Source organism: Podarcis bocagei (genome assembly GCF_964188305.1).
Source record: "Podarcis bocagei genome assembly, contig: HAP1_SCAFFOLD_138, whole genome shotgun sequence".
Classification (NCBI taxonomy): Eukaryota; Metazoa; Chordata; class Lepidosauria; order Squamata; family Lacertidae; genus Podarcis; species Podarcis bocagei.
Genome location: NW_027670305.1, coordinates 194 through 139157, shown reverse-complemented (window position 1 = coordinate 139157; position 138964 = coordinate 194). Strand labels below are relative to the sequence as shown.

At 47.8% G+C, this 138964-nt stretch overlaps 10 protein-coding genes across 20 annotated transcripts in view; 6 read left to right on the top strand and 4 right to left on the bottom strand.

The window, feature by feature from the left end:
- LOC308579532 (aquaporin-7-like) overlaps window positions 1-9186 on the top strand; it is an 11367-nt gene extending 2181 nt beyond the window's left edge. Inside the window, exons 2-6 of the mRNA XM_081214099.1 lie at window positions 2155-2281; window positions 5392-5529; window positions 5783-5901; window positions 6507-6724; window positions 8891-9186. Of these exons, the coding sequence (XP_081070225.1) occupies window positions 2155-2281; window positions 5392-5529; window positions 5783-5901; window positions 6507-6724; window positions 8891-9056 (768 nt within the window). The 3' untranslated portion in view covers window positions 9057-9186. The remainder of the gene's footprint in view (window positions 1-2154; window positions 2282-5391; window positions 5530-5782; window positions 5902-6506; window positions 6725-8890) is intronic.
- Window positions 9187-10831: 1645 nt separating this feature from the next.
- Window positions 10832-19882, bottom strand: LOC308579530 (tubulin polyglutamylase complex subunit 2-like). The gene is made up of 7 exons (XM_081214097.1): window positions 19634-19882; window positions 18899-18978; window positions 16558-16645; window positions 15591-15722; window positions 15270-15383; window positions 14591-14751; window positions 10832-11216 (listed from the first exon to the last, which is right to left on the bottom strand). Exons 1-7 carry the CDS (start codon window positions 19722-19724, stop codon window positions 10977-10979), a joined length of 906 nt encoding a protein of 301 aa, XP_081070223.1. The 5' UTR covers window positions 19725-19882; the 3' UTR covers window positions 10832-10976.
- Window positions 19883-29135: 9253 nt separating this feature from the next.
- On the bottom strand, window positions 29136-55120 carry LOC308579536 (protein hinderin-like). Of its 2 annotated transcripts, XM_081214103.1 has the most exons (4): window positions 55054-55120; window positions 53104-53243; window positions 45884-45978; window positions 35559-35716 (listed from the first exon to the last, which is right to left on the bottom strand). In XM_081214103.1, exons 1-4 carry the CDS (start codon window positions 55100-55102, stop codon window positions 35707-35709), a joined length of 294 nt encoding a protein of 97 aa, XP_081070229.1. In that variant the 5' UTR covers window positions 55103-55120; the 3' UTR covers window positions 35559-35706. The 2 variants fall into 2 exon arrangements, 1 of the variants encoding a protein (XP_081070229.1); XR_014004528.1 differs by lacking the exons at window positions 35559-35716; window positions 55054-55120 and adding an exon at window positions 29136-30164 and having other exon boundaries at window positions 53104-53412.
- Window positions 55121-55313: 193 nt separating this feature from the next.
- LOC308579535 (uncharacterized protein) lies at window positions 55314-73595 on the top strand. 10 transcript variants are annotated; one of them, XM_081214102.1, is made up of 9 exons: window positions 55455-55612; window positions 57336-57745; window positions 60531-61077; window positions 61940-62198; window positions 65980-66124; window positions 69813-69883; window positions 72686-72829; window positions 73092-73194; window positions 73386-73595. In XM_081214102.1, the coding sequence occupies exons 5-9, from the start codon at window positions 66024-66026 to the stop codon at window positions 73399-73401; spliced, it is 435 nt and encodes a 144-aa protein (XP_081070228.1). In that variant the 5' UTR covers window positions 55455-55612; window positions 57336-57745; window positions 60531-61077; window positions 61940-62198; window positions 65980-66023; the 3' UTR covers window positions 73402-73595. The 10 variants fall into 10 exon arrangements, 1 of the variants encoding a protein (XP_081070228.1); XR_014004520.1 differs by lacking the exons at window positions 55455-55612; window positions 57336-57745; window positions 60531-61077; window positions 61940-62198; window positions 73386-73595 and adding exons at window positions 62803-63062; window positions 69600-69660 and having other exon boundaries at window positions 65980-66139; window positions 73092-73263; XR_014004523.1 differs by lacking the exons at window positions 57336-57745; window positions 65980-66124; window positions 72686-72829; window positions 73092-73194; window positions 73386-73595 and adding an exon at window positions 68246-69660 and having other exon boundaries at window positions 55314-55612; window positions 61940-62258; window positions 69813-69947.
- A 527-nt stretch (window positions 73596-74122) lies between these two features.
- On the bottom strand, window positions 74123-86004 carry LOC308579537 (uncharacterized protein; the record flags this gene model as incomplete). The annotated part of the gene is made up of 4 exons (XM_081214104.1): window positions 74123-75506; window positions 75894-76016; window positions 85254-85494; window positions 85984-86004. 4 exons carry the CDS (start codon window positions 86002-86004, stop codon window positions 75343-75345), a joined length of 549 nt encoding a protein of 182 aa, XP_081070230.1. The 3' UTR covers window positions 74123-75342.
- A 619-nt stretch (window positions 86005-86623) lies between these two features.
- On the top strand, window positions 86624-93046 carry LOC308579534 (tubulin polyglutamylase complex subunit 2-like). Its single transcript, XM_081214101.1, has 5 exons — window positions 86624-86734; window positions 87570-87686; window positions 87894-88007; window positions 88493-88653; window positions 92423-93046. The coding sequence occupies exons 1-5, from the start codon at window positions 86692-86694 to the stop codon at window positions 92660-92662; spliced, it is 675 nt and encodes a 224-aa protein (XP_081070227.1). The 5' UTR covers window positions 86624-86691; the 3' UTR covers window positions 92663-93046.
- Window positions 93047-94221: 1175 nt separating this feature from the next.
- On the bottom strand, window positions 94222-108838 carry LOC308579531 (aquaporin-7-like). The gene is made up of 7 exons (XM_081214098.1): window positions 108741-108838; window positions 103366-103486; window positions 100814-100940; window positions 98120-98257; window positions 97718-97836; window positions 96895-97112; window positions 94222-94727 (listed from the first exon to the last, which is right to left on the bottom strand). The coding sequence occupies exons 2-7, from the start codon at window positions 103453-103455 to the stop codon at window positions 94562-94564; spliced, it is 858 nt and encodes a 285-aa protein (XP_081070224.1). The 5' UTR covers window positions 103456-103486; window positions 108741-108838; the 3' UTR covers window positions 94222-94561.
- A 2482-nt stretch (window positions 108839-111320) lies between these two features.
- LOC308579527 (maestro heat-like repeat family member 5) lies at window positions 111321-121038 on the top strand (the record flags this gene model as incomplete). Its single annotated transcript, XM_081214094.1, has 8 exons — window positions 111321-111516; window positions 112985-113124; window positions 113819-113908; window positions 116158-116274; window positions 117169-117279; window positions 119493-119633; window positions 120153-120272; window positions 120955-121038. The coding sequence occupies 8 exons, from the start codon at window positions 111321-111323 to the stop codon at window positions 121036-121038; spliced, it is 999 nt and encodes a 332-aa protein (XP_081070220.1).
- Window positions 121039-121060: 22 nt separating this feature from the next.
- On the top strand, window positions 121061-132368 carry LOC308579529 (maestro heat-like repeat-containing protein family member 7). Its single transcript, XM_081214096.1, has 10 exons — window positions 121061-121318; window positions 122621-122716; window positions 123580-123684; window positions 125624-125759; window positions 126642-126760; window positions 128426-128575; window positions 128912-129066; window positions 129858-130005; window positions 130326-130507; window positions 131951-132368. The coding sequence occupies exons 1-10, from the start codon at window positions 121133-121135 to the stop codon at window positions 132090-132092; spliced, it is 1419 nt and encodes a 472-aa protein (XP_081070222.1). The 5' UTR covers window positions 121061-121132; the 3' UTR covers window positions 132093-132368.
- Window positions 132369-132916: 548 nt separating this feature from the next.
- LOC308579533 (maestro heat-like repeat-containing protein family member 6) lies at window positions 132917-138246 on the top strand (the record flags this gene model as incomplete). Its single annotated transcript, XM_081214100.1, has 5 exons — window positions 132917-132997; window positions 133952-134095; window positions 134597-134776; window positions 136610-136759; window positions 137887-138246. The coding sequence occupies 5 exons, from the start codon at window positions 132917-132919 to the stop codon at window positions 138142-138144; spliced, it is 813 nt and encodes a 270-aa protein (XP_081070226.1). The 3' UTR covers window positions 138145-138246.
- Window positions 138247-138964: the final 718 nt, after the last annotated feature.

Here is a 138964-nt window from a genome sequence, read left to right as displayed (position 1 = left end):
AGGACTGATGGAAGTCAAAAGAATTGAATAAGATGTAAAAGTATGTTTAATTATTGTTTAAAATGATATGTTAAAAAACATATATATATATATATATATATATATATATATATATATATATATATATATATGCAGGTTTTGGTGTCTTCGGGTGTCTTCCCGTGTAAGAGTTGGGGTGTCTAGGCGACGTTTCGACGAGGTCTCACTCGTCATCTTCAGGCTGGTGCTTTCGGCTTCTTGTTACTAGAACAGAGCAGGGTCTCAGTGTTTGAGTTCCTATAAATACTGTTGAGGGGGTGTGGTGTATAGCCTCCAACGTTCTGGGCAGAGAGGAAGTTCCCAGGTTAATGTGCCTTTTCTTCTTTTGTTCATTAATTACTTGAGGGATATCTTGAGTGATTACTTGAGTGATATTCTGAGTACCACTTAGGAGGGTCATTAGGTGTGGATTAGTTGCTAAAGCTTTCGAGTCTTGACCTCTTGAGCTTGTGAAGAGTTTTTCTGAGAAGATGGCTGTACTGCACTTAGTTGTGCTCTGGCTTGGCTTCGTGTATAGGGGCGAGCTGTGGTTTTGTGCCCTGTGCCAGCCAGATCTGTGTAGGGATTGCAGGGGGGTGCAGCATCCGGAGGTGCCACTATGGTTTGACTACTGGATGGTGTCTGTAATTTATCTGTGGAGAGGGTCTGGGTTTGGGTCTGGTGTGGTTGATTGGAGATGGCGTTCTGTGTGCCTCTGGTTCTGGTGTCGGTTTTTGTGGGGAGGGCTAATTTCCAGATGTCTGGCAGGCGGGACGTGTCGTCACGCTTGTTCATGTTGTGAGGGTGTTTCTCTATCTCGATGGCTTCCATGATTATTCTCTTGTGGTGATGTTCCATGTTAAAGAGCAATTTGGAATCTGCAAAATTAATTTCGTGTCCTGTTTCTTTCATGTGTTGGTAAAGAGAGGAAGTTTTTTCTTCTTTTTTGACGGCATTCTTGTGTTCTGCGATACGTGCATTTATTCGTCTGTTTGTTTGTCCAATGTACGTGGCTGGGCAGACTTTGCAGGGTATTTCATAGACCCCTTGGTTTTCTAACTGGATTTTATCTTTTGGGTTTCTGAGGATATTGGCTATTTTTTGGTTGGTGCAAAAGGCTGTTTTGATATTGTGTTTATGGAGGATTTTGCTAATTTTATCTGTAGTGCCCTTGATATAAGGAAGGAGGGCCATGCCATTGTTTTCTTCTGTGTCTTGGTTTTTGGGGGGTGTTTCTTTTTGGATTAGCTTCGTAACCCTGTTTTGCTGGTAAATCACTCAAGTAATCACTCAAGATATCCCTCAAGTAATTAATGAACAAAAGAAGAAAAGGCACATTAACCTGGGAACTTCCTCTCTGCCCAGAACGTTGGAGGCTATACACCACACCCCCTCAACAGTATTTATAGGAACTCAAACACTGAGACCCTGCTCTGTTCTAGTAACAAGAAGCCGAAAGCACCAGCCTGAAGATGACGAGTGAGACCTCGTCGAAACGTCGCCTAGACACCCCAACTCTTACACGGGAAGACACCCGAAGACACCAAAACCTGCATTCCTGTACCCGTGAAAATCTACGAAAGCATATATATATATATATATATATATGTCTTCCATGATTCCATGAACACGGTTTTAACAGTGAGTCCGTAAGTGACTGTGGAGGCCAATTCTGGATCCACACGTCCTTCCATAGTGGGGACATTGGTTTCTGGGCAGGAGTTGATCACAGTGAGAGTTTGCCTAGCATGTCTTCCTCTTAGCACGTTTCTCCCTTTCATCCTGAGTTTGAGCGTCTTCAAAGCCTCATGACACCTTTGGTAAAGGCTGTTCTCCAACTGGAGCACAGGCCAGTGTTTCCCAGTTATCAGTGCCTATACTACATTTTTAAAGATTTGCTTTGAGAGTGTCTTTAAACCTCTTTTGTTGACGACCGTTATTTCACTTTCCATTCTTAAATTGTGAATAGAGTAGTTGCTTTGGAAGACGATAATCAGGCATCAGTACAACTTGACCAGTCCAATGAAGTTGAAGCTGAAAAATCATCGCTTCAACACTGGTGATCTTTGCACCGGTGATGTTGTCCTGCTACCATGACGATGGATACCTTGACACTTCTTCCCCCTTCCCCCACAGGTTATTGGACAGGGCTCTGTTGCCCAGGTGGTAATAGGAAAGAATAGCTTTGGGGACTTTCTGAGCATCAATCTGGGATTTGGATTCGGTGTTATGTTGGGAATTCACGTAGCTGGTGGAATCTCAGGTGAGTCTGGTAGATAATGTGCCTGGAAGATCTCCCTTTTAATATCAACTGTGCAGTTTCAATCCGTTTAGATCTGGGCATAAATTGCTTTAATCCACCCCTTGCTAGTTTCTAAAAGGTTGATTTCTATATTATCTTAGTGCTTCTCCTTCTTTCCTTTTGCTGTTCCAGAGAGGTTCTGTGTTTCATAACATTTTCTGCCGGGATGGTTTTACTGCAGGCTTCCCCAACCTGGTGCCCTTCAGAGGTTTTAGACTGCAAAACCTAGCCCAGGAGAAAGCAGATAGAGAAAAGTTTTTTGGGTTTTTTGTTTTTTATTCAAAATTATAACAAGACATATTATCCAAAAACATATTATCCTTGTCCCCCCCCATTTTTCCTCCCTCCCCCCTCCCACACAAATTCCCATTCATCCTTAAAGTCACAGTTATCCTTGTCCCATAGCTTATATGTCAGTTTTACCAGTTCTGCATAGTCCATCAATTTTTCTTGCCATGATTCTTTAGTTGGGGTTTCTTCAGTCTTCCATCCTTGTGCTACCAGAACTCTTGCGGTCATTGTCGCATACATGAAGATGTTTTTCAACTTTTTTGGCAGGTCTTTCCCTACAATCCCCAACAAAAATGCCTCGGGTTTTTTAACAAATGTTAAATGGAAAATTTTCTTCAATTCGTTGTATATCATTTCCCAAATTTTTTTAATTACCTTACAATCCCACCACATATGATAAAATGTCCCCTCCTTTTCCTTACACTTCCAACATATATTTGAACTAGTTCTGTACATTTTCCCTAACTGCACTGGTGTTGTGTACCATCTGTACATCATCTTCATGTAATTCTCCTTCAATAGGGAACAATCTGTAAATTTTAAGTCAGTTTTCCATAATTTAACCCAATCTTCCATCATAACGTTGTGACCTACATCTTGTGCCCATTTAATCATAACTGATTTTACCTCTTCGAGAAAAGTTTTTACCCCTCTTTCATGGCGCTAGAACTCATGGACATTCAAGGAAGCTTGTTTGGGACAGATAAAGGAAAGTGTGGAACTCTCTCCTGCAGGAGGCAGTGACGGCCACCAACATAGATGGCTCCAAGAGAGAGCATTAGACAAGTTCATGAGGACAAGAGGGCAATCGATGGCTATGTTGCAGGAATGTATGTATAGGTTGGGGGGGGGGGTTGCCCCTCCAGCAGATATCAGGCACGTGCAGCCCACTACCAAAACCAGCACAATCACTTTTGTGACTTTTGTGATTTGTCCCCACAAAACACTTCATCACAGTTTCTTCCCATCTATACAAAGGGCCTCTGCTGCACAATACCAAAGGTAAAAATTCCCTGATAAATGTGTCTCTGAACTGGCTCACAGGGAAAACTACGTATCTGAAGAAGTGTGCATGCACACGAAAGCTTATACCAAGAACTAACTTAGTTGGTCTTTAAGGTGCTACAGGAAGGAATTTTTTTATTTTGACTATGGCAGACCAACACGGCTACCTATCTGTAAAGGGAAAACTTCAGAAATTCATATAGACATGTGAGCTCAGCTACTCAGCCTGAGTGATAATTCCTGGCCTCCTAATACCTGAGTGCCAGACAGGTAGCCATTCCAGAAATAACAAACCCAGATGAAGACAAAAGGGTGTGATTAACTTGGCTGGGAAACAGGGAAATGTAAATATCTCTTTTGTTACACTTGATGGGTGTTTGGTGGAGGGCAAGGAGAACCATGGGGCAGGGTCCAGGATGCTCAGATTACTGCCACCAGACCTTCCCTTTCATGATGTAACCATGATGTATGAGTGATGTAGTTTTGGGGGTGTGTAACATGGGGATTAGTAGCTAATAAAAGTTTGGGGGCTCTTTTGTTTGGGGCTTCCATCTTGTTCCACCTGGTGGCAGGTGGGAGTCCTGTCGCGACAGTCTTCAATAAAGACCAAGCCTACTGGCTGTTGTTTTGCGCTGGTATTCCTGGCTGGTGTCCTTGTTTTTTGTCCAAGGGAGCCCTCAGATTTCTCCGTTAACAGCTACTAGTCATGATGGTTATGTGCTGCCTCTACAGCTGGAGGAAGCAATGCTTCTGAACTGCAGTTTCTGGAAACCGCAAGGAAAGTGTGCCCTTGCACTCAGGGCCTGATTTTGGGCTTCCCACAGGAGCACCTGATTGGTCACTGTGAAAGAGGGTGCTGGAGTAGACGGGCAAGTGATCCAGCAGGGTTCTTCTTACATCCTTAGTCGTTTATACAGCTGTAGACCCAAAGCACTGGAGGGCATGAGCACTGGTACCAACTCTAGGGGGCCTTCAGTGTCAGGGCACTCACAGTTTTTGTGTGTGGGTGCTCAGCACCCACACTGTGAGGCTCCGACGCAACCTCAAAGGCCCTACGAAGTCTTGGAAGTGACTTCCAGTAGAAACCGGATGTAGACGATGTCATGATGTCACGTTATGTCGTGGTTGTCATTGGGCACCCATAATCTGGGCACAAGCTTGAGGAAAGCTGTTTTCATCTTTGTGTTACATCCCTGTTTTATACGGATTTCTGTAAAGGATTTGGAGAACTTCCACACACCGGAGATCTCGAAACGTACAGATTCAGCCTTGACGTAACCTTGAGGTTATCTCTACACTCACAGAACCACGGTTCTCAGGATTAAGAAGGAGATCCCAACACCCATTCCATGATGCGTAGAACAACTTCCATCTTCCATAATCTGGGGGCCACCTTGCTGAGACTTGCCTCCAGCAGCTGAGGGGGTGGAATAGAAGTGCGGAACTGGCTTGTTTTGCTTTTTTTATTGTTTTATTTTTTATTGAAAATGTTCAGCATACAATACCATCAAAAACAAACTAATCTAAATGAAAAGGAAAACAGCCAAAAAAGAGAAAGTGCCCCTTTTGCTTTCCCATCACTTAGCATTTCCCTATGTTGTGTTTTTAGCAAACGCTCTCAGAATTGGTCTTCGTTGTGGTTTTGTCTTTGCAAAGATTGCCCTTCTAAGAATTGGCAAGGTGGAGGGGTGGCTTGCAAATGCTGTAATTGCTACTATTACTACTATTATCATCATTTACTCTCGCATTCCTGCCATTTCTTTTGCCCCTGGAAGGTGCTCACATGAACGCAGCAATTACATTTGCAAACTGTGTCGTGGGGAATCTGCCATGGTACAAGCTTCCGGTGTATGTGATTGGCCAGTTCGTGGGATCCTTCTTGGCTTCTGCTACGACGTTTTCACTGTATTATGGTATGCTACTTCCCTTGACCCCCAACCCCGCACAAAGCCACTAGAATAGCTGGGGAGGAAGAAGAACTACCTGACTTTTTGGTTGTTTCAGTGACACACGAACACCCTTCTCTCTCATAAACACACACACACACACACACACACATTGTGGGTCCGTGCAAGGGCAGAGTGGTTTGATCAAAAAGCCCACTTGTAGCCTCTCCAACTTGTGCTTTTGCTGTTGAACTGTGTAATCTGGTTGCTTCCCTTTCAGAGGCCCTGATGGATTATACCGGGGGGGCCCTGAGCGTTGGAGGACCCACTGGCACGGCAAACATCTTTGCCACCTATCCGTCTCCATACATGTCGACTTTGGGCGGATTTATAAATGAGGTTGGTGCACCAGGATTGACTTTATTTATTTAGTTCATTAAAGTTATATACTTCTTGTTATATACTTAAAAAAACAACCCCAAAGTGGTTTGCTAAAAGAATTAAACAGTAGGATTAATAGGGAAAGCAGTTAAAACACAACTATTTCATAGGGAGTCATTCTATGGCTTCTAGATAATAGACACGGAGAGCTTTGACCACACTGAAATGCCAAGATAATAATTGTCCTCATACGGGTATGTCTGTACCCAATCAGTCTTCAGAATGCAGGGGGTTAAGACAGGGTCGGCCCAGCCATGAGGCAAGGTGAGGTGACTGCCTCAGGCGTCAGGATCCACTGGGGCAGCGGATCCTGATGTCAATCTTTCTTCCTGCCTTCTTCCTTCACCACTTCTTCCCTGGCAGGGAAGGGGGATGCCATTTTGGTGTCTGCCTCGGGTGGGTTAAGAGGTAAGCAAGCAAGGGGAAGGGATTGTAATGACTGTTCCCCATTGGTCCCCACACCGGACTTTCCGCCACCTTGTTTTGGAGTGGCCTCTTCTGCCTCTGGGCTGCCATCTTTTATTTCATCCTTCCATCCTTCATTCCTGGCCTCATCCCCGCAGTTCATCACTACAGCTGTGCTATTGATTGGAATCCTCGCCATCAACGACCTGAAGAATGCGGGTGCTCTTCCAGGCACCCATGCCTTGAGTGTTGGGCTGCTGGTTGCGGTCATCGGCATGTCCTTGGGGATGAACACAGGCTACGCCATTAACCCTTCCAGAGACTTGCCACCAAGGATCTTCACAGCCGTTGCTGGATGGGGGCTGGAGGTCTTCAAGTGAGTTCCTTTTCTCTACCACAGAATCATAGGAGTGTGAAGCAACCCTGAGCGTCATCTAATCCACCCCCCTGCAATGTAGGAATCTCAACTAAAGCATCCAGGACAGGTGGCCAGCCAACCTCTGCTTGAAACCTCCAAGGAAGGAGAGTTCACCACCTTACGAGGGAGTTGGTTCTACTACTGAACAGCTCTTACTGTCAGAAAGTTCTTCCTAAGTTTTCATTGGAATCTCCTTCCTTGTAACTTGAAGTCACTGGTTCATGTCTTACGCTCCAGAGCAGGAGAAACCAAGATAGGTCCATCTTCCCTGTGACAGCCCTTTTGAAGATGGCTATCATATCTCCTCCCAGTCTCCTTTCCCAGGTTAAACGTACCCAGTACCCAGTTCCTTCAACTATTCCTCACAAGGCTTGGTTTCCAGACCCTTGATGATCTTCCACACACATTCCAGCTTGTCAATATCCACCTTAAATTGTGGTGCCCAGAACTGGACAAAGTACTCCAGGTGTGGTCTGACCAAGGCAGAATAGAGTGGTCCTCTTCCTGTGATCGGGACACTATACTTCTGTTGATGCAGCCTAGAATAGCATTAGCCTTCTTTGCTGCTGCATCACCATTGACTCATGTTAAGCTTGTGATCTGCTAAGACCCCTAGATCTTGTTCACATGTGCTACTCACAAGGCAGGTGTCTCCTAGGTGAATATTGCCGATCCCCACAGTTTCTGCTCCCCTTATTTGCATGGATTGATTAAATTTGATTACTGAACATTTTATTATTATTATTCCTGGTTTGCTCTGCCCATCAGGTGCAGGGTGGGCAACAACCACTTACAGTGGTACCTCAGGTTAAGTACTTAATTCGTTCCATAGGTCCGTACTTAACCTGAAACTGTTCTTAACCTGAAGACCACTTTAGCTAATGGGGCCTCCTCCTCCCGCCGCGCTGCCGTAGCACGATTTCTGTTCTCATCCTGAAGCAAAGTTCTTAACCTGAAGCACTATTTCTGGCTCAGGGGAGTCTGTAACCTGAAGCGTATGTAACCTGAAGCGTATGTAACCCGAGGTACCACTGTATTTAAATATAGATTAATTGAAACAAATTGGTTGATAGCTCTTGTGGATACGAAGGAAGGTCTGAACCTCCTCGCCCAACGTTAGGCAAAATTTGAGAAGTTAGGTCGTGCATTGAGCTATCACATTTGTTAAGGACTGGAGTAAGAGTACAAAAGGTGCTTTTGATGTGCACTCTACCTCCTCTCCAAGGAATTCAAGGTGGTGTACCTAGGATTTCCCCCTTTTAAAAGTACAAAATGAGAGTATAAAAAAGCTATGGGTGGAAACAGGTCTCCTGAACTTGATGCAATGCTTGGAAGCAGGATGGGCCAATAAACTGAATCTGAATCCTGTTTTGTGTAATTGGGGATGCAGACTGGGAGGCTGCCAGTTCTGGATGGGGTTGCACTCCCCCCCCCAAAGGAGCAACATGGGCGTACAACTGGATTCAACACTGTCAGCAGAGGCTCAGGTGGTCTTGATGGCAAGGAGCACTCTCCCGTCCCCCTAGCTCAGCTGGAACCCCTTTGGGACAGCTATGCCTTGGCCACTGCGCTCCATGCTCTGGTAACTTCCAGACTGGATTGCTGCAACACTTTAGTTGGGGCTGCCCTTGAAGACAGCTCAGCCATGGGAGTTGCACTCCAACCACCTCTAGAGGGGCAACCCTTGCGTTAAAGGAAGGCTGATTTGTGATGGACGTAATTGAGGGGCGGTACAGGCAAGTGATGGTCCAGTTCAAGGATGGGGATGAAACGGACAGAAACAATTTTGTGTGGGTCTGATAGATGCATGATTACACCCACACACACTCTGCTCCTGACTTGGAAGAGGCCCCAGTATGGGGCAGAACGGGCTTATGAGTGCTCCACTGACACCCATGGGGGTCAGGAAGGGAACCTCTGCTCAAAATGGTTGTCACCTGTAGCCACCATCCAGCAACAAGAGGGACACAGCTTGCCCATCCCTGGACCAGATTCTTTTGAATACTGACACCAGGTCTACAAAGAACCAGTGGTGCTGTCAAAGAAGCAGCTGAGCTCAATTTCTGCTCTTGGCTTCTCCTAGAACCGCATAAAACCAGCTTTTCTCTCTTCCCCACCCCCCAGCGCATCAAATAATTGGTGGTGGGTCCCAGTGGTCGCACCAATGTTGGGAAGCCTCCTTGGAATTTTCATCTACAACATCTTCGTTGACTTTCACAATCGCCCTCGGCTGGATGGGAGCAGGAAGCCAGACTGCGAGGGCGACGAGAGCGTCGAGCAGCGACTGTGAAATCTGGACTCCCGTCAACCGGAAGCTGAATTTGGGACTTGGGACAGATCCATAGCAGAAAGCTGTCTGCTGTGGCCACAGTGCCCAAGAGCGTGCAAGCAGATATCAATCTATGTTCTTACCTAATAAACAGAGGGCACTTTTTTAGGGGATAAATAAGGGAAGGCTGGAAGGTGTAAGTTCCTGCCTGCCCTGTGCTCTTCTCACTCAGCTGCTGCCAGTGAGCGGCATGTCAGTGCTCATGTAAGAGCCTTGCAAAAATCCCTTTAGGCAGGGGTGCTCAAGGGGTGTGCTGTGAGACGCTGCCCTTGAAAAATACACCATCATTTCAGTACTTTCAGTTATTATAGACTGGTTGACCCAGCTTTTTCCTTGTAGACAGAAGTAGCCCCAACCACCCTCCGCCGGTGCACTCAATTAGACAGGTGCAATTTGGGAACTATGTGCAACAATTGTGGAAAGATGCAGGAGAATTTCTAGGCTTGGCTATGACATACAATCAGGCGTAAGACTCCTGGCTGCATCTGCCTGCTCTCCGGCTTAAGGAGAAGCACTGCTGTAAGACACAGAAACACCCTCTTCCTGTCACTACCATTTAACTCTTCAAACAAATTCAAATTCTTCAAAACCTGGGAGGTTGCAAGCTCTCCTTCCTTGGAGGGCCCTGTGTCATGGATGCTTTAATTGAGATTCCTGTAGTGTAGGGGGTTGGACTAGATGACCCGTGGCTCCCTTCCAACTCTACAATTCTGATTGTACGCAAATCTCATCCCAAGGCAGTTTGGGATGGTGTTCTGGATGCCGTCTGCATGGCCAAAGGTCAGGGGATTACGGGAGCTGTAGCCCACAATCCTGACTGGTGCCACTGCCACTAGATCCCCGGCAGAGATCATTCCCAGACCCTTTCCACTTTAACTAGAGATGTTGGCAAACGAACTAGGGCCACCTGCATACAATGGCGGCCCCCTTCCCTAGATGGTCCCAGTGGCAAACATCAAACCACCAAACTCTCTTATCCGCAATCGCTCAAATTGCAGATTGTGTTTCTTTCATATGACGCCGTGCCAAGGATGATTGGGACACAATTCACGTGTGATTTGGTTTAAGACTTGGAAAGTGATCGGCTCTCAGTCTGGTGCACTTCTAGCTGTTTTGGACTACAACTCCCATCAGTGCCATAGAAAGGTTGCTCAAAGGATGCTTCCCAGGGGAGGGTTGCTTCCTCCCACCCTTTGTGCACTTTAGCTCCTCAGTCTAGACAGGAAAGGCGATTCCCAGGAGGAATCCCCCTTAGCCAGCCATTGCATTACGAACCCTAGACAGGCTTGGTATACCTGAAAGAGCATCTCCACCCCCATCACTCAGCCCGGACACTGGGGTTCTCCTCTTGAAGGTCTCTGGAGGTTCCCTCACTGCAAGAAGTGAGGCTACAGGGAAGCAGGCAGAGGGCCTTCTCGGTGGTGGGGCCAAGCCTGTGGAACACCCTCCCAGCAGATGTCAAGGAGATAAAGAACTATACAACTTTTAGAAGACATGTGAAGGCAGCCCTGTATCAGGAAGTTTTTAATGTTTGATGTTTCATTATATTTTTATATGTGATGTAAGCCTTCCAGAGTGGCTGGGGAAACCCAGCCGGATGGGCAGAGTATAAATAATAGTTATTATTAGAGTATAAATAGCATTATTATTAGCAACGTTCACTCCAAGGAAGGACTATGTCAAACCTGAGCCCACTGGTCGCGTTTGGCACAAAGGACATTCAGCCAGAGCCTAAAGCCTTTTAAATAAATACTTTTAGATAAATACATCTTGGTCCCATTCGATGCTCCACCAGCCACAAACTAGGAGGCCTTTTCTCGGGGGAGGGGCAGTGGACCGAAGCCACGGTGGGGCGGTGCAGGGTCAAAGGACAAAGGTCAGTCAGGGCTGGGGTTCCCGTCTCCTTGAGGAGCTTCCGGCCTGCTGCGGATTCTTGGGGGCTGTCCCCGCCTGGCCCTTCTGGGAGGAGGGCGGCTGGGACGGCAGCTTCTTCTTCAACACCGGAGTTTTGCTTTTGCTGCGGAAGACCTTGTTTGGGTCCAGCTTGTTCACAAAGGAATCGGCCTCCTCAGAGAGCTGCTCCGTGTTGACGGTGATGGGCTTGTACATGTTGAACCATTGCTGGAAGAGGAGAAGGGAAAGTGAGGAGCAGCAAACAGCAATCACTGCAGGGCAGGCGTGTGGTTCTGGTTGCCTCGTCTTGAGAAGGATGCTGGAAAAAGTTAAAGGGCAACCAAGAGAGAGCCAGTGTGGTGTAGTGGTTAAGAGAAGTGGACTCGTAATCTGGTGAACCAGGTTCGCTTCCCTGCTCCTCCACATGCAGCTGCTGGGTGACCCTGGGCTGGTCACACTTCTCTGAAGTCTCTCAGCCCCACTCACCTCACAGAGTGTTTGTTGTGGGGGAGGAAGGGAAAGGAGAATGTTAGCTGCTTTGAGACTCCTGAAGGGGAGTGATAAAGCGGGATATCAAATCCAAACTCCAAAATTATCAAGGGGGTGGAGTGAATCCCCTATGAAGGGAGGTGGCCAAGGCTAGGTCTTTTCGGTCAGGAGAAAAGGCAAGTAAGAGGCAGCACGATAGAAGTTTATGAGGTTTGGCATGGCACAGAGGAAGTGAAGGGAGTCTCTCGTTGGGAAATGCAGGACAGGTAAAAGAAAGGTAAACCAGGGAACTCAGGATCCCAAAGAGGCATGGCTCTTGGGTTCAAGGGCCATCCTGACGCAGAGGAAGACTCTAGTCAAGGCAAATTGCCCATCTGATAACGCTGCTATCAAAATTGGCAATAAAAATAATGCTGCACACAGCAGAGAAGGATATATTGAGAGAAATATTGAACTGTGACCTTGGGAGTGAAAACTTTGTTTTGAGAATGCCTGAAAAAGCTAAGCAACCTGGGTGGTGGGTGGGAAGCAGATAGAAGAGGCTCAAGAGACCTCTGGAAAAAACAGACCCTAAACCAGATTTGGCAGACTTTGTAATGGAGCAATTTGCTCAAGAGAGGAAGGATTTTGGAGTGCAGATGCAGGAGCTATTTCAGAAAGTGAGTACTAAGATAGAGGATAGCACAGCTCAGCTGTCACAGCAGACAGAAAGAATGGGTGCAAAGGTTAAAGAACTTGAGGAGAAATCGGCTGAATTTAAGAAAACCTCTGAACAAATAGAGCAAGTGAAACAAGAAGTAGTGTGTAAAGAGGCTGTGGGTGGGGTTGTGGGTAGACTGGATCTATTAGAAGATGCTGTTCCTATGACACAAATGAGACAAAATGAGAATACGGTGAGAATATGCAATTTACCAGAGCAAGAGGAAAACCAGAGACTAGAGAAATATTTAGCAAAAATCTTAGCCGAATGGTTAGGAGAAAGAGAGGAGTGGGTGGAGGAGGCTATACAGACCTGTTACCAGGTCAGAAATAGAAGAAAAAGAGGAACACAGCAGCCTGGAGACTGTTTGGTTACTTTCATAACTAGAAGAATAAAGGAAACAGTTCTCCAGAAGGAATTTGAAACCAGTCTAAGGGTTGATGAAAATAGGGTTGAGATATTTAAAGAAATTCCTTTTAAATTGAGACTCAGAAGACAGAAATATAAGTTCCTGACAACCGCCCTAAAAAAAGCAGACATACAATACAAATGGGAGTTTCCAGAGGGACTCTCATTTATATACAAAGGCAAAAGGTAGAGACTTACAACAGAAATGCAGGAACACAATTTTTTTTGAAAAACAAGGCAGGGACTTAGAAAGACAAGAAACAGATAGGTATGGGAATACCCCTCTGGAAAAGCAAAGGCAGGCAATGGAACGGCTTGCACAAGAAGAAGAAAAAGGTGCAGCAGGAGGTAGACTTATCTTGAGAGAAGTTGATATTGGCCAACCTTAAAATAAAGTTGGTCTTTAAGGTGCTACAGGAAGGAATTTTTTTTATTCAGTGTATCTGAAGAAGTGTGCATGCACACGAAAGCTTATACCAAGAACTAACTTAGTTGGTCTTTAAGGTGCTACAGGAAGGAATTTTTTTTATTTTGACTATGGCAGACCAACACGGCTACCTATCTGTAACTTAAAATACTGAATTGGAATGTGAATGGATTGAGCAATAAAACAAAGAGAAACAGGGAGGAACATATAATTCTCAAACAAAATCTAGATATAATTTGCCTGCAAGAGACACATAAAGCAAAAAAAAAAAAAGAAAAGTCTCCTGGCTTGTTATCTGCCGGCCGTGGGACTAGAGGCCTCAGACAGGAATCCAGCTAGATGGGCTCAGGGACAGAAGGGGGTCTGCTTGGGATAGAGCAGATCCCCAATTTAATCCCTGGATGATCTGCTAAAATATTATTATTACCCTTTGCAAAGCTTTCTTAGCACAGAGCTGCAGGAGAGAGATCACACCACAGCATGGTAATCCTAAAATAATGTTGCATGGTGTATTTGAGGGAGTCATGCTTTGGTGTCACAGTGTGTGTGTTGGATGCAGAGTTCAATCCCTGGGGTCTCCAAGAGGGGCTGAGAGAGTCAGTGTTCAGAGGCATATACACCTGTACCTGTGCCCAGCCAAGCTTGCTATAAGATTTCCACCAGGGCTCCACAAGGTCAGGGAAGCCACCTGGGAACAGTCCTATTGATGTCCCAGCTCACTTGACCCTTGCACAAGAAGACCAGGGTCTCAAGAACAACAGACATGCCAGCCAGAAAATCCCTTCTGATTCTACAAGTCTCTGGGGCCTGGACCATCTCAAGAGAGAGACGTCTCTGCGGAGAGGAACAGCCACTTCCTGTCCAGCTCTCCCCAGGGAATGAAATGTCCATCCAGGACAAAGGGCTTATTTTAATCCACAAGCAGACCCAGCCCAAGACATTCTGGCACCTGAGGCGGACCACAAGTTGGCGTCTCTCCACTAGGGAAGAAGGCAGGAATGAAGATTTCCATTGGGAAGAAGTGGGGGAATCAAATCAACCTCATCTTTGGGTTGAAGTGGGACTCAAAGGCCAATGTTGTAGGGTCTGCCCCCCAAATCCTGGAGAGTCAGTGTCTAAATGCCTCTCTGGGAAAGTGGGAGTGATGCAGAACAGAGCAAAGGAATGGAAGGATTCGTTCAGAGGGGAGAGCATTTATGTCACATGCAAATCCCCACTGGTATCTTCAAGGAGGGCTGGGAGAGACCCCCCGCTATGCCACCTGAAGCTCTGGAGAGCAGCAGCCAGTCAGTGTAGAGGTGGTGTAGCATAGTGGTAAGAGCAGTGTTTCTCAAACTTGGGTCCAGACAACAGCTGGGGACCCAAGTTTGAGACACACTGGATTAGAATTTCGGTCTGGGGCCTGGGACGCCTGGGTTCAAATTCCCATTTGGCCATAAAGCTCCTTGGGCCAATCACTCACTCTTGGGCCAATCACTCACTCTCAGCCTGACCTCCTTTGCAGGGCTTTTGTGAAGGCAGAATGGGGAGGAGCAGCAGACCCTAGGAAAAGGGACGGGCCGTTTGTCGTTCTCTCACCTTAGCCTGGGGGCTGATGCCGTAGCTGGTGAAGGCATACTGCCAATGGGGCAGCCCCAGGTGGGTGATCAGGAGCCGGTAGTAAGCGGTGAAGGTTTTGGTGAGGAAATGCCAGTAGAGAGCTCGGTCCAGAAACCAGATCTCGGAATCCGGGGTGACAACTGGAAGTGAGAAGAGAGACTATTAGGCCGCAGGATGAGAAGAACGGACCGTCCCACCTCTCAGGGGGTTTTAATAAGGAACTGTGAGGCCTAGGAATGACGATCTGGGCCTCAGTGCTTTCTAGAAAGGATAAAGGCATTTCCAAGGGAAATTCAGCCTCTGAAGCGATATACAAAGTTTATTATTATTATTATTATTATTATTATTATTATTATTATTATTATTATTATTATTATTAAATAATAATAATAATAATAATAATGGCAAATTATGAAAGCCAGACATAGTTTGCTTCAGGAAGACTTCATCACAGACCATCATAGATAGCAGACTTTGTCAACCTGGTGCCCTCCAGATGTTCTAGACTACAAAGCCCATCACTCTCAGCCAGCACAACTGTATGGTGCTAGGAACAGTAGTCCAAAACATCTCCCACAAAGACAAAAGCTAACTGGGGTTTGCAGATGGGGCTGATTTGTGCAGGCAGCTCTTGTGCTTCTGGTATCACACAACATACCCGGCTTGGTGTTCTTGTACACAAGGCAGACCTTCCCATTCCCTCCGCACGGGTCCAGCTCAAACACCAGGCTCCGTGAGTCCAAGTGAGGTTTCTCCAGCTGACCCCCCTTACCTTTGGGGAGAAAGAAAAGGCTGAGCGAGGCAGGCAGGCATTCTCATCGGGTGCAGGGCAAGGAATACTCCAACCAGGCAGAGCTTGAGAAGCTGGGCGTCAGTGGGGCTTGTGTATAAGGTCACGGATACTTTTGGTGGGGTAGCAGGGGAGGTGGAGAGGAGAACCGAGGTCTCCCATGGACAAAGGGGTGAGGTGGGGCAGTACCTTCTTCATCGTCGGTGTCCTCTAAGTCAGCCAGCGTGGGGGCATTGGGCAAGGCATAGACGGGCGACGCTCTGACTCGGTTTAGCTTGGAGATGCTGTTGATGGTCATCGAGCCAAGCGGCATCGGGTTGTCTGGAAAAAAGGCAGCCATTACTAGGTTGCTGGCATGGATGGCTCTATTCTGTAGGAGCACAGAAGGCTCACATAAAGCAAGCACCTAACCATCACGGCAGCAAAGATGGGATTGGCAGCACGCAGAGTGCTGCTGCTGAAATAGGAATCTTCCTGCTGATGAACAGTTCCTGTTTCATTCTCCCCTTCCCAAATTAAAGACAGAACACAACTTAAGCAGGGGAAATGGGTTTGTGAATGCAAGTGTTGATCAGATAAGAAAGTGTTTATTTTGTGTGTGCTTCATAGCATCTATATACTGTTCAACTGCGAGTAAAACCCTCAGAGCGCTTATCAATAAAAGGATCAACAAAAAGTTAAAAACGGCTATTGAAAAGCATTCAAAAGTTATTTATTTATTTGCATACTGCCCATCATCTGAATATCCTAGTGCGGTTCACAGCATAAAAACACAAGGTACAAACACAACATACCCCATAAAAAGAGGAACAAAAACAAAACAAAACAATAACGCTCTCTCCATTAATTAAAATCAATGATTAGCTAAAAAATGGATTAAAACACATGCCATACTTCTTTGTGACTGGATAGGCTTGCCTGAACAATAATATTTTTAGCAACTGCCAAAAAGAGTACAGCGAAGGCACCTGCCTGTTGTCAAAAGCAGGGAGTTCTAAAGTGTGGGGGCTGCTGCACTAAAATACTGATTTATTACATATGCCGAATGAGTATTATGGGGTTTGTAATGCTGTCAGTTCCGCAGATCAAAGTGGCTGAGTGAAGAAGGTGACCTTGTGAGTAAACTGGTCCCAAGCTGTGAAAGGCTTATTCTTACCGTCAAACTTTACACTCCAAGTCATGTGGAAGCCGTCCGTCATCAGGTAGAAATTCTTTAAATCCTCGGGCAAGACGCAGGCATTCTTCTGCAAGGAGAGGCAAGGGCAGGAGAAAAAGAATCAAGCAGCAGCCACTGCCTCTGTGGCAGGAATTGCTAGTGTGGCCCCGTCTAGATATGGTTGGACTCCAACTCCCATGGGGCCAGGCAGCATAGGCAAGGATCAGGGGTGATGGGAGTTGGAGCACTGCAACCCTGGGACATAGGAAACTGCCTTATGCTCAGCCAGACTGTTGGGCCACCTAGTTCACCATTGTCTCCAGGGTTCAGATGCTCTCCAGGGTTTCAGGTAGGGAAGCTCTCTACCTGCAAATGATGGAGATTGAACCTGGGACTTTCTGCGTGTAATGCAGATGTTCTACCATTAAACTACAATCATTTCCCAACATCTGGAGGGCATCCTTGCTTTGTGGAGTGTGCTAGCCTGCAAACAAGGGTGGGTATTATTAGTTTGTTCTTGTTCTTGTTTTTATTTTTAACTTGCATTTTGTGATTTTCATACTGTGGTTTTATGTGATCCACTCTGAGACCTATGGGTGCAGGGCAGTGTACAAATTTAATAAACAAACAAGCCTTGATGTGCAGCTGGCCCTCCTGTCTGTTATATCACTTCCAACAGTTGTCTTTCTCCTATACTTTGCTTGGCCCCGATGGACAGAAACAGGCCTGCAGTATCCAGCTGTTGTCTGAGAGCCCTATCATCTCTCCCCCTCAGCATTCTTGTCGGCCTATGTCAAGACTGACCCCTTGCCCTGCTGCATCTATAACTTTGCATCCGCGGAGCCAGCTCTTTCCAGGTTTGCATCGCTTTTCTTCTTGAGCTGCCTGCCTGCTGCCTGATGTCATCGCTATGTCCGGTTCTCTGCTGCCCTGGATTACATGCCCTGAAAACTCGTGCCTCCTAAACTAACAGCTATCAGAGCGGCAGCATCGAGAGGAAGGGTGCGTCGCACACACGGAGGGTGCTCTTCAAAGCAGGACCCAACAGCAGGTGAGTTTCCCCTGATTCTTCAGTTCATCATTACAGGCCCAATTTAACAGAGGGAGAATAATTGGTGGGGACATGCCCAACACCCCTGAGAGTAGTGTTTCTCAAAGGGGGCGGCAGGGGAGAATGGCAAGTGTGGCAGGGAAAATAAAAAAAAAACATTTGAACATTTCAGTATAGTATAGTATAGTATAGTATAGTATAGTATAGTATAGTATAGTATAGAAAATTTTTTTGGGAATATTGCCAGAAACTGCATGCATGCTTCTTTTCAGGAGCATTGGCTATTATTCTACAGTTCTCCATGACCTGTTGTTGCGAAGAGGGATTTTGAACTCTAACAAATATGTAACATCAGAAAAGAGAAAGCTTTCTTTCTGTTGATAGGCATATGTTTGTCTCAAATTACACCTAATATCAGTAACATTACACAACAAAAGCAAGCTCACACCTCTAACTGAGTTTGTAAACATACTTAAGATACGTAAGAGGCTCGCTTATAATTACATTTTGGGAATGATTTGTGCTCTTATGTAGTTGCATTGTTTTAAGCATTTTGGATGCCCCATGATCATACTATAAAGTAGTTGTTCTGCGTTGTAAATCAAGCACTGCTAGGAGTTGTTTCTTTTTGTTTTCCAATATGTTTCTTATCACTAAAAGAATTCTTGTTTTTATTCTGAAAGTGTGGCCCAGGGAAAAGTTTGAGAAGCATTGCCTAGAATGAGCAACTTGAAATCAGTGCCAGAAGAGTAGCCAAGTTGGTCTCGCTGCCTGGCCTTTAAGACTCTCCCAAACCCCTATTTGCTCAGCCATCTAGCTTCACACCCTCCTTGAGTGTTTTTGCCTGGCTTGAATATGTCCCGGAGCTTATTAGACTTCTCGCTTGCCAGGATGAAGGAGAGAGAAGGGTGTGTGAAAGTGTGTAGAAAGTAGACTACTTCACAAAGGTAAAGATTGTGTTGATTGCTCTGCCCACTTTTCCCACAAGAGCTGGAGGGCATCAGGTTGGTGAGGGTGAGACGGGAAATCCAGGAAGGACGGCGCTGCCTAGTGCCAAAGGGGCAAACTGAAAACTCATTTACTACCAATAGTTTCACATCCAGAGAGATGAACCTGCTCTGCTACCAGAGGGCAGCTTTGCATGCAGTCCCATTTTAAAAAAACGTCCTCACCTCCAGGTGCTCTGTTCTGATCACCTCTATGGAAAATCCAAACTAATAATACTGCAAAAGCCGACTCAAGCACCGTGGGGAAGGAGAAGCAATATGCATAAATAATAGCCAGTCTCACCTGTTCCCATGAAACAATGGCATGGCGCTCGGCTGGCACCTTCTCCACAAATGTCACCTCAGTAACTCCTGGAGAAGCTTCTGCAAAAAGAGTAATCAGTGTAAACAATACTTGCCCTGCTCTTCAACCAGAAAGATTCCCCCAAAGCAGTTTGGGGGATTTCCCCCTAAAATAAAGCAGTTTCTTTATTTCCCCCCCAAAAAACTAGGTGCGTCCTATGGGCCGGAGCGTCCTATGGGGCGCAAAATACGGTAGTTCATCCACCCCCACCCCCACCCCCACCCCGCTCCCAGTCTTGAGGGGAAAGGAGGTTGGGGAGGTTTGGGGATAAATGTGTGTGCCTGAGATAAACTGTGCCTCATTTGCATCACACTAAACTAAACATTCACCCAATGTTAGCAAGAGCTAATGGAAAGTGTCCCTGAGCTAGCAGTGCCTTTTACCAGCTTTGCCTGGTCTGCTAGCTGCAGTAGGGCCATTCTTGGAGGGTGGTTTCTCCAATTCCGCACTCCCTATAGGTCTTCAGCCGCTCTTATTTCCCCGGCAAACATATAAAAACCCTCTTTGCCTAGATGAGACCTTTGGCGAGGCGGTCAGTCAGCCTGGCCCCCCTCACAGGGCTGTTGTGAGGGGGGAGGAAGCGCCATGCAATGAGCAAGAGAGGGAAGAAAGGCTCTTTGCGGCTCCATCCCTCGGCCGTTTCCATGGCAACCAGGGATGCCGCCTCCACCTTACCTAGGATGCGGGTCACCCCCAGGGTGAGCTTCTCCAGGTAGGGCTTGGTGCTGCTGGAGCTGCTCCCGCTGCGCAGGGCCTTCTCCTCCATCCTCTTCCTCCTCCCTCCCGCATCAGCCCCTGACCACCTGCACACCTGTACGTGCAGGGACAGGAGCAGGTGGGCGTTTTTTGACTCCTCTCACGACCCGTAGCTCAGAAGCCCCGCCGCGGTGGCTTTCGGGAATCGCAGTCCTCCGTTTCATTCAGTTCCTTTCGATGGCCGTTCTGTAGGGGGGGAGGAATGGAGAGCAGGCACTACGAGTCCCAGAAGACAATGGGAGAGTCGGCCCCTCCTCCCTTTCTCCCACCGCCCGTTCTGAGTCCTCCCCATTGGCCGGCTCCTCCGACTCCGTATCTGGGCAAACCCTTTCCCCGTCAGCCAATGGGAGCCGAGAGTCGGGCGCGGGGGCGTGGCTGGGCGGAGAGACGTTGGGGTTGGCGGTTGCTTCAAGGTGGCGGACGTGGCTGCTCGTTGGAGTAAGGACCGTCTTTTTACCTCAGGAGGGGCTCGCGGGGGGGCGGGAGGGGAAGGGAAAGCGTGGGGGGGGGGCTAATTTGACGGCGGGCCGATAATAAACGGTGGCAAAGGCTGCCGTGGTTCCTGAGCATGTGCAGAGAGCCGCCTCCGTTGCCTCAGGAACGGAGCCCCGCCGAGTGCGGAGCCAGGCCCGGGGGTTACGGGGAAGCCCCCACTCCCAGGGCGGGGGGACCTTGGCCTGCCAGCCTCTCTCTCTCTCGCCCCTCGCCCTACTCTGCAGGGCTGTTGTGAGGGGCCGGGGAGCGTCGCTGGAGGGAGAGAGAGAGTGCTGAACAGTGCAAATGCTAGTATGTTAAATTCCCCCATAGCTCCCTCGAAGTCTCACAGCGTAGCAACCTAAATAGTCGCGCTGAGCGGAGACTTGAACTCGGGGCTTCCCGGCTTCCCCCGTCAACTCTGAGCTGCTGCAGCTGATTTCAGCTTTTCTTTGTGGTTCCCTTTGGTGGAAGTTTTGGAAACTTTGGTGGCTGCCGTCATAGGGAAGACGGGGCTGGTGGTGGGTGGGAGACATGTATTGCATGGCCCTTGAGGTGTCCTGTTTATGCATGGGGAAGACTGGGCCCTTGAGGTTTCTGTATGTCTTGGGGGACGTGTCCTGTTTATGATATCGTCTGCCTCCATAGCCTCTCCCCTTCACCAAGTGACCCCATGTCTAGTGACCCTGCAAAACAGACCCATAGCCTATTCGTCACTCCCTCCCAGCGTCCTTTCCATCCTTGGCACCAGAATTAGACGTCCTACTCCAGCAGGATATTGTCATACTTCTGTATCAAGCTAGAAATGGAGGCTCAGACCTCCAGGCTCCCAGAGGCAAAGTGAGTTGGATCTTGGAGACCTCATATCGCAGTTCTACAAAAGGCGGCCATGCTGCACTAGTTACCTTGGTTGGTTAGAGCGTGGTGTTGATAATGCCAAGGTTACAGGTTTGATCCTTATAAGGGCCACCTTCATTTTCCTGCATTTCAGGGGGCTGGGCTAGATGACCCTTAGGATTCCTCCCAACTCTGCAGTTCTATGATTCTAACATCTTTAAGGGTCTGGAGGCAGGGCACACATCTTGCATCTCCAGCTTAAAAGAGTAGCACCTTAAAGACCAACTAAGTACCGTATTTTTCGCTCTATTGGACGCACTGGACCACAGGACACACCTAGTTTTTAGAGGGGGAAATCAAGGGAAAAAATATTATTTCCCCCCCCAGCCCCAAAGAGCAAGGTTCAGGCTGCGTGCAGCCTGTCCGCTTCTCCCAGAGCTTCTCGGGGCTCCGGGGGAAGCCTGGGTCCCCCCCCCCAGCCCCAAAGAGCAAAGAAGCCAAGACAGCGAGCGGGATCCATAGCCACTCAACCTCTCCAGCCAGGAGCTAAACCTCTCCAGCGCAGCTAAAGAAGAAGACAAGGCAGCGAGCGCGATCCATCCCGCTCACTGCCTTGGCTTCCTCTTTAGCCTTGCGCAACGGGATGGATCGTGCCTGCTGTCCACCAGGGCTGGACTAGATGACTCCTGGGGTTCCCTTCCAACCCTGCAATTCTATGACCTTGGAAGGTGTTGGGGGTCTCCACCACTGGAGGCTTTTAAGCAGCAGTTGGGGGACCATCTGCCTGGCGTTCTTTAGCTGTAATTCCTACATTGTGAGGGGGCTGGGCTAGGTGACCCTCGGGTGGCCCTCCCAACTCTATACAGTCCTACACGTCTGCGGCAGGAGATCCACAGCCACTTCACACAATGCCCACTCCCAATTTTCATTGGTGAGACATGTGGCTTCAGTGTCTAGGTAGGTACACCCCTATCTGCCACTCTCCCCCCACCCCACTTAAGTCGAGGGAATTCCTGCCCAGAGAAGCTCCCAGGTGAGACAAGGGTTAAGATCTACCTCTGGTAAATGGCTTTCCCTTTTCTCTTCTTCTTCTGTGCTATTTCCTTCTTTTGTGTTTTGTTTAATCTGTTTTTATTGTATACTAAAATAAAAGCTGCAAAGTTTCCTTTTTTATAATATCCCCCCCCAAACTAAAACGTTAATCTAGATAAAAACACTGATCCAGAGGAAAAGAAGGGTGTGGAGAAAGGACGAAAAAAGAAAAAGAGGTAGAGATAGAGAGATTTTTTAAAAGTTGGCTTCTTTAGCCTTGCGCAGCCTCCCGCGACTGGAGAGGCGCAAGGGTAAGGAGGAAGCCCGGGCAGCGAGGGGATGGATCGCACTCGCTGCCTGGGCTTCCTCTTTAGCCGTGCGCAGCCTCCCCGCGGCTGGAGAGATTGCACAAGGCTTTTCTAGAGGAGGGAGAAGGGACTGACTGACCGCGTCAGTCCCTCCTGGGGAAAAGCCCGCAAGAGCCGCACGAAGCTTGCGTGTGGCTCTTGGGGGCTTTTCCTGCCTGCCTCCCCCCTGCATTCGCTCCATAGGACGCACAGACTTTCCCCCTTAGTTTTTAAGACGGAAAAACTGCGTCCTATGGTGCGAAAAATACGGTATAAGCTTTCTAGGTCTGAAGCAGAGGTTGCTACAACTTTATAACTGTTGATGACTGTTGGTTCCACAGGGAAGGGCAAGAGATTTTTAAAGGGATAAAAAAGGTAAAGGACCCCTGACAGTCACAGACGACTCTGGGGTTGCAGCGCTTATCTTGTTTTACAGGCTGAGGCAGCCGGCTTTTGTCCGCAGACAGTTTTCTGGGTCATGTGGCCAGCATGACTAATCCGCTTCTGGCACAACAGAACACCAAAACCAGAGCAACGCACGGAAACACTGTTTACCTTCCCGCCGGAGCAGTACCTATTCATCTACTTGCACTTTTTTGTGTGCTTTCGAACTGCTAGGTTGGCAGGGACTGGGACTGAAGAATGGGAGCTCACCCAGTTGCGGGGATTCAAACCGCCGACCTTCTGATCGGCAAGCCCAAGAGGCTCAGTGGTTTAGACCACAGCGCCATCCACGTCCTTTAAAGGGATGGATAACCAAAATTAGCTTTAGCATGTATATAGTGATACCTCTGGTTATGAACTTAATTCGTTCCGGAGGTCCATTCTTAACCTGAAACTATTCTTAACTAGAGGCGTGCTTTTGCTAATGCAGTCTCTTGCTGCCGCTGCGCCACCGGCACATGATTTCCATTCTCATCCTGTGGCAAAGTTCTCAACTTGAGGTAACTCTTCCAGGTTAGCGGAGTTTGTAACCTGAAGCATTTGTAACCTGAGGCCTTTGTAACTCAAGGTACCACTGTAATGGTACTTGAATCCAATATCTCTATTCAGACCAGGTCTCTCCATAGTTTTTAGTTTGGTAATTCAGAATATCTGAAGAAGTGTGTATACACACCAAAGCTCATACCTAGAATGCTTATACCTAGTTGGTTTTTAAGGTGCTACTGAATTTTAAAAAAAATTGGGGAAAAGATTCTTTTAAAGACTCTCTTAAGACAAAAAGACTTGATTCTCTTAAGGGAGTTCTTTTTGGATATCTTTTAATATACCGTATTTTTCGCTCTATAACACGCACCTGACCATAACACGCATGTAGTTTTTAGAGGAGGAAAACGAGGAAAAAATATTCTAAATGAAACAGTGGATGTATGATTTTTATGGTTCATGCTGTGGCCACAGACATGTGATCTGACAGTGAGTTTGGGGTAGCCCAATGCAAAAATCCTGAGGATCCATGTGGATCCGTGCTTTGTAACCACGTTTTAAGTGGGGAGGGAAGGAAAATAACTCAAGGGACAAGGAGCTTTTCCGCGGGGAGGAGGGAGGGAAAGAGCACTGTTGCTTTAAAGGTATACTTAAGGTATTTGCCCTGTGCCTGGGTTTTTTTTTCCATTTAACAGTTTGCAGCCTTTTCCTTCCGCTCCTTGTTTTGAGGCGGAATAGATTTGAGCAAGTGAGGAGGACTTGGATTGCAGGGGATTCGCCATTAGCTGTGTAAAACTGCTCCTCCTTGCAGCCTGAATGATAAGCAGCCACCAGCAGCAATAGAATGGAGCACAAAAAAGCGGTAGGGGCACTAGGACCCAGACAATGCTCAAATCTATCCTGCCTGAAAACAAGCTGCTCCATCCCAGCCGATCAGCTGAGACGCGGGGGATTTGCGAAGTTTTCCCCTCTCCCTCATGCCCTCCCCAGCCTTTTTTTTACTTCCTGGTTTTCACTGCGCTGGCTCAGAGCTCGAGGTTGGTTTTATTTTGCTGTTGGTTGCTTAAATTTTATCTTTCCTGCCGTCTCTCTGCAGCCTCATTGCTCTGTTTAAAGAGGGCGCAGACCTTTGCTAGCGTCTCTCCCTCCTCCCGTGTAAGCGGCTGCTGCCGGCTTTGCTGCTATGGCTCTCCTTCCCTCCCTCCTTCCTGGCTCCAGGTCGCTTTAAAGAAAGCAAAGTGAGAGCCTCGTAGAGCGTGTAAGTGGCTCCCGCTTTGCCTGACTGATGGCAGCCATGGCTCTGATCCGTGCATTCGCTCCTTAACACGCACAGGCATTTTCCCTTACTTTCTTGGAGCAAAAAAGTGCGTGTTTTGGAGCGAAATTTACGGTATATCTTTTAAATCTTTCATCTTGTTATTTATTATGACTACGACAGACCAACACACCTGCCTACCTACCTACCTGAATCTTTAATTGAAACTACCATGAGTTAATAAATGACTGCTAAAGATTTGCAGTCTGATGGCAGTCTGGATGGTCCAACATGGAAGGGTCCCATGGTCTTGCGGGTGCAGTTTACCCAGATTTCTCTCCTGATCCTCAAAAACCAGAACCGGCTTGTAAGAGCCCCAGATAACTATTTAAAAAATGTGTGAGTGTAAAGCTTAGTCTCCCAGTGTCCATAATAAGAGTCTGAGGAGCATGCACTGAGTGTATAGCCTCCAGGAGTTGCTTTTATAATCAAGGCTAATACAAATAAATGTGGCTCATTATCTCTGTGATTGAGCTAGTTACAGGGTCTTTAATAAAAGACAACCTTTTAAATGAGGTCCGTTTAAGAGTAATAACAAAGTGGATTTACAGAAATGCTGGCTTTGGTAGTCTCCCGGTCAGTGTTTCCCACTGCTTCTGAACTTTCAGTTTTTATGCAGAAGAATATTCAGGCTGTAAAATGTAGAATGCAACAAACCTTTTGGCCTTGCTTTCCTTGAATGAAATTGCACTCAGTTTCTGATGAAAAGGAGCTCTAGCTATGACCTTTGAACGATTGCCAAATTTAACTTGACTTGTTGGGTAGTGAATTGGGCCAGGACCTGATTCGGATTCACTCTGTGCATACGGCACATGCACTCTTATCTCAGCGACTTTGGAGCAATGGGTTAAAATGAGATTGGGGGTCTGTTTGTAACTTTGGGGAGAGGGCTAGAAGTAAAAGAATTCAAATGATAACTTAGGGATACAAGCTTTTCAAGTCCTTTAGGGAGGCTGGAAAAATCATGACGTGCTTTTGGCACCACCACCTCATTTTCACAGGTTGGCAGCCAGCCTTTAGTTACCGGTACATCCCCAGCTGATCCTGGTAGATCATGGGACCCTTATTGATTGTGGGATTAAATAAAGTTTACTGAAAGTTAACAAATAAAAGCTCAACAACTCTGGGCAATCCATCCACACCACACACTCTTCTCATCTCTCCAATGACAATAGGTAGATCACTGCCAGTTTTTTTATACTGGGAGTAGATCACAGTCTCTTGGGAGTTGAACGTGCCTGAGCTAGAGAAATGGCTTAAAGCTGCCATTTAGCAACATTTGATCTCTAGCTGCTCATATTTACATGTTTATTAGCTTACATTTAGCCTTCTCTTCCATCATCGAGCCCAAAGTAGCTGCATGCACATGCGGTTCTCAGGCAGTCTCCCACCCAGCACTAGCCAGACCTAGACCTGCTCAGCTTCCCGTAGGTCGTGGCATCATGTTCCTTCTGGCCCTACCCTGGGAGTAGATCAAACAGTGAATAATTTCATTGTATGCCCTGACTTCCTGACAAATTAGATCCGGGCTTTTGAGTTTCATTCGCCTGCATAGCCAACTCCCAATTGGCCCTTCCTTACTCAGAGGTACAGTGGTACTTCGCAAGACGAAAAATGCGCAAGACGAAAGAGTTTTCCGTTTTTTGAGTTGTTCCGCAAGACGAATTTCCCTATGGGCTTGCTTCACAAGACGAAACGTCTTGCGAGTTCTTGTGAGTTTGTTTCCTTTTTCTTAAAGCCGCTAAGCCGTTAATAGCCGCTAAGCCGCTAATAGCCGTTCTTCGCAAGACGAAAAAACCGCAAGACGAAGAGACTCGCGGAACGGATTAATTTCGTCTTGCGAGGCACCACTGTATCAGAGAAGGTGAGGCAGAGTTTTGTTGGCCTGCTTTGACCTGCTTTTATATTCTGTTTTTATTGAAATATATATATATATTTTCATGGATAATTTTAACAAGATAACCCAGCTGACAGCAAGTCCAATGTGTTCTCTGCTCCCATGAGAAATATTTTTTGTCAGCACCAGAGACTAATTGTGCTAATTGCTGCCAGACACCCACTTCTTGGGTGCTGGATGGGCCCTTCAAAGCCAGAAAGAAGTCCAAGGTGCAAGGTGCTTGGTGTTGGGCAGGGTTATAATTGGGGCTTTTCAAGTGTGGGCTGGTTTGTTTTTGTTCATGAAGAGTTTTTCTTGGGCTGGGCAGCTGCCTAAGCTCTTTTTTTTGGGGGGGTGCTGTTTTCATATCCTCTTCTTGTGGGAAGCTTCAGTGTGGGAGGTGCTTTGTAAGAACAACTCAAAGTTTTCCTGATCTTGTCTGTTCAATCTCTAAGTATTTCCACACAGAGGAATTTTAGAGCAAGACTCCTGCTGAAAGGTCAGAAAGCGGAAGTGAAGGCAAAGGTGCCTGCAGCTGCTGCTCCAGCTCCAATGGATGCCTGGAAAAGTGCAGGCCAAGCACCTGGGCAGCAGGTCAGTACGGAGAAGGGCAAATGAAACCAGAACTCTTGAGAGATTTGTCAAAAAGAGGCATGTCCTTCTGCTCCCCCTATTTGGGGCTGGAAGGGAGTGGGAGGGGGCAGATTGGCTGTAACAGCAGTAAGCATTACAGTCCCATTTCATCCAGTTCCTAGGAGAAGGAGGTACATCTGGGGTAACCAGTTGTGGTTCTTGTGGCATCCACGGAATCCCCTCCCCATTAGCCTGGTGCTGAAAGGTTATAAATGTTGTCACCAGGCAGACCTTCCTGGAGAGTAAGTGCAGGAACTGCAGTGAATTGTTTTTTGCCTGTATCTTCTCCGTCCTTGTGTGCGATTCTTTCTGAGAGTTGATTGCATACCCTCAGAAGCGAAAGAAGGGGCATTTCTGCCTGAATTCTGTGGATCTTGGTGGCTTGGTAAATCCTTCTTGTTTTGCGATGCTGCTTCAGCTGCCAGATTCCACCTCAAATGTCAAGGTGAAGAGGAAACCATGCTGTTTACTGTGCTGTTCTCTGCACAAAGTACCAGCAAACACCAGAAAGTAGAGAAGAAGACTGTGCTAACCTAGCTTTGGCCAAAGCAGAATGACCTCCTGGCATGGTTGAGATTGCATAAACAAGCAGTTGGTAGCCTCAGCCTTCCGCCCTCCTCTCCTCCTCTCACTCATGGGAATGTCATGCCTCTCATTCTGCTCTGTATGTCCTTTAGCAAAGTTCTCTCCATGGCTTAAAGAGCTGTCAGCCATTTCTGGCTTGGCTTAGCCACCCTTCTGGTCTGTGTGCTGCTCCTATATTGGAGTAATGCTTCACTTACACTTACATCATTTACACAACAACATAAGTGCAGAGCTAATAAATTTATTAGCTTTTGAAGACTTCTTTGAAAGGAGTAGCTGAACCCAGAAGGGCATGTTTTCTTGGTAATGTCTAGCCACAACTTCCAGTCATGCTCTTGAAGAGGCATCACATAGAAGAGATACATACCCTTTGTTCATTCTTTGTGATCTGTGCCACAGGCCTCTGTTGGCAAGAAATGGCAAGCTCTTCGGAGTGGAAAAAAGCATTGTGTTGTGAGCCTTTGGCCAATGTAAAGTGGCACCTAAGGGGATGAAGACATCCATGTGTTTGAAGACTCAAAAGATGAAAGGGATCAGTTCTAAAATCACTGAAGATTGCCTTGTATTTGATGACTTGCCTAGTAGTCACAGGCAACCAGGATTTTCATGCAGGTGACTGAGCAGCCAGCTCACTTGATTTCTTGGCTAGCTATAAAGGAAGAGTAACCTTATCTCATCCAGAGTCAGCACAAAAACACAGTGGACTATCAGAGTGTCTCTCCTCCACCATCCATCATGGAAGAAGGCACTTTTTATTGTGTTTCCATGCTGACTTTGGAGAAGGGGGCAAAACAAATATTGCAGGCTAGTAACTTTTTGACTTACAGTGGTACCCCGGGTTACAGATGCTTCAGGTTACAGACTCTGCTAATCCAGAAATGGTACCTCAGGTTAAGAACTTGGCTTCAGGATGAGAACAGAAATTGTGCGGCGGCAGTGGGAGGCCCCATTAGCTAAAGTGGTACCTCAGGTTAAGAACAGTTTCACATTAAGAATGGACTTCCAAAATGAATTAAGTTCTTAACCCAAGGTACCACAGTATTTGTAAGGCTAGCTGAAGAAGTACCCTTCTCATCTTTGTGTACAAAATGGAAGCAGCAGGATGAAGAACTACTGCTGCTGCATCCTTGTTCAGCTCTTCTTGTCCTGGCAAGAGTACAGCTATGGGGCTGGGGCCCTGTTCTATAGGATCATGCTATACTAGTTATTAGAGGGTTGAGTTGTTGTCACGTCATCAGAGAATGGTTGTCTTGCACAAAGCAGAGAAACAAATACCTAGACAGGGGCTGGGATCTAAGGAATACCCATGTTTATATGCATGTCTGTATTGTGTATATATGTGTTTGTGTCAAAAAAAGGTTCTAAAATTTAAGCTCCATTGAAAAAGGTTCTAAATTTAAATATATTTGTATTAAATTTTTATTAAATTTTCAACAAAAGTAACAAAAATAAAAAAAAACAACAACCACAAACAAATACACACACACACAAGCAGCATCCAATCTATGCTTCCTTGCAGGCATCCCTTGCAGTCAACTGCCGTGTGTGGAGATAGACAGTGAGGTTGTGCATTCATAGCAGCCAGCTTCTGTTTGAGGAACGAGCAAGGGAAGCAGCACCCTGCCAGGAATAGGTGGGGCAGTGACAAGCTGTAGGGGGACTGAGATGTACCTCCCTGTACTTAGGTCATGCATGTGATGGTCTCCAAGGCTTGGCAAAGGATTTCGCTGGAGAAAGACCCCAGTGGCTCCTCTTCAGTAACTTCCTGTTGTGATGGATCAAGTTGCAGGCTTCCTCAAACTTGGCCCTCCAGATGTTTTGAGACTACAATTCCCCTCATCCCTGACCACTGGTCCTGCTAGCTAGGGATCATGGGAGTTGTAGGCCAAAAACATCTGGAGGGCCGAGTTTGAGGAAGCCTGGTCAAGTGTCTCTGGAAGCATTATTTCATGGCTCAGACTCTTTGCCCTCAAATCCTTTAATCTGGCAGTCCCATTTTCCTCCATTCAGGTCCAGTCACCTGGCTCTCTGGTGCTCGCATGGTGGTCCCAGCTTTGAGCGTCAGCTTCAGGGATGGCAGTGAGAAGATCGTCTTTATGCTTTTCCTCACCAGCTCTGACCTGAGCTGTAAGTCTATGGGTGGTCGCAAAGCATTGAAGAGGAAAGAGAAAGAAGGGGAGAGGAAATGATCCAAAACTCACAGGAAAAGTGCTAATTCAGCAGCTGTGGAGCATAATTATGGGTAAGTCCTGGTACAACATGCACCCAGCAGCAAGGGAGGTGCCAGAAATAGGTGGGGCAGTGACAAGCTGTAGGGAGACTATAAGTACCTCCCCGTACTTACGTCTTGTGGGTGATTGTGTCCATCGCTTGGCGGAGGACGGAAACAGAGAAAGACCCCAGTGGCTTCTCTTTTATAACTTCCTGTTGTGGGGGAAGCACACAGCATGTCAGAGAACTGGAGACACCATCTCTGCCACCACCACACCAAGCGCGCTCGGGGGTCCAGTACCAGCGGTTGCTTGGTATATGATAAAAAAGAAAAACACTACCGGTATTTTATTCCCTGAATCTAATTGACTTTTTCCTTTTTCTCTCCAATTTTAAGGGAGCGGCTTATATATGTCTCCCCCCCCCCCTGAATTTTAAAGGTGCGGCTTATCTGCGGATGTGGCATACATCTGGGCCAATATGGTATAATCGAGAGAACAAACAACAGGAGTCCATGGGGAAATGAGAGCCATACCTTCCTGACGCTACGGAACTGGAAGAGGACTTCTGTCACAATGACCACAGGTCTTCTGGCTGTGCCCCAAACGCCATTTTCCCATAGGCAAGGATGATACAGGCATTCCTCTCGACCATATTCTGGACGGAAAGATTGAGAAAAGTGTGTTTGGAAACCTTAAGTGCAGTAGGAAGAAGTCACCGTTCAGTTGGGACCTTTTAGCAGTTGGGAAAATATTAGTAGTCAGTAAGTCGTGGAGTTGTTGTGCAGACTTACAAGATTCATTTTTTCCCTCCAGGAAACTCATACTACTGGCAAGTCACGTGTCTCCCATCCTATATTTGTGCATCTGATTCTTCCTGCCTAAATGTAGAACCTGGCATTTGTCCCTACTGTATTTCGTTTTGTAAGTTTGGGCCTTGTTCTCCAATCTGTTGAGGTCATCTTGAATCCCGATTCTGTCTTTTGCGGCATTGACTACCCTTTCCAGTTTGGTGTCATCTGCAAATTTGTTGAGCATCCCCTCAATTTTTTTCGTCCAAGGCATTTATTTAAAAACAGGTGATCAACCACAGGCCCAAGACAGAACCCTGGGGCAGGATTCATTCTTTTCCAATTCAGCTCTGTTTTTGTAGATAATAGGAACCCAGAGGCTGTTTCATATGCTTTGGTGTGAATGTAAACAGCAGCTAAGGACCCAGTCTGCCAGGATCGTCTCAACCTGGTGCCCTTCAGATATTGTTGTGCTACAGCTCCCATCGTGTCTAACCATTGGCCATGCTGTCTGGTGCTGATGGGAGTTCCAGTTCAAAACACATGGATGGGGAACGGGCACCAGGTTGGGGATGGCTGACCTACACTCTTGCAATGCTCCTTTTTCATTTGGCACCCTTACCTCAAGCATCTCATTCTTCCTAGCTATGACTGTGTGGCCAAATTCCTTCAGTGCCATCAATATTCGAGATATGTGGTGATATGAAGCCTAAGGAAAATGATGTGTGTCAATCATGTCATTTTCTTTATTGCAATCAGTGATCATGAGGGACGGACGATAAATCTGATTGCCTAAGCACTGAAAGACAAACCTATCAAGGGGGCCCGCTAGGGGCACCTTGGAAGATGGCCGACAATACCATCTATCCAGCTTGTACTGTGGCATCTGAATATAGACTGCATTTTTAATCAAGGCTTATATTGGCTTATATCTTGATCAGGTTCCTAAATTAAATGGGCTTAGATTTTCAAATGTTTCATGCCAGGCAGAAGGCCAGCTGTTTAAAGAACACAGGCAATGTTTTCCTCCTAGACAAGGGGCCCCTTGATTTATAGCAGAAAACAATTCTCAAAGTCGTAAAAGCTGGAATTACAGACTGAGTGAGGACACTGACCCTACATGTTACAGAAGATAAAAAAGGCAGAGATAAACATAATTAATAGTTGGTAAATAGTAAAATAATACCAATGTGCCTCCCAGTAAAATGAGCCAGATCTTCTTTCTAAGGTTAAAGACCAAATGGAGAAGCATTTAGCTGGCAGAAAGAGAGCATTTTTGGGAAGTCCTTTTTAAAAGCTGTTTCTTTCTTAAACTGAGAAAGTTAGAGGGCAATAAATGTTGGGAAGAGCTAATGGGAAAAGCAGCTGGCTGAAGGGGGGGGTGTAAACTGAAGAGGCTTCTTTTAAAGCGGTTTTTTACTGTGTTCCTTTTACTGAGTTCCTTTTCTACTTTACAAAGGCCTTATTCCTTTTAAAAGGCTACCTATGTTATGTATTAAATATATTTGCTTAAATGTAATTATGCAAAGGATTTAAAAAATGCTAAATTCTTATTTCATATAATTGTAAGAGTTGTATTTATCCTGAAATTAAGTCAGCCACCAGTCTAGCCCCCCTGCCAGACAGGAAGACGCCATCCAAGCAGTCCTGATATATAGCTGTCAGGCATTTGTTTAGAAACCTTCAAATGAAGGAGATCTTTCAATGTTGATGTGAAACTCAAGATCCTTGACATATGTTTAAGATAAAAATTTAAGATTAACCATTTGTTTTAGAAGGCAATAGGGCAAGGAGGGCAAGAGGTGAGCTGGTAATTAAGATTCCTTGTTGAGACACATGTAAGATATATTACTACTTATTTGTCATTTATAGATGTAACAATATATAGCTCTTTGTGTTCCATATAAGGACAGGAGGATATGGGTGTATCTTTTAGGATTGGTTATAGCAATCAGCCAATAGGAAATCCAACCAGGCTGATTGGACAGAGGCAGCCAAAGGAGGAGCAAAGGGGGCTGGATTAAGGGAATATAAGTGCTGGCCATAATGGCAGGAGGCCAGGCCAGAGCTTGGTAACCATATACCACTGTGCCTCTCATTTATTTGTCTGACAAATAAATTATTATTTTAATTTCTCTGTTGCTGCGTTGAATATTTCATTCCAGCTAAGCGTTAACCACAAGCAGGGTGCTACAGTACGAGGTAATTAGAGGCTGATTATGGAGAGTAAAATCAGTCTCCCTCGTCTCCCTGGGAAGGGGAAGACGCTGTACTCACCCGCGGATGCCATAAATCACCCCCGAGTTCGATTGAAGGAGGGGGTGAGGCACAAGGTGGAAAGCCCTCAAACAGGCTTGGAACTCCTGGAAGCTACTTTCAGGAGCGAATCTGGTTGCATTGCTTAAAAAGAAGAAACAATTGGAGAAAGTAAACGCACATGCTTCAAGAGAGGTCAGGAGTGTTTTTATCTGCTAATTATTTTACCACTGAGATGAAGAAGATTGGGACGGAAGGAATAGAGATAACATCAGAGAATTGCAGATATGTTGGTAGGAGGAATGGAAAGGGGGGGAGACTTTTTACTTTCTTATGTGCTTAATTTAACAACCCTACCCCTTAAAGAACTGTCTCTGTTTTGACCTGCTAATAATTTTACCACTGAGAACGGGACCGAAGGAACAGAGATAACATCAGAGAATGGTAGACATTTTGGTACACGGAACGGAAAGGGAGGGAAGACTTTCTACTTTTTCATGTGATTAATTTAACAACACTCCCCCTTAAAGAACTGTCTCAACGACTAATTTGCAAGAGGGTTTAAAAATGAACTGTGTAGGGAAAAAATATAAATTGAAGGTTTTATTCTGTGAAAGATTTGGAAAAGAAAAGAGTCTCTCTCTGTGACGCAGTAAGAAATTGGACTCGATATGGACAGGCAGACCTTCGCTGCAGGATATAGGGTCTAGGGAGGAAAAGCCGTGGACCGGTTATCAGCTTGGGATCGTAAAACTTAAAAGGCTACCCTCCTGGAGGACTAATTTATGATGCAGCGGGTCTGGAAAGTTAATGAGCGGACATTTAGACTGTATTTCATCGGAGTGACAAGATCGAGTGTCTGCTTGAACGAATGTCCTGATTATTGGATTTCTGCGAGAGATTTACGAGAGACCATTACAAAAGCCCACACAGAGATATAAACTTTCTTTCAACCCACTTGTGGAGAGAACTCGGAGGTGACAGAAAAGGAATATGAGTAACAACAAAGAGTTGAGAAGATGGGACTGGAAAACATCAGAAAAGCAGCAGAAATATAGATGTATGGACTCCGGCCAATCGAGAAGCATGGGTATCCCCCACAAAAAATTATAATCCAGAAAATATTTGGAGTTTATGAAGTGGACTGATATAATTTGGACTAATTGGTATGATATGTGTAATTTGGTAAATGGAAACTTAATAAAAATCATTTAAAGAAAAGAAAGAAAGACAAACCTATCAAATCTACACTTTCAGAAAGAATATTTGAAACAAAATACTGCTGTCTTTTAAAATTCGCACAGGTATGATTTTTGCAATGTACTCATACAACCTGTGTTTGCATAAATGCACATATTGGGGGAAGTGCGCATTTTTAAAAAATGCATAAATGTGCTACATTAGTGGGATTTGCTCGCAAAAACATGTTTATCAGGAGAAATTTGCACTAAAATTATGGTAAATTTTCATGAGCATTTTTTTTAAAAAAAAAGATTTGATGATTGCTGCAAAATGTGTGGAACTGAATCGAAGAGTGGAGAAATGAGACACTGAGAGAACCAATTTGGACAGATTCTTCCATCCCAGATAATAATAGGGGTGGTTTAAATATCAGTATTTGTGGATTCTGACCAGACCACACCTCCCAGACTCATGTGCAGCTCACAATGCAAAGATGCCTTGCATTTTGACTCCTTTGAATCTTGTGATACAGTTCTTGGCTTCATTAAACACCAAAATACATTAACATGCATCATTTATTTACTGGGAGTATTTGTAATCCACCCCTCACGCAGAGGCACCAGAGCAGAAATATACACCATCTAAATCAGGGTGCTCCAATTTTTCATATCAAGTGGGCCGCAAGAGTAGTTCATCAAGGAACCTACTGCACACTGTGGGAGTGGGGAGCGAGGCCACACCCGGCCCTCATGCTGGCTTCCCAAAGGTAGACAAGTGAGGCGCTGGGATTTGGGAAGGAGGCACAAGGCCCTGGCAGGACCTAGAGCCTTCCCACCTTCTTCCCAAAGCTGGGAAGAGCTAACTAGGCTATGGGAAGGACGTTGGAGGATTCTAGGACCCTGACAGATCCCTCATGCCTCCTTCCCATGCCCAGCACCTTGCTTACCCAGCTTTGGGAAGGCAGTGCAAGGGCTACAGGTGTGTATGGGCGCCTCAAAGGTTGCTGAGGGCTGCCAAGAAAGGCATTGAGGGCCACATGTTGGCTGCTCTGATCTAACCCAAAATTAAACAAATCTGCCCCAGATACAGGGAATGCTGAAAAGCGGTTCCTACTATAAGGAGCATTGAGGGTGTGACTGGGTGAGCACGAAATCCTTGGAGGGTGATGTAGTTGGAGGAACAAAGGTCAGGAGCAGAGTCTAATCAGGAAATAAGGACAGAGGGCTGGTGGGGTCTGTAGGGTAATGTCAGGGACTGGCTGGATGAGTAACAGTGGTGGGCACTGCCTGGCCAGGGGGACCTCAGACGACGACCCCTAAACCCTGGATCGTGGTGGGGAGCAGCCTGGGGGACAGGAGGAGCTGGCAGGAGTCCCTTACTCTTCACATTCCAGAAGGATGTCTACCACTGAGTTCTTCCGTTTTGAGACGAGGTTGCACACTGCAGTCTTGATGTGAGGTGGCCACTGCCATAAGTGTCTTTTTTTGTCTGGGATCCTGTGGAGATGTCTGTAAATCTCCTTGACAATCATGGGCAGCTGGAAGAAGATAAAAGAAGACCAGGATGAGAAAGTGTGGTGGACCTGAATGAAAACGAGGAATTTGGGGGAACGATATATGACTTTTATCTGTTCAAAGTGATTATACCCCTCAAATGAAAAAAACAAAACAAAACTGAAGCTTTTGGGGTTATAGGGCTAGAAGTTCAAAAAAAAGATGGTTATTTGTGTATGTAACTACAGCAGCTAGGATTCTCTATGCACAGAAATGGAACAATGAAGAAGTTCCCAGCAGAAAAGAATGGATAAGCAAAGAATAGATCAACAAAGCTGGCAGCTAAAATAAGAGAACCATGACTGATTTATGTTTAATGGAAGTCTTTTTGGGACTATTTGAAGAAATATTATAATATCACAAATTCGCGAGCAGGATTTGAACTATGAGCAATGGAAATAATAGGAGATGATTGTATTTTTGCTATGATACAAAAGAGTGAAGTTGGGGTGCAGCAATATGATAGAATAAAGAAACACCATGGAAAATGGGATGGAAAGTAGGAAAAAGAAAGGAAAATTTATTATCTATTGGAATTTTATGTATTGGAGGCTGCATCTGCTGCTCAGCGGCTGGGCAGTCCCAGTCCTGCTGGCTCTCCTCCCCCCTGACATCCCTTTTGAGGACAGACCTGCAGTTGCTGAGCGACAGGCCAGGCAGGCTCAGAGGACGAGCCCACCCCCTCGCCTCAGTCTCCGTCTGCTGTGGGAGACTGGGCTGTGTTGTTGCTTGCTGCGCATAAAAGCTAATTCCATTTTATGCCTCTTGTTCTTTCCTGCCCCATGAATGGCCTGTGCTCGCCCCCTACAGCTCCTTGACAGGTGTCCTGGCCTGTTCCAGAGGAGGAGCCCCCAGGAAACAGCAGGCCAGAGACTGCAGCGCCACAGATTGCTCCAAGGACGCACTGAGGCCCTTTCAGACTCTGCTTCTGGTCTCCCTCACCTGGCCTCTGCCCTTCTTCAGGCTCTGGAACTTCTTGAGGAAGGAGGTCATCGTGCAAGAGAGGAAATGGCCCACTGGTTGGTTTGCTCCTTTGGAATCCCTCTGGACATAAGGACATCAGAAGAGTTCTGCCGGATCCAGCCAACAGCCCATCTAGTGCGGTATCCTGCTCTCCCAGGGGCTGGCCTGGTGCCTGTGGGAAACTCGCAAGCAGGATCCACGCAAAGGGCAATTCTCCCTTCGGGAGAGTCTGGGACAGTTTAAATGGGGAAAGACACAGTTCCTCTGGCTATCCCTGACCTTCTTGCCAGCTAGGTCAGGAAGATACATAACAATTCACTCCTCCTCAGTAAGCTAGGTTGCAACAATGGCTATGGGATAATTAGTAAGCAAAAGGTCCTGACGCCTCCGCTTTAAGATTCTGGTGCCAGGTTCCTTCAACCAACTGGGAATGCCATAGAACTGAAAATACAAACTAGACAGAATAATGGCACTTCCAGGATGAGTCAGGCAACCTCAGGTCAGATCACCTGCACACTCACAGGTGTGCACACTCACAGTTTCAGGAGCACTCCAGCAGGTGCCAAGAGAACTAACTTGTGACTATCTTTCTAATTAACCTCCCCTGTTTAATTTGGACCCTTATTTAGAATGCTTATTTTAGAAAGCTAGAATATTGCTTTTATATGTGCCTAGAATTGTGTGTATGCTGCTGCACTTTGTTGATAAAACTTTGTTGTTTAGTCGTGTCCGACTCTTCGTGACCCCCTGGACCAGAGCACGCCAGGCACTTCTGTCTTCCGCAATTTGGTCAGACTCATGTTTGTAGCTTCGAGAACACTGTCCAACCATCTCGTCCTTTGTCGCCCCCTTCTCCTTGATAAAACTACCTTTATAATAAATTTCTTATTTTTTATATTATTTTCATGTGGACTCACCTTTGTCGTTTGGGAGGGTTCAGATACACACATTAAGGACAGCGCTCTGTGTGACTCCCACTAAAGATCCTTTGGGAGGGAGTGTGCTCTCAGGACCACATGGGTGCTGGTTTCACAGAGGCCCCATGTTAGTATGTCACAGTCCAAAGCAAGAACTTGTAGGTGCTTGGGGGGAAGCAGCAAAGTGAGATAGGGCACAACTTTTCAGGCCATCCATGACACAATGGGGACAAATTTTGTAGGAAACCCTTTGAAGGCCTTCCTTAAACAGCAGCAGTCTCTTGAAACAGAGAGAGGCAGACAACCGCTCCATGCCCTACTTGATCATACCTGTGCCAGCAAGGAGTGGTCATATGCTTTTAATAAACATGAATGCTTAAATTTCATAACAGTAATTGGAAAGAGAGTCTCATCTTAGTCATGATTAAATGGGCACAAGATGTGGGACTCAATATTCAGATGGCGGAATGGGGAAAACTATGGAAGAGTGGGATTAAATCTACAGCATGTGTAGCGATTAAAGAAAATTATATGAAAATGATGTATAGATGGTATCTCACTGTAGTCAAATTAGCAAAAATGTACAAATCTAAAGAAAATAAGTGTTGGAAATGTAAAACAACGGAAGGGATGTTTTTTCATATGTAGGGGGAATGTAAAATAGTAAGAAAAAACTATTGGGAAATGATTTACAATGAAATGAAAAAAATGTATAAAATAACTGTCAGGGCTGCCACTCAGTCCCAGCTCACATAGGACCACGTTAGCCAGCGTTCAGGTTAAAAGAGTCTTTATTGGATTACAGGTTCCATTTCCAAACTGCAACGTGCAGCCCTACTTCTTCTAGGTCAGACCGGCGAAGACCCGTCTGAGTCTCCGCCTCTAGCACACCAGCTTAATACCCTAGCCTTGCTCCACCTCCTGCGCCTTTCCTTCCGTCTCTGGGTCCTTCTGCCCCCCGGGGTCTCTTCTTTCCTACTCTCTTCTGACGCGGACCCCCCTGACCCTTCCGCCTCCTTGCGGCGGGCTTTGGGACCTGGCTCACTCTCTGGGCTGCTTACTGCGCCAGCTTCCGCTACATTTGAACTTGGCGCGCGCGCCCAACTCTCAACCTTCCTCTTGATCGTTTCGTCGCTCCCCGAGGTGGGCGTGACTACTCCTGACTCATGCCCTCCCTCCTTCTGAAAGCCTCCGGAACCCGATATCTGGTCCCCTTTCTCCCCGCTGCTCCCGGCTGGGTACGTGGGTCCCGATCTCCAACTGCTGCTCTCTGATTCCTCTCTGGACCCTTCTTCCTGGGGTGTCCCCCTGCTTTCCCCCCTTGCTCTGACCGCTGGCGCTCCCTTCTGGGAATCCTCGGACTCACTGGATAAGCTCGGCGATCTCGGTTCGTCATCCCCACTCATCTTTCCTTCGTATTCCTCCCCCTCGCTCTCTGTCTCCTCCCTTCTCTGCGTCTCTGCTCCTGAACCCCTGACATCCATCCCCCCCTCGAAGCCCCCCCTTCCCCCCTCCCCACTTTCAAGGGTGGTTGCTGGGTGCTCCATCATCACAGGAGTGAATGCCGGATACAGTTCGCTCCTCGTCGCTGGCCGCCAACTGAAGACCTCCGAGTCTTCCTCCTCGCGTTCGTCAACGTTGAGCTGCTCTGCCTCCATTTCAGTGCCACCGTGCTCGAAACCGAGATCCTCCCCGCACACGTCCATGTCAGTCTCTGCGTCGGTCGCTGGACCTGGCATCCCCAGCCACCTCCGGCGCCACTGCTCCTCTGGCCGATCGTCCCACCAATACGAGGTGTCGGACGCCGAACCCTCCGGTGACCCCTCTGGGGAACGTGCGCGCTGTGCGGGCTCCCCGTCCGAGTCGAAGCCATGGAACGTGCTGGAGGAAAGTGTGGGCGTGAACAACCAGTCGTCGAAGAAGCCTGCTGGCATGGGTCTGTGTGGGAAAAGGGCATGAAACTCGTCCTTGAGCAGGGGTTCCTCCAAAGCGTAGTCTGGCACCCAGCTATTAGCACTAGCCCGGGTGCCCTCTCTGGCTAGGAGGTATTCCACTCCGTCTTCCCCCCATCTGGAGTCCAAAATCTCCGTGACTTCGTTGATGGGGTCCTGCTGTGGCAATCTTCCCGCCTCCGTCCGCTCCTGAGACGGACTCGGTGCTGTTCCTGGTTCCTGGAACCTGTGAGGTGTCCTGTAGGGAGTGAGCACCGACCTGTGGAACACCGGATGCATCCTGGAACCCTCCGGTAGCACCAGCCTGAAAGCTACTGGGTTGATCTGCGCTTCGACTTGGTATGGACCGAGTTGCTTGTGCCCCAACTTCTTTTTGGCTAACGATCTGGTCGGCACTGCGTGGGCTGCCAACCAGACCCAGTCTCCCACTCGGATCTCTTCGCCAACCCGCCTGTGCTTGTCCGCTTGCACCTTGTATGCGTGCTTCGCTAGCTCCAGCTGCCGTCGGAGTTGATCGTGGACCTCCTGCAACTCAGACGCGAAAGCGTCCGCCGTCTGCGGTTCCCCTTCCCCCACTCTGTCCAGTCCCGGGAAGGTTCTGGGATTCCTCCCATTGTTGGCGAAGAACGGCGTCACCCCTGTGGACACGTGCTTCGTGTTGTTGTAGGCGAACTCGGCGAGCGGCAGGTAATCCACCCACGTCGCCGGCTGTTGATTGGCATAGCATCTCAGGTACTGCTGCATGATGGCATTGACCCTCTCCGCTTGCCCGTTGGTCTGTGGGTGTCTCGCTGATGTCAGGTTGATCTTGACGTTCAGGAAGCCCATCAGCTTCTGCCAGAAATTCGAGATGAACTGGCGACCGCGGTCGGACAGTATAGACCGCGGCAGCCCGTGCACTTTGAACACGTGATCTATGAACAGTTTGGCTGTTTGTTCTGCCGTGGCCACCTTCGCACACGGTATGAAGTGTGCCATCTTGGTGAACAAGTCCACCACCACTAGTACAGCTGTCTTGCCTCTCGAGCTGGGTAGATCCGTGACAAAGTCCAGGGCCACCCTCTCCCACGGTTCAAACGGCGTTTGCAGCGGTTCCAGCAGTCCCGCCGGTGGTTTGTGTACCGGCTTGGCCCTCTGGCAGGTGTCGCACCTCGCGACGTAGTCCGCGACTTCCCCTCTCAGTCTGGGCCACCAAAAGTCCCTTGCGACTAATTCCACCGTTTTTTCCGTGCCAAAGTGCCCGGCCGTGGGTGCGTCGTGCAACTGCTGCAGTACCTTGGCGCGAAGTTCATCTCCCGGCACGTAGATGGCCCCTTTACGTAAGAGCAAGCCGTCCCGTATCTGGAACTCGTCGCTCTTCGCCGTGCCCTTGTGCACCTCGGCCATCTTCGCCTGCGCGAATGAGTCGTCCTGCAACGCCCGCCGCACCGCATCCAGGTCTACTGTGGCTGAAGCGCACGCCCACGCTGTTGGCGCGAAGATGTGCATGGCTGCCGCTGGCGTCGCCTCTTCGAGGTATTGCGGTTTTCGGGACAGTGCATCCGCCATGATGTTGGTGTTGCCTGGGACGTACTCTATTCGGAAATCGAAGTCAGCAAAGAACTCCGCCCAACGTATCTGCCTCTGGTTCAGGAACTTCGCCGTGCGCCAGTGCTCCAGATTCTTGTGGTCCGTGCAGACCTGCACCGTGTGCTTGGCGCCGATCAGGAAGTGTCTCCACGCCTTGAAGGCTGCATGAATGGCAAGCAACTCCCTGTCCCAGATGGTGTAGTTCTGCTCCGACTTGCTGAGCTTTCTGGAGTAGAACGCTCCCGGCCTCCAGACCCCCTGTGGGTCCCTCTGCAGCAGGACAGCTCCCACTGCTCTATCGGACGCGTCCGTCTCTACCCGCATCGGTCTGCTGGGGTCGATATGCAGCAGTTGCTCTTCCGACGCGAAGAGACGCTTGAGTGCCTGAAAGGACTGCTCCGCCTGCTCCGTCCAGATGAATTTCTTTTTCTTGGAGCTTAGCGTGTCCGTAATAGCCGCCGTCTGCATCGCGAACCCTTTGATAAACTTGCGATAGAAGTTGGCGAAGCCGACAAACCGCTGGACCTCCTTCCGGTTGCGTGGGCTCTTCCAATCCAACACCGCCCGAACCTTGGCGCTGTCCATGGCTAGCCCCTTGTCCGACAACTTGTAACCCAAGAAATCCACCTCCGTCATGTCGAACTGGCACTTCTCCAGTTTGGCGTACAGTCTATGCTGCTGCAACCTCTCCAGCACCTCCCGAACGTCTTGGTCATGCGCTTGCTGCGACTCGGAGAATATCAGGATGTCATCCAGAAAGCAGACGCACTTCTTGTAGAGGAGTCCCGCCAACACATGATGCATGAAAGCTTGAAAACAGTGAGAACCGTTTTGCAATCCAAACGGCATCACTCTGTACTCGTAGGTGCCCAGAGGCGTGAACATGGCTGTCTTCCACTCATCGCCCTCCCTCATGCGGATGAGATTGTACGCCCCTCGCAGGTCCAACTTGGTAAACACGCGTCCCTTGCGCACCGTCGCCAGTAGGTAGTCAATCCTGGGCATGGGGAAATCAGAGGGCTTGGTCATCTTGTTCAAGAGGCGAAAATCCACCACCAGCCTTTTTTGGGGCGTGTCCTTCTTCTTCACAAAGAAAACAGGACTGCCCCCTACTGCTCTGGACTCCCGGATGAAACCGCGCTCCAAATTGTGATCTATGAACTGTTTGAGTTCCTGTAGTTCATCCTCAGACATGGAATACAGCTTCCCCTTCGGTAGCGTCGCCCCTGGTAGGAGGTCAATCTTGCAGTCATATTGCCTGTGCGGTGGTAACTTGTCTGCCTCCTTCTCGCAGAAGACCTCCAGAAAGTCTGCGTATTTGTGGGGGACTGCTTGCAACGTTCCCAACTGCAGTTGTGATTCCTCCTCCTCTCCCTCCTGTCCTGGCAGGATGCAGTGTTCTGCGCAGTAAGAGGAGCCGAAGATCAGCTGTCGCTGGTACCAAGCCAGTGTCGGACTGTGCCTGTCCAGCCAACTCATGCCCAACACAATGGGTGTGTCCGACAGTCGGGTGACGTTAAAACTGATGACTTCCCTGTGGTTGCCAAGGCGCATCACCATTGGCGGCGTTTGCTTCACCACCTGCCCCCCCAGCAACTCCCTGCCATCCACTGTGACGACTTGCAGGGGCAGAGTGGCCGGTAATAGCTGTATAGCGTGCTGCTCCACAAAATCCTGTGCTATAAAGTCTGCGTTGCTTCCAGAATCCACAGAAAGCGGCACTTCGATAGTGACGCCATCGGGCAGCTGGAGAGATGCTGTGAGTTGCACTACTGGTTTGGGTGGGAGGGGGTCCGTGGGTTGCAAGAGCGCTGGGGACTGCTTCAGTGATGCGTCTGGCTGGGCCCCAGTGCCTCTGTCTCCAGCCAGACATCGTCGTTTCCCTGCTGGTGTTCGCTGTGTTGCGTGGCCGCTTTCACCGTTGCGGAGGCTGCAGTGTGCTTGGAGCTCCTCTGGGGACACTCTTTCGCCAAGTGTTGAGAGCTGTCGCATATATAACACTTCCTGGTCCCTCTAGGAGGTTTAGTCTTGACGGCCGCCGGTGCAGGGGCTCTGGTAGCTGACTGAGCCCTGGCGCCTCCCACCTCCATAGGTTCCACTCCCCCTCCTGGCGGAGGTGTGGATTGCGCACGCGCAGCTTCCCTGGGAACGAAAGAGAAACTTCTCGCTGCTTCGCGCCCTCCACGTCCTTCGTCTCTGCACCACGGACGTTCTTCCAGCCTCACCCCCACAGTCAGCGCCCTTTGGACCACCTCCTGCGTGCTCCGGGGCCTCTCCCCCCTCGCAATTTCGTCTTTAACAGCACTGCTCAAACCCTCCCAGAATAGGTCTCTGACTGGGGGCGAATCCCGGTCCCATTCCAAGGCACTGACCAGCGCAAAAAAGCGGGCGTGATACTGGCGTACGCTCGCCCTCCCTTGTTTCAGTCCATGAATCTCCCGTCGGGCAAGATCCACGTCAATGGTAGATAAAAAGCACGCATCCATCGCTTTGATAAAGGCATCTGCATTCTGAAGCGCCGGATCTTTATCCCTCCACAAATTGCGTAGCCATGCTTTAGCATCCCCATGCAAATGGGATCGTATAAACCCCACTTTCTCTTCCTCATCCCTAAAGTCTTTCGCCAGCAGTTGCAGTGCGCACATTACGTCTGCTCGAAAATTGGGGTACTGTTGTAAATTCCCATCGAAGTGAGCCACAAGCCCTCCTGCTCTCCGTGCCAACCCAACCCCCTCCGGTCTGGGTCCTGGCTGCCCATGCTTAACCAATGCTTCAAACCTGGCGTGGAGATCTCTGTAGGCGGCTGCCGCATCCTCCTCCCTTTTCTTGGATGCCTGTACCTCCGCGTTCAATTGGGTCACTGCCTGTTGCAGCGCTGAAATTTTCTCTGCTTCCGTCATCTCTGCCAACCGTTGTGAGCTCGCTCCCAAACACCAATTTCCTCCTCTCGCTGCTTCTGCCTCCGCTGCGAGGTATCAGGTGTCCGAAGCTTTAAGGAGACGGGTCTTACTGTCAGGGCTGCCACTCAGTCCCAGCTCACATAGGACCACGTTAGCCAGCGTTCAGGTTAAAAGAGTCTTTATTGGATTACAGGTTCCATTTCCAAACTGCAACGTGCAGCCCTACTTCTTCTAGGTCAGACCGGCGAAGACCCGTCTGAGTCTCCGCCTCTAGCACACCAGCTTAATACCCTAGCCTTGCTCCACCTCCTGCGCCTTTCCTTCCGTCTCTGGGTCCTTCTGCCCCCCGGGGTCTCTTCTTTCCTACTCTCTTCTGACGCGGACCCCCCTGACCCTTCCGCCTCCTTGCGGCGGGCTTTGGGACCTGGCTCACTCTCTGGGCTGCTTACTGCGCCAGCTTCCGCTACATTTGAACTTGGCGCGCGCGCCCAACTCTCAACCTTCCTCTTGATCGTTTCGTCGCTCCCCGAGGTGGGCGTGACTACTCCTGACTCATGCCCTCCCTCCTTCTGAAAGCCTCCGGAACCCGATATCTGGTCCCCTTTCTCCCCGCTGCTCCCGGCTGGGTACGTGGGTCCCGATCTCCAACTGCTGCTCTCTGATTCCTCTCTGGACCCTTCTTCCTGGGGTGTCCCCCTGCTTTCCCCCCTTGCTCTGACCGCTGGCGCTCCCTTCTGGGAATCCTCGGACTCACTGGATAAGCTCGGCGATCTCGGTTCGTCATCCCCACTCATCTTTCCTTCGTATTCCTCCCCCTCGCTCTCTGTCTCCTCCCTTCTCTGCGTCTCTGCTCCTGAACCCCTGACAATAACTTTTGCCAAAATACCAGAAGCATTCTGTCAGGGAACTGACATCGGAGCCAGAGGCGGAGGCAAGGCTCCCAAGTGATGCTGGAGAAGGGCCCAGCAGGGAGAGAGGCAGCTCATCAGCTGGGGAAGGAAATCAGCGTAACACCAGGGATAAAGGGGGGCAGATGGGGGAATCGGCGAGAGGGCTCCAGGACTCCTCGCCGGAGACCAGCGGGGAGAGCACGGGTCCTCCGCTACCCACACCCTCCCTGCGCAGAAGACTTCCGCGCAGGGAGAGTAGGAGGAGACTTGGCGTCAAACAGCTTTTATGCTGGAAAAGGTTTAAGAAACGCCGACTGACGGATTCTGCTAGCGACTGAAACAGCCACGAAGTGAAGGGCTGTCCAGACAGAAAGGTTTAACCAGGCAACCTAGCCAGGAGTGGCGGCAACTTACGCACGAGCAACCCCTATTATCATTACACATTCCTACTAGGAATTACAGGAGTAGATATACCTAGATAACAAAAGAACTTATGTATGAGACTGCAGCCACACGAGTATTGCTTGCACAACATTGGAAAGAAGGTGTCCCGACCAAAGTAGATTGGCAAGTTAAATTAATGGAATATGCTGAAATGGCGAAAATGACAATGAAACTAAGAGAAAGAGAGGGCAACGAATTTAAGGAAGAATGGAAGGACTTTATTGCATATACAGAAGAAATGTACACAGGTTAATACATTGGCAGGGTTCTAGGACTACTTGTAATTACATTATGAATGAACAATAATTTTAATAGTTTTTATTTTACACTGGACATGTGGTATGTTGATAAACATTGGAACCAAGGAAGGGACTAGGGGGAAGTCAACTTTTTTGTTTGATACTGAATTTGTATTGATGTTTTATTTTTGTTATATTTGGAAATTAATAAAATATTTATAAAAAAGGAAAGAGTCTCATCCTAAACCTGATGCATTATCAGACAGTTTATCCTCACCTTGCAAGCTCCTTAATTAAGTTTGCCAAGTGCCTCTTGTCTTCAGGACATAAATCCTTTAGAGAAGCACTCTTCATTCCTACTTTGTCAGGGACCTGAAAATTAAAACCAGCATTTTAAAAAGCAATCATTAACATGGAAGAAGTGTTTCTGAATCTACAATAAAGCCACAGGCTGTATATTCGGCCCCAGGTGAATTAAGAACTAGAGAACACAAGTTTTTAAACAATAAAAAACCAACCAATTTGCCCCCTTTTTAATCCTTATTAATGATGTTATTTATTAATTGGTTGACAATGCAGTTTTTCCAGGAGCAAGACTGCTGTGCCCAAGGTGCTATTGACAAAAGTGTACAAAAGTCAACCCATGAATATATCATATAACTATCAATACAATATGTGTGAATGTTAAAGGCTACCTTGCTAAATGCAGTAGTATGGGGGAAATGCTTACAATAAAAAACAGTTTATCATTTCAATAAATGCTATTCAAGGTTTAAAATGCTTGATTTCCCCCCCTCTGTGGTTATTTCAGAATTCAGCATTTAGTTCACTATCAATCCGGTGCAGTTCACAATTCAACATGCATTCCACGGCTCAGTCAAAGCTGATGCTGCTCAAAGACTTAAAAGGAGCTCCAAAACCCTCACAGTCGATAGAACTAATGTGCCTGCCATATCAACCCCACTTTGCTACTGTGCAGGGACCAAAGGAAACTGAAAACCTCAGGTTACTGCAGCAATGAAAATGTCACTGCCAGTGCTTTGGTCATCCTCCCTTACTGTAAGAACTGGCTAACTTTGCACTCCTTGTCCGCCAGAGGGCATTTCATTCTACATGCACAGTTCCCTTCAGCTCTCTGCATGAATGTAACCGCTAAGTCTTGAATTTTCACAGCTAATACAATGTGCACCTTCAGAGAGCTGAGTTGGGAGTCTTCCATTATATTCTCAATTTCAGTCGTGTAATAGCACCTTTCTCCACAGTGACTAACACAGCAGCAGAACAAAAATACTGAGAATGAGCTAGAAATTACTGGACTACGCAGAGATGAAATCCACGAGTAATTAATGACTAATGCTTGAACAAAATGGTGGTTTAGAGGTTCGGGAAGGATCTTTGCAGAGAAGGTCCCAATGTACAACCTGCCTCACCTTGCACAATCACACCAGCTGCTGCCGCTACCGCTAACCTGCTGGAGCAAACTCAACAGAGCCTAAATTTAAAAACTGTTTCAACACAAACACATACATACACAATACAGACATGCATATAAGCATGGGTATTTGTGTCTCTGCTTTGTGCATGAGTTAAAAACAACCATCCATTTCTCTGGTGACATGACAACAACTCAACCCTCTAATAACTAGTATAGGGTGATCCTACAGCACAGGGCCCCAGCCCCATAGCTGTACTCTTGCCAGGACAAGAAGAGCTCAACAAGGAGGCAGCAGCAGTAGTTCTTCATCCTGCTGCATCCATTTTGTACAAGAAGGGGAGAAGGGTACTTCTTCAGTCAGCCTTACAAATAAGTCAAAAAGTTACTAGCCTGCAATATTTGTTTTGCCCCCTCCTCCAAAGTCAGCATAAAAAGTGCCTTCTTCCATGACGGATGGTGGAGGAGAGACACTCTGATAGTCCACTGTGTTTTTTGTGCTGACTGTAGGTGAGGTAAGACTACAGTGGTGCCTCGCAAGATGAAATTAATCTGTTCCGCGAGTCTCTTCGTCTTGCGGTTTTTTCGTCTTGCGAAGCAGGGCTATTAGCGGCTTTAAGAAAAAGGAAACAAACTCGCAAGAACTCGCAAGACGTTCCGTCTTGCGAAGCAAGCCCATAGGGAAATTCGTCTTGCGGAACAACTCAAAAAACGGAAAACTCTTTCGTCTTGCGCGTTTTTCGTCTTGCGAGGCATTCGCCTTGCGAGGTACCACTGTACTCTTCCTTTACAGTTAGCCAAAAAATCAAGTGAGCTGGCTGCTCAGTAACCTGCATGAAAATCCTGGTAGCCTGTGGCTACGAGGCAAGTCATCAAATACAAGGCAGTCTTCAGTTATTTTAGAACCCATCCCTTTCACCTTTTGAGTCTTTGAACATATGGATGTCTTCATCCCCTTAGGTGCCACTTTACATTGGCCAAAGGCTAACAACACAATGCTTTTTTCCCCTCTGAAGAGCTTGCCATTTCTTGCCAACAGAGGCCTGTGGCACAGATCACAAAGAATGAACAAAGGGTATGTATCTCTTCTATGTGATGCCTCTTCAAGAGCATGACTGGGAGTTGTGGCTAGACATTACCAAGAAACCATGCCCTTCTGGGTCCAGCTACTCCTTTCAAAGAAGTCTTCAAAAGCTAATAAAATTATTATTTTAAGCCCTCTTTGAAATGGATAGCAGCGATCAACCTGTATCGAGTGATGTTTCTCACAACCCCAGGCATTAAAAGAGCTTCATTCAAACCTTTTGATTTGTGTTTAATTTAAACAAGCTTTTCACTCAAAGCACTTCAAGTTAACAGCTGCAGGTTACATCTGCGAAAACTTTCTCCGCACTTCTCAAAAAAGGATGACTAGTTCCAAAGGCAACAGCTCACTCCCTACATTCACACCAAATAGATGCTCTCCCATTACGTTTGAGAGAAGCACCCATTGCAGGTACCCTGAGTCAAGTAATTTCTGCAACACATATCCTTGGTGGACGCTATGCATAGGCCTTTTAAAGGAGCACCTTTTTCAAAATCATGAAAAACATGAAGGAAAGCCTGGTTTGCAGGACTGTCCCAAAACACACTGGGGAACACTGCACTCCCAACGATATTCACTAATTCACCAGCATGAAATATATGACTGGCAGATTATCTGCCTAGGTATCAAGAGGAAGTCATACTTTTTTTAAAAAAAGGCACATTGAGAGAACACATTTAAGTCTTAACAAGCTGTAGGAAAAGGGAGGGCACTCCCTGAAAGCCGGTGGCAGCAACCAAACAGCTAAGCAGGGGCGAAATGATGGAGATATAGCATGGAATAAGGAGATCGTCTGAAGAGAGAAGTCAGTAACGCACCCAGCACACAGATGCAGGTGGGAACCAAATCTCATCTAAGCCACAAATTCAGCTGGCAACCTTCAAAACCCACGTCTCAAACCCCACTCCATTCACAATATAGGGACTAATACATACAGAGTTGTTGTAAGGTTTGCAATATTACACGCACAGCTCTGCACTGTATGTTGTTGTGTAAGTGATGTAAGTATAAGTGATGCATTACTCCAATATAGGAGCAGCACACAGACCAGAAGGGTGGCTAAGCCAAGCCAGAAATGGCTGACAGCTCTTTAAGCCATGGAGAGAACTTTGCTAAAGGACGTACAGAGCAGAATGAGAGGCATGACATTGCCATGAGGGGAGGAGGGCGTAAGGCTGAGGCTACCAACTGCTTGTTTATGCAATCTCAACCATGCCAGGAGGTCATTCTGCTTTGACCAAAGCTAGGTTAGTTCTGGCGTTTGCCGGTACTTTGTGCAGAGAACAGCACAGTAAACAGCTTGGCTTCCTCTTCACCTTGACATTTGAGGTGGAATCTGGCAGCTGAAGCAGCATCGCAAAACAAGGAGGATTTACCAAGCCACCAAGATCCACAGGATTCAGGCAGAAATGCCCCTTTTTTCACTTCTGAGGTTATGCAACAAACTCTCAGAAAGAATCGCGCACAAGGACGGAGAAGATACAGGCAAAAAACAATTCACCGCAGTTTCTGCACTTACTCTCCAGGAAGGTCTGCCTGGTGACAACATTAACAACCTTGCAGCACCAGGCTAATAGGGAGGGGATTCCGTGGATGCCACAAGAACCACAACTGGTGACCCCAGATGTACCTCCTTCTCCTTGGAGCTGGATGAAATGGGATTATAATGCTTACTGCTGTTTCTGTATTTATTTTTGGAGGAACAATGTTGAACGCAGCAGGTAGAGATTGAGACACTTAACCTCATAGTTGTGAGTTGGAGCCTCACATTGGGCAAGAGACTCCAGAATTGCAGGGGTTAGATCAGATGTCTCTTGTGGTCCCTTCCAACTATACAATCCTATGATTCTATGTACCTGAAAGTCTTTTAATCATCTGCAGTTTTCTAAATACCCAGAAATGTTTGTTTCTATTAGGCAACACATAGAAGGAAGGAAGGAAGGACTGGGATTGGCCCCTACAGCACCTCCAGCCTAGATGCTTAGACCTTTTATCTCTTCGGGTAGTTTTTTTAAAATGTATTTTTTTATTAAAGATTTCTTGGTTTACAAAAGTATGTGCAATATCTCTTTTTTTCAAGTTACATTTTCTACAGATCAGCTTCATTTGTTGAGACATTTGTGTTAGGGGAAAAAAGGGGGGAAGAGGTGGAGGGGCCATAGTGGGTGGGGGTCGGGTGGTAGTCTTTCTATTTTACTTAATGTATGTGTGGGGTTTTGTGTCAGCGTCGTTTGTGCAGGTTCTCGTTGCTATTTGCTTGTGTTCCTTTGGTGGAGAGTGAAGTTGGGGTTGGCCTAGGGCATGGGTAGGCAAAATAAGGCCCGGGGGCCAGATCCGGCCCAATCACCTCCTCAATCTGGCCTGCAGGCGGTCCAGGAATTAGCGTGTTTTTACATGAGTAGAATGTTGCCTTTTATTTAAAATGCACCTCTGGGTTATTTGTGGGACATAGGAATTTGTTCATATATTTTTTCAAAATATAGTCCAGCCCCCCACAAGGTCTGAGGGACAGTGGACCGGCCCCCTGCTGAAAAAGTTTGCTGACCCCTGGCCTAGGACATGGGTAGGCAAACTAAGGCCCGGGGGCTGGATCCGGCCCAATCACCTTCTAAATCCGGCCTGTGGACGGTCCAGGAATCAGCGTGTTTTTACATGCGTAGAATGAGCCCTTTTATTTAAAATGCATCTCTGGGTTATTTGTGGGGCCTGCCTGGTGTTTTTACATGAGTAGAATGAGCCCTTTTATTTAAAATGCATCTCTGGGTTATTTGTGGGGCATAGGAATTCGTTCATTTTTTTCGTTCAAAATATAGTCTGCCCCCCCAAGGGACAGTGGACCGGCCCCCTGTTGAAAGTTTGCTGACCCCTGGCCTAGGGTGTTGTTGCTTGTTTGTGATTGGCTGTGGTGAACTTTGTTTTTATGTGTGAGTGGGGTGGGTGGATGTTTTTGAATCAGGTTAGCAATATTGATTCGTATGCTGTTGGTGGATTCTCGCCGTTGTCTTGTTGGGCTGTGATATGATAAAGGGGAGCCATACAGGGGTAAAGGCATCTTCTTCTATTTCTCCCTTAGAGAGACATGTTACAGATAAAATACCTGCTACACACCCTCAACCCTTGGGATAGGGTGGGAAACAAAACAATAAAAATAAATTGAGATATCAGTTCTTTTCTGAAATAGTGCTGTACTTTCCGTTTGCACCACCCAATCAAATCACATCTTGATTTATGACTCAGCTACACCAGCCCAGCTGGGCAGCAATTGGGCAACAGTTCCTCTTTGGAAACAAGGGCTTTCACACTTTCCAATTTGCCCTGTAAGACAGATCGGCCTCAGGGAAAAGAAGAACTAGATGACTAATTGGTTTAGTCGCTCCAGGTTTTTAAACTAATATATACTATGTTATTATAATCGTCATCATTGGAGGGGGTGAGCTAACATGTAATATTCTCTTTCTGTGATCCCTGCTTTGTTGTTTTATAACCCACTATTGCTTCTTTAGACAGAGGCCCATTAGTCATAGCTATAAATTCAATAAAGGCAGCGTAAGGATGCACTTTTACAGCAGCTCCTATACAACTGAAGTTTACATCTTCCACTTTAGTGACTCTGTAATGTATTCAAAAGGAGCACTGCTCACACTGCAGGCATAAACTGCTGCTGTCTGAGGGGACGATCTTTAACTCTCCGCCTCAATCTCTCACACAGCCATGGTTCTGCCCACGAGGAGAGGGCAGTTCTGATAACTTGAAATGCTCTTTGCAAAAACATTCTGCTAGAGGGATGGTAACTTGCTGGGTAGAGTACATGGCTGGCACAAAGAAGGGTCGAGGCTTAATCCAAAGTAGTAGTGTTCTATGTTATAAATCCAGCACTTTTATTCTTGTTTCTTTTTGTTTTCCAGTATATTTCTTATTAGCAAAAAACAAACAAACACACACGTGTGTGTGTGTGTGTGTGTGTGTGTGTGTGTGTGTTGCAAGCAATTTTTTATTCTGAAAGTGTTGCCCAGAGAAAAAGGTTTGAGAACCACTGCCCTAGACAGCCACAGCTGGTGGAAGATAGCAGCCTTGGTGAACCAATGTCTGGCCCAATAAAGGGAAGCTTCTCAACAGAGAATGTGGAAGCTGATCACTGAAGAAGCTTGTCTTTGCCCCAAAGAGAAGAGAGACCTGCTGGGAGGAGGCAGCAAATCTCCAAAGAGAAGCACTGGGACACCTTGCCAGCCAATCTACCCCCCCCCCCCGGTTGCCTTCCAGCCCCAAATAAGAGGAGCAGGAAGACATGCCTCTTTTTGACAAATCCCTTGCAGCTGCCTGTTCATGCTGAAAGGCAGCTCATCTGTCACAACACTATACACAGCTGCAAGAACAGGCAATGACGGAGGTGTATCCAGAGTTCTGACTCCCTAAAAGAAGCTTTTAATCCTTAGGCACTGTGACAGGAACTGGTCCTACTTGCTCCATTCTGGCCCCAGGCTTGCAAGCGTTAATCTAGCCACAGTTACAAATGCTGAAGTAAATTTTTAGATGCCTGGACAAGGAAGATTTTTCAAGGCCTGCACAATTACTTTATCTTTGCACCTTGAACGCCACAATGATTGCACGAGAAAAGAAGAGGGGAAAGGCTTCTAAGCCAGATACAAACAGCCACTTTTCAGCTGCGTGTGAATAAAGCAGAAACAGTCTGCATCAACATCAAGTCTGCATCCAATTGGACTGCCATCGCTGCCACCATCCAAGACCACGTTTACATTATATCTCATTTGTTTCAGTATTTTAACACTGTAAACTGCCCTGGGTGCCTTGGTAGAAAGGCAGCATATAAATGTCATAAATAAATAAAACAATAAGTAAACTTCACATTGTCATCCTCCACAGGTTTACTCTGTCCTGCTGAGTTGAATAGACTTCCAAGTTACCTCTGCCACAGATTGCAGCCTCAAGAGTTCTGGTTTCATTTGCCCTTCTCCGTACTGACCTGCTGCCCAGGCGCTTGGCCTGCGCTTTTCCAGGCATCCATTGGGGCAGGAGCAGCAGCTGCAGGCACCTTTGCCTTCACTTCCGCTTTCTGACCTTTCAGCAGGTGTCTTGCTCTAAAATTCCTCTCTGTGGAAATTCCTAGAGATTGAACAGACAAGATCAGGAAAACTTCCAACTTGTTCTTACAAAGCACCTCCCACATTGAAGCTTCCCACAAAAAAGAGGAAATGAAAACAGCACCCTCCCCCACCCCCCAAAAAAGCTTAAGCATCAGCCCAGCCCAAGGAAAAACTCTTGATGAACAAAAACAAACCAGCCCAGACTTGAGAAGGCCCAAGGATAACCCTGCCCAACACCAAGAACCCTGCACCTTGGACTTCCTCTTCCCGTCAGGAGACAGGGACCGAATGCTTGGTTTGAAGAGTCCTGCATGGTTACACCATAGACCAGGGGTAGGCAACCTAAGGCCCGTGGGCCGGTTGCGGCCCAATTGCCTTCTCAATCCGGCCCGAATGCTTGGTTCAAAGTCCTGCATGGTTACACCATAGACCAAAGATTAATAGTCTTTTTATAGACCCCAGTTATCACATCAGCTGCCTGACTATTCTCAACATTTTTATAAGAATGAGCTCAATTATTTTGTATACCAAACAGATTTTTAATGGCTTTGAAGGTACTTAATAAAGTTTTATAATTCCATGAGCAACTAGCTTATCCTTCTCCCTACCATTTCTTTTACAATTATGAAGTTGACAATCACAACACAGAACCAAAGACCAGGGAGAGGAGTAGAGAGGAGGACAAGACTAATTTTTGCTGCCTTGTTCCTATACTCTTCACAGGGCAATTAGAGAAAGTTCCCTTACTTCTTCCACCCTGAAATGCAAGAAAATGAAGATGGCCCTTATGATCAAACCTGCAACCCTGGCATTATCAGCACCACGCTCTAACCAACCGAGCTACCTAGTGAGGGATAGCCTTCTTTGGCCGAACTGTGATGCAAAGTCTCTAAAACCACTAACTTTGCCTCTGGGAGCCTGGAAGTCTCAGCCTCCATTTCTAGCTCTATATGTATGACCATTTGGTGCCTGGGACCCTCAGTTGTTTCTGCTGCGAGTGGGACGCCTAATGCTGCTGCCAAGGATGGAAAGGGCGCTAGGAGGGAGTGACGAATAGGCTATGGGTCTGTTTTGCAGGGTCACGAGACATGGGGTCACTTGGTGAAGGGGAGAGGCTATGGAGGCAGACGATATCATAAACAGGACACGTCCCTCAAGACATACAGAAACCTCAAGGGCCCTGTCTTCCCCATGCATGAACAGGACACCTCAAGGGCCATGCAATACATGTCTCCCACCCACCAGGAGCCCCGTCTTCCCCATGCCGGCAGCCACCAAAGTTACCAAAACTTCCACCAAAGGGAACCACAAAGAAAAGCTGAAATTAGCTGCAGCAGCTCAGAGTTGACGGGGGAAGCCGGGAAGCCCCGAGTTCAAGTCTCCGCTCAGCGCGACTATTTGTGCACGGAATTGAGACTTCGAAGGAGCTCTGGGGGAATTTAACATACTGACAGCAGCATTTGTACTAGAACACGAAGCAGCAATGTTCAGCACTCTCTCTCTCCCTCCAGCGACGCTCCCCGGCCCCTCACAACAGCCCTGCAGAGTAGGGCGAGGGGCGAGAGAGAGAGAGGCTGGCAGGCCAAGGTCCCCCCGCCCTGGGAGTGGGGGCTTCCCCGTAACCCCCGGGCCTGGCTCCGCACTCGGCGGGGCTTCTTTCCTGAGGCAATGGAGGCGGCTCTCTGCACATGCTCAGGAACCACGGCAGCCTTTGCCACCGTTTATTATCGGCCCGCCGTCAAATTAGACCCCCCCTCCCGCTTTTCCTTCTCCTCCCGCCACGCCCCCCCCCCCGCGAGCCCCTCCTGAGGTAAAGAGACGGTCCTTACTCCAACGAGCAGCTGCTTCCGGCCCCGGCCCCGCGGCCACATCCGCCATCTTGAAACAACGGCCACTCCCAGCGTCCCCCCGCCCTGCCACGCCCCCCACGCGCGACTCTGACCTCCCATTAGCTTACGGAACCCGGGCTTTGCCCAGATACGGCGCAAGTGACGCGCTGTCGTAAGAGCCGGCCAATGGGGAGGACTCGGAACGGAAGGGGGGGGAGGAAGGGAGGAGGTGGAGGTGGAGCCGGCTCTCCCATTGCCTTCTGGGAGGCGTAGTGCCGGCTCTCCATTCCTTTCCCCCTACAGAACGGCCGCCGAATGGAAATGAATGAAAGGGAGGACTGCGTTTCCCCAAAAGCACCGCGGCGCGGCGTCTGAGCTACGGGTCGCGAGAAGGGGCAAAACGCGCTCACCAGGTGCTGTCCGCGCCCCTTTGGGATAGGGACTGATGCGGGAGGGAGGCGGAAGAGGATGGAGGAGAAGGCCCTGCGCAGCGGGAGCAGCTCCAGCAGCACCAAGCCCTACCTGGAGAAGCTCACCCTGGGGGTGACCCGCATCCTAGGTAAGGTGGAGGTGGCATGCCTGGTTGCTAAGGAAACGACCAAGGGATGGAGCCGCAAAGAGCCTTTCTTCCCTCTTGTTCATTGCATGGCGCTTCCCCCTCACAACAGCCCTGTGAGGGAGGCCAGGCTGACCTATATTTTTCCTCACAACAACCCTGTGAGGTAAATTCTTCTCCTCTCCCCCACCTTCCCCCACCTCCTTTCCCTCAAGACTTTTCCTTCTGGTTTTCCCTTGGCAACCCTTTCCTGTTTTGTGGGGCCCATTGCAGTAGGACCCCCTCCTAAAGTGGCTCTCTGCTATCAACCTAGCTTCCTTCCGGGCTTGAGAATCTCCCCAGCCAGTTCTTTCCTCTCAGCCTAGCCTGCCTCGCAGGGTCATTGTGATGACAAAATGTGGGAGAAGATAATGGCGTGCCCCATCTTGGGCTCCTCAGAGCAAAGGTGGGATATCAATGTAATGAACAAAAATGCTCCAGGGCTACTTTTTTATTGCATTTTTATTACAAGTTTACCTCCAAGGAGCCCAATGTGGCATAGATGGTTCTCTCCCTCCTCATTTACCGTAATCACTGACACCCACCCACCCCCAGTCACCTAGTGAACTTCATGGCCAAGTGGGGATTCAAACTCTGGTCTCCCAAGTCTCAGCCAACACTCCAGCCACTGCACCACACTGCCTCTCCTTTGACCTTAAAGGTAAAGGTACCCCTGCCCGTACGGGCCAGTCGTGTCCGACTCTAGGGTTGCGCACCCATCTCGCTTAAGAGGCCGGGAGCCAGCGCTGTCCGGAGACACTTCCGGGTCACGTGGCCAGCATGACAAAGCTGCTCTGGCGAGCCTGCACCAGTGCAGCGCACGGAAACACCGTTTACCTTCCCGCTAGAAAGCAGTCCCTATTTATCTACTTGCACTTAAGGGTGCTTTCAAACTGCTGGGTGGGCAGGAGCTGGGACCAAAAGACGGGAGCTCACCCCGCCTCGGGGATTCGAACCGCCGACCATACGATCGGCAAGTCCTAGGCACTGAGGTTTTACCCACAGCGCCACCCGCGTCCCCCCTTTGACCTTGCTATGGCATAAAATCCTGCCTGGACCGTCTCATGTTTTGGACCTGACCTTCAGAAATAAGTTACCCCCCAAAATAAGTTACCTTTGCTTGGAGGAAAAATACCTGCTACTTTTTCTTCTTTTTAAAGGACTGCCTTCTCCAAAGCGTACATGGCTCTTTTAATAGTGTAATCTTCTGTTTTGCCCTTGGGATATTTCTAATCTAACATCCAGGCTTTTAAGACAGAATTTCCCGTTTGATCTAGGATTTGGTTCAGGCCCCTTCAGAAACTGCCGCTCACTCATCCCTCGATACCTTTGTGCAACCTCCGTCCCCCGTCCTGCCTGTGTTCCCTTTGATCTCAGGAGAACCAAATTTATTCTGTTTATAATTTGCCGGCTTGTTAAATGCTCCCGTGGCAGTGGTGCGGAGGAGGAAGGCCCCGCTGGATGACTGGCCCTTTCCATAAAGGAGATCTGTATTTTCGTATTAAGGCTGGAACTAAATGATTTTAGGCGTGAACCCCAGAATAGAGCACCGGAGACTGTTTTGCAGGGAGCCCAGGGGGATGAACTAAATGACCTAATAGGATTTCCCCCCATCTTTTACCTTTGATGCTTCAAAGGGCTCCTTAAGGGTGGGGCCCCTATCTGTCCTCTTCTATTTTCCATGCAGAAACCTAAGATCTGCCTGCTTGATAGCTTCCAAACACCGTGTGCTGTGCAGCGACTTTCTTCCTCTAATTACGTCTTCCCCAAAACCAGTGACCTCTGGGAGATTTGGAGCTGATGGAAGCTGTAATGCAGTGGTGTCATGGACCGGCTGGATGCAGAGAAGTGGTAGGAGGCACAAGCTGGGGAACCCCCAGGGGAACCCCCAGGGGAAGAAGGCTCTTGGAATCCGAATCAAAGAAAAGCCTTCAACGACTAGGACCCAAATTATCTCAGGGCCTTCCTGATTCCTAGTTCTTCAAGCACTGAGAATCTCTGGTGGTTCCCAGCACCCCCCAGTTTCATCTAGTCTTCACTTGGGATTTACCCTTTAGTGTGACAAGCCAAGCCCTGTGGAACTCCCTGCTACTAGAGGTTTGTCCTTCAGAGATCTTTGGAAAGCTTTGTTTGCTTGTAAGTTTACAAACTCAGTTAGAGGTGTGAGCTTGCTTTTGTTGTGTAATGTTACTGATATTAGGTGTAATTTGAGACGAACATATGCCTATCAACAGAAAGAAAGCTTTCTCTTTTCTGATGTTACATATTTGTTCAAAATCCCTCTTCGCAACAACAGGTCATGGAGAACTGTAGAATAATAGCCAATGCTCCTGAAAAGAAGCATGCATGCAGTTTCTGGCAATATTCACAAAAATTATTTTTATACTATACTATACTGAAATGTTCAAATGTGTTTTTTTTCCCCCTGCCACACTTGCCATTCTCCCCTGCCACCCGCTTTGAGAAACACTGCTCTCAGGGGTGTTGGGCATGTCCCCACCAATTATTCTCCCTCTGTTAAATTGGGCCTGTAATGATGAACTGAAGAATCAGGGGAAACTCACCTGCTTCTGGGTCCTGCTTTGAAGAGCACCCTCCGTGTGTGCGACGCATCCTTCCTCTCGATGCTGCCGCTCTGATAGCTGTTAGTTTAGGAGGCACGAGTTTTCAGGGCATGTAATCCAGGGCAGCAGAGAACCAGACATAGCGATGACATCAGGCAGCAGGCAGGCAGCTCAAGAAGAAAAGCGATGCAAACCTGGAAAGAGCTGGCTCCGCGGATGCAAAGTTATAGATGCAGCAGGGCAAGGGGTCAGTCTTGACATAGGCCGACAAGAATGCTGAGGGGGAGAGATGATAGGGCTCTCAGACAACAGCTGGATACTGCAGGCCTGTTTCTGTCCATCGGGGCCAAGCAAAGTATAGGAGAAAGACAAATGTTGGAAGTGATATAATGGACAAGAGGGCCAGCTGCACATCAAGGCTTGTTTGTTTATTAAATTTGTACACTGCCCTGCACCTATAGGTCTCAGAGTGGATCACAATATAAAACCACAGTATGAAGAACACAAAATACATAATAAAAATAGGAACAAAAACGTAATAGTATAGTAATAGTGTTTCCAATAACACCCCCCCCCCCTTGTTTGCTGGCCAGCACACTCCACAAAAGAAGGATGCCCTCCAGATGTTGGGAAATGATTGTAGTTTAATGGTAGAACATCTGCATTACACGCAGAAAGTCCCAGGTTCAATCTCCATCATTTGCAGATAGAGAGCTTCCCTACCTGAAACCCTGGAGAGCATCTGAACCCTGGAGACAATGGTGAACTAGGTGGCCCAACAGTCTGGTTGAGCATAAGCAGTTTCCTATGTCTCAGTGTTGCAGTACTCTAACTCCCATTTCTGCACATATAGAATCCTAGCTGCTATTGTTACATACAGAAACAACTTTAACTAATTATAACTGACCACAGGTCACCACAGCCAAAAACTGCAGCTCACCTTGCAATGATAAACACTAAATTGAGACAAGACAATTTAAGGAAAATTCACCAGAAACTATTCACTTTGGTTGTTGTTAGTGGCTGTGGACATGCCATAACATTACAGCACATGACCCCCCTCCCCCCCCCCCCAAGAATCATGGGAACTGCGGTTTACCTCTAAACACAGTGCTATAGGTCCCAGTGCAACACATGACTGGCTTATCCTAGAGATCACTGCGTGCAAAAACTTGCGGTGCCAGAAGATGTTGAGCCTAATATTTACCCTGGAATCCCAACCACCTTTGCCCAGGACAATGTACGACACCCTGGACTCAGTCATTCAAACAGTTATGTTGAGACTCAGTTAAATTGTCCTATGCCCTAGGGCCCCTCTTTTCAAGTTTATCTAAATCGTGGAGCACCAATTAGTGGAACAGTGTGATAGATGGGTTGGAATTAGGTGGAACGAAGGAAGATTCGGGTTTAAATTGCTATAAAGGCTGATCAATAGATCCATACATATCACGTAGCTTGATATTGTGCATGAGCTTTGACACACTTTATGCTGTGGTGCGAAAGGCATTATAACGAGGCTTGGGCACAAAACCCAATCCTAGCTGTAAGAGGCGCAGGTCAATTCTGTATCCAGGGCAGCTGTCTACCAACTCCACCTGGTACGCAGGCTGAGACCCTACCTGCCCGCGGACTGTCTCGCCAGAGTGGTGCATGCTCTAGTTATCTCCCGCTTGGACTACTGCAATGCGCTCTACATGGGGCTACCTTTGAAGGTGACTCGGAAACTACAGCTAATCCAGAATGCGGCAGCTAGATTGGTGACTGGGGGCAGCCGCCGAGACCACATAACACCGGTCTTGAAAGACCTACATTGGCTCCCAGTACTTTTCCGAGCACAATTCAAAGTGCTGGTGTTGACCTTTAAAGCCCTAAATGGCCTCGGCCCAGTATACCTGAAGGAGCGTCTCCACCCCCATCGTTCTGCCCGGACGCTGAGGTCCAGCGCCGAGGGCCTTCTGGCAGTTCCCTCATTGCGAGAAGCAAAGCTACAGGGAACCAGGCAGAGGGCCTTTTCGGTAGTGGCGCCCGCCCTGTGGAATGCCCTCCCATCAGATGTCAAAACGATAAACAACTACCTGACATTCAGAAGACATCTTAAGGCAGCCCTGTTCAGGGAAGTTTTTAATGTATGATATTTTAGTGTTTTTTGGTTTCTATGGAAGCCGCCCAGAGTGGCTGAGGAAACCCAGCCAGATGGGCAGGGTACAAATAATAAATTATTATTATTATTATTATTATTATTATTATTAAGACCTGTTCTTCCTCCGATGTTGAGGTGCGGGATGAGTTGTAGACTATTAATATCTCTTCCTTTGCAGGGTACATCTGCCCCCTTGAAAATCCTGTTTATCGTTTCCGAATCTGTTTCTGGAGTAAAGGACGTAAAGTGGAATATCGTTCATCTATGGCCGACTGCAATGTGATGCCAAGAGTCACTAGCAGACCTGGTTACGTTAAAAGACCTAGGTCTAGAGTCAGGCTAGTTACTTATCCAGACCTCATGGCGAGTTCTTTTTGCTGAGTTGCTCTTCAGATGCCCTTCTGTCCAAAGGGGCTCCAAGTGAGCTAACCAACCAGCGGGCCATTTCCCCTCTTGCAGGATGGCTTTCTTCTTAAAGAAGAAGAAAAGTTCATCAAAAGTTTATCCAGTTAATTTACAAGAGAGTGTCGCCCAGGACCCTGCTGCCCAAAGAACATACCAGCTCTTGCCAGTGCTGGTGAAGCCTCCTCAAGCACGTGCAGAGGCCCGGAGGAAGAACCAAGTCCAGCCAGTTGTTTTCCCTGAGTTACTACAGCACCAGGCCAATACAGTTCAGCGGGTCAGCAGCAGACCAGACGAAAAGCATTCTGGGCCAGTGTTCCCAGGTGAGTAGGCAGACCCAGATCCCTTTCGGGTTCCTCTTTTCAAGGCCTGCATCATACGAGGCTGTTGTCTCTCTTGGTTTCCTTTTATCTCTGGGCACAAGCCCCACCCACCCAGGCCCTAAGGAAGTCAGGTTATCCTCCGCCAGGGCCAGGGCCTTCTCAGTGATTGCTCCAACCTGGTGGAATGCTCTGTCGCATGAGGCCAGGGCCCTGCAGGATTTAAGCTCCTTCCGCAGGGCCTGTAAGACAGAGCTATTCTGCCTTGCTTTCAGTTTGAACTGATCTTTTATTCCCTTTCCTTCCCTCCCTCTCCCCTTTTTATGAAGATTACCTGCTCTGGGATCCCACACCTAATTCTCCCCTGGTCTCCTCACTGGCCCAAGTAGGACTAATTTAGCCTGGTGATCATCTAATGTTTATTGGATGGATTTTCTCCCAAATTGATTTTTGAATTCTGAATTTATTGTTATTCATGTTTCATACTGTATTTTATGCTTTTTTTGTTGCATCAATTAAGTGTTTTAATTTTGTTGTTAGCTGCCTGAGCCCGGTTTTCTGAACCAGGAAGGGCAGGGTATAAATAAAATTTTATTATTATTATTATTATTATTATTATTATTATAGCATGTCCATGGCTACAGCCTGCACCAAAAAAATCACGCATCCACTGTTGCGTGGGGCCACAATGGCACAAAAATGTGGTTACAAAGCATAGATCCACATGGATCCTCAGGATTTTTGCATTGGGCTACTCCAATCTCACCGTCAAATCACGTCTGTGGCCACAGCATGAACCACAAAAATCATATATCCACTGTTTCGTTCAGAACATTTTTTTTTCTTGTTTTCCTCTAAAAACTAGGCGCGTCTTATGGAGCGAAAGATACGGTTTTAGTTTGGCGTTTGTGTTCCCTTTTAATAAGAATAATAAGTGCTGGGGAGGCCAGAGATTCACACTGTGGCCCAAAATAACAAGGTGGAGCCAGTAGTCTTCCCAGAGCTGGTACAGCGCCAGACCAGCACCCTTCAGCCAGTCAACAGAAAGCCGGACTCCAGGCAGCAGCGGCACTTGCCCTTGCTGAAAAAGAAGAGCCCCAAGGATTCTGGGCCAGCGTTCCCAGGTGAGTAGGCAGAACCAGATCCCTTTCGGGTTCCCCTTGGCAAGGCCTGCGTCATACAAGGCTGGGGTCTCTCTTGGTTTCCTTGATCTCTGGGCACAAGTCCCACCCACCGCACCCCTCCTTTTTAAAGAGACTTGTAACATGGAGCAGGGACTTCTGGGTGGCTGCCCCTCTTCTGCGTTGCTGAGGATTGGACTAGGTGGCTCCGCAGGTCCCTTCAGATGCTACAGTTCTATGATCCCTGTTCAGATACGGCATGCATCTGCTCATCGCAACAGTCAAGAAGCCCCCTGACAAAGAACTTGCCGTTTTTTCGTGTATAAGATGAGATATTTGTGGAGTATGGTGGTTAAAGGGTTAACCCCTAGTGGTGTCATGTATCTAGGGCTGGAGCTTCGTTCAGGAAGCTGCGTCAGTTCTTTGTCCGTGAGTTACTTTCAGTTTTTACGCTGAGAGATGCTGAGACACAGAGCATGTTTTGTTCTCCGGCACAGAGAATGCCTCCAAGTTCTGATGGATTTATTGCTTGTAAGTAAACGCTGTTAAAAAGAGAACAGCTTGTGGACTCTTCCTTACTCTTTCTCACACAGAGGCAACACTGCAACTCTGCATACTGCTTAAGATAGCTCCTGACTAAAGCCTGCGCTGAGAAACACAGCAGAAGTTTTGCACAGAGGGAGTGTACTGGACACGCAGTTATTCACAGGTTATGGGAAGCAATGTTTATTTTGCCGGGTGTGAGAAGAGACCACAAGGAAAGAGGCCAGCTTTGAACTCCTGCCTGAGAAGGGGGCAGTCCTGAGTTTGCTGGTGAAGCAGGAGCTTGCAGCAGACTGCATCTTCAGGGGACCGGCTGGCAGAAGCGTGAGTAAAGCTTATAAGCCCCGGGGGAAGATGGCGCAGGCTCAAGAGGCTTTTAACATGCTCTTTGGAAAGCTAACTGGCCCCAACTGGGATGAGTGGTCCGTCAGAATGAAGTACTGGCTGCTGGGAGAACAGCTCTGGTCTTGCATGCATCCCCCACTACCTTAAGCTGCTGAGAAAGCTAGTGAGGCTGTGCTGGTCCCGGAGGGGTTACCGTGAGCCATGGTCCGAGTCCAGTCCTGGGTCGAGGGTGTGGAGGCTGTCTGTCAAGGGCGAAGCGGGGTCCAAGGCAAGGAGCCGGGCATGGTCAGGAACTCCGGAAGAGCAGGTCAGAGTGCTGGCAGCAACAGGTTTCCAGCAATGTTGCTCCCACAACTTGGGACTGGGCTGACTGGCCTTTATCTCCTATGGGGCCTAGGGCGGTCCCGGCCCACAGGTGACTTGCCTCTCCTGGCCTTAAGGTGGGCACTCCTCCTGAGAGAACTTAGTTCCCTCCGTCTCTCTGCCCTGAGCCTCTGCAGCTCAGGAGAGGCTGGAGGGTTACTGGACCCAGAGGCAACCTCACCTTCCCCTGACCGGGCTGGGAGAGGAGCACCTGCAGGCAATGGGTCCTCAATCACCTCCAGAGCCAGAGTGGATTCATCTGGTGTCTGCTTCTAAGGATCCGGCACAGATGCGGGCCCTTCAGATTCAAGCCCCTGCCCTGGCTCAGCCGGCCCTGGAGACGGGGACTCCTGTGCAGGCTGGGATTCTTCAGGTTCAGCCTCTGAATCAGATTCCCAGGCCATCACAGAGGCGGACGTGGCTGCAGCTCTGGAAAAGGAGCCGTGGGTGCTGGGCATACTAAAAGCAAGCGTGGATGCTTGGCTTTTGCCTCATGTAGAGGGCATTAAGGAGTCCCGGGTCGCTTGGCAGGCACTGGAGAAGGCGTTTGTAGCCACAGTGGGAGCCAAAGACCGAGAGGGGACTGTGAGCCCAGTGGGGGCTGAAAGGAGCCCAGTGAGGGCTGAAGGCAACGTTCCTGGAAGCTGTTCCTATGCTTCAACACATCTGTGCGATGAACAGGGAGAGAGGCAGAGAGCTGGGAGGAAAGCAGTGGCAAGCTGTTCCTCAGGAAGCTGGGCACCCAGGAGTGGGGGTGCAGACAGCAGCTGTAAGAGCTCTGTGAAAGCCAAAGTCTCCAAGAGTTGTTTTCGCTGTGAGAGCTGTTCTGCAGGGGCTCAAGAATGCAAGGTCAGCCGGCAGAGAAAGCAAATAAGCGAAGGTTCTCAGACAGCGAAGCATGAGAACACTGGCAGAGGCCCTAGTGGGGGCGGAAGTGTTTCCATGGCAATGTTGGAATGTCAACAATCAGCCACTCTCTCTTTTATCGTGGACAATGGAGCGACTCACACTCTAGTGCCATCTGGTGGGCTTCTTTGAAATTGCAAGTCTGAAAAGTGGACGATATGTGTCATTGGCTGATGGATCGAAGAGACAGTTAACTGAGACTGGCATGTTGTATTGTTCTTTTCTAGATCATGAAGTCCAAGCTTTTGTGGTTCCTGTGAAGAGAATCAGAACTTACAGGGTTAACAGTTCTGAGTGATGTCTCACATCATGAGGCGTGGTTATGTTTCACATACGGGAGTGTTCTCTGTGTGTGATCTTTTTCGGTTTTGACCGAGAGGCGAAAGATGTGCACTCTGTCGCCGGGATGTTGTAGGCTGAATTTATGATGTTTTTCTACACGATTAAAGACTGTTGGAGATAAGCAAGAAAGCCTGCGTGCAGTCTGATTTATTACACACACATTGCAACAGTTTTCTACCATTGCGAAGACTCTGCTACACGAAGCTGACGGTGAGCTGCCCACGGGAGTCCTGAGAGGCGCAGGGAAGCGTGCCGGACTCCATCCAACAGCCACAGTTCCTGAGATCGCCAACTGTCTTTTAAGTGTGTCCGCTCTTGTAGCTGATGGCTTCAGTGTAAAGTTTGCAAATAACGTGTTCTTTTTTCAGGGATGGGAAGAAGCTATACAGTACTAAGTGCAAAGATAGGCTGTTCATGGTGGAGATGCCTATTGCTAATGTTGCTGTTGTGAACCCCCTGAAGAGGCACAAGTGCAATGCGCAAACGTGCCACCACACAATGGTTGTGTACATCTTTGGCACAGGAGATTTTCCCACACAGGGTGGTCCTACGTTAACAAGGCCCCAAAGAATACTGAGGGGTGTAAGTTTAAGGGATGTGACAAGTTCTTAGATTGCAGAGCCTGTAAACAATCTAAGGTAACCACATGCACATATCCTAGATCCACTAGAAAGACCAGCAGGCCCTTTGAGCTAGTCCATGCAGATTTGTGTGGCCCCATGCAGGTAGTGTCTTTGGGTGGATCCAAACACGTTCTGTTGCTGATCGATGATTTTTTGAAAAACTCATGGATTTTTACGGTCTGACAAAAGAGTGAGGCTGCTGCATTGATTAAAGATTGGATCACAGCAGTAGAGATAAGATTTTCCACGAGATTGGTGTCCTTTCAAAGTGATAGAGGCTCCTCTTATACATGGGTAGTGCTGAGGGGGGATGGGCGGTTGGTTGTAGCCACCAGGAGGAGATTTCCAGCAGTGATTTCTTTGCTGTGGAAAGCGCTGTTGTTGATTGGCTGCTGCTGTGGCAATCGGGCAGATGATAGGTGACTTGGTTGATGCGTGCAATTTGATTAATGGCTACCCCCCCCCCAAAAAAAAAGCTCAACTCTGGGCAATCCCCTCCCAAAAAAGCTTAACAAGTCTTGGCAATCTCTCCCCATTTTCTAAATACTGAGTACCCAAAAATAGGGGGCGTCTTATACACGGGGACATGTTATACACAGAAAAATGTGGTACCTTTCCCTCTCGTCCGCCTCATTTACTCCTCTCTCTCTCTCTTTCTCAAGAGCTCCCAGATGAAAACTTCGGGGAATTGTTGACAGGTAAGAAGATGCTGGGAGGAAGAACATTCAGAGAAACTTTGGAGATGATGGATGAGAGGGAAATTTTAGACACCATCCTCCAACACCCGCATCCACTTCACTTCTCCAGGTGTGTGTGATGCAGGTTGGTTGATTGAACTCATGAGCTTTCCCATGTTTGTTATGAGGAGATATATTTAAATTATGGGGTTGCAAAAATGCATATACGGTACCTATAAAGATGTGACTGTCCAACGAGGCCTTACAAATAGGGGGAGAGAGAAGGCAAGCAAAATGTGAGAGAGGTATTGAAAGATATGTGAAATTGAATGCAGATTTCCAAAAAATAGCAAGGAGAGACAAGAAGGCCTTCTTAAATGAGCAATGCAAAGAAATAGAGGAAAACAACAGAATGGGGAGAGCCAGAGATCTGTTCAAAAAAATTGGAGATATGAAAGGAACATTTCGTACAAAGATTACCATAATAAAGGACAAAAGTGGAAAGGACCTAACAGAAGCAGAAGACATCAAGAAGAGGTGGCAAGAATACACAGAGGAATTATACCAGAAAGATATGGATGTCTCGTACACCCCAGGTAGTCTGGTTGCTGACCTTGAGCCAGACATCCTGGAGAGTGAAGTCAAATGGGCCTTAGAAAGCACTGCTAATAACAAAGCCAGTCGAAGTGATTATATTCCAGCTGAACTATTTAAAATTTTAAGATATGATGCTTTTACAGTTCTACGCTCAATATGCCAGCAAGTTTGGAAAATTCAGTAGTGGCCAGAGGATTGGAGATCAGTCTACATCCCAATCCGAAAGAAGGGCAGTGCCAAAGACTGCTCCAACTACCGCACAATTGTGCTCATTTCACATGCAAGCTTATGCTTAAAATTCTACAAGGCAGGCGGACTGAGAACTCCCAGAAGTGCAAGCTGGATTTCGAAGGGGCAGAGGAATCAGAGACCAAATTCCAAATATGTTTTCCAAATTATAGAGAAAGCTAAAGAGAAAAACATCTACTACTGTTTCATTGACCACCCAAAAGCATTTGACTGTGTCAACCACAGCAAACTATGGCAAGTTCTTAAAGAAATGGGAGTGCCTGATCTCCTCATCTGTCTTCTGAGAAATCTCTATGTGGGACAAGAAGCTACAGTTAGAACTGGATATGGAAGTACTGATTGGTTCAAAATTGAGACTGTATATTGTCTCCCTGCCTATTTAACTTATGCAGAATTCATCATGCGAAAGGCTGGATTGGATGAATCCCAAGACAGAATTAAGATTGCCGGAAGAAATATCAATAACCTCAGATATGCAGATGACACAACCTTGATGGCAGAAAGTGAGGAGGAATTAAAGAACCTTTTAATGAAGGTGAAAGAGGAGAGTGCAAAATATGGTCTGAAGATCAACATCAAAAAAACAAAGATCGTGGCCACTGGTCCCATCACCTCCTGGCAAATAGAAAGGGAAGAAATGGAGGCAGTGAGAAATTTTACTTTCTTGGGTTCCATGATCACTGCAGATGGTGACAGCAGTCACAAAATTAAAAGACGCCTGCTTCTTGGGAGAAAAGCAATGACAAACCTAGACAGCATCTGAAAAAGCAGAGACCACCTTGCCAACAAAGGTCCATATAGTTAAAGCTATGGTTTTCCCAGTAGTGAAAACTTTGATTTAAAAGATGCTTGGAGATTTAAGCATTCTATAAAAAAGATTTCACCCACTTTTCAGAACCGAACCAATCTGCCAGTAGCATAGATACGCTATGGATTTTGAAAGAAATACTGTAGAGAATAGTGGTAATACAGTCAAAAACAATTTCTGACCACAACCCCATGATGTTAACAAAGGGAGCCCTTTGAAGCATCAAAGGTAAAAGATGGGGGAAATCCTATTAGGTCATTTAGTTCATCCCCCTGGGCTCCCTGCAGAACAGTCTCTGGTGCTCTCTCCTAGGGTTCACGCCTAAAATCATTTCGTTCCAGCCTTAATACAAAAATACAGATCTCCTTTATGGAAAGGGCCAGTCATCCAGCGGGGAAAGTATCAGGTTTCTTCCTCCAAGCAAAGGTAGCTTAGTTGGGGGGGGGCAAGTGTCCCGAGGTTCAGGTCCAGGCAGCATTTCATGCCATAGCAAGGTCAAAGGAGAGGCAGTGTGGTGCAGTGGCTGGAGTGTTGACTGAGACTTGGGAGACCAGAGTTCGAATCCCCACTTGGCCATGAAGTTCACTAGGTGACCAGGCAGGGGGTGGGTGTCAGTCAGTGCCTGTCAGTCTAACCTACCTCACAGTGTTGTTGTGGTGATTAAATGAGGAGGGAGAGAACCATCTATGCCCCACTGGGCTCCTTGGAGGAAAACTTGCAATAAAATAAGTAGCCCTGGGACATTTTTGTTCATTACATTGATATCCCACCTTTGCTCTGAGGAGCCCAAGATGGGGCACGTCATTATCTTCTCCCACATTTTGTCATCACAACGACCCTGCGAGGCCGGTTAGGCTGAAAGGAAATAACTGGCTGCAGAGATTCTCATTATGGAATGGGGCATCCCTGTTTTCATCAGAGAAATGTTGGAGGGTATGTGGCTGCAGCACCTGCCTTCTCATCTCCCTGTGTCTGTATCTGTGGCATCAGCATCAGCCAGCCGCAGCCACCTTGCCTTCACCACCACAGATGTCTTCTAAGACATTTTGTCACTATTATCTATGTGTAGCACAGCCACAAACAGAGGCCCAGCAACACTGCCACATCCACAGTTATGCTATGGAACTCACTGCCACAAGACGCACAGGTGGCCACTAGCTTGGATGGCTTTAAAATCAGATTGGACAAATTCATGGAGGGTGGCTCTGCTCTGATGGCTCTGCTCTGCCTCCGTAGTTGGAATATATATAAAAAACAAAAAGCATTGTCCAATAGCACCTTAGAGACCAATTAGTTTGTTCTTGGTATGAGCTTTCGTGTGCATGCACACTTCTTCAGATACGCATGCACATGAAAGCTCATACCAAGAACAAGCCTAGTTGATCTCTAAGGTGCTACTGGACAATTTTTTAATCTATTTTTTTCTATTTCTGCTGCGTCAGACCAACACAGCTACCTACCTGAATCTAGATCCATAGTTGGAGGCAGCAATGCTTCTGAATACGACTTGCAGGAAACCACAGGAGGGTTCCAGTTTAACAACGGGTTGAATATTTTTTGGATTGATTTTTTAAAATGGCATTTGTTAGATTTGCAAATGTTAAATGCTTTTTTAAAAAAAATGATTGGTCCTTTTTCATCTTAAATTGTACTCTTGTGTATAAATATTATATTGAGTTGCATTGTCAAGTCAACCTTTTGGGACTGTTAAAAGAGGAAATTCCCTTAATATAGTCCCGATTCTTGTAGAGGAAAGGAACACCGTTTTGAGGCTCTTACCGGTCAGGAGTAACAAATAGAGACAAAAACAGTTAATATTAATGCAAGGCAGCAATTAAGCCCGATCGTTTATTGCAAAGAAAAGATCTGTTGCACCAGGGTCCCTGCTCAGTGGAGGAGCAACCCGAACAAAAGAAAACTCAGACATTTATACCTTTCATTTTCCATACAGAAGGAATGAGCAAGTGAAAAAAACAGGATGTCAGACTAGGTGCGGCATGAGGGATTTACAGGTAAATCATAAGGACAAATAGTTGTTAATGGTAGCATTTGTGGATACTTGATTTCTATGGTGTAGACAGTGTATACAAAAGGATTTAGGCAGATTCCTGTTTTTCCCATGTTTATTGATGGTTATGTATTGTTTGTTTTTCTGATTTTTCAGGAAGACTTTGAGTGATGCCTGGAGCAGATCCATAAGAGAAGAAACGAAGACAGGATTTTGGGTGTTTTCCGGTACTTTGCATATATAAGTGTGATTGTATAGCCTTGTTTTGAATAAAGTCATTCAACTTGTGAATTGGTCTGTGTGTGTACTATAGACTTCGTAGATGGCACTGTGTAGCCACGGATAACTATGACATTTCTTATTAGTATCAAAGTTTTGCAGATACATTGGTACAAATAAAGAAATACACAATTTTTTGTCAGCATTGAAAAGTAAAGATACAGAAGGTAACAGGTACAAAATACAGATACAGTAATACAGATACGTGAAATTTCAGTAAAAACTTAGTGACACAGTACAAGTGTATAGATGCAACGATGCAACAAATGTAATGTCAGCAGACGAACCTTGAGGGAATTTTTTGAGGGACTTTATAACTCACTTTATGATCGTTTATTATTCTTATAACAGGACCATAGAATAATCTACCAACTAAACCGGGGGTCGGCAAACTTTTCCGCCGGCGGGCCAGATCGCCCACGTGAGCACGCACACTTGTGCACATGCGCCCATGCCCGCCGCTCTTTCCCCGCTGGCTTTCGGAGCCACAGCGGGGGGAGAGAGTTTGCAGCTTCCTATTGGCTGCAGGAGCTTCCTGCAGCCAATAGGAAGCTGTGGCTGCGTCCTGGAAGTCAGTCCCCATGCGGAGGAACTGGAGCAGCATGGCAGTTTAGCTCCGTGCGGGGACTGACCGAGCGGGCGGCAATGGCTTCCTATCCTGCAGTCAATAGGATGCCATTGCTGCCCGCTCAGTCAGTCCCCGTGCCGAGCTAAACCGGACCTACGGCCAATTTTCAAACAGGCAAGTGCCTACATACGCTGCCCTCACACCAAGGAAAGAGCAATTGGGATGGCTTGCTTCACGGAGGTGAGAGTCGGAAACGGGGAATGCATGCAGGCGCTCCTGCTTTGAAACAACTGCACCCAGGCAGGCAAGGAAAGCAGAGGGTGTAAGAAGGTCTCCTGCGCCACCATTGATGGCTGGCAGGCCTGTACTCTGCCTAGGGCAGCAATTTCTACAGGCCTTAGATAAGAGCTGAGGGCAGTGTGCATTAACTAACTCCTTGCGCTCTGCTCCCCCTTTCTTCCCGCCCGGGGGGCCCTGCCCTCTGCCTGCCCCTCAGAGCCAGCATGGCACACAGGGCTGGGCTTTAGTGGCCGCAGCCTCTTCCCGTCCTCACCTGCTTTCCAGCAGCCTCTACAAAAGCCTTTCTCAACCTGTGGGTCCCCAGATGTCGCTGGACTACAACTCCCATCATCCCTAGCTAGCAAGGCCAGAGCTCAGTGATGATGGGAGTTGCAGTCCAACAACATCTGGGGACCCACAGGTTGAGAACCGCTGCTCTACCAGCTGCCCAAGGGAGGAGGCCAGCAGCAGTGACCACGGAGATGCCATGGAGGGGCAACGAGAGGCAGTGGCGTAGCGTGGGTTGTCAGCACCCGGGGCAAGGCAAGTAATTTGCGCCCTCTAACCCGTGGATTTGCGCCCCCTAACCCTAACCCCCAGATGTTGCGCCCGGTGCGGCCGGCCCCCCCCTGCACCCCCCACGCTACGCCACTGACGAGAGGCCCCCTTACAGCCGCCACTGTCATTGGGCACAAGCTCTGGCTCATTCTCCTCCCCGAGCTCGGTGGCGGCAGCTCTGGCATGGAAAACAGGGACATTCCGGGATCAAATCAGAAGCCGGTTGGCTTTCGTAATTCCGAGGCTGTCCCTGGAAAATCAGGACACTTGGAGGGTATGGGGTACCAGACTTCGGTTTCCGCGGCACAGATTTCCTCCTGCCCTGCCTACTTTCTTTGGCCTTGCACACATCAAGTGTTTTCTTTTCCAGCTCCTTTTCCACAGATAGGCTTGTTTTTCGTGAAGTATGACATTTTGGAGGTCCTGAGGGAGTGGATGGGCCAAGCCAGCCCCCTCATGCAGCTCTTCAGCATCCGAGGACTGGGCTACATGATGCAGCACCAGCTGGAGGTAAGAGATTGGTGGCGGGGGACACATTAGGAAGCGGCGTACAGATTAACCCCACAACGCTTTGAGGGAGCCATATCAGCCTTTCAAGGAGGCTGTTAAAATGAGATTCCTTTGTTCTGCTGCAGCCTTATTCTCAGGTGCAGATCAGCACAGGAAGGAAGCTGCCTTAAAGAGAGTCAGGCCAATGGTCTGGATACCTCAGGGTTGCCCACACGGACCGGCAGCAGCTCCCCAAGGTTTCTAGAGTCCCTCCCAACCCTGCGTGGAGATGCCAGGACTTGAACCCAGGACTTTCTGCATGCAAAGCAGACGCTCCCGCTCTGGCCCCTTCCCCTACTGGAGGCCCCCACCCTGCACAAGGACTCAGGAGAGAGCACCCGCTTGGGTTGTTTACTTTTGTGTGGGTCCCCAGATGTCGCTGGACTACAACTCCCATCACCTCTAGCTAGCAAGGCCAGAGCTCAGGGATGATGGGAGTTGTAGTCCAACAAAATCTGGGGATCCACAGGTTGAGAACCGCTGCTCTACCAGCTGCCCAAGGGAGGAGGCCAGCAGCAGTGACCACTGAGATGCCATGGAGGGGCAATGATAGGCCCCCTTACAGCCGCCACTGTCATTGGGGACAAGCACTCATCCTCCTCCCCAAGCTCGGTGGCGGTAGCTCTGGCAGGGAAAACAGGGACATTCCAGAATTAAATCAGAAGCCGGTTGGCTTTCATAATACCGGGGCTGTCCCTAGAAAATCAGGACAAACTTGGAGGGTATGGGGTAATGAACTTTGATTTTCATGGCACTTTCTTTGGCCTTGCACCCCATCAAGTGTTTTCTTTCTCAGCTCCTTTTTCACCGGGAGATTGGCTGCCTCTGCAGCAGAGAAAACATTGTGGACACTCTCCAAGAGTGGCTGGTGGCACCCAACCCCCTGATGCAGATGGGCGGCCTGCGAGGACTAAGCCATATTCTACAGGAACCGCTGGCGGTAAGAAATTGGTGGCAAGGGGCACATTATGAAGCGGTGTACAAATTAACCTAACAACGCCTTGCCTTTCAATGAGCCAGTTGAAAGGAGATTCCCTTATTCTGCTGCAGCCTTATTCTCAGGTGCAGACCAGCATAGGCAGGAGGCTGCCTTAAAGAGAGTCAGGCCAATGGTCTGGCTATCTCAGGGTTGCCTACACTGGTCAGCAGCAGAAAGGCTAATCTGGCACCTTGGTTGCCTTTCTGTCCACTCCCATCCCCAGGTGTCAAGATACAACCAGAAACTGCCAGCCACCTTAAGGGATCTCACAGAGTTGCTGAGGAGCACCAGGCCCGAACATCGGGAGACAGCAGCCGTATTGATAGGTAACTGAAAACAAAGCTCTTAAGATGAAGGGGGGTTTTAGGGCAGAAGTGGTATTTCAGCTAAAAAAACCTGGAGGCTGAGAGGCAGGGATGCAACTCCATGTGCCATGCACTGCCTGACTCTGTCCAAAGGAGAGCGCTAAAGGGAGGCTGCACCCAGAAAGTAGCTTTACTCTGCCTCTCTCCATCAGGCTTGGGGGCGCCTGACAGACCCTAGAAAGGACTGCTGCTGCTGCCACTGTCACCCAGGGCTGCGTTCCAGGAGCCTGAGGGCCCTGCCCTGCCTCTCTCCCCCTTTCTTGTGGGGACCTCACAGGCCCTAGAAAGGACTGCTGCTGCTGCCACCCAGGACTGCCTGCCAGGAGCCTGAGGGTCCTGCTCTGCCCTGCCTCTCTCCACCTGGCTGGGGGACGTGGCGCTGACAGGCTTCACAAGGACTGCGGCTGCTACTCGGAAGAGAGGGCTCCTCTTTTTAATAGTTTCAAATTATATTTTATCTGTGGCCTTTTAAATTGTGCTTTTTTGGTATGTTCTTTTGTTTGTGTGTTTCTTTCTCTGTTGGGGGTGGGTGGGTATTGGGTTGTGGATAGGTATAGTTTTGATCTTAAGGCGAGAGGGTCAGGGCTGCTTGGGAGTGGGCCCCAGCCAACAGAATGGCTGGGCATGTTCCACAGGGGGTGGGGTGTCCTGGGACATCCGATCTCAGTTATCACGGGCAGCAGGAGGAGTTACGCTAAGTCCAGACCATATCATTACTGAGGAGGCAGGTTTAGTTGTTGTTTGAAGACTATCCCTGCCTCCGGGTCTGTTCACGAAGGAATCGGCCTCCTCAGCTGCTCCGTGTTGACAGTGGATGGGCTTGTACATGTTGAACCTTGCCGGAAAAGGAGAAGGTAAAGTGAGGAGCAGGAAACGGCACTTCCTGCCACCCAGAAGCCTGAGGGCCCTCGTCTTGAAAAGGATGTTGGAAAAAGTTCAGAAAAGGGCAACCAAAATTATCAAGGGGGTGGAGTAAATCCCCTATGAAGGAAGGTGGCCAAGGCTAGGACTTTTTGGTTAGGAGAAAAGGCAAGTAAGAGGCAGCACGATAGAAGTTTATGAGGTTTGGCATAACACAGAGGAAGTGAAGGGAGTATCTCATTGGGAGATGCAGGACAGGCAAAAGAAAGGTAAATCAGAGAACTCAAAGGATTCCAAACAAGCATGGCTCTGGAACGCAAAGGCCATCCTGACGCAGAGGACTTTAGGCTCCTAGCCCTGTCTGTCAAATTGTCCGTCTGGTAACTATAAAAATTGGCGATAAAAAAAATGCTGCACACAGCAGGGAAGGAAGGTGAGCGATGGAAGGGTGGGGGTGTCTCCAGGCCTGACTCCTGGCTTGTTATCTGCCGGCCATGGGACCGGAGGCCTCCATCAGGAATCCCGCTAGATGGGTTCAGGGACAGAAGGGGGGTCTGCTTGGGATGGAGCAGATCCCTAATTCAATCCCTGGATGACCTGCTAAATTATTATTATTATTACCCTTTGCAAGGCTTTCTTGGCATAGAGCTGCAGAAGAGATATCACACCACAGCATGATAATATCCTAAACTCATGTTGCATGGTGTATCTGAGGGAAGAATCATGCTTCAGTGTCTGAGTGTGTGCGTTGGATGCAGAGTTCACTCCCTGGGGATCTCCAAGTGGGGCTGAGAACAGCTGCTGCCCTCCAAATCCTGGAGAGTCAGTGTCTAAATGCCTCTCTGGGAAAGTGGGAGTGATGCAGAACAGAGCAAAGGAATGGAAGGATTCGTTCAGAGGGGAGAGCATTTATGTCACATGCAAATCCCCACTGGTATCTTCAAGGAGGGCTGGGAGAGACCCCCCGCTATGCCACCTGAAGCTCTGGAGAGCAGCAGCCAGTCAGTGTAGAGGTGGTGTGGCATAGTGGTAAGAGCAGTGTTTCTCAAACTTGGGTCCAGACAACAGCTGGGGACCCAAGTTTGAGACACACTGGATTAGAATGTCGGTCTGGGGCCTGGGACGCCTGGGTTCAAATTCCCGTTTGGCCATGAAGCTCACTGGGTGACCCTGGGCCAATCACTCACTCTCAGCCTGACCTCCTTTGCAGGGCTTTTGTGAAGGCAGAATGGGCAGGAGCGGCAGACCCTAGGAAAAGGGACGGGCCATTTGTCGTTCTCTCACCTTAGCCTGGGGGCTGATGCCGTAGCTGGTGAAGGCATACTGCCAATGCGGCAGTCCCAGGTGGTGATCAGGCACCAGGTGAAAACATTCCTCTTCAACCAAGCCTTTGGCTGATTGATCGCCAATACCTTTCTAAATGTGCTGGGTGAGGGGGATGTTTGCTTTTCTTCTTGTTTTTATTATGCAGATACAGATACAGTAATTTTATGTAGTGAACCGCCCTGAGATCTGTGGATGAAGGGCGGTATACAAATTTTAATAATAATATTAACAACAACAGCAACAAAGCATAGCTTGCTCTTCAGGAAAACATCATCACAGGCATCATAGATGACAGCCTTTGTCAACCTGGTGCCCTCCAGATGTTCTAGACAACAAAGCCCATCACTCTCAGCCAGCACAACGGTATGGTGCTAGGAACAGTAGTCCAAAACATCTCCCACAAAGACAAAAGCTAACGGGGGTTTGCAGATGGGGCTGATTTGTGCAGGCAGCTCCTGGGCTTCTGGTATCACACAACATACCCGGCTTGGTGTTCTTGTACACAAGGCAGACCTTCCCATTCCCTCCGCACGGGTCCAGCTCAAACACCAGGCTCCATGAGTCCAAGTGAGGTTTCTCCAGATGACCCCCCTTACCTTTGGGGAGAAAGAAAAGGCTGAGCGAGGCAGGCAGGCATTCTCATCGGGTGCAGGGCAAGGAATACTCAAACCAGGCAGAGCTTGAGAAGCTGGGCGTCAGTGGGGCTTGTCTATAAGGTCACGGATACTTTTGGTGGGGTAGCAGGGGAGGTGGAGAGGAGAACCGAGGTCTCCCATGGACAAAGGGGTGAGGTGGGGCAGTACCTTCTTCATCGTCGGTGTCCTCCAAGTCAGCCAGCGTGGGGGCATTGGGCAAGGCATAGATGGGTGATGCTCTGACTTGGTTTAACTAGGAGATGCTGTTGGTGGTCATGCAGCCAAGGGGCATCAGGTTGTCTGGAAGAAAGGGAGCCATTACTAAGTTGCTGGAATGGATGCCACAATTCTGTAGGTGCACAGAAGGCTCACAGAACATGGTGCCCTTTGAAGAATCTCAGCTTGCTTGCTTTTTGCTCACATTCTTCATGAACTAAAATCCATTCACTTATCTTCTGCCAATATGTTTAAAATTAAACTTTTGAAATACATTTTAGCTTCTTGCGCCCACATACTCTCATCTACCAGGTTCAGATTAGAGATCTCACTTTTGGAGCCTTAAAGATGTTAGAATCATAGAACTGCAGAGATGGAAGGAATCCTAAGGGTCATTTAGCCCAGCCCCCTGAAATGCAGGAAAATGAAGGTGGCCCTTATAAGGATCAAACCTGTAACCTTGGCATTATCAGCACCACGCTCTAACCAACCATGGTAACTATTGCAGGATGGCCGCCTTTTGTAGAACTGTGATACGAGGTCTCCAAGTAGAAATGTAGAGTAGGACGCTTAATTCTGGTGCCAAGGATGGAAAGGACGCTGGGAGGGAGTGACGAACAGGCTATGGGTCTGTTTTGCAGGGTCACGAGACATGGGGTCACTTTGTGCTGACTCTGGATGAGATAAGGTTACTCTTCCTTTATAGCTAGCCAAGAAATCAAGTGAGCTGGCTGCTCAGTCACCTGCATGAAAATCCTGGTTGCCTGTGGCTACTAGGCAAGTCATCAAATACAAGGCAATCTTCAGTGATTTTAGAACTGATCCCTTTCATCTTTTGAGTCTTCAAACACATGGATGTCTTCATCCCCTTAGGTGCCACTTTACATTGGCCAAAGGCTCACAACACAATGCTTTTTTCCACTCTGAAGAGCTTGCCATTTCTTGCCAACAGAGGCCTGTGGCACAGATCACAAAGAATGAACAAAGGGTATGTATCTCTTCTATGTGATGCCTCTTCAAGAGCATGACTGGAAGTTGTGGCTAGACATTACCAAGAAAACATGCCCTTCTGGGTTCAGCTACTCCTTTCAAAGAAGTCTTCAAAAGCTAATAAATTTATTAGCTCTGCACTTATGTTGTTGTGTAAATGATGTAAGTGTAAGTGATGCATTACTCCAATATAGGAGCAGCACACAGACCAGAAGGGTGGCTAAGCCAAGCCAGAAATGGCTGACAGCTCTTTAAGCCATGGAGAGAACTTTCCTAAAGGACATACAGAGCAGAATGAGAGGCATGACATTCCCATGAGTGAGAGGAGGAGAGGAGGGCGGAAGGCTGAGGCTACCAACTGCTTGTTTATGCAATCTCAACCATGCCAGGAGGTCATTCTGCTTTGGCCAAAGCTAGGTTAGCACAGTCTTCTTCTCTACTTTCTGGTGTTTGCTGGTACTTTGTGCAGAGAACAGCACAGTAAACAGCATGGTTTCCTCTTCACCTTGACATTTGAGGTGGAATCTGGCAGCTGAAGCAGCATCGCAAAACAAGAAGGATTTACCAAGCCACCAAGATCCACAGGATTCAGGCAGAAATGCCCCTTCTTTCGCTTCTGAGGTTATGCAATCAACTCTCAGAAAGAATCGCACACAAGGACGGAGAAGATACAGGCAAAAAACAATTCACTGCAGTTCCTGCACTTACTCTCCAGGAAGGTCTGCCTGGTGACAACATTTATAACCTTTCAGCACCAGGCTAATGGGGAGGGGATTCCGTGGATGCCACAAGAACCACAACTGGTTACCCCAGATGTACCTCCTTCTCCTAGGAACTGGATGAAATGGGACTGTAATGCTTACTGCTGTTACAGCCAATCTGCCCCCTCCCACTCCCTTCCAGCCCCAAATAGGGGGAGCAGAAGGACATGCCTCTTTTTGACAAATCTCTCAAGAGTTCTGGTTTCATTTGCCCTTCTCCGTACTGACCTGCTGCCCAGGTGCTTGGCCTGCACTTTTCCAGGCATCCATTGGAGCTGGAGCAGCAGCTGCAGGCACCTTTGCCTTCACTTCCGCTTTCTGACCTTTCAGCAGGAGTCTTGCTCTAAAATTCCTCTCTGTGGAAATACTTAGAGATTGAACAGACAAGATCAGGAAAACTTTGAGTTGTTCTTACAAAGCACCTCCCACACTGAAGCTTCCCACAAGAAGAGGATATGAAAACAGCACCCCCCCCCAAAAAAAAAGAGCTTAGGCAGCTGCCCAGCCCAAGAAAAACTCTTCATGAACAAAAACAAACCAGCCCACACTTGAAAAGCCCCAATTATAACCCTGCCCAACACCAAGCACCTTGCACCTTGGACTTCTTTCTGGCTTTGAAGGGCCCATCCAGCACCCAAGAAGTGGGTGGGTGGCAGCAATTAGCACAATTAGTCTCTGGTGCTGACAAAAAATATTTCTCATGGGAGCAGAGAACACATTGGACTTGCTGTCAGCTGGGTTATCTTGTTAAAATTATCCATGAAAATATATATATATTTCAATAAAAACAGAATATAAAAGCAGGTCAAAGCAGGCCAACAAAACTCTGCCTCACCTTCTCTGATACAGTGGTGCCTCGCAAGACGAAATTAATCCGTTCCGCGAGTCTCTTCGTCTTGCGGTTTTTTCGTCTTGCGAAGAACGGCTATTAGCGGCTTAGCGGCTATTAACGGCTTAGCGGCTATTAACGGTTTAGCGGCTTTAAGAAAAAGGAAACAAACTCACAAGAACTCGCAAGACGTTTCGTCTTGTGAAGCAAGCCCATAGGGAAATTCGTCTTGCGGAACAACTCAAAAAACGGAAAACTCTTTCGTCTTGCGCATTTTTCGTCTTGCGAAGTACCACTGTACCTCTGAGTAAGGAAGGGCCAATTGGGAGTTGGCTATGCAGGCGAATGAAACTCAAAAGCCCGCATCTAATTTGTCAGGAAGTCAGGGCATACAATGAAATTATTCACTGTTTGATCTACTCCCAGGGTAGGGCCAGAAGGAACATGATGCCACGACCTACGGGAAGCTGAGCAGGTCTAGGTCTGGCTAGTGCTGGGTGGGAGACTGCCTGAGAACCGCATGTGCATGCAGCTACTTTGGGCTCGATGATGGAAGAGAAGGCTAAATGTAAGCTAATAAACATGTAAATATGAGCAGCTAGAGATCAAATGTTGCTAAATGGCAGCTTTAAGCCATTTCTCTAGCTCAGGCACGTTCAACTCCCAAGAGACTGTGATCTACTCCCAGTATAAAAAAACTGGCAGTGATCTACCTATTGTCATTGGAGAGATGAGAAGAGTGTGTGGTGTGGATGGATTGCCCAGAGTTGTTGAGCTTTTATTTGTTAACTTTCAGTAAACTTTATTTAATCCCACAATCAATAAGGGTCCCATGATCTACCAGGATCAGCTGGGGATGTACCGGTAACTAAAGGCTGGCTGCCAACCTGTGAAAATGAGGTGGTGGTGCCTAAAAGCACGTCATGATTTTTCCAGCCTCCCTAAAGGACTTGAAAAGCTTGTATCCCTAAGTTATCATTTGAATTCTTTTACTTCTAGCCCTCTCCCCAAAGTTACAAACAGACCCCCAATCTCATTTTAACCCATTGCTCCAAAGTCGCTGAGATAAGAGTGCATGTGCCGTATGCACAGAGTGAATCCGAATCAGGTCCTGGCCCAATTCACTACCCAACAAGTCAAGTTAAATTTGGCAATCGTTCAAAGGTCATAGCTAGAGCTCCTTTTCATCAGAAACTGAGTGCAATTTCATTCAAGGAAAGCAAGGCCAAAAGGTTTGTTGCATTCTACATTTTACAGCCTGAATATTCTTCTGCATAAAAACTGAAAGTTCAGAAGCAGTGGGAAACACTGACCGGGAGACTACCAAAGCCAGCATTTCTGTAAATCCACTTTGTTATTACTCTTAAACGGACCTCATTTAAAAGGTTGTCTTTTATTAAAGACACTGTAACTAGCTCAATCACAGAGATAATGAGCCACATTTATTTGTATTAGCCTTGATTATAAAAGCAACTCCTAGAGGCCATACATTCAATGCATGCTCCTCAGACTCTTATTATGGACACCAGGAGACTAAGCTTTACACTCACACATTTTTAAAAAAGCTATCTGGGGCTCTTACAAGCCGGTTCTGGTTTTTGAGGATCAGGAGAGAAATCTGGGTAAACTGCACCCGCAAGACCATGGGACCCTTCCATGTTGGACCATCCAGACTGCCATCAGACTGCAAATCTTTAGCAGTCATTTATTAACTCATGGTAGTTTCAATTAAAGATTCAGGTAGGTAGGTAGGCAGGTGTGTTGGTCTGTCGTAGTCATAAAAAATAACAAGATGAAAGATTTAAAAGATATACCGTAAATTTCGCTCCAAAACACGCACTTTTTTGCTCCAAGAAAGTAAGGGAAAATGCCTGTGCGTGTTAAGGAGCGAATGCACGGATCAGAGCCATGGTTGCCGTCAGTCAGGCAAAGCGGGAGCTACTTACACGCTCTACGAGGCTCTCACTTTGCTTTCTTTAAAGCGACCTGGAGCCAGGAAGGAGGGAGGGAAGGAGAGCCATAGCAGCAAAGCCGGCAGCAGCCGCTTACACGGGAGGAGGGAGAGACGCTAGCAAAGGTCTGCGCCCTCTCTAAACAGAGCAATGAGGCTGCAGAGAGACGGCAGGAAAGATAAAATTTAAGCAACCAACAGCAAAATAAAACCAACCTCGAGCTCTGAGCCAGCGCAGTGAAAACCAGGAAGTAAAAAAAAGGCTGGGGAGGGCATGAGGGAGAGGGGAAAACTTCGCAAATCCCCCGCGTCTCAGCTGATCGGCTGGGATGGAGCAGCTTGTTTTCAGGCAGGATAGATTTGAGCATTGTCTGGGTCCTAGTGCCCCTACCGCTTTTTTGTGCTCCATTCTATTGCTGCTGGTGGCTGCTTATCATTCAGGCTGCAAGGAGGAGCAGTTTTACACAGCTAATGGCGAATCCCCTGCAATCCAAGTCCTCCTCACTTGCTCAAATCTATTCCGCCTCAAAACAAGGAGCGGAAGGAAAAGGCTGCAAACTGTTAAATGGAAAAAAAACCCAGGCACAGGGCAAATACCTTAAGTATACCTTTAAAGCAACAGTGCTCTTTCCCTCCCTCCTCCCCGCGGAAAAGCTCCTTGTCCCTTGAGTTATTTTCCTTCCCTCCCCACTTAAAACGTGGTTACAAAGCACGGATCCACATGGATCCTCAGGATTTTTGCATTGGGCTACCCCAAACTCACTGTCAGATCACATGTCTGTGGCCACAGCATGAACCATAAAAATCATACATCCACTGTTTCATTTAGAATATTTTTTCCTCGTTTTCCTCCTCTAAAAACTACATGCGTGTTATGGTCAGGTGCGTGTTATAGAGCGAAAAATACGGTATATTAAAAGATATCCAAAAAGAACTCCCTTAAGAGAATCAAGTCTTTTTGTCTTAAGAGAGTCTTTAAAAGAATCTTTTCCCCAATTTTTTTTAAAATTCAGTAGCACCTTAAAAACCAACTAGGTATAAGCATTCTAGGTATGAGCTTTGGTGTGTATACACACTTCTTCAGATATTCTGAATTACCAAACTAAAAACTATGGAGAGACCTGGTCTGAATAGAGATATTGGATTCAAGTACCATTACAGTGGTACCTTGAGTTACAAAGGCCTCAGGTTACAAATGCTTCAGGTTACAAACTCCGCTAACCTGGAAGAGTTACCTCAAGTTGAGAACTTTGCCACAGGATGAGAATGGAAATCATGTGCCGGTGGCGCAGCGGCAGCAAGAGACTGCATTAGCAAAAGCACGCCTCTAGTTAAGAATAGTTTCAGGTTAAGAATGGACCTCCGGAACGAATTAAGTTCATAACCAGAGGTATCACTATATACATGCTAAAGCTAATTTTGGTTATCCATCCCTTTAAAGGACGTGGATGGCGCTGTGGTCTAAACCACTGAGCCTCTTGGGCTTGCCGATCAGAAGGTCGGCGGTTTGAATCCCCGCAACTGGGTGAGCTCCCATTCTTCAGTCCCAGTCCCTGCCAACCTAGCAGTTCGAAAGCACACAAAAAAGTGCAAGTAGATGAATAGGTACTGCTCCGGCGGGAAGGTAAACAGTGTTTCCGTGCGTTGCTCTGGTTTTGGTGTTCCGTTGTGCCAGAAGCGGATTAGTCATGCTGGCCACATGACCCAGAAAACTGTCTGCGGACAAAAGCCGGCTGCCTCAGCCTGTAAAACAAGATAAGTGCTGCAACCCCAGAGTCGTCTGTGACTGTCAGGGGTCCTTTACCTTTTTTATCCCTTTAAAAATCTCTTGCCCTTCCCTGTGGAACCAACAGTCATCAACAGTTATAAAGTTGTAGCAACCTCTGCTTCAGACCTAGAAAGCTTATACCGTATTTTTCGCACCATAGGACGCAGTTTTTCCGTCTTAAAAACTAAGGGGGAAAGTCTGTGCGTCCTATGGAGCGAATGCAGGGGGGAGGCAGGCAGGAAAAGCCCCCAAGAGCCACACGCAAGCTTCGTGCGGCTCTTGCGGGCTTTTCCCCAGGAGGGACTGACGCGGTCAGTCAGTCCCTTCTCCCTCCTCTAGAAAAGCCTTGTGCAATCTCTCCAGCCGCGGGGAGGCTGCGCACGGCTAAAGAGGAAGCCCAGGCAGCGAGTGCGATCCATCCCCTCGCTGCCCGGGCTTCCTCCTTACCCTTGCGCCTCTCCAGTCGCGGGAGGCTGCGCAAGGCTAAAGAAGCCAACTTTTTAAAAATCTCTCTATCTCTACCTCTTTTTCTTTTTTCGTGCTTTCTCCACACCCTTCTTTTCCTCTGGATCAGTGTTTTTATCTAGATTAACGTTTTCGTTTGGGGGGGCGATATTATAAAAAAGGAAACTTTGCAGCTTTTATTTTAGTATACAATAAAAACAGATTAAACAAAACACAAAAGAAGGAAATAGCACAGAAGAAGAAGAGAAAAGGGAAAGCCATTTACCAGAGGTAGATCTTAACCCTTGTCTCACCTGGGAGCTTCTCTGGGCAGGAATTCCCTCGACTTAAGTGGGGTGGGGGGAGAGTGGCAGATAGGGGTGTACCTACCTAGACACTGAAGCCACATGTCTCACCAATGAAAATTGGGAGTGGGCATTGTGTGAAGTGGCTGTGGATCTCCTGCCGCAGACGTGTAGGACTGTATAGAGTTGGAAGGGCCAACCGAGGGTCACCTAGCCCAGCCCCCTCACAATGTAGGAATTACAGCTAAAGAACGCCAGGCAGATGGTCCCCCAACTGCTGCTTAAAAGCCTCCAGTGGTGGAGACCCCCAACACCTTCCAAGGTCATAGAATTGCAGGGTTGGAAGGGAACCCCAGGAGTCATCTAGTCCAGCCCTGGTGGACAGCAGGCACGATCCATCCCGTTGCGCAAGGCTAAAGAGGAAGCCAAGGCAGTGAGCGGGATGGATCGCGCTCGCTGCCTTGTCTTCTTCTTTAGCTGCGCTGGAGAGGTTTAGCTCCTGGCTGGAGAGGTTGAGTGGCTATGGATCCCGCTCGCTGTCTTGGCTTCTTTGCTCTTTGGGGCTGGGGGGGGGGGGACCCAGGCTTCCCCCGGAGCCCCGAGAAGCTCTGGGAGAAGCGGACAGGCTGCACGCAGCCTGTCCCTTGCTCTTTGGGGCTGGGGGGGGGGGGAAATAATATTTTTTCCCTTGATTTCCCCCTCTAAAAACTAGGTGTGTCCTGTGGTCCAGTGCGTCCAATAGAGCGAAAAATACGGTACTTAGTTGGTCTTTAAGGTGCTACTCTTTTAAGCTGGAGATGCAAGATGTGTGCCCTGCCTCCAGACCCTTAAAGATGTTAGAATCATAGAACTGCAGAGTTGGGAGGAATCCTAAGGGTCATCTAGCCCAGCCCCCTGAAATGCAGGAAAATGAAGGTGGCCCTTATGAGGATCAAACCTGCAACCTTGGCATTATCAGCACCACGCTCTAACCAACCAAGGTAACTAGTGCAGGATGGCCGCCTTTTGTAGAACTGCGATATGAGGTCTCCAAGATCCAACTCACTTTGCCTCTGGGAGCCTGGAGATCTGAGCCCCCATTTCTAGCTTGATACAGAAGTAGGACAATTTCCTGCTGCGAGTGGGACGCCTAATTCTGGTGCCAAGGATGGAAAGGACGCTGGGAGGGAGTGACGAACAGGCTATGGGTCTGTTTTGCAGGGTCACCAGGGTTCCCTTCACTTGGTGAAGGGGAGAGGCTATGGAGGCAGACGATATCATAAACAGGACACGTCCCCCAAGACATACAGAAACCTCAAGGGCCCAGTCTTCCCCATGCATAAAGAGGACACCTCAAGGGCCATGCAATATATGTCTCCCACCCACCACCAGCCCCGTCTTCCCTATGACGGCAGCCACCAAAGTTTCCAAAACTTCCACCAAAGGGAACCACAAAGAAAAGCTGAAATCAGCTGCAGCAGCTCAGAGTTGACGGGGGAAGCCGGGAAGCCCCGAGTTCAAGTCTCCGCTCAGCGCGACTATTAGGGTTGCTACGCTGTGAGACTTCGAGGGAGCTCTGGGGGAATTTAACATACTAGCATTTGTACTGGAACACGAAGCAGCAATGTTCAGCACTCTCTCTCTCCCTCCAGCGACGCTCCCCGGCCCCTCACAACAGCCCTGCAGAGTAGGGCGAGGGGCGAGAGAGAGCGAGGCTGGCAGGCCAAGGTCCCCCCGCCCTGGGAGTGGGGGCTTCCCCGTAACCCCCGGGCCTGGCTCCGCACTCGGCGGGGCTCGTTTCCTGAGGCAACGGAGGCGGCTCTCTGCACATGCTCAGGAACCACGGCAGCCTTTGCCACCGTTTATCATCGGCCCGCCGTCAAATTAGCCCCCCCCCCGCTTCCCCTTCCGCCGCCCCCCGCGAGCCCCTCCTGAGGTAAAGAGACGGTCCTTACTCCAACGAGCAGCCACGTCCACCGCCTTGAAGCAACCGCCAACCCCAACGTATCTCCGCCCAGCCACGCCCCCGCGCCCGACTCTCGGCTCCCATTGGCTGACGGGGAACGGGGTTCGCCCAGATACGGAGTCGGAGGAGCCGGCCAATGGGGAGGACTCAGAACGGGCGGTGGGAGAAAGGGAGGAGGAGGAGGCGGTGGAGCCGGCTCTCCCGTTGCCTTCTGGGAGTCGTATACTATACTGAAATGTTCAAATGTGTTTTTTTCCCCCCTGCCACACTTGCCATTCTCCCCTCCTGCCCCCTTTGAGAAACACTGCTCTCAGGGGTGTTGGGCATGTCCCCACCAATTATTCTCCCTCTGTTAAATTGGGCCTGTAATGATGAACTGAAGAATCAGGGGAAACTCACCTGCTGTTGGGTCCTGCTTTGAAGAGCACCCTCCGTGTGTGCGACGCACCCTTCCTCTCGATGCTGCCGCTCTGATAGCTGTTAGTTTAGGAGGCACGAGTTTTCAGGGCATGTAATCCAGGGCAGCAGAGAACCGGACATAGCGATGACATCAGGCAGCAGCCAGGCAGCTCAAGAAGAAAAGCGATGCAAACCTGGAAAGAGCTGGCTCCGCGGATGCAAAGTTATAGATGCAGCAGGGCAAGGGGTCAGTCTTGACATAGGCCGACAAGAATGCTGAGGGGGAGAGATGATAGGGCTCTCAGACAACAGCTGGATACTGCAGGCCTGTTTCTGTCCATCGGGGCCAAGCAAAGTATAGGAGAAAGACAAATGTTGGAAGTGGTATAACGGACAAGAGGGCCAGCTGCACATCAAGGCTTGTTTGTTTATTAAATTTGTACACTGCCCTGCACCCATAGGTCTCAGAGTGGATCACAACATAAAACCACAGTATGAAGAACACAAAATACATAATAAAAATAGGAACAAAAACGTAATAGTATAGTAATAGTGTTTCCAATAACACCCCCCACCCTTGTTTGCTGGCCAGCACACTCCACAAAGCAAGGATGCCCTCCAGATGTTGGAAAAGGATTGTAGTTTAATGGTAGAACATCTGCATTACACGCAGAAAGTCCCAGGTTCCATCTCCATCATTTGCAGGTAGAGAGCTTCCCTACCTGAAACCCTGGAGAGCATCTGAACCCTGGAGACAATGGTGAACTAGGTGGCTCAACAGTCTGGCTGAGCATAAGGCAGTTTCCTATGTCCCAGGGTTGCAGTACTCCAACTCCCATCACCCCTGATCCTTGCCCATGCTGCCTGGCCCCATGGGAGTTGGAGTCCAACCATATCTAGACGGGGCCACACTAGCAATTCCTGCCACAGAGGCAGTGGCTGCTGCTTGATTCTTTTTCTCCTGCCCTTGCCTCTCCTTGCAGAAGAATGCCTGCGTCTTGCCTGAGGATTTAAAGAATTTCTACCTGATGACGGACGGCTTCCACATGACTTGGAGTGTAAAGTTTGACGGTAAGAATAAGCCTTTCACAGCTTGGGACCAGTTTACTCACAAGGTCGCCTTCTTCACTCAGCCACTTTGATCTGCGGAACTGACAGCGTTACAAACCCCATAATACTCATTCTGCATATGTAATAAATCAGTATTTTAGTGCAGCAGCCCCCACACTTTAGAACTCCCTCCTTTTGACAACAGGCAGGTGCCTTCGCTGTACTCTTTTTGGCAGTTGCTAAAAATATTATTGTTCAGGCAAGCCTATCCAGTCACAAAGAAGTATGGCATGTGTTTTAATCCATTTTTTAGCTAATCATTGATTTTAATTAATGGAGAGAGCGTTATTGTTTTGTTTTGTTTTTGTTCCTGTTTTTACGGGGTATGTTGTGTTTGTACCTTGTGTTTTTATGCTGTGAACTGCACTCGGATCTTCAGATGATGGGGGGTATGCAAATAAATAAATAACTTTTGAATGCTTTTCAGTAGCCGTTTTTAACTTTTTGTTGACCCTTTTATTGATAAGCGCTCTGAGGGTTTTACTCACAGTTGAACAGTATATAAATGCTATGAAGCACACACAAAATAAACACTTTCTTATCTGATCAACAATTGCATTCACAAACCCATTTCCCCTGCTTAAGTTGTGTTCTGTCTTTAATTTGGGAAGGGGAGAATGAAACAGGAACTGTTCATCAGCAGGAAGATTCCTATTTCAGCAGCATCACTCTGCGTGCTGCCAATCCCATCTTTGCTGCCGTGATGGTTAGGTGCTTGCTTTATGTGAGCCTTCTGTGCTCCTACAGAATAGTGCCATCCATGCCAGCAACCTAGTAATGGCTGCCTTTTTTCCAGACAACCCGATGCCGCTTGGCTCGATGACCATCAACAGCATCTCCAGAGCGTCGCCCGTCTATGCCTTGCCCAATGCCCCCACGCTGGCTGACTTGGAGGACACCGACGATGAAGAAGGTACTGCCCCACCTCACCCCTTTGTCCATGGGAGACCTCAGTTCTCCTCTCCACCTCCCCTGCTACCCCACCAAAAGTATCCGTGACCTTATACACAAGCCCCACTGACGCCCAGCTTCTCAAGCTCTGCCTGGTTGGAGTATTCCTTGCCCTGCACCCGATGAGAATGCCTGCCTGCCTCGCTCAGCCTTTTCTTTCTCCCCAAAGGTAAGGGGGGTCAGCTGGAGAAACCTCACTTGGACTCGCGGAGCCTGGTGTTTGAGCTGGACCCATGCGGAGGGAATGGGAAGGTCTGCCTTGTGTACAAGAACACCAAGCCGGGTATGTTGTGTGATACCAGAAGCACAAGAGCTGCCTGCACAAATCAGCCCCATCTGCAAACCCCCGTTAGCTTTTGTCTTTGTGGGAGATGTTTTGGACTACTGTTCCTAGCACCATACCGTAGTGCTGGCTGAGAGTGATGGGCTTTGTAGTCTAGAACATCTGGAGGGTACCAGGTTGACAAAGTCTGCTGTCTATGATGGCCTGTGATGAAGTCTTCCTGAAGCAAGCTATGCCTGGCTTTCATAATTTGCCATTATTATTATTATTATTATTATTATTATTATTATTAAATAATAATAATAAACTTTGTATATCGCCTCAGAGGCTGAATTTCCCTTGGAAATGCCTTTATCCTTTCTAGAAAGCACTGAGGCCCAGATCGTCATTCCTAGGCCTCAGAGTTCCTTATTAAAAACCCCTGAGAGGTGGGACGGTCCGTTCTTCTCATCCTGCGGCCTAATAGTCTCTCTTCTCACTTCCAGTTGTCACCCCGGATTCCGAGATCTGGTTTCTGGACCGAGCTCTCTACTGGCATTTCCTCACCAAAACCTTCACCACTTACTACCGGCTCCTGATCACCCACCTGGGGCTGCCCCATTGGCAGTATGCCTTCACCAGCTACGGCATCAGCCCCCAGGCTAAGGTGAGAGAACGACAAACGGCCCGTCCCTTTTCCTAGGGTCTGCCGCTCCTCCCCATTCTGCCTTCACAAAAGCCCTGCAAAGGAGGTCAGGCTGAGAGTGAGTGATTGGCCCAAGAGTGAGTGATTGGCCCAAGGAGCTTTATGGCCAAATGGGAATTTGAACCCAGGCGTCCCAGGCCCCAGACCGACATTCTAATCCAGTGGGTCTCAAACTTGGGTCCCCAGCTGTTGTCTGGACCCAAGTTTGAGAAACACTGCTCTTACCACTATGCCACACCACCTCTACACTGACTGGCTGCTGCTCTCCAGAGCTTCAGGTGGCATAGCGGGGGGTCTCTCCCAGCCCTCCTTGGAGATACCAGTGGGGATTTGCATGTGACATAAATGCTCTCCCCTCTGAACGAATCCTTCCATTCCTTTGCTCTGTTCTGCATCACTCCCACTTTCCCAGAGAGGCATTTAGACACTGATTCTCCAGGATTTGGGGGGCAGACCCTACAACATTGGCCTTTGAGTCCCACTTCAACCCAAAGATGAGGTTGATTTGATTCCCCCACTTCTTCCCAATGGAAATCTTCATTCCTGCCTTCTTCCCTAGTGGAGAGACGCCAACTTGTGGTCCACCTCAGGTGCCAGAATGTCTTGGGCTGGGTCTGCTTGTGGATTAAAATAAGCCCTTTGTCCTGGATGGACATTTCATTCCCTGGGGAGAGCTGGACAGGAAGTGTCTGTTCCTCTCCGCAGAGACGTCTCTCTCTTGAGATGGTCCAGGCCCCAGAGACTTGTAGAATCAGAAGGGATTTTCTGGCTGGCATGTCTGTTGTTCTTGAGACCCTGGTCTTCTTGTGCAAGGGTCAAGTGAGCTGGGACATCAATAGGACTGTTCCCAGGTGGCTTCCCTGACCTTGTGGAGCCCTGGTGGAAATCTTATAGCAAGCTTGGCTGGGCACAGGTACAGGTGTATATGCCTCTGAACACTGACTCTCTCAGCCCCTCTTGGAGACCCCAGGGATTGAACTCTGCATCCAACACACACACTCTGACACCAAAGCATGACTCCCTCAAATACACCATGCAACATTATTTTAGGATTACCATGCTGTGGTGTGATCTCTCTCCTGCAGCTCTGTGCTAAGAAAGCCTTGCAAAGGGTAATAATAATATTTTAGCAGATCATCCAGGGATTAAACTGGGGATCTGCTCTATCCCAAGCAGACCCCCTTCTGTCCCTGAGCTGGATCTAGCTGGATTCCTGTCTGAGGCCTCTAGTCCCACGGCCGGCAGATAACAAGCCAGGAGATAACAGGCCTGGAGACACCCCCACCCTTCCATAATAATAATAATAATAATAATAATAATTTATTATTTATACCCCGCCCATCTGGCTGGGTTTCCCCAGCCACTCTGGGCGGCTTCCAAAAGAATATTAAAATACTATGGTACATCAAATATTAAAAGCTTCCCTAAACAGGGCTGCCTTCAGATGTCTTCTAAAAGTCTGGTAGTTGTTGTTCTCTTTGACATCTGGTGGGAGGGCATTCCACAGGGAGGGCGCCACTACCGAGAAGGCCCTCTGCCTGGTTCCCTGTAACTTGGCTTTTCGCAATGAGGGAACCGCCAGAAGGCCCTCGGTGCTGGACCTCAGTGTCCGGGTAGAACGATGGAGGTGGAGACGCTCCTTCAGGTATACTGGACCGAGGCCGTTTAGGCCATCGCTCACCTTCCTTCTCTGCCATGTGCAGCATTATTTTTATCGCCAATTTTGATAGTTATCAGATGGGCAATTTGACAGGCAGGGCTAGGAGCCTAAAGTCCTCTGCGTCAGGACGGCCTTTGCGTTCCAGAGAGCCACACCTCTTTGGGATCCTGAGTTCCCTGGATTACCTTTCTTTTACCTGGTTTACCTTTCTTTTTTTTGCTTTATGTGTCTCTTGCAGGCAAATTATATCTAGATTTTGTTTGAGAATTATATGTTCCTCCCTGTTTCTCTTTGTTTTATTGCTCAATCCATTCACATTCCAATTCAGTATTTTAAGGTTTGCCAATATCAACTTCTCTCAAGATAGGTCTACCTCCTGCTGCACCTTTTTCTTCTTCTTGTGCAAGCCGTTCCATTGCCTGCCTTTGCTTTTCCAGAGGGGTATTCCCATACCTATCTGTTTCTTGTCTTTCTAAGTCCCTGCCTTGTTTTTCAAAAAAATTGTGTGCTTGCATTTCTGTTGTAAGTCTCTACCTTTTGCCTTTGTATATAAATGAGTCCCTCTGGAAATTCCCATTTGTATTGTACGTCTGCTTTTTTTAGGGCGGTTGTCAGGAACTTATATTTTTGTCTTCTGAATTTCTTTAAATATCTCAACCCTATTTTCATTAACCCTTAGACTGGTTTCAAATCCCTTCTGGAGAACTGTTTCCTTTATTCTTCTAGTTATGAAAGTAACCAAACAGTCTCCAGGCTTCTGTGTTCCTCTTTTTCTTCTATTTCTGACCTGGTAACAGGTCTGTATAGCCTCCTCCACCCACTCCTTTCTTTCTCCTAACCATTTGGCTAAGATTTTTGCTAAATATTTCTCTAGTCTCTGGTTTTCCTCTTGCTCTGGTAAATTGCATATTCTCACCGTATTCTCATTTTGTCTCATTTGTGTCATAGGAACAGCATCTTCTAATAGATCCAGTCTACCCACAACCCCACCCACAGCCTCTTTACACACTACTTCTTGTTTCACTTGCTCTATTTGTTCAGAGGTTTTCTTAAATTCAGCCGATTTCTCCTCAAGTTCTTTAACCTTTGCACCCATTCTTTCTGTCTGCTGTGACAGCTGAGCTGTGCTATCCTCTATCTTAGTACTCATTTTCTGAAATAGCTCCTGCATCTCTACTCCAAAATCCTTCCTCTCTTGAGCAAATTGCTCCATTACAAAGTCTGCCAAATCTGGTTTAGGGTCTGTTTTTTCTAGAGGTCTCTTGAGCCTCTTCTATCTGCTTCCCACCCACCACCCAGGTTGCTTAGCTTTTTCAGGCATTCTCAAAACAAAGTTTTCACTCCCAAGGTCACAGTTCAATATTTCTCTCCATATATCCTTCTCTGCTGTGTGCAGCATTATTTTTATTGCCAATTTTGATAGCAGCGTTATCAGATGGGCAATTTGCCTTGACTAGAGTCTTCCTCTGCGTCAGGATGGCCCTTGAACCCAAGAGCCACGCCTCTTTGGGATCCTGAGTTCCCTGGTTTACCTTTCTTTTACCTGTCCTGCATTTCCCAACGAGAGACTCCCTTCACTTCCTCTGTGCCATGCCAAACCTCATAAACTTCTATCGTGCTGCCTCTTACTTGCCTTTTCTCCTGACCGAAAAGACCTAGCCTTGGCCACCTTCCTTCATAGGGGATTCGCTCCACCCCCTTGATAATTTTGGAGTTTGGATTTGATATCCCGCTTTATCACTCCCCTTCAGGAGTCTCAAAGCAGCTAACATTCTCCTTTCCCTTCCTCCCCCACAACAAACACTCTGTGAGGTGAGTGGGGCTGAGAGACTTCAGAGAAGTGTGACTGGCCCAGGGTCACCCAGCAGCTGCATGTGGAGGAGCAGGGAAGTGAACCTGGTTCACCAGATTACGAGTCCACTTCTCTTAACCACTACACCACACTGGCTCTCTCTTGGTTGCCCTTTAACTTTTTCCAGCATCCTTCTCGAGACGAGGCAACCAGAACCACACGCCTGCCCTGCAGTGATTGGTGTTTGCTGCTCCTCACTTTCCCTTCTCCTCTTCCAGCAATGGTTCAACATGTACAAGCCCATCACCGTCAACACGGAGCAGCTCTCTGAGGAGGCCGATTCCTTTGTGAACAAGCTGGACCCAAACAAGGTCTTCCGCAGCAAAAGCAAAACTCCGGTGTTGAAGAAGAAGCTGCCGTCCCAGCCGCCCTCCTCCCAGAAGGGCCAGGCGGGGACAGCCCCCAAGAATCCGCAGCAGGCCGGAAGCTCCTCAAGGAGACGGGAACCCCAGCCCTGACTGACCTTTGTCCTTTGACCCTGCACCGCCCCACCGTGGCTTCGGTCCACTGCCCCTCCCCCGAGAACAGGCCTCCTAGTTTGTGGCTGGTGGAGCATCGAATGGGACCAAGATGTATTTATCTAAAAGTATTTATTTAAAAGGCTTTAGGCTCTGGCTGAATGTCCTTTGTGCCAAACGCGACCAGTGGGCTCAGGTTTGACATAGTCCTTCCTTGGAGTGAACGTTGCTAATAATAATGCTATTTATACTCTAATAATAACTATTATTTATACTCTGCCCATCCGGCTGGGTTTCCCCAGCCACTCTGGAAGGCTTACATCACATATAAAAATATAATGAAACATCAAACATTAAAAACTTCCTGATACAGGGCTGCCTTCACATGTCTTCTAAAAGTTGTATAGTTCTTTATCTCCTTGACATCTGCTGGGAGGGTGTTCCACAGGGTTGGCCCCACCACCGAGAAGGCCCTCTGCCTGCTTCCCTGTAGCCTCACTTCTTGCAGTGAGGGAACCTCCAGAGACCTTCAAGAGGAGAACCCCAGTGTCCGGGCTGAGTGATGGGGGTGGAGATGCTCTTTCAGGTATACCAAGCCTGTCTAGGGTTCGTAATGCAATGGCTGGCTAAGGGGGATTCCTCCTGGGAATCGCCTTTCCTGTCTAGACTGAGGAGCTAAAGTGCACAAAGGGTGGGAGGAAGCAACCCTCCCCTGGGAAGCATCCTTTGAGCAACCTTGTAGTCCAAAACAGCTAGAAGTGCACCAGGCTGAGAGCCGATCACTTTTCAAGTCATAAACCAAACCACACGTGAATTGTGTCCCAATCATCCTTGGCATAGCATCAGATGAAAGAAACACAATCTGCAATTTGAGCGATTGCGGATAAGAGAGTTTGGTGGTTTGATGTTTGCCACTGGGACCATCTAGGGAAGGGGGCCGCCATTGTATGCAGGTGGCCCTAGTTCGTTTGCCAACATCTCTAGTTAAAGTGGAAAGGGTCTGGGAATGATCTCTGCCGGGGATCTAGTGGCAGTGGCACCAGTCAGGATTGTGGGCTACAGCTCCCGTAATCCCCTGACCTTTGGCCATGCAGACGGCATCCAGAACACCATCCCAAACTGCCTTGGGATGAGATTTGCGTACAATCAGAATTGTAGAGTTGGAAGGGAGCCACGGGTCATCTAGTCCAACCCCCTACACTACAGGAATCTCAATTAAAGCATCCATGACACAGGGCCCTCCAAGGAAGGAGAGCTTGCAACCTCCCAGGTTTTGAAGAATTTGAATTTGTTTGAAGAGTTAAATGGTAGTGACAGGAAGAGGGTGTTTCTGTGTCTTACAGCAGTGCTTCTCCTTAAGCCGGAGAGCAGGCAGATGCAGCCAGGAGTCTTACGCCTGATTGTATGTCATAGCCAAGCCTAGAAATTCTCCTGCATCTTTCCACAATTGTTGCACATAGTTCACAAATTGCACCTGTCTAATTGAGTGCACCGGCGGAGGGTGGTTGGGGCTACTTCTGTCTACAAGGAAAAAGTTGGGTCAACCAGTCTATAATAACTGAAAGTACTGAAATGATGGTGTATTTTTCAAGGGCAGCGTCTCACAGCACACCCCTTGAGCACCCCTGCCTAAAGGGATTTTTGCAAGGCTCTTACATGAGCACTGACATGCCGCTCACTGGCAGCAGCTGAGTGAGAAGAGCACAGGGCAGGCAGGAACTTACACCTTCCAGCCTTCCCTTATTTATCCCCTTAAAAAGTGTCCTCTGTTTATTAGCGAAGAACATAGATTGATATCTGCTTGCACGCTCTTGGGCACTGTGGCCACAGCAGACAGCTTTCTGCTATGGATCTGTCCCAAGTCCCAAATTCAGCTTCCGGTTGACGGGAGTCCAGATTTCACAGTCGCTGCTCGACGCTCTCGTCGCCCTCGCAGTCTGGCTTCCTGCTCCCATCCAGCCGAGGGCGATTGTGAAAGTCAACGAAGATGTTGTAGATGAAAATTCCAAGGAGGCTTCCCAACATTGGTGCGACCACTGGGACCCACCACCAATTATTTGATGCGCTGGGGGGTGGGGAAGAGAGAAAAGCTGGTTTTATGCGGTTCTAGGAGAAGCCAAGAGCAGAAATTGAGCTCAGCTGCTTCTTTGACAGCACCACTGGTTCTTTGTAGACCTGGTGTCAGTATTCAAAAGAATCTGGTCCAGGGATGGGCAAGCTGTGTCCCTCTTGTTGCTGGATGGTGGCTACAGGTGACAACCATTTTGAGCAGAGGTTCCCTTCCTGACCCCCATGGGTGTCAGTGGAGCACTCATAAGCCCGTTCTGCCCCATACTGGGGCCTCTTCCAAGTCAGGAGCAGTGTGTGTGTGGGTGTAATCATGCATCTATCAGACCCACACAAAATTGTTTCTGTCCGTTTCATCCCCATCCTTGAACAGGACCATCACTTGCCTGTACCGCCCCTCAATTACGTCCATCACAAATCAGCCTTCCTTTAACGCAAGGGTTGCCCCTCTAGAGGTGGTTGGAGTGCAACTCCCATGGCTGAGCTGTCTTCAAGGGCAGCCCCAACTAAAGTGTTGCAGCAATCCAGTCTGGAAGTTACCAGAGCATGGAGCGCAGTGGCCAAGGCATAGCTGTCCCAAAGGGGTTCCAGCTGAGCTAGGGGGACGGGAGAGTGCTCCTTGCCATCAAGACCACCTGAGCCTCTGCTGACAGTGTTGAATCCAGTTGTACGCCCATGTTGCTCCTTTGGGGGGGGGGAGTGCAACCCCATCCAGAACTGGCAGCCTCCCAGTCTGCATCCCCAATTACACAAAACAGGATTCAGATTCAGTTTATTGGCCCATCCTGCTTCCAAGCATTGCATCAAGTTCAGGAGACCTGTTTCCACCCATAGCTTTTTTATACTCTCATTTTGTACTTTTAAAAGGGGGAAATCCTAGGTACACCACCTTGAATTCCTTGGAGAGGAGGTAGAGTGCACATCAAAAGCACCTTTTGTACTCTTACTCCAGTCCTTAACAAATGTGATAGCTCAATGCATGACCTAACTTCTCAAATTTCGCCTAACGTTGGGCGAGGAGGTTCAGACCTTCCTTCGTATCCACAAGAGCTATCAACCAATTTGTTTCAATTAATCTATATTTAAATACAGTGGTACCTCGGGTTACATACGCTTCAGGTTACATACGCTTCAGGTTACAGACTCCCCTGAGCCAGAAATAGTGCTTCAGGTTAAGAACTTTGCTTCAGGATGAGAACAGAAATCGTGCTACGGCAGCGCGGCGGGAGGAGGAGGCCCCATTAGCTAAAGTGGTCTTCAGGTTAAGAACAGTTTCAGGTTAAGTACGGACCTCTGGAACGAATTAAGTACTTAACCTGAGGTACCACTGTAAGTGGTTGTTGCCCACCCTGCACCTGATGGGCAGAGCAAACCAGGAATAATAATAATAAAATGTTCAGTAATCAAATTTAATCAATCCATGCAAATAAGGGGAGCAGAAACTGTGGGGATTGGCAATATTCACCTAGGAGACACCTGCCTTGTGAGTAGCACATGTGAACAAGATCTAGGGGTCTTAGCAGATCACAAGCTTAACATGAGTCAATGGTGATGCAGCAGCAAAGAAGGCTAATGCTATTCTAGGCTGCATCAACAGAAGTATAGTGTCCCGATCACAGGAAGAGGACCACTCTATTCTGCCTTGGTCAGACCACACCTGGAGTACTTTGTCCAGTTCTGGGCACCACAATTTAAGGTGGATATTGACAAGCTGGAATGTGTGTGGAAGATCATCAAGGGTCTGGAAACCAAGCCTTGTGAGGAATAGTTGAAGGAACTGGGTACTGGGTACGTTTAACCTGGGAAAGGAGACTGGGAGGAGATATGATAGCTATCTTCAAAAGGGCTGTCACAGGGAAGATGGACCTATCTTGGTTTCTCCTGCTCTGGAGCGTAAGACATGAACCAGTGACTTCAAGTTACAAGGAAGGAGATTCCAATGAAAACTTAGGAAGAACTTTCTGACAGTAAGAGCTGTTCAGTAGTAGAACAAACTCCCTCGTAAGGTGGTGAACTCTCCTTCCTTGGAGGTTTCAAGCAGAGGTTGGCTGGCCACCTGTCCTGGATGCTTTAGTTGAGATTCCTACATTGCAGGGGGGTGGATTAGATGACGCTCAGGGTTGCTTCACACTCCTATGATTCTGTGGTAGAGAAAAGGAACTCACTTGAAGACCTCCAGCCCCCATCCAGCAACGGCTGTGAAGATCCTTGGTGGCAAGTCTCTGGAAGGGTTAATGGCGTAGCCTGTGTTCATCCCCAAGGACATGCCGATGACCGCAACCAGCAGCCCAACACTCAAGGCATGGGTGCCTGGAAGAGCACCCGCATTCTTCAGGTCGTTGATGGCGAGGATTCCAATCAATAGCACAGCTGTAGTGATGAACTGCGGGGATGAGGCCAGGAATGAAGGATGGAAGGATGAAATAAAAGATGGCAGCCCAGAGGCAGAAGAGGCCACTCCAAAACAAGGTGGCGGAAAGTCCGGTGTGGGGACCAATGGGGAACAGTCATTACAATCCCTTCCCCTTGCTTGCTTACCTCTTAACCCACCCGAGGCAGACACCAAAATGGCATCCCCCTTCCCTGCCAGGGAAGAAGTGGTGAAGGAAGAAGGCAGGAAGAAAAATTGACATCAGGATCCGCTGCCCCAGTGGATCCTGACGCCTGAGGCAGTCACCTCACCTTGCCTCATGGCTGGGCCGACCCTGTCTTAACCCCCTGCATTCTGAAGACTGATTGGGTACAGACATACCCGTATGAGGACAATTATTATCTTGGCATTTCAGTGTGGTCAAAGCTCTCCGTGTCTATTATCTAGAAGCCATAGAATGACTCCCTATGAAATAGTTGTGTTTTAACTGCTTTCCCTATTAATCCTACTGTTTAATTCTTTTAGCAAACCACTTTGGGGTTGTTTTTTTAAGTATATAACAAGAAGTATATAACTTTAATGAACTAAATAAATAAAGTCAATCCTGGTGCACCAACCTCATTTATAAATCCGCCCAAAGTCGACATGTATGGAGACGGATAGGTGGCAAAGATGTTTGCCGTGCCAGTGGGTCCTCCAACGCTCAGGGCCCCCCCGGTATAATCCATCAGGGCCTCTGAAAGGGAAGCAACCAGATTACACAGTTCAACAGCAAAAGCACAAGTTGGAGAGGCTACAAGTGGGCTTTTTGATCAAACCACTCTGCCCTTGCACGGACCCACAATGTGTGTGTGTGTGTGTGTGTGTGTGTGTGTATGTGTGTGTGTGTGTGTGTGTGTTTATGAGAGAGAAGGGTGTTCGTGTGTCACTGAAACAACCAAAAAATCAGGTAGTTCTTCTTCCTCCCCAGCTATTCTAGTGGCTTTGTGCGGGGTTGGGGGTCAAGGGAAGTAGCATACCATAATACAGTGAAAACGTCGTAGCAGAAGCCAAGAAGGATCCCACGAACTGGCCAATCACATACACCGGAAGCTTGTACCATGGCAGATTCCCCACGACACAGTTTGCAAATGTAATTGCTGCGTTCATGTGAGCACCTTCCAGGGGCAAAAGAAATGGCAGGAATGCGAGAGTAAATGATGATAATAGTAGTAATAGTAGCAATTACAGCATTTGCAAGCCACCCCTCCACCTTGCCAATTCTTAGAAGGGCAATCTTTGCAAAGACAAAACCACAACGAAGACCAATTCTGAGAGCGTTTGCTAAAAACACAACATAGGGAAATGCTAAGTGATGGGAAAGCAAAAGGGGCACTTTCTCTTTTTTGGCTGTTTTCCTTTTCATTTAGATTAGTTTGTTTTTGATGGTATTGTATGCTGAACATTTTCAATAAAAAATAAAACAATAAAAAAGCAAAACAAGCCAGTTCCGCACTTCTATTCCACCCCCTCAGCTGCTGGAGGCAAGTCTCAGCAAGGTGGCCCCCAGATTATGGAAGATGGAAGTTGTTCTACGCATCATGGAATGGGTGTTGGGATCTCCTTCTTAATCCTGAGAACCGTGGTTCTGTGAGTGTAGAGATAACCTCAAGGTTGCGTCAAGGCTGAATCTGTACGTTTCTAGATCTCCGGTGTGTGGAAGTTCTCCAGATCCTTTACAGAAATCCGTATAAAACAGGGATGTAACACAAAGATGAAAACAGCTTTCCTCAAGCTTGTGCCCAGATGATGGGTGCCCAATGACAACCACGACATAACGTGACATCATGACATCGTCTACATCCGGTTTCTTTTCCCCAAACTTTTATTAGCTACTAATCCCCATGTTACACCCCCCCAAAACTACATCACTCATACATCATGGTTACATCATGAAAGGGAAGGTCTGGTGGCAGTAATCTGAGCATCCTGGACCCTGCCCCGTGGTTCTCCTTGCCCTCCACCAAACACCCATCAAGTGTAACAAAAGAGATATTTACATTTCCCTGTTTCCCAGCCAAGTTAATCACACCCTTTTGTCTTCATCTGGGTTTGTTATTTCTGGAATGGCTACCTGTCTGGCACTCAGGTATTAGGAGGCCAGGAATTATCACTCAGGCTGAGTAGCTGAGCTCACATGTCTATATGAATTTCTGAAGTTTTCCCTTTACAGATAGGTAGCCGTGTTGGTCTGCCATAGTCAAAATAAAAAAATTCCTTCCTGTAGCACCTTAAAGACCAACTAAGTTAGTTCTTGGTATAAGCTTTCGTGTGCATGCACACTTCTTCAGATACGTAGTTTTCCCTGTGAGCCAGTTCAGAGACACATTTATCAGGGAATTTTTACCTTTGGTATTGTGCAGCAGAGGCCCTTTGTATAGATGGGAAGAAACTGTGATGAAGTGTTTTGTGGGGACAAATCACAAAAGTCACAAAAGTGATTGTGCTGGTTTTGGTAGTGGGCTGCACGTGCCTGATATCTGCTGGAGGGGCAACCCCCCCCAACCTATACATACATTCCTGCAACATAGCCATCGATTGCCCTCTTGTCCTCATGAACTTGTCTAATGCTCTCTCTTGGAGCCATCTATGTTGGTGGCCGTCACTGCCTCCTGCAGGAGAGAGTTCCACACTTTCCTTTATCTGTCCCAAACAAGCTTCCTTGAATGTCCATGAGTTCTAGCGCCATGAAAGAGGGGTAAAAACTTTTCTCGAAGAGGTAAAATCAGTTATGATTAAATGGGCACAAGATGTAGGTCACAACGTTATGATGGAAGATTGGGTTAAATTATGGAAAACTGACTTAAAATTTACAGATTGTTCCCTATTGAAGGAGAATTACATGAAGATGATGTACAGATGGTACACAACACCAGTGCAGTTAGGGAAAATGTACAGAACTAGTTCAAATATATGTTGGAAGTGTAAGGAAAAGGAGGGGACATTTTATCATATGTGGTGGGATTGTAAGGTAATTAAAAAAATTTGGGAAATGATATACAACGAATTGAAGAAAATTTTCCATTTAACATTTGTTAAAAAACCCGAGGCATTTTTGTTGGGGATTGTAGGGAAAGACCTGCCAAAAAAGTTGAAAAACATCTTCATGTATGCGACAACGACCGCGAGAGTTCTGGTAGCACAAGGATGGAAGACTGAAGAAACCCCAACTAAAGAATCATGGCAAGAAAAATTGATGGACTATGCAGAACTGGTAAAACTGACATATAAGCTATGGGACAAGGATAACTGTGACTTTAAGGATGAATGGGAATTTGTGTGGGAGGGGGAGGGAGGAAAAATGGGGGGGACAAGGATAATATGTTTTTGGATAATATGTCTTGTTATAATTTTGAATAAAAAACAAAAACCCCAAAAAACGTTTCTCTATCTGCTTTCTCCTGGGCTAGGTTTTGTAGTCTAAAACCTCTGAAGGGTACCAGGTTGGGGAAGCCTGCAGTAAAACCATCCCGGTAGAAAATGTTATGAAACACAGAACCTCTCTGGAACAGCAAAAGGAAAGAAGGAGAAGCACTAAGATAATATAGTAATCAACCTTTTAGAAACTAGCAAGGGGTGGATTAAAGCAATTTATGCCCAGATCTAAACGGATTGAAACTGCACAGTTGATATTAAAAGGGAGATCTTCCAGGCACATTATCTACCAGACTCACCTGAGAGTCCACCAGCTACGTGAATTCCCAACATGACACCGAATCCAAATCCCAGATTGATGCTCAGAAAGTCCCCAAAGCTATTCTTTCCTATTACCACCTGGGCAACAGAGCCCTGTCCAATAACCTGTGGGGGAAGGGGGAAGAAGTGTCAAGGTATCCATCGTCATGGTAGCAGGACAACATCACCGGTGCAAAGATCACCAGTGTTGAAGCGATGATTTTTCAGCTTCAACTTCATTGGACTGGTCAAGTTGTACTGATGCCTGATTATCGTCTTCCAAAGCAACTACTCTATTCACAATTTAAGAATGGAAAGTGAAATAACGGTCGTCAACAAAAGAGGTTTAAAGACACTCTCAAAGCAAATCTTTAAAAATGTAGTATAGGCACTGATAACTGGGAAACACTGGCCTGTGCTCCAGTTGGAGAACAGCCTTTACCAAAGGTGTCATGAGGCTTTGAAGACGCTCAAACTCAGGATGAAAGGGAGAAACGTGCTAAGAGGAAGACATGCTAGGCAAACTCTCACTGTGATCAACTCCTGCCCAGAAACCAATGTCCCCACTATGGAAGGACGTGTGGATCCAGAATTGGCCTCCACAGTCACTTACGGACTCACTGTTAAAACCGTGTTCATGGAATCATGGAAGACATATATATATATATATATATATATATGTGTGTGTGTGTGTGTGTGTGTGTTTTTTAACATATCATTTTAAACAATAATTAAACATACTTTTACATCTTATTCAATTTTTTTGACTTCCATCAGTCCTGTCTGAAAATTCTCCAGTCTAATCACTTAGTATGCATTTCTTATTTTCCCTATTACATTTCAAACTCATAACCAATTTCTCTATCTTTTTCTACTTTGTAACACTTCGTCTATTTCTCCTTACAAAACTTCTTTTAGACCTACTAGTGTAATTTGTTGATTGCAGTTGCTCTTCAAATAATTCATATACCTCTTCCAATCTTCTGTAAATCTCTGGTCCCACAGGTTTCGAATCCTTCCTGCCATTTTCTCCAGTTCTGCACACTCCATTAACATGGGAAACAATCTTACTTGGCTATGAGGGATTGCCAAAGAAGAGCTCTAACCCACTGAGCTGTCCAGGCTGACATCAATGTATGACATTTACAGACCACCCTTTCTTCCAAGGACCTCAAGGCCGTCTACATAGTTCTCCTCCTCATCCCCACAACACTCCCGTAAGGCTGAGAGACTGGCCTGACGTCACCCAATGAGCTTCGGGGCTGAGTGGGGATGTGAAGACTGGGCTCCCAGGTCAAAAGCATATTATTTTCCTTCCAGATTCTAATGCCACTAACCCTGCCTAATCCCCAAGTGTCTAATACTGAATTTAACAGTGGTGGTAATGGATTAAACAGCCCTTGGAATAATAATACGATATTTTTAGCCAGTTAGATGCTTAAAAAAATAAAAATAGCATTGCATGAGCTGTTCTTGAAGAAATGTTCCTCATTAAGTTGGGTGTAATGGTGCTTTTGTCAGATGCTTCCTCCAAATCATGAAACAATGGGTTCCAATCCATAACCAGTTAATACAACCAGATACCTAATGCAAATTGAAGTTCAGTACAAAATGTCCTCCCCCGTTTTCTCCCATAATATCATCTTTGAGTCGGGTTGTTGTTTGCTATTCCAAATATACTGTTTAGCATATGAAAGGTTTGCTGATCTTCAGGTGGATCACTAAACATGGTTAATGAGCAGTGCTCAGGTCGGCGAGTCACAGCCTGTGTGTGGGAGACATTGATCCTTCGTGTCCAGAACAAGGGGTGGAGATGACCGTTGCCGACTCTGTATGCCTTTAAAGCACCTTTGAAGCCTATCCTTTCCCTCAAAGAATTCTGGGCCCTGTAGTTTGCCCCTCACAAAGTGACAGTTCTCAGCAACCTTTAACAAACTACAGTACAGCGGTACCTCGGGTTACAGATGCTTCAGGTTATAGACTCCGCTAACCCAGAAATAGTACCTTGGGTTAAGAACTTTGCTTCAGGATGAGAACAGAAATCGCGTGGCAGCGGCAGCAGGAGGCCCTATTAACTAAAGTGGTGCTTCAGGTTAAGAACAGTTTCAGGTTAAGGACGGACCTCCAGAACAAATTAAGTTTTTAACCCAAGGTACCACTGTATCCAGAATTCTTTGAGCGGAGGGGAATGTTCTTTGAATGTGCTTTAAAGATATAGTTGGCACACACAACACTGCAGTGTTCAGAAGAGCCCCGAGGCAGGATCAGACCTAACAGATGCATTTTTGCACACACACTGACAGATTGGAGAATAGTATCTCAAAATTTAGATATGTGCACATTTTGAGGGGTGCCTGTTTTGGTTCCGCTAATGTTTTGCAAACTTGGTGAATTCTGCTTCTGATGCAGACTGGGTCCCCTTCCTGTCTCTTTCCTCACCCACACACATCACCTTTTCAGGAACAAGAAGGGGGGGGTGCATGCCCCAGCCTTTGCCACCCTCTCCCCCTCCTCGAATGACCCCTGCACCCTCCACCCCTGACCTGCTCACCATCAGGATGAAGGTGGACAGAGCCTCTGCCAGCCCCTGCCGGATGGTTTCATTTCGGATTGTCAGCCAGCTGATGACTTTCTTCAGCATCTTGGTCGCCGACAGGCAAGCGATTCAGTCCCTGTTGGGAAGGCAGATGTCATAACTCCTGGTGGCACACTCTGAAGCGAGTCACTGTCCTCCCCTTCGCAGCCTGTCTCCACCTGACAGCCCTGACTGATGCCTGGTTAAAGGGTAACAAGGCAATTAAGCAGCAGCCAGATCTGCAATCTGTTCTCTCCACCCTTCCTTCCTTCCTTCCTTCTTGCATAAAATTGTAGAGTTGGAAGGAACCACGAGGCTCATTCAGTGCAGAAAACTTTTGCTGGATGTGGGGCAAAAACCCACAGCCCTGAGATTAGTTGCCAGTCCTCTGAAACAGCAGGGCTTGAGCTGACCTCTTCGACGTCTGAGGTGCCGGAACAGAGCCCAGGTTCCATCTGCTGGAAGGTCTATTATGGGCTGGCTCTGAAGTCACAGTGGCCTCTGCCAAAGCTGGGTTCTTTTTACAAGCCATTGAGGTTACCTGCCCAGTAGCTCGAGCGGTTATAACTATTTTTAAAATTATATTTTATTGTTTCAATATTTTAAACATATACAGTCATACCTCGGGTTACAGATGCTTCAGGTTGCGTTTTCGCAGGTTACGGACCGCCGAAAATCGGAAGCGCTAAATCACACTTTGCGTATGCACAGAAGTGGCGAATTGCAACCCACGCAGCCGTGGGTTGCGAACGCTGCAGGTTGCGAACGTGCATCTTGCACAGATCACGTTCGCAACCCGAGCGTCCACTGTATAGCCAAAAGACAATGTTGTCTTTTCTCTTATTTTTTGTCGACTTCCTACCCTGTTTTCCATGGAGTTGTTTCTCTCCTGCTCAATCCCTTCTTCTATCTGTCAAATCATAATCACAATATTATAATCTAATTACTTCTGCTGCTCATAGCTAAAATCCTGCTCACGAGTTCAGCGTACTATAATGTGAAAAAGGCCACAAAACACTCATCATTAGATTCTCTTAATTTTTCTGATAATTTTGCCAGTTCTGCATAGTCCATTATCTTACTTATCCATTCTTTGGAACTTCTTTTTCCTTCCATTTCTGCGCATACAGAATCTTAGCTGCTGTTGTTACATATAGAAACAACTTTAACTAATTATAATTAATAGCAGGTCACCACAACCAAAAACTGCAGTATCTAGCTCACCATTGCAATGATAAACCCTAAAAATAAAATTGAGACAAGACGATTTAAGGAAAATTCACCAGAAACTATTCATTTTGGTTGTTGTCAATGGCTGTGGACATGCTGTAACATTACAGCACATGACTCTCCCCCCCAAATCATGGGAACTGTAGTTTACCCCTAAACACAGTGCTATAGGTACCAGTGCAACACATGACTGGCTTATCCTAGAGATCACTGCGTGCAAAAACTTGCAATGCCAGAAAATGATGTTGAGCCTAATATTTACCCTGGAATCCCAACCACCTTTGCCCAGAACAATGTACGACACCCTGGACTCAGCTATACAGCTCCAAATAGAACATTTTATTTTATTTTAAATATATATTTTAATTAATTTTTCATTAATAACCAATATGAGCCACAGGTGGAGCTGTGGGTAAAACCTCAGTACCTAGGACTTGCCGATCGTATGGTCGGCGGTTCGAATCCCCGCGGCGGGGTGAGCTCCCGTCTTTCGGTCCCAGCTCCTGCCCACCTAGCAGTTCGAAAGCACCCCTAAGTGCAAGTAGATAAATAGGTACCACTTTATAGCGGGAAGGTAAACGGCATTTCCGTGTGCTGCGCTGGTGCTGGCTCGCCAGAGCAGCTTCATCACGCTGGCCACGTGACCCGGAAGTGTCTCCAGACAGCGCTGGCCCCCGGCCTCTTAAGTAAGATGGGCGCACAACCCTACAGTCGGACACGACTGGCCCGTACGGGCAGGGGTACCTTTACCTTTTACCTATGAGCCACATTATTACAATATCAAATCATGCCAAATCATAATACAATTTATAAAGCCAATTATACATTCCGAATTAAACAAATTGGGTGACTTCCCATGTTCTGATCATCCAGAGATCATTATTCCTAAATCCTGCACAGAATCTCATATATAATCCAAATACACCAATTCCGATCTTGATCCTTTCTTCTCAGCCAGTGTGGTGTAGTGGTTAAGAGCGGTAGTCTCGTAATCTGGGGAACCGGGTTCGCGTCTCCGCTCCTCCACATGCAGCTGCTGGGTGACCTTGGGCCAGTCACACTTCTTTGAAGTCTCTCAGCCCCACACACCTCACAGAGTGTTTGTTGTGGGGGAGGAAGGGAAAGGAGAATGTTAGCTGCTTTGAGACTCCTTAAAGGGTTTGAAAGGCGGGATATCAAATCCAAACTCTTCTTCTTCTTCTGTTTTTGCAGCCACTGGTGTAATGATTTCAAAAAATCCTTCTCCGTTAACTTGCAAGAGGGATTTAACACCTGTAGTTTTCTGTGTAAATTATTTTTCCTTTGTAATCCCTTTCCTGTTATAATCCATTGTCCTTCTTGCGGGTTGTCTCCCTTGAAGAGCTGTTTTTCCAAACTGCGTCAGAACCATCGCCATCTTGTTTATCTGAGCCAAAAGTATACTGCCATCAGGCCATGGCGTAGGGCTGACATTCAGCTCTTTGTTCTTTAATCTTCCCATCATTTTTAACAAGCTGATGTCTCACCAAAGGAATTATAAATCCAAATTAATGCTCTCCATAGGAGACAGTGCCACAAAACCTCACAGTATTTTACACAGTCTTTCGTTTGAAGAACTCCATAGGTAGATTCTAAAGTTCTTGTAAAGTCCCTGTTACATTCCATTTACAATTGTAATCCAATAGTAAATTCAATCCATTAACAGTTTCTTGGTTCATCTTCAGTGAAGGTTTGCCGGATCATAAATCAGCAAATATACAGTGGTGCCTCGCAAGACGAAATTAATTCGTTCTGCAAGTCTCTTCGTCTTGCGAGTTTTTCGTCTTGCGATGCACGGTTTCCCATAGGAATGCATTGAAAATCAATTAATGTGTTCCTATGGAAACCGCCTTCAGACCAGGTCCGGGGACAGTCTGTCCCCCGACCTCTTCTGAAGGCTGGGGGGGGGACAAGGGCTTTTCTTCCCACCCCCAGCATTTTAAAAAACCCCGGGACAGCGGAGGACTTCTTGCGAAGCATGCCCATAGGGAAATTCGTTTTGCGAAGCGCCTCCAAAATGGAAAACCCTTTCGTCTAGCGGGTTTTCCGTCTTGCGAGGCGTTCGTCTTGCGGGGTACCACTGTAATGTAAATAAAGTATATATATAATGGGAGCAGAAAGCACGTTGGACTTGCTGTCAGCTGTGTTATCTTGTTAAAATTATCCATGACAATATTTTTTTTAAGTAAAAACAGAATATAAAATCAGGTCAAAGTAGGCCAACATACTCTGCCTTCTATTCTCTGATACCTCTGAGTAAGGAAGGGTCAATTGGGAGTTGGCCAGACAGGCAAATGAAACTCAAAAGCCCGCATCTAATTTGTCAGGAAGTCAGTGCGTACAATGAAATTATTCACTGTTTGATCTACTCCCAGGGTACGGCCAGAAGGAACATGATGCCATGACCTATTGGAAGCTGAGCAGGTCTAGGTCTGGCTAGTGCTGGGTGGGAGACTGCCTGAGAACCACAGATGCATGCACGCTACTTTGGGCTCCATGATGGAAGAGAAGGTTAAGTGCAAGTAAATAAACATGTAAATATGAGCAGCTAGAGATCAAATGACGCTAAATGGCAGCTTTAAACCATTTCTCTAGCTCTAGGAGGAGCACCTAAAGGCTGGCTGTGAACCTGTGAAAATGAGATGGTAGTGCCTAAAAGCATGCCATGATTTTTCCAGCCCCCCTAAAGGACCTGAAACAGTTGTATCCCTAAGTTATCATTTGAACTCTTTTACTTCTAGCCCTCTTTCCAAAGTTACAAACAGACACTCAATCTCATTTTAACCCGTTGCTCCAAAGTCGTTCCAAGAAGTGGTTCTCTGCACCCCATCTCTTCTAGATGCTGAAAGGAAGGCTCTTGCTCTGCTCCCATGGCCAGAGGGGGCCAACCAAACAGAGACTAAAATCTAGTTGGAAAGATTTAGTTTAAATACATCAGCCGAAGACCTATGTATGCAAATTAGTTCAAAAAAGATGTGAGCCTATTAGTACCAAACAGAAATCAACAGCAGGTTATATATACATGAATCTTGGGAAAGAAGAAAGTATATGAGGATGACAGTAAGGAACAGCATATGCAGATAATGATTACATGGAAAACAAAACAGCACATGTTTATGCAATTACTTTCATATACTGTTCCTTATACAGTACACTACTCCCTTCCTCTGTGATTCATGTATACGTTTACGATCCATCGACCTCCGTCTGCTACCATATGTTTTCAAGCCTGTGAACTTCTGGGAAAATTCTTTCCCACAGCTAGTCACATCATGTGATGTAAACAAGCTACCAGTTTGCAGTTTGCAGCTGCGCTGCTCTCATATCGTAACAGTATATACAATATGCTGTTGTTCTCCCTTTGATATCTTCACGCTCACATCGTTCATGAACTAAAATCCATTCACTCATCTTAAGCGACGCTCCCCGGCCCCTCACAACAGCCCTGCAGAGTAGGGCAAGGGGCGAGAGAGAGAGCGAGGCTGGCAGGCCAAGGTCCCCGGGAGTGGGGGCTTCCCCCGTAACCCCCGGGCCTGGCTCTGCACTCGGCGGGGCGTCTTTCCTGAGGCAATGGAGGCGGCTCTCTGCACATGCTCAGGAAACACGGCAGCCTTTGCCATCGTTTTATCACCGGCCCGCCGTCAAATTACGATACGATATGATACGATAATCTTTATTGTCATTGTCCCATACAGAACAACGAAATTGAAGAAATCTACACCAGACATTCAGAAACCAACAAGCCTGTTATCCCAGCTATCCCAGCCTGGTTAGCCCCCTAAAAACTCTGATACCCCATAATTAAATACAATATACTCCCACAGAAACTCCTTACACTGCATTTAAAACCCAAATCGCATTTGGCTAGAAACTGTTTCTCAGGCGGCTAGTCCTGGTCTTTATAACCCTGGACCTTCTTCCAGAAGGCAGAAGCTGAAAGAGATCATTTCCGCCCCCTGCTATTCCTTCTCCTCTCGCCACCCCGCGACCTCGAGTCCCTCCTGAGGTAAAGACACAGCCCAATGAGCAGCCACAACCGCCATCTTGAAACAACCGCCACTCCCAGCATCCGACCTGCCACGCCCCGCACGCCTGACTCTGACCTCCGATTGGCTGATGGGGCCTGGGCTTTGCCCAGATACGGCGCAAGCAAAGTGTTGTCGGAGGAGCCGGCCAATGGGGAGGACTCGGAATGGGCGGGGGGAGAAAGCAAGGAGGAGGAGGTGGAGCCAGCTCTCCCATTGCCTTCTGGGAGCCGTAGTGCCTGCTCTCCATTCCTCCCCCTACAGAAGGGCCTAAATGGAGGCAGTGAGAGATATTATTTTCTTGGGCTCCATGATCATGGCAGATGCTGACAGCAGTCACAAAATTACAAGACGCCTGCTTCTTGGGAGAAAAGCAATGACAAACCTAGACAGCATCTGAAAAAGCAGAGACATCACCTTGCCGACAAAGGTCCATACAGTGGTACCTCGGGTTACAGACGCTTCAGGTTACAGACTCTGCCAACCCAGAAATAGTTCCTTGAGTTAAGAACTTTGCTTCAGGATGAGAACCGAAATCGTGCTCCAGCAGCGTGGCGGCAGCAGGAGGCCCCATTAGCTAAAGTGGTGCTTCAGGTTAAGAACAGTTTCAGGTTAAGAACGGACCTCCAGAACAAATTAAGTACTTAACCCGAGGTACCACTGTATAGTTAAAGCTATGGTTTTTCCAGTAGTGATGTATGGAAGTGAGAGCTGGACCATAAAGAAGGCTGATCGCCGAAGAATTGATGCTTTTGAATTCTGGTGTTGGAGGAGAGAGACTCTTGAGAGTCCCATGGACTGCAAGAAGATCCAACCTCTCCATTCTGAAGGAAATCAGCCCTGAGTGCTCACTGGAAGGACAGATCCTGAAGCTGAGGCTCCAAGACTTTGGCCACCTCATGAGAAGACAAGACTCCCTGGAAAAGACCCTGAAATTGGGAAAGATGGCGGGCACAAGGAGAAGGGGACGCAGAGGACCAGATGGTTGGACAGTGTTCTCGAAGCTACCAGCATTAGTTTGCCCAAACTGCGGGAGGCAGTGGAAGACAGGAGTGCCTGGCGTGCTCTGGTGCGTAGGGGTCATGAAGAGTAAGACATGACTAAACGACTAAACAACAGCAACAACACACAGTTGTAATTCAACCAGTGTTTAATTGCTTTTTAATTGTTGATTTTCCCACCTGGCCCCAATATTTTTAGCTTGCCTTATCTTCATCCGTGAGCTGCCTTGAGTCCCCGTCAGGAAAATAAATATGTGATCATTCTAATAATAAATTCAAGCCAGGCATTTTTCATCCCTATATAGAATGCTGGCAAGAGAGGAAGGCCACCCATAACTTAGAGTGCGGAGGTGAAACAGGCATATGACCCTCGGATGAAGGGTGTCATAGAAATCTGATGAATTTATTTTACTTTAATAAATATAATAATGATATTGCCTTGACCTGCTTGGCCAAAAAATCTCACATGGCTTTTGGATTCAGCAAAACCCAGGGGGACCGCAGTGAAACTGCAAGGCCACACCTGCACACACCTGGCCCATTGTCCCAGGCCAGGTGAGCAAGAGGTCTCCTTTCCACTGACATCATTGCACGCCTGATGTTGCCATAAATAATGCTGTGACCTCATGTCTCCAGGGGCTTGGGGGCCCCTAGCAACGCTGGTGAGGAGGAGCCACATTATCAGAGAGTTTTTATTTCCTTTTGCCCCCTGAAGATTACAGATCACAAAGAGGCGAAGGAGAATATCAGGTAAAATAACTCCTGCGCATTCAAACTGGCTGCCTCTGGTTGCTCACCTTCATTCTGACGGATTGTTATTGAACTGCCCCGGATACGTTCCTTTTTTTGACGAAGGGTGGTGTATTTTATTCCCTAAAAGAATAAAATAAATTGTGGGGTTGGCCAAATAACAGCCCATCATGATAGTAAGATTCCATAAAGTTTGGATTCAATTTGCTCCAGGAGTTGCCGTCGCTTAGCCCCAGAACGTGTTTTCAGCCCTAAAGAATCTCAGTCTTAGGACAGGAGAACTAATGAAGGCAAGGAGGCCTCTGAACATATGCAAAGTGCCTTTCCTTTCACCACTTGAGTTGCAGCAAGCAATTCCTACCCCTTGTTGCACACCAACCCAATCACCTTCTTCTTGCTGCTCCAGCCTGACACTCTGCAACTACGGGAGACGCAAGACCCTCTTGGGGTGTCAATGGTGTGAACCCCTCCATCATAGGCTCAGGTTGCATAGATGTGTAAATAAACCATAGATCCTCAAGAGATCACCGTCTCCGCTGCCCCTCAATCCCAAAAGTAAACACAAACCCTGGGTGAATGCCTGGAACCCGTGGACTCTCGCACCACGGAGATTGGGTTGGCGTGCAGCAATAGGGAGGGATTGCTTGCTGCCTCTCAAGTGGTGAAAGGAAGGGGAGTCCAAAGGGGTTCCCAATGAGCAAACCAACCAGGGGGCCATTTCGTCTCTTGCAGGATGACCTCCTTCCTGAATAAGCTCCGGGGCCTGAAAAAGAAGGACCAGGAAAGTAATGAAAACATCCAGGAGAGCAACCAGGGGCAGCGGGACAAGGTGGAGGCCCCGTCATCTAGTCTGCAACAAAGTGCCACCCACGACCCGGCTAGCCAGAGAACCTCCCAGCTCTTGCCCATGCTGGTGAAACCTTCCCAGTCACCTGCGGAGGCCAGGAGGAAATCTCAGACCCCTTCGGTAGCCTTCCCAGACCTGGTCCAGCGTCAGACCTGCACTGTTCACCAAGTCAGCAGCAGACAGGACTCCAGGCAGCAGCAGTACTTGTACCTGGGGAAAAAGAAGAGCCCTGAGGATTCTGGGCCAGTGTTCCCAGGTGAGTAGGCAGACCCAGATCCCCTTTGGGTTCCCCTTGGCAAGGCCTGCATCATCCGAGGCCAGGGTCTCTCTTGGTTTCCTTGATCTCTGGGCGCAAGTCCCACCCACCCCACCCCTCCTTTTTAAGAGGCGTGTAACATGGAGCAGGGACTTCCAGGTGGCTGCCCCTGTTCTGTTCTGCATTGCTGGGAGTTGGACTAGGTGACCCCGCAGGTCCCTTCAAACGCTACAGTTCTATGATCCCTTCTCAGTTATGCCATGCATCTGCTATCTGCACTTTCCAGAAACCATTTTTCCCAGTTTGGTAAAAGGGGACACATTCAACACAGCGCTAAGCAGATTGCCACATTTGCTCAGACATTTCTGCTTTCCTGGTGGGACAACCTACCCGCTCTTTCCCCCCTGCATGTTTTGTTCTGGGGGTTCGCCTGCCTACCCCTGAGCCAATTAGGGGGTGCTTGGGGGCATATGGGGAGAAGAGAGGGTGGGGGAAGCCCAATTGTGCTAGCAGAAGTCCAGGGTGCATGGAACGTACACACATGTGGGAAGTGTCTTGTAATTCTGGATTTTACAGAGTTTACAGTGAAGAGCAACGACAAAGTAGTACTAGGAGCCGTGGGGAGCTCTTTCATTAAGAGGTCCCTGATGAAGGCTGGAAATGACCCTCAGCCACCCCAGAAAGACCCCTCCCCTGAAAGTTTACCCCAGTATGGTAGACACCAGGTGGTGCCATTTGAAGCATGCAGAGATGACATGGTGCGGCCACCCTTTGGGGCTGCCATTGCCGGTCCGAGGAACTGAGCTGATGCGGCAGTTCTGTGGCCCCTTCCCCACGACCTGCTTCCTGAACCTTCGTCCGGATCCGTTTGCCAAAGTTTGTGGGGATGTTGAATGAGGTCAGCGAGTGAGCGCTCATCCCAATTCATTCGCAGGGAGATGAGACAATGTCACATCAAGAAAATGCAAGCTCCCGCTTTCCATTCTAGTTTCCCTGTCACTTTTCCCACCACGAAAAATGTCCAATTTGGAGCCTGTTGGGGAGCGGGAAGAAGAGTTTGGATTTGATATCCCGCCTTTCCCTCCCTTTAAGGAGTCTCAAAGCGGCTAACATTCTCCTTTCCCTTCCTCCCCCACAACAAGCACTCTGTGAGGTGAGTGGGGCTGAGAGACTTCAAAGTGTGACTAGCCCAAGGTCACCCAGCAGCTGCATGTGGAGGAGCGGAGACGCGAACCCGGTTCCCCAGATTACGTGACTACCGCTCTTAACCACTACACCACACTGGCTCCACACCACACTGGGAAGTAGGTTCATTGTGCAAATCGCTTCCACCGAGCAACTTGACTCTGCTGATGTGCCATTGAATCCCATCTGGAAGGAGCAACTGGAAGCCCCCTGACCAAGAACTGACCTTTCCTCTCGTCTGCCTCACATACTCACCTCTCTCTTTCTCTTTCTCTTTCTCAAGAACTCTCAGATGAGAAATTTGGATACTTGTGGGCGAGTAAGAAGCTGCTGAGAGGAAGATCGCTTAGGGAAACTTTGGAGATGATGGATGAGCGGGAAATTTTGGACACCATCCTCAAACACCTCCAGCCAGCTCCCCAGGTGCGTGTGATGCAGGCTAAAGGTAAAGGTACCCCTGTCCATACGGGCCAGTCGTGTCCGACTCTGGGGTTGCGCGCCCATCTCACTCTAGAGGCCGGGGGCCAGCGCTGTCCGGAGACACTTCCGGGTCACGTGGCCAGCGTGACGAAGCTGCTCTGGCGAGGCAGCACCAGCGCAGCACACGGAAACGCCATTTACCTTCCCGCTAGAAAGCAGTCCCTATTTATCTACTTGCACTTAGGGGTGCTTTCGAACAGCTAGGTGGGCAGGAGCTGGGACCGAGCAACGGGAGCTCACCCCGCCACAGGGATTCGAACCACCGACCATGCAATCGGCAAGCCCTAGGCGCTGAGGTTTTACCCACAGCACCACCCACATCCTTTATGATGCAGGGGAGAGTTGATTTAAATCAAATCAATTTAAAATCATGACTCAAATCACTAGCCAGTAAGATTTTGGGAATAATAAATTTTCAGAGTTGTTTTTTGCAGTTATATCAAAAACTACTGATTTGGTTATACTGTTAGAAATGCATAGACAGATAATTATGATATTTCTAGTCTAGTCTATTTCTAGGCATGCATATTTTTTAAAGAGAAGACAAGTGGCAAATAAATGGCAACTGTTCTCTAGACAAAAAAAACACGACACTTTTCTTAATTTTATTCCCTTTTCTTTCCGACTTTAAAAGCAGACCTCCAGTGTCCACAGAAAATCGACTATCTTGTCCCTGAGAGCAGCAGTCCCTGGCCAGCAGAAGACCTCTAAGCCAGGACCTGAGAAGGTAAGTTCTGAGTATCGTAGATGACACCGGGTGGGGTGGGGTGGGCAGCATACAATCTGAGGAAAGAAGAACAGAGAAGTTTGACTTCCTTTCTTACCACAGGCCTTGTACATAGCAGGGAGACACTGAACAAAACATTCAGAGGCAAAGCTCCCTCAGAACTACCAAGCCAATCAGAGTGCAGGCTTCCTCAGTAAGCGTCAGCAAGCAAAACCTCCACCTTTCCCTCTTTTGGTTATTTGGCTTGAACATGAACACAATTCACCTGGAATGACCTCCTGTGGGAAGGGTGAACTTCCAGCAAAACATTTTCTTCAAGGAGCGTGGGAGGTCGTCCCCCCACTCCTGCTTAGCACACTCAGGCCCTGAGGGACAAGCTAGAGAGGGCCGTAAAAATCTGGTCTCCAGCTGTTTTTGAACTGCAATTCCCATCGTCCCTGACCACTGGTCCTGCTAGCTAGGAGTGATGGGCGTTGTAGTCCAAAAACAGCTGGAAACCCAAGTTTGGGAAACCCTGATCTAACACTAATATTTTAAGGAGCTTTGAACAAGGGTTCTGTGGGGGAAGCAAGATCATTCATGGGGCTTCTAATGTCTGGTGCAGACAGAACTCTGGTTTCTTCTGAGCCCGAGGGTCCACAGCAGTTGGCTCCCCCTTTCCCCCTTTGGGAAAAGAGAGGGGGCAGAGCGTTTGGCAGTCTCCCTCATTGAGCAAGTTGACCAACTCTGCCTCTTCTGGCTGTCCCCGCAGGGAATACAAGGAGATCATCTGAACGCAACCTGCTGCTCAGGTTTTCTCTCTGTCTTGGCAACCAACAACAACAACAACAATAATAATAATTTATTTATACCCCGCCCATCTGGCTGGGCTTCCCCAGCCACTCTGGGCGGCTTCCAAAAGAATATTAAAATACTATAATACATCAAACATTAAAAGCTTCCTGAAACAGGGCTGCCTTCAGATGTCTTCTAAAAGCCTGGTAGTTGTTGTTCTCTTTGACATCTGGTGGGAGGGCGTTCCACAGGGCGGGCGCCACTACCGAGAAGGCCCTCTGCCTGGTTCCCTGTAACTTGGCTTCTCACAGTGAGGGAACCGCCAGAAGGCCCTCGGCGCTGGACCTCAGTGTCCGGGTAGAACGATGGAGGTGGAGACGCTCCTTCAGGTATACTGGACCGAGGCCGTTTAGGGCTTTAAAGGTCAGCACCAACACTTTGAATTGTGCTCGGAAACGTACTGGGAGCCAATGTAGGTCTTTCAAGACCGGTGTTATGTGGTCTCTGCGGCCGCTCCCAGTCACCAGTCTAGCTGCCGCGTTCTGGATTAGTTGTAGTTTCCGGGTCACCTTCAAAGGTAGCCCCACTGTGGCGTAGGTGGGGTGCCAGAAAAGAGAACACCCTCTCCCAATTTCAGTCACGCAGGGTGGGTGGGGAGACCCATAAGAGGCTGCGGGTGCAGGTACTAGTTTTCTTAAAAAGCGGGAAGAACCTAGGGTCAGTTTATCTAGGACAAAAGTGTGTCGTAAGAACGAAAGAGGAGCCTGCTGGGTAAGACCAGCAGCCTGCACAGTCCAGGATCCTGATCTCACAGTGGCCAACCAGATAGAATCATAGAATCATAGAGTTGGAAGAGACCACAAGGGCCATCGAGTCCAACCCTCTGCCAAGCAGGAAACACCATCAGAGCACTCCTGACATATGGTTGTCAAGCCTCTGCTTAAAGACCTCCAAAGAAGGAGACTCCACCACACTCCTTGGCAGCAAATTCCACTGGCAAACAGCTCTTACTGTCAGATGCCCATGGGAAATTTGAAAGCAAAATTCGAACACAGAGGCCTTCCCCCTCCTGTGCTTTCCAGCAACTGGTATTCAGAAGCATTCCTGCCTCCAGCTGTGGAGGCAGAGCAATTAGGACATGCTGAACTCTTCAGCTTTCAAATTCCTCAAATGAGGGGTACTAAAGAGTTGCAGCATTTCAGAAGATACTGTGGTTAAATTAATATAATTTAGTTTTGTGTGGTAAGTAAACTGTGTGTCAAATTGCATACAAATCATTAAAACAATTGTCTAGTACTTGCAATCTATTATTATTATTATTATTATTATTATTATTATTATTATTATTATTATTATTTAGCATTACCTGACATTTTCAGAAGGTAAAATTGAAATTCTTTGGTTTTCGAAAAGCAGTTTATGTAACTGGTGGGGTCTCCTCACTGTGACTCACCCAAACCTTCCCCACCCCTTAGACTGTCCTCTATAGATACTACGGACTCAAACTACGGGATTCCAGGAACAAAGATACAGTCCATCAATACTTGCACTTACTTCTAAAGTTGCCTCTTGAAGAGGAAACAGTCAGAGAGGTGAGTGAATTCCTGTGTTCCCATAAAGTCCTAGGCAGTGCTACACGGTTTTGACAAATGTACACGTTTTTGCCAGCAGATCCCACTAATAGAGCACATTTATTCAAACATTGGTTGGATGGCTGCATCACAAAATTACCTGTGCAAATTTTGAAAGATAGCAATGTTTTGTTTCAAACATTGTTTCTGAAAGTGCAGATTGACGTGTGTTATGAGAATTATGAGATATAAAATAAGTGTACCAAGCAAACACATAAATAAATAAATAAGTATATAAACCGCATGTCTGAAACAGTACAGGGAAAAGTCCTGAAACCATTTTGTCTCTCCCAAACTGACCTCAAATGTTTCTCTGCAAGGAGGGAGGAAATGAGAAAAACCTCCCCATTGTCTCTTTGCTCACAAATCCTGCCTTAAAGGCACTTTTAAGATATGAATAGGGCAAGCCTGTGACCTGGACTCCGGAATTAAGTACCGTAGTTTTCATCACGAAAGAATAGCCAAGCTGTCCAGGTAAACCCATTAGCAGCCAGGTAACCCCACCAACAGGTTTTGTGTCAGACAGGATTCTGTTGTGGACCTCCCCTTCTCTGATGTATGTATGATATATGGGGGGGGGGGCGGGTCTTGGGCTCCAGGGTGGGCAAATTCAAAATGTCTTGCGTGTCATTGTATGGGGTCCCTCCTGCTTCCTGCGTGTGGTTGTGAGCACCCTGTTGCAACAGTTCATAAAGATCAGGCTTACTAGCTGCTTTGCTTCTCAAGATTCTCTGGTTGGCCTGTTATTTTCTCCTACCGATAGAGAACCTGCAAAAGGACTCTATGGGCTCTTGGGTACCCCATAAGGGAAAAGGAGCAGTTTTTTCCTTATAACACGTGCATCATTCTCCCTAGGGAATTTCTGAGGCTGTCGGTGTGGCTTCATACTGCCATTTATATCAGATGCTGATGGCGCTGCGTGATTTCGGCCATGCAGTCATTGCAAGGAAGATTGAGATGTCTGAGGTAAGGGTGTCAAATGAGGAAGGAGCATTGCAAGAGTGTAGCTCAGCCATCCCCAACCTGGTGCCCCTTCCCAATCTGTGTGTTTTGAACTGGAACTCCCATCAGCCCCAGACAGCATGGCCAATGGTTAGACATGATGGGAGTTGTAGCACAACAATATCTGAAGGGTACCAGGTTAAGAAGATCCTGGCAGATTGGGTCCTTAGCTGCTGTTTTTTTATATATATATATTATTTTTATTGGTTTTCAAATACAAAAAACAAATTCATACACTCCATACATCTTAATTAAATCTTACTTCTCTTTTTGACTTCCCTCAATTTGTCTGCAATTCCTTCCCTTTATTACTTTTAACACATTTCTGCCATTTTAATCATTTCCCCTCATAGAGCTTCCTTAAAACTTACAAACGTAATTTGATTATCACTCAGTTTTTGCATATACTGGATAAACTTTTCCCAATCTTCTTTAAATCTTTGGTCTCGTCGATTCCGGATCCTTCCAGTCATTCTATCCAGTTCTGCATAGTCCATCATTTTAGTTCTCCATTCTTCTATCGTAGATAGCTCCTCCTGTTTCCATTTCTGGGCCATCAGTATTCTTGCTGCTGTCACTGCATATAAAAATAACTTCTTTTCTTTCTTATTTATCTTCATTCTACTTCTCTGTTTATTGTCATTGCAAATTGTGCTTGTAACACTTTAATATTCATTTTAGTTTTTTTATCTTCAGGACTCGTAACCAATCTCTTCTCATTCTCCATTATTTGTTTTAAAATTTCTTTTTCCCCTTTTTCTCTCAATTTATTGGGTCCTTAGCTGCTATTTAGATCCACATCAAAGCATACGAAACAGCCTCTGGGTCCTATTATCTAGAACAGGCATCCCCAAACTCAGCCCTCCAGATGTTTTGGGACTACACTTCCCACCATCCCTGACCACTGGTCCTGTTAGCTAGGGATGGGAGTTGTAGTCCCAAAACATCTGGAGGGCCGAGTTTGGGAATGCCTGATCTAGAAAAACAGACCTGTGTTGGAAGAGAATGAATCCTCCTCCATTTCAAAATATGCTCTTTTTCAAGGGATGTGATCCTTACCACTCCAATAAAGGAATTAGATCTGCTAATGCTCTCAGTATGTAAGGCCAGAAACTTCCTCTGGGTGTATGTCTCAGCCATCCTTCTGACGTGGGCTCCAGCAGTCCTGTCTCTGTGGCTCCAGATCCTAGATCTAATCTGATCCTTTTGCTCAGTCAGTCAGCCAAACGGATTCGTTAGAAACCATTGGTCATCCCCAAAGTACAAGCAATACAAAAGTGCACTGACTCATGTTTTTAGCTTGGTTGTTGGATGTTTGGCTGGCATTTCTTCAATAGTGGAAGCTCATTTTGGTGGGTGGGGGGTTGTCTCCTGGTTACCATAGAAGATAGAATCACAGAGTTGTAGAGTTGGAAGGGACCCCAAGGGTCATCTAGTCCAACCCCCTGCAATGCAGGGATCTCAGCTCAAGCATCCCTGGCAGGTGGTCCTCCAGCCTTCGATGAAGGAGAGTCCACAACCTCCTGAGGGAGAGTGTTCCACTGTCAGAAAGTTTTGAACGAAGAACCTCTTAGTGTTTGGAAGAGGGGACACCTCTCCAACTGAGGGCAGGGAGCAAAACCCAAGAGAGAAGGCAGTCGGCAGGTTGGGAGAGGCAGAGAGAAAGAGGAGAGAGGTTTCATCTGCAACCAGCTTTTGAAAATGGGGTGCTCTCGGGCAAGCGTTCATCTGCCTTATGGGAGTGCCTGCTGGCCACATTCCACTATGTTTTAGAGTAGACCCACTGAATTTAATGAACATGACTAAGTTGGGCCCATTCATTTCAACCGGTCTACTTGAAGCAAAGCATAGTTGAGTATCACTCTCTGTGTTCACCTCCATATATTTGTAAATGAGGCAAATTGTTACAAAGGCATAGTAACTGCGTGCACATCTAACAGTTCCATAACCTGAGGGGGCCTTGGGGTCGTGTGCCCCCGACTCTCCACTTCTCCTCCAACCCAGCTGGAAGGAGATCAGAACCTTTTCCTTCCATTTTCAGTTAACGTCCATCAAGTGTTACTTCAAACGCCCCAAAGGATGGATAATATTCACTGTGATTTGTTCAAAGGAGGCAAGAAAAATGAAACCCAGGAGTGTGTTGCCCCAAACTAACTTTCCCCACCCTTTCCCTCCAGAATACAGGGGAGAGGAATGCCAGTATCACCATCATACTTTGCTACGGGCAGATGGCTCTTGGGGCGCGGCCTGAAGACCTCCTGCGCTTCATCGAGCTCATTGTGGCAGAGCTCCTCTTCCAATTCCAGAACACCAGGAAGGTATGGCTCTCATTTTCCCACGGACTTCTGTTGCTTGTTCTCTCGGCACTGAGCAGACCTCCTGAGCTCCGTCAAGGTCCTTGCACCACATGCCTTCAGACTGGGCCCTAGGGCAGGGTCTCTGGCTTCATCCACCGAAGGGTTGTAGACTGGGGTGTATACTGACTCCACACGTAGGACCAAATGGGGTATTACAGTGGTACCTTGGTTCTCAAACTTAATCCATTATGGAAGTCCGTTCTAAAACCAAAGCGTTCCAAAACCAAGAAGCACTTTCCCATAGAAAGTAATGCAAAATGGATTAATCACTTCCAGACTTTTAAAAACAACCCCTAAAACAGCAATTTAACATGAATTTTACTCTCTAACAAGACCATTTCTGGGTTAGGCTTAGGGTTAATTTTAGGGTTGGGTTCGTGTTAGGGTAAGGATTAGAATTAGGGTTAGGGTCAGTGTGGCTTTATGTTGCCTTGTGATTTGGATTCAATCTCAATTTCATAAAATCCCTTCTCCTTTTAGGACGAGGCTCTGAAAAAGAGCCTTATGAAAGCAGCCATTCTCACAACCGAGGCGCTTGTTCAAACGAATGTGGGACATGTCATCTTCCCACACAAAGTGGAGCTCACCATCTGCATCATTGTGAGTAAAGAAAAAAGAAAAAGAAATCTCCTGGGGGGGTTTTCCAGAGCGTTTTTTTTTTATATATAGCTGTGTAGGTCTAGCTCTGGTAAAATGTCGGTGTTGCAGGTTCTGAGCATCTGGCCCCAAACAATTTCTGGGTGGTCACATTCTGCTCCAGCTCAAGTTTCCAAACCCTCTTGCAAGGCAGCCCTCCATTGTGGCAACCTCAGCAGGATGTCACCAGCGCCTAAGGAAAAGAGGCTAGGTTGTCCCAGGAGGAGAGGGCTGTCCATGGCTCCTAGCCATGATTGCTATGTTCTACCTCCACAGAGGAAGGAAGCAATGTTTCTGAACATCAGTTGCTGGAAGCCACAGGCGGGGAGAGGGCTCTTGGGCTCATGGTCTGCTCCCTGGTTTCTCACCGCTGTGAGAACAGGATGCTGGACTAGATGGGCTATTGGCCTGGTCCAGAAGGCTGATCTTACCTTCTTCTGAGGTAGAGCTCTGTCCAGGTGAAAGATGGATCTGATTCCCAGATCCAGGAAGCCCACTCTTCTCCCCTGGGAGGACCCACTTGCCAACTGCAAAGGTGCTGTCCAGAGGGCTGGGCTGGAGAGAGAGCGCAGGTCAGGGCTTGGAGTGGTGGTGGCAGCGATGGTGCCTCCAGGTCTCTGACGTGCTGTGTGCTTCCCCACAACAGGAAATCATTGAAGAGGAGCCGTTGGGATCTTTCTCTATTTCTGTCCTGTACCACGCCATCATCGCCGTCACCTGCATGACGTAAGTACAGGGAGGAACTTCTCACTGCCCCACCTATTCCTGGTCCTTCCCTTGCCATACACTTGGCCAGACACACTGCATATTTCCTCACCAGGTTTATGGACTGCTGGGTGCTGAGCATTTCCTCTCCTTTCTCTTTCCTCTTCAGTGCCGTGAGACCACCGATGGACTCCATGCTTCGGTCTGAGCTAGTGAAAAAAAGCACCAAGAAGGTGTTTTCGTTGCCCTCCTTGAAACTTACAAAACTCAAAGCCGGGAGTCCCACACAATCATCACAGAGCCAGGTGACTGGACCTTCTGCTTCTCGGGATATGAATGGAGGAAAATGGGGTTGCCAGGTTAAAGGATTTGAGGGCAGAGAGTCTGGGCCGTGTAAGCTACAGATAACGCTGCCACAGACACTTGGCCCATCACAATGATGTAACAACCAGAGACTTTGGGTGTATATTTTTGATTGTAATCATGTTTCAATATTAACTGCATTTAACCTTTGGCTAGAATGCATCCACGAATGATTCCTGCATGCCTGCATTTTGTGACTCTCATGCCTCCCTCCTACACTGCATTTAATTTTTTTTTTGTTTGCTCGTTTGTTTATACGCCGCCCACCTGATTGGGTTACTCCAGCCACTCTGGGCGGTTTCCAACAAATTAAAACACAGCAAGACATCAAATATTTAAAGCTTCCCTATGCAGGGCTGCCTTCAGACGGAAGTATAATTATGTATCTCTCTGACATCTGATAGGAGGGTGTTCCACAGGGTGGGCCCACCACCGAGAAGGCCCTCTGCCTGCTTCCCTGTAACCTCCGTTCTTGCAGTGAGGCAGCTGCCACAAGGCCTTCTCAATAAACAACAACAGCCCCCTCTGAAGATTTGATTGCTATGGCAATGGAGGTTAAAGTACGATAGTTAGGGTCAAATGGTTTGGGACACCCCAAGGAAGTTGAGCCCAGTGTGGAGTCCTGTATCTTTATATCCCATGACCTGTAACCTTTCTTGGTGTATGTCAAAGAACGTTTGATGTTTATGACTCTTTGAGCGCTGTGTTTGAACCCCTGCATAAGCTTTGTTACGAATTTGCTGAGCAGCTGGTGGGCAAGGCTGCCCTGTTGCAATAGCCCTAATATACTGAAGCTTGCTGTGGTTCTCTTGTTTCTGTGTGCCATTCAAAAGGTGTTCCCTCACCTGGGCAATGGACAGGTGGTATAGAAATAAAGTCTTACCACAGCAGCCCCCCCCCCCCCGTGACTGTTTCCCTCTTTTCTCATTCTGGCTACGGGCTGCAAAAGTACTTTTCTTTTTTTATAAAGAAATAGAGTTGAAGAATGTGTGCTTCTCCAGCTGTGCTGCCATTGGCCCCAGTCAGCACAGAACCATAGAATCATGACAGGTGGTCATCCAACCTCTGCTTAAAAACCTCCAAGGAAGGAGGGGACTGTTGAGCTCACGTCTTCCTTGCGGGTTTCCCACTGGGTCATTGCTTGGCCCCTGTGGAAAGGGGCTGCTGGACTAGAAGGCTCCAGAGCACATGGGATTTCCACGGGGGTCTTCAGCTTTTAACTGCTTTTGCTTCTCTCCTTTCAGGACTTTTATCAGCAGACGGTCAACGCCTGCCTCATCATGCTCACCAGCTTGCTGTCAGAGGCCCCCTCTCTGGAGGCGCTGCAGGATATATTAGTGGTAAGGGAGCCCCCAAGATGTCAGAGCAGGGGGAGGCAGCAGATCCTGTTGAAATGATTGCACGGGGGGCGTCTGTGGCCAACTCACTGGTTGTGGATGCTGATGGTGAACTGGGCCTCTGTGCTGCTAGGAAGGCTTGTGCAAGGCACACATCCGTTTCCTTTCAAAGATATGTCCTCTGCTGATGGCATATGGGGAAGGGCCGTGGCTCAGGGGCAGAGCTTCTGTTTTGCATGCTCAAGGTCCCAGGTTCAGTCCTCAGCATCTCCAGGTGGGGCTGGGAAAAGGCTCTCTGTCTGAAACCCCAAAGGGCAACTGCCAGTCATTACCTGTGGCCAACACCAAGGTTGGCGGATCAATGGCTGGGCTTGGTCTAAGGATGCTTCCTGCATTCCATGGCTATGGCTGTGGTGAGGTGTGTGTTGTATTATTGTAATTATCACACACACAAATGACAGATCGCAGGGTGGTTCACAACATGAAAATACAAAATGAGAACACAAAATACACAGTAAAACAAAAACAAACCAAGGGCCAATTAATTTCTAATTCTATTAATCTTCAATGTGTTTCATTTAATGGCTTCTTTTTTCTATATCTCAAGTTGTTCTTATTTTGTTTGTAAGCTGCCTGGAGTCCCTGTCAGGGAAAAAGGTGGGGTATAAAATAATGATGATGATGATGATGAAGAAGTAGAACAAATTGCAGCAAACTTTCTCCTTTACAAAACAACCCCTTTTTGAAATTTGTCCCCTCTATGGTCCCAGCATGATTGATCCAGCCAGTAGCCAAAGCGTTGTGAATTTGCAGACCTGGATTAATGGTTGTCCTTCCATGTGATGATGATTCTTTCTCTCCCGCAGCACACAAATGGCTGGATTGACTCCACAAAAATCTATGAGCGCGAAAGAGCTGTCAAGAGCACCAGCTTTCTAATGAAATATGTTTCTGAGCATTTGGACTTTGATGTGAGTGACCAAGGCTTAATGCTGCAATTTCATATTTGTGGTTTTTTTAAATGTATTAAATTTCCATACTGCTCTTCATCTGAGGATCACAGGGGTGGTTTACAATATAAAAATACAGGAATACAATAACAGATCATTCCGATTAGATATAGCAAATGGGTCTTTGGCAATAGGCTATTCGTTTTCGTTTTTAACTTGTTTTTAACTTGTTGGATTTTCTCCGGGAAGGGTAAGTCTGGATTCAATGGAGGTAGGTTAGAGGATGGGATACAGGCTAGCATTTATACTGACATAATGTTTTATGGATGCTGTGTAAGACACTGTGGTGTAGTAGTTAGAGTGTTGGTCTGAGACCTGGGAGAGACCCGGGTTCAAATTTCCCCACTCAGCAGTGACTCTCATTGAATGTGACCTTGGGGGCCTGTGACTGCCCCTTGGCCTAGCCTACCTCTCAGGATTGTTGTGGGGATTAAATGAGGAGGAGGAGGAGGAAGACCACCTTGAGCTCCCTGCAGAAAAAGCTGAGAGGTAAATGCAATAAAATAAATAAATAATAAAATTAAAACTTGCATATGTTGCGTGCCTCGAGGGAAGTGATTCATTAGTGAATACAATAATAACTGGTACTAATCAGCACCGATCCCACAGGAAAAACCCTTCTGGAATCCTATCCAGGGCAGAATCAGGCTAATCGGTCTAACCCTCGAGCAAATATGAGGGTTGTGTGTGGAAATTCCCTTCCTGACCTATGTAGATCATAAGAACAGAAGAATCGCTTTGCTGGGTTTGCCAAGAAACCCATTTGGTTCATCTTGCTATTTCCAACTTCAGACAGAGGGATGCCTCTTGGGAAATTTCAGCCAGGGTGTTAAATTGATTCTGCATCTGTGCATGAGATATATAATAACATAGCAAGGTAGCATCTCTCCCCCTTTCCCTCTGGTTTAACAATACTCCCATAGATGTTCTCAGCGATCAAGCTGCGATATAGGAGTTCCTGACATCCTGAGGCAGCCTGGACCTCAGATGGTCAGGGCTTTGTAAATGAATAGAAAGACCTTGAAGCTGCCTCGGAAATAGATGGGCCGCCAATGCAGCTGTTTTAAGAATGGTGTCCCATGTTCTCAGCCCGAGGCCCCCACCAGCAATCTGGCCACAGCATTCTGCATGAGCTGGAGCCTGTGAAGCAGATTCAAGGGCAGACCCCCTAGAATACATTGCAGTAATCCAGCCTTGAGGTTCCCAAAATATGGACTGCAGTGGTCAGGCTATCCCTGTCTAGGAAGAGCCATAGTTTGCAAACCAGACAAAGCTGGTAAAAGGCACGCCTAGCCCTAGAAGATATTTGGGTCTCTAGCTGCCAAGATGTATCCAGGGGTACCAGAAACTAGACAGGTAAAAAGAGACTTGGTCTACCCAGGATTCAAGCATGTTGCTTTTATGAATTGTGCGTTTCTGTATACCTTCTCCCGTAATGTCTGCGTTTTGTTGTGGTGGTTTGGAGAACTGCATTGCCAGATTTCTGGATTTTGAAGGAAAACCTGTGTCTTGGTTGGCGTATTGCTTTGGAAAGTTCAGGTGTGAACTAGATGGACTTTCCCCTGCTCCCCAAAGCGGTGTGGCATGGCCATCCCAGGGGAAGGTGCCAGCCAGTGCTATTTTTCTAGAAAAAGAGGTGCCAGGACTCACCATGAACTCACCTCCCTCATTCTCTTATAATGACAATAGCGCCCACCTGAGAGGTGCCAGAACTGAGTTCCAGTGAGTTCTGGCTGGAAAAAAGGCCCTGGGGGCAAGCCTTGGGTGGGCCACCTAAGCACAGATCTCTTGCCCTGCGCCCCTCTGCCACCTTTGCCGCCTGAAAGCATGCCAGACGGTTTTCTCTTGCTGGGCTCTGTGGGACGAGGACTGACTGTGCATCTCTCTCCCCACCTCCTAGATATCCCAGGATTTCCCCCTTCTTGGACAGCTGGTGGCGCTGTTGTCCCTCCACCTCGCAGACAACGTGAAGGAGATTGGCCTGCTGTCAGCGGAGGCCTTGTACCATCTCCATTACATCATGATAGCCAAAATGGGTGAGGGCGAGGCTGGGAAAGGGTGTGTTTCTTGCAAGCCGCAGGGTGGGAGATCTGCAGCCCCCCAGAAGCTGCTCCAACTCCCATCATCCCTGAGTGCTGCCCATGCTGGCTGCTGCTGGGGTTGACGGGAGCTCAGGAGGGCCAGAATTCGTGCCAGGAATGGCCTGACGCAAACACCCCGTTGGCCAGAGACGAGAGGTCAGTCTGAGGGGAGGGATTCACTGCTGAAGAAGACAAGAAAAGCCGCCTGGATCAGACCAGTGGCCCACCCCAGTCCAGCATCCTGTTCCCCCAGGGGTTGACCAGATGCCTCTGGGAAACCAGTAAGCAGAATTCGAACTCAAGAGCTCTTTCTTCTCCTGTGCCTCTGCCTCTGACTGTGGGGGCCCAGCATAGCCATCCTGGCTAATAGCCATGGGTAGCCTTCTCTTCCATGAATTTGAAAGCCATCTTGGTCCGTGGCCATCAGTGCCTCCTGTGGCAGGGAGTCCCAAAGTTTAACTGTGCACTGCATGAAGAAGGACCATCCTGAAACTTCAGTTTCATTGGAGGTCCCGGAGTTCTTGTGTTAGGAGGGAGAGAGAGAAAGCTTTCTCTCTCTCCACTTTCCCCTTGCCATACATTGTATCTCCTCTTCCTCACCATTTTTCTAAACGGAAAATCCCCCAAATGCTGCGACCATCCTGAAACTTCAGTTTCATTGGATGTCCCGGAGTTTTGGTTGCCCCCTTCTGAACCTTGCCCAGTTCTGAATTCTAATTTTTGAGGTGAAATTGAGAATCTTTTTGTGGGTCGCAGTGGGGAAACTGGGGGGTTTGTGCAGAGAGCACTAATGCTGTGTTCTTTTGCCTGCATATCCCCATCCCTGACCCCGTTTAGCTAAGAAGGTGGAGATGAGGCGTAAGAACAGGAAAGGCAACATGGTCAAATGGTTCCGAGAAGACTTCTTCATCCCTGGGCCCGCCATCTTTTACACCGACATCTCCAACGTGGCCAAGGTAGGTGTGGCTTTTTGGACTGTTTCTTGCTAAGACTGCAGCCAGCTCTCAGTTAGCAGCCCACGCCTTCTAGGAGATGAGGGAGAGATTCAGAGCAGTTCACATTTAAAGCCAAAGCTATCAAATCCAGGCTTCCTGAAACAATATGAGAACGGAAACATAAGCTGCCTTTGAAATTCATACATCCTTGAGTTTTTCAGTGCCATTTCCTGGCCAAACAGTGTCTACAAAAAGGATTGTGCAAGCTAAAAGTGTCCAGAAAATGAATATATTAGTGTAAATAACATATGGAAATGCATTGTATTAGAATAAATTTTTTGAAGCCAAGCGCCCATTGGTCTAAACTGCATGCCAAATTCTACTTACAGTGGACGCTTGGGTTGCGAACGTGATCCGTGCAGGATGCACGTTCGCAACCCGCAGCATTTGCAACCCGTGTTTGTGCATGCGCGGGTTGCGATTCAGCACTTCTGCGCATGCACAAAGTGGTACTTCCGGGTTTCGGTGGTCTGCAACCTGAAAAAACGCAACCTGAAGCGGTTGTAAACCGAGGTATGACTGCATTCTAAAAGGTCACATTACACAAAACGATAGATAGATAGATAGATAGATAGATAGATAGATAGATAGATAGATAGATCACAACCCCAAACTACTCAGGCACTGCCACAACTGTGAGCCCTGGATAGAGATCCGTATGCATTACAAGCTGCAAGCTGCCAGGCCAATGGATCCTGCAGGAGAATTGTGGAGTAGCCCTAGCCGTGCATCTGATGGGCCACTGCGGTGAGGAGAGCTGCTTCCCTGCATGTCTGACCTTTGCTGGATCGAGAAGAGGCAGTGTGGTGCAGTGGGTAGAGAGTCTGACCAGGCGCTGGGAGACCTAGGGCTCAGATCCCCACTCAGCCAGGAAACTCATGGGGTCAGTCACGGTCTCTCGGTCTAAACTCCCTCATGAGGATGAAATGGGGAGGAGAGAGAACCAGGCATTGCCACCTTGGGCAGAAAAAGAGGATGAAAAGTTGACCCATTTGGTGCCCGTTTCATGAGGCACTGCCAAGCCAATGGGCTATGCCAGGCTTCCTCAACCTCGGCCCTCCAGATGTTTTTGGCCTACAACTCCCATGATCCCTAGCTAGCAGGACCAGTGGTCAGGGATGCTGGGAATTGCAGTCTCAAAACATCTGGAGGGCCGAGGTTGAGGAAGCCTGGACTATGCTAACATTGTGGTGGATGTTTTTGACGTATATTAAGAAATAAACACACAGCCTGCAGGTTCCCACCTAATCTGACTTCGTTTGGCATTGATTGATTATATAACTGATATCCACTATTACTGGCCCTCTCTGTTTCTGCAAGAACAGTTGTCTTATTTTCTAGTCTGACTTTAGATTGTACCTCTTCATGTTCCAAGGTCATAACCAGTTTTAGATGGGGATTGAAAATAGGAAGGCGTCACCTGACTCTTAGTTTTGTTTGTTGTGAAATCTTTCAGTCACTTAAATAAACATTTAAATAGAATCAGAATTGGAGAGTTGGAAGGGACCCTGAGGGTCATCTGAGGCAAAGTGGATGTGTCTTTCACTTGGTTTGTCCCTTGGACTACTGAAAAGTGGTCAGATGCGGAGCAAAAGAAAACTTCCTCGTCTTTCTTCTTTGTGCCAGGCTTTTGGGGAGCACCTCACGCCCAGCCAGATCAACGAAGTCGTGTTGAAGGCGATTGACAACCTGACCGTGGAAGACAGAGTCGTCTCTCAGGCCTCAGGAAAGCTGCTGAGTTCCTTCCTTGAGGAATGTGGGGTGGACATGGAAGATGTAAGGCTCAAAATGGAGGCAGGGGAAAGCAGGTTTCCTCTAAATTAAACGTTCTCTTTGGATGTAGAATCAGCTTGTTTCTAGGGGTGTAAGAAGGCATTGATTTCCACGTTTGTGGATTGCGCCTCTGTTTCCATTCTGCTGCAGTTCAGCTTCCAAAAAACAACCACCATGTTTTTAATCTCAGTTTTGTTTTGTTTGTTTTTCGGGGGGGGGGGGGTAATAATCGCTTTGAGCATCTTTTTTATCTTGTCATATATCATTCCCCCAAAATCCCTCATTTTCTTTCAGGTTCACCACACTTTCTCATCCTGGTCTTCTTTTATCTTCTTCCAGCTGCCCATAGTTGTGAAGGAGATTTACAACCATCTCCACAGAATATCAGACACCCACACTAAGAATGAGACACTCACAGCTGTAGTCAACCTTGCTGCGAAGCGCCTGAACCCGGTCGTAGATAGCCTGTTGGACTGCTCAGTGGAGTGTGATGAGTAAGGGCCTCTTAGAGATGAGTGCGTTATGGAGGGAGATATCCATTTTGCCTGCAAATCTCAGGGCGTCTCAGATGCCCTGCATAACCTGCGATCCACCAAGCCAGGCCACAGCCCATCAGCCATGGATGGAGATTTCCCAACTCTGGGGCATCTCCCAGGTTTTTGAAGTAGAGCTGCCAACTTTTTGTCCCCTGGAAACTGCTTGCTCTGCAGGAATGAGGCTTTCTTCCACGCTGTGAAAAGCAGTACCCACTGTGGATCAAACCTATGTTCAAGATTCAGGTGGAACCCATGCCAGGTTTTTCACACACAAATTCCATTTGTGTCACTTTTAAGTGAGAGCTTACGTCATTTGCAGTTTCCAAAATGAGAACTGTCGTATTTCAAAATTCGCACTATTCTGAATTTTTCAATGCAGTTCTACAGTCAAGTAGCGCGCGCGCACACACACACACACACACACGTAGGCACACAAATGCATGAACTGGTGGAAATAACATATAGAAAGACATAAAATTAGAGGAGATTGATTTGCAAAAGGTGTTTAAGAGGCAAAACTGGATATGAAAATCTGCAAAGTGGAAATGGGGAGAGCTGAATTTAAGTGGGCTTTCTTAATTTATATTTCCGTTTCCTACTTGGAAAAAATTGTGCCCCGAGTTACATATCAAAAAGGGGAATAGTAGTTTCTTTCTTTGCTAATGCACGTGCGATATCAAGGAAATACAGAAGGCCTGACTTTTTTTAAGAAAGGGAAAAAGGAAAAATTCTCTTTGGACAAATTGCAGAAGTGCTGCAGCGATCTGGAAGGCCTTGGTCTCCGATCCGTACTCCAGCATCAAGCTGCTGAGACCCCTCCTGAAAAGGCTACAGGGTGAAGACCCCAACACAGAAGTCACGTACAGGCAACGCAGCACTTCTCAGATGCCAATAGCGGTACGAAACCACTCAGTTTCTCTCTCCTGGGTGGTTCTTGAATGGGAGCTGGATGGGGCTGGGGCTTCTGGCTGGGGGGGGGGAGGGTTGCATCTTAATAACTGGCCTCTGGGGTTCTTCCCAGCGGCATCTTAGGGCCCCAGCATCTCCATGTCGGGGTGTCCCTCGCCTGGAACCCTGGACAGCCACTGCTAGTCAGTGTAGACAATACTGAGTGAAATGGACCAGGGGTCTGAGTCGCGTCCTGCATAGAGAGTTGGGAGATCTGGATCTGACGATGTCCTCTGCTGAATGCTGTTCTCCTGTCCTTGTCCCTCCAGGCCACCAACGCTTTGTGTCTGATCCTGTCGCTACCTGAGGCTTTGGATGTACTGCAGAACAAGTTCCCCCAGCTGCTGCTTGCCCTTATCACTCAGATCTATTTTCTTTTTGGGTCGAGCAGAAGAGTTTCGAGGGCGACAAGTCTCATGCCGGAGCCCCCTTCGCATCTCCCTCCGCTGGCGTAAGGGACCTGCCCGTGCATTGGGGGTGGCCCTCCCTTCTCTCTCTGGGCGCTTGCAAGCCTGACCGTAGCAGTGATGGCTCAGCCCTCCCCCAAGAGATAGGCTTCACTTGGACATGGAGTGTGCTGGTCCCGGGGGGAAGGTCAAAGTCCGGTCCTGGGTCACTAGCCTGGAAACAGTTCACAAGGTCCGAAGCAGGAAGCCGGGCGGGGACAGGAACACTGGAGGGTCAGGTCTGGGTCCGGGCAGGAACAGGTACTCCACAACGACGTTGCTCCCGCAACCTGGGACCGGGCTGACTGGCCTTTATCTTCTCTGAGGCCAGGGGCGGCCCCGGCCCCCAGAAGACCCGCCTCTCCTGGCCTTAAGGCGAGCACTCCTCCGGGGAGAAACCAGTTCCCTTCGCCTCTCTGCCCTGAGCCTCTGCAGTTCAGGAGAGGCTGAAGGGTTACTGGGCCCAGGGGGAGACTCTCCTGTAGGCACTGAGTCCTCAACCACCTCTGGAGCCAGAGTGGATTCACCTGGTGCCTGCTCCTGAGGATCCGGCACAGGTGCAGGCGCTTCAGAATCAAGGCCCTGCCCCAGTTCAGCCGGCCCTGGAGGCGGGGACTCCTGTGCAGGCTGGGATTCCTCCGGTTCACCCTCTGAATCGGATTCCCAGGCCATCACATGGAGGTTCTGCTTAGCTTGGGTAGCTAAGAGACCCAAGCTTCCCCAACCCCTGTGCTCTTCAGTCGCTTTGGACCACAACTCCCACCAGCCCCAGCCAGCACAACTCTGGTGAAGATGGGAGTTGTTGTAGTCCAAAGGACCCTAGGATGGGAAAGGATGTTGGAGACTCTCCCACACGGTGGGCTGATTTTGGCGTGGCGGGACTCACGTGTCATGAAACCTGAAGTCTCCATCGCAGCCGAAAGGTTGCAGCTTGTGCTGGAAACATGTGAGAGGCTGCGGGGGCTGGTGGTTGTGGCTGGATCCATCAGGCCAAGCAGCTCAAGACTGCAAGATGTCAAGGACCTAAAACTCCCCAGATGAACCTACCCAGACCTTGTGATCCCCTCTTCCTGTGCCTCCTCCACGAGAAGTCCAGAGGGTGGCAAGACAAGAAGGGGTCTTTTCTGTGGTGGCCCCCCATTAGTGGGATCCTCTCCCCAGGGAGGCTTGCCTGGTGCCTTCATTATATACCATTAGATGCCAGGCCAAAATGTTCCTCTTCAGTCAGGCCATTGGCGGATTAACACCCTACACCCTTTCAGCTGTGTTTGTGAGAGGAAGAAGGAGTTATTGGTTTGGCTTGTTCTTGTTTTTAGTATTTATTTTGTGCTTTTTATCTTGTATTTTTGTGTTGTGAACTGACCTGAGATCTATGGGTGAAGGGCAGTATACACTTTTTTTTAATGGATAAATAAATATAATATTCTTAATTCTTTCACTCGATTCAGGACCACTGTGCAAGCTGTGAAAAACCTTATTGGATGTGGCAGCTACATCAGAGAATACAGCATTTTGAAGGTGCAAAAGTGCTGGGACATGCTGTCAAACCCAGAAAGCTTTTTCGATGGCATTCGTCTTCTGACAAGGTAAGACGGTGAAAAGGACTGGCAGGTGAGGCACGAAAGGCAGCCCACCAAGGCCTGCTTTCTGGGAAATGGGGATAAACATTGTTTATTTCAGAAAATGTATATGCTGTTTTATTGTAATAAAACAAACAAACTTCAAAGCAGTTAAAAAGAAAAGATAAGAAAATATCGATTAGAAAAGCTGACAACAATAATTTGAGACTTTTGAAAAGTTAAAATAACAATAGACTAAAACCGGATTAACATTTGCACCAGCTTTCTAAACATCTGGGTAGGCTTGTCTAAACAAGAACGTTCTTAGCAGGTGCCCAAAGGGGAAACAGTGAAGGCGCCTGTTTGATATCAATAGGCAGGGAGTTCCGAAGTTTAGGTGCTGACACACTAAATGCAGAGCAGGCATTCTGTGGTGCCTGAAAGTGCCAATTCCACCAATCGAAGAGGTCGAGTGGGTGCATATGGGGTAATGGAGTAATGAACCTTCCCATTCCCCACTGAAAACTCTGCTGGCTTTGGAGATTTATTTGCAAGATACTGCACTGCACTCTCAAGCATCCTTCCTTGACAGAGAGAGCTAGATAGGACTTGGGATACGACTTGGGTGAAACTGGAGAGGAGCAGAAGGTAGTGACTGGGGCAACCCGATCAGGTGGGCGGGGTGCAAGTAATGAATTTATTATTATTATTATTATTATTATTATTATTATTATTATTATTATTATTATTCAGGAATACTTAGCGGTTCTTCCTGCCAGCTTCAGGCTTGTGCATCCTTTGTGTCTGATTTTGTGTTTCAGGACCTTGTTCAGCTATTCCAAAGCACACCTCAGAATGACTTTCAAACAGGCCAATGCCTACTTGCGCCGCCCTGACGTAAAGGAGAGGACGGTCGGGATGGCCTTCTTCACCGAGGTGAGAGTCGGAAATGGGGAATGCCTGCAGGCGCTCCTGCTTCGCAACAACCGCACCCAGGCAGGCAAGGAAAGCAGAGGGTGTAAGGAGGTCTCCGGAGCCACCATTGATGGCTGGCAGGCCTGCCCTCTGCCTGAGGCAGCAATTTCTACAGGCCTTAGATAAGAACTGAGGGCAGTGTGCATTAACTAACTCCTTGCGCTTTGCTCCCCCTTTCTTCCCACCCGGGGGGCCCTGCCCTCTGCCTGCCCCTCAGAGCCAGCATGGCACACAGGGCTGGGCTTTAGTGGCTGCAGCCTCTTCCCGTCCTCACCTGCTTTCCAGCAGCCTCTACAAAAGCCTTTCCCAACCTATGGGTCCCCAGATGTCGCTGGACTACAACTCCCATCATCCCTAGCTAGCAAGGCCAGAGCTCAGGGATGATGGGAGTTGCAGTCCAACAACATCTGGGGACCCACAGGTTGAGAACCGCTGCTCTACCAGCTGCCCAAGGGAGGAGGCCAGCAGCAGTGACCACGGAGATGCCATGGAGGGGCAACGAGAGGCAGTGGCGTAGCGTGGGTTGTCAGCACCCGGGGCAAGGCAAGTAATTTGCGCCCCCTAACCCGTGGATTTGCGCCCCCTAACCCTAACCCCCAGATGTTGCGCCCGGTGCGGCCGGCCCCCCCTGCACCCCCCACGCTACACCACTGACGAGAGGCCCCCTTACAGCCGCCACTGTCATTGGGCACATTCTCCTCCCCGAGCTCGGTGGCGGCAGCTCTGGCATGGAAAACAGGGACATTCCGGGATCAAATCAGAAGCCGGTTGGCTTTCGTAATTCCGAGGCTGTCCCTGGAAAATCAGGACACTTGGAGGGTATGGGGTACCGGACTTCGGTTTCCGCGGCACAGATTTCCTCCTGCCCTGCCTACTTTCTTTGGCCTTGCACACATCAAGTGTTTTCTTTTCCAGCTCCTTTTCCACAAACAGATAGGGTTGTTTTTTGAGAAGCTAGACATTTTGGAGGTCCTGAGGGAGTGGATGGGCCAAGCCAGCCCCCTCATGCAGCTCTTCAGCATCCGAGGACTGGGCTACATGTTGCAGCACCAGCTGGAGGTAAGAGATTGGTGGCGGGGGGCACATTAGGAAGCGGCGTACAGATTAACCCCACAACGCTTTGAGGGAGCCATATCAGCCTTTCAAGGAGGCTGTTAAAATGAGATTCCTTTGTTCTGCTGCAGCCTTATTCTCAGGTGCAGATCAGCACAGGAAGGAAGCTGCCTTAAAGAGAGTCAGGCCAATGGTCTGGATACCTCAGGGTTGCCCACACGGACCGGCAGCAGCTCCCCAAGGTTTCAGGAGTCTCTCCCAACCCTGCGTGGAGATGCTAGGACTTGAACCCAGGACTTTCTGCATGCAAAGCAGACGCTCCCGCTCTGGCCCCTTCCCCTACTGGAGGCCCCCACCCTGCACAAGGACTCAGGAGAGAGCACCCGCTTGGGTTGTTTACTTTTGTGTAATGCTTACGCTGTGGCTTTTTGGGTGCAAACTGCGTCTGCGTGCGCTGACTTCTCTGCCGTGACCGTGTTCCCTCACCTGCTTCCTTGCTTCCTTCAGGAAGAGGCCTTGGAGCTCTTCATCTCGCCCCTGATCAACTGCGCTTACAATCCGGACAAGAGTGTTGCCAAAGAGTCCATCAAGTGCCTGCAACTCATGTCCCACCACTTGGAGGGGGAGGAGGAATACAGCTTGGCCGGCTGCAGCCTTTACCCTCAACTCTTGAAACACTTCAATGATGTAAGTCAAGAAGCCTACTCGAAATGGGCTTCATCCATGCCCTGGTGCTTCCCAAACATTGGGGGGCCGGCTGCCCCTTTGGTTCCATAGCCTCATCCCCAGTGCCCCCTACACTATGAAGAGAATCACAGTGGTACCTTGGTTCTCAAACTTAATCTGTTCCAGAAGTCCGTTCCAAAACCAAAGCGTTTCAAAACAAAGGTACGCTTTCCCATAGAAAGTAATGCAAAATGGATTAATCCATTCCAGACTTTTAAAAACAACCCCAAAAACAGCAAGTTAACATGAATTTTACTCTCTAACGAGACCACTGATCCATAAAATGAAAGCAATAATCAATGTACCATACTATAAAATAAATAAGACAGCATTGTAGATGATTAAAATTTAAATAATTTTTTTCTTACCTGCACTGATGATAGTCATTGTTTAGATGGGGGACTTTTATCCATTTCCACAGTCATACAACCAATCTATCAGTAGCTAAACTGGGTTCCAAACAGTCACAAAAACTAACCAAAAAAGCCTCAAAAACAAAAATGCAAAATAAATAGTAAAAACAAAAGCGCCAAATACAGTGGTACCTTGGTTCTCAAACTTTAATCCATTCTGGAAGTCCATCTGACTTCTGAAATGTTCGAAAACCATGGCGTGGCTTCTGATTGGTGCAAGCGCCCTGAAAAAAATAGCCGACAGCCGCATCGGACGTTCGGCTTCCGAAAAACGTTAAAAAACCGGAACACTTATACTTCCAAGTTTTTGGCATTTGAGAACCAAGTTACCACTGTATTCGGAATAGAGGTTTGCACGATCCACTAAGGAAGATGATAACACAAAATCGAAATTCCTTTTTATCTTCCTTCCTTCCTTCCTTCCTTCCTTCCTTCCTTCCTTCCTTCTTCTTTCTTCTCTCTTTTCCTTTTGTTTTCCTTGGTGTCCTCTGCTCAGGGCCATTGATTATTGGGCTCTTTGGGCATGGTCAACGGGGGAGGGGGGCAACTGCCCCTTCAATCAAGCAAATAAAGAAAAATACTTAATTAACTGACCAATCACATCACAGATAGCTTGGTTCTTCTGCCACACCCCCCCTCCCCAACATTAATACTGCTTCACCAACATAAATCCTGACTACGCCCATGTTGGGCTCCAAGGAAGGTGATGGCTTGTTGGTGAAGGACGCTGAGTGAGAGACAGGGAAGGGAAGAGGCTGGGAGGGTTGACCCCTTTCCTGGTGAGACAAGGGTTAAGAGCTGCCCTTGAGAGAAGACTGCATTTCTGTTTGTCTTTCTGTTTTTATTTAGATCAGTTTCTTTCCTTATATTATGGAAAAGCCTTAATAAAGACTTATGGGGAAAATTGAAGATAATAACACAGTGAAATTCAGAACACCAGCTGTGCCAGCTTGCCCCCACGATTGAGGGGGCTGGCACTGTGCAACATGCGCATGTCATGCACACACGCCATGTGCCACACACACACCGCATTTATACCTCAAGCCCCCCTCTGTTAGCCCCCCACAAGTGATCCCACTGGCCTAATCTGCGAGACTTCTTGCTTCACCAGCTCTTCAGGTGACTCTGTCTGCCAGCAGGTGATGCTGGCAGAACTTTAGATGCACCAGGATGAACTCAGTCCGTTAAGCTCCTTAACGGTGGTGGGCAAAGGCCCCCGGGGTTGGTCCCCTGTTGCGTGGGCCCAGCCAACACCCTCAAACAACCAGACCCATAGTGAACGAGAAGTGTTTGCTCAGCTAAACTCCCTGAAACCTGTGAGACGGGTTTGCCCTGCACAGCACTTGGGACTGACTGGTGTTCTCCTCCTCTCTCTCCTCAGGAGGACAATGAGCTCAGCCTTTGCTCCATCATTCTTTTCGGGACGCTGTTGAGGGGCGTGAAGGAAGAGCACAGAAACAAGGTGGAGGACATTGTCATCAGGAGCCTCGTCCCCCTGATAATCCAGCTGACCGACCCTGTGAGCGGAGAGGTAGGTTGAGGCTTGAAGGGCCAGTCTGGGCATCGCCTGGCCCCTTTGGCAAACTCCTTCTCCCTGGCTACTGTCACACGCAGCTGGAACGCAGAGCAATGTTTCTCTGCCTGTGGAAGCCCCTTACAATACCAATGCTGGGTGGTCCTCGAAGCATCTGTTGCAGCTGAGTAACTCTCCCCTTTCCTGGGAATTTCCACACGAGGAGCGTTGCTCTGCGTGTTGCAGCAGGGCTTGGAGAATCATCCCATGCTGCCCCACAGATCAAGTAATGCATAGACTGGTCTTGAATGGGCCTCAATTGTGCTTGCGGTCTGAGTCACCACCACACCTGAGGTCAAAAAGGGATTTTTCTGTCCAGGTCAGAAAAGTTAGAGATCTTGGGGTCTTTTTTCACCCCTTTTCCCTTGCTCAAGTCACTTGTTGTGCAGATACCATGCTGTGGTTGGGATTGCTCTGCCAAAGGTTGGAACCGTCAGAGTCATCGAACCACAGAATCAGACTTGGAAGGGACCCCAAGTGTCATCTAGTCCACCCCCTGCAATGCAGGAATCTCAGCTCAAGCATCCTTGACAGATGGTCCTCCAACCTCTGCTTAAAAACCTCCAGTGAAGGAGAGGCCACCGCCTTCCAAGGATGCCGGTTCTGGAAGTCTTCTGATCCAGGCTGGTTAGCTTTAAGGAGTGGAAGCCCTGCAGGGTTGGTTTCAAAACCTGGTCATTAGACACCATCTGAAACACCCAGGTTTGAGTTCCTGGGTTTGGAAGCTAAGCCTTGACACCTCTGCTGTCACTGTGATCAGCTGACTAGGCCGGCTTGGTGGAGGTTTATTTAGCAGCCAGTAACCAGAGGGAGGGTCTTTTTCAGGGTGGCTCCTCTCTATGGAATCACTTCCCTTCTGAGCGCAAGTGAGCCCCTACATTAGTGGCGTATTGATGCTTGTTAAAAACCTAGGTGAGCTCTCAGGGTTTAATTCCCAGTGGGCTAGTTGTGTTTTTAACCCTACCTGGGTTACTGTCTGCATTTTATTTGCATTGCGGCCTCAATGCAGATATGTATATTTTCAAAGCTGTTGCAAGCCTAAGGCTTGATGTAAAGTAAAATGTCACCCCTCCTTTCAATTCTAGGAGTGTCGAATTGTCCTTAACACAATTGTCACCTTCCTGAAACTGGGGGAGCTGCCCAATGACATCTTTGAGTCTGTGCAGCAAGACAGACTCTACTACAGATTCTCAGTTATCTGCAAGTACATTGTGAGTAAAATTTACATGGTCAACTGTTCCCTCCAGACTCTTTCACCAGATTTCTTCAGAGGAGAAGAAATTTTCCCACCATTTCTTAAGTTTGGGACTCACTTACTTTCCTCCCAAACTGTGTGTGTTTGATGTGGGCAGTGGGAGTTGCAGGCTTATTTTATTCTACTGCCTGGCTACTATCATATTTTGTATCCACCACAATGCCCCAGATCACGGCTTGGGTGAGGAAGTGGAAGAATATCTAGATGAAATTCTGCAAAATAGACTCTTGAGAAATGGGGTGTGTGTGTGTGTTGATTTTTCTTAGAAAGATGCTGTGCAACAGCTGCTCCTCCCTCTCTCCCTCTGCTAAATTAACCCCCCCCTCCAGTTTTATGCCATTGTGGTGTATTGATGTGCATCCCCCTGGATCAGCTGTGGCTGCAGACCCTCAAAGTGTCCCTATTTTCCAGGGACGTCCTTGTTTTAGAGAAGCCAACCTGGTTTCTGGTTTGATCCTGGAAAGTCCCACTTTTCCTTAGGATGTCCCTATTTTTATTGGAGAAATGATGGAGGGTATGGAGTTAGCCGACCTCTGAGCCGTCCTCAGGCAATCCTGTATAGGGAAGTTTTTTAACATTTACTGTTTTATGTGTGTTGGAAGCTGCCCAAAGTGGCTGGGGCAACCCACTAAGTTGGGTGGGGTATAAATAGTAAAATTATCATTATGGAATGGGGCGTCCCTGTTTTCATCAGAGAAGTGTTGGAGGGTATGTGGTGGCAGCACCTGCCTTCTCATCTCCCTGTGTCTGTATCTGTGGCATCAGAATCAGCCAGCCGCAGCCACCAGCTTGCCCTTGCCTTTTGCATCACAGATGTCTTCTAAGACATTTTGTCACTATTATCTATGTGTAGCACAGCCACAAACAGAGGCCCAGCAACACTGCCACATCCACAGCTATGCTATGGA

Coding starts and splice junctions, on each gene's coding strand:
- LOC308579529 (XM_081214096.1), top strand. CDS start 121,133: ATGGACTGCTGGGTGCTGAGCATTTCCTCTCCTTTCTCTTTCCTCTTC. Junction 122,717..123,579: donor CGCTGCAGGATATATTAGTG/GTAAGGGAGCCC, acceptor TCTCTCCCGCAG/CACACAAATGGCTGGATTGA. Junction 126,761..128,425: donor ACATCTCCAACGTGGCCAAG/GTAGGTGTGGCT, acceptor TCTTTGTGCCAG/GCTTTTGGGGAGCACCTCAC.
- LOC308579534 (XM_081214101.1), top strand. CDS start 86,692: ATGACGGACGGCTTCCACATGACTTGGAGTGTAAAGTTTGACG. Junction 87,687..87,893: donor GGACACCGACGATGAAGAAG/GTACTGCCCCAC, acceptor TTCTCCCCAAAG/GTAAGGGGGGTCAGCTGGAG. Junction 88,654..92,422: donor GCATCAGCCCCCAGGCTAAG/GTGAGAGAACGA, acceptor CTCCTCTTCCAG/CAATGGTTCAACATGTACAA.
- LOC308579536 (XM_081214103.1), bottom strand. CDS start 55,102: ATGGCGGATGTGGCCGCGGGGCCGGGGCCGGAAGCAGCTGCTCGTTGG. Junction 53,244..55,053: donor GGAAGCAGCTGCTCGTTGGA/GTAAGGACCGTC, acceptor TTCAATCTCTAG/GAATTTCCACAGAGAGGAAT. Junction 45,979..53,103: donor GCCAAGCGCCTGGGCAGCAG/GTCAGTACGGAG, acceptor TTTAATTTTCAG/GTCCCTGACAAAGTAGGAAT.
- LOC308579530 (XM_081214097.1), bottom strand. CDS start 19,724: ATGGAGGAGAAGGCCCTGCGCAGCGGGAGCAGCTCCAGCAGCACCAAG. Junction 18,979..19,633: donor GGGGGTGACCCGCATCCTAG/GTAAGGTGGAGG, acceptor CTCTTTTTGCAG/AAGCTTCTCCAGGAGTTACT. Junction 14,752..15,269: donor GTACAAGAACACCAAGCCGG/GTATGTTGTGTG, acceptor TCTCACTTCCAG/TTGTCACCCCGGATTCCGAG.
- LOC308579535 (XM_081214102.1), top strand. CDS start 66,024: ATGCTGGGAGGAAGAACATTCAGAGAAACTTTGGAGATGATGGATGAG. Junction 66,125..69,812: donor CATCCACTTCACTTCTCCAG/GTGTGTGTGATG, acceptor CTGATTTTTCAG/GAAGACTTTGAGTGATGCCT. Junction 72,830..73,091: donor TTCTACAGGAACCGCTGGCG/GTAAGAAATTGG, acceptor TCCCATCCCCAG/GTGTCAAGATACAACCAGAA.
- LOC308579531 (XM_081214098.1), bottom strand. CDS start 103,455: ATGCTGAAGAAAGTCATCAGCTGGCTGACAATCCGAAATGAAACCATC. Junction 100,941..103,365: donor TGTCCACCTTCATCCTGATG/GTGAGCAGGTCA, acceptor CTTCCCCCACAG/GTTATTGGACAGGGCTCTGT. Junction 97,837..98,119: donor GACGTTTTCACTGTATTATG/GTATGCTACTTC, acceptor CTTCCCTTTCAG/AGGCCCTGATGGATTATACC.